Source organism: Oncorhynchus mykiss, chromosome 28 (assembly GCF_057628025.1).
Source record: "Oncorhynchus mykiss isolate SJ-2025 chromosome 28, ASM5762802v1, whole genome shotgun sequence".
In the NCBI taxonomy this organism is placed as follows: domain Eukaryota; kingdom Metazoa; phylum Chordata; class Actinopteri; order Salmoniformes; family Salmonidae; genus Oncorhynchus; species Oncorhynchus mykiss.
The window spans coordinates 11,617,598-11,761,043 of record NC_143049.1 but is presented as its reverse complement, the minus strand read 5'-3'; the positions used below and the strand labels follow the sequence as shown (position 1 = coordinate 11,761,043).

Here is a 143,446-nt window from a genome sequence, read left to right as displayed (position 1 = left end):
ACAGTAGTGATGTTGCCGTAGGAACTTGTGGAGACAACAAGGGGTTGGAACTGGTGTAAAAACATTCCCTCTTCACCATGCAGCTGGACCCACTGAGTACCCATTGCAGAGATCGCCATGATGGACCCTGAGAATAAAGACAGTTGCAAATGCATTTCTCAGTAGGGTTTTACATGATCTGTGCCTCTATCCTGGTACAGAGAACCCAGATGTTTTTGGCTATTTGTTCCAGATCAAATGGACAAAAGATAGACCAATATTATGGCGTCACATAACTGATGTAATGTGTATTCTTACCACACAGGGATTGAAGTGCCTTTTCAATGCAAATGAGAACATTTTCAATCTAAAAGGAAAAGAGGCGCATGCACATTTTAGAACATAAGGAATGTAAAGCCAGTTTCAATTGTGATTGGCATACGTTAATACGCATTTCGTAATGCCATATTTTACAAAATCAAGTTGGTTTAGTTAGTTAGCTGTTGGTTAGCTTTGACCTCTTCAGCATTAGCTAACGCGTTAGCTACCCAAAATAATAGATGTGTTATAAACAAAAGCCTTTGCAAATGTAATTTTATAACGTTTAGAAATATATATGATCCGTTTTACCCTTGATCTTCACGCGGTACAGTCCACTTAAAAGTTAGCCATAGCAGGGGTGTGTGTGTAAGGTCGTTTTCTCGATTCACAGTGTCTGGCGAAAGTTCGATGTCCACAAGGTTTGATTAATAGAGCGCCTGGAAGCTAGTGAGTAGCGTTCAATATCACAAATATGTAGCTAGTATTTTGTTTTTGTACTAGTTAGTGTAAACGGACAATTTCGATGTAACTCTAGTTTGTTTCTAAGCTGCATCACCCTTTTTATTTGTTTTACTTTTTTCCACGCTCCTGTTCAGTTTGAAACACACCATGCAACGCGCCAGGCTGCAATATTATTTTCAAGAACTTGAACGTACGTAAGCTGCGCGAACGCACTCCAAAAACCCAAACAAACACCAGAACGCCTCTTCATCTAGAGGCACATAACAGGAAGAACGTATTTCAATGCTAATCATCGATGGAATATTACGTCTAAATATATTTTGTATAATATTTATTGATGAACATCTTGCAGGTATGTTTTGGCATCATCATATCAAATATAGCAAGCTAACATGCGAATCCCCGTGTGGGCTAAAGGTAGCCATTTTGAAACCGTCTTGTTTCAACGAAGGTCTGTTTACCTCTATTTGCAGAAATGTGACAGCAATATTATAAACAATTTAAGTTACTCTGTTGCATAACTATATGGTATGTCTTTAACAGTAGTTCGGGACTGAGTATTAGTTGTGCAAGCTAATGTAGCTAGCTAACATTAGATATTTAGCTAGCTAGTTGACTTGCCAGCTTCTAACGTTTCTGTAGCTCGCTAACAACTTGGTGAACGTTACAAAAAGTTTCAAGGGAACTAACTAGCTAATTATTTAGCAGTGATCAACGTTTTTGCTTTCAGAATCGGACCAAATCAGTTGTCAACTCGCTGTCAAGAATTTAGATCTTGTCGACACATGTTAATTAAGACACTCCATTGCTTCAAGTCAAAAGTCACTCCAGTGATTGTGAATTGGTGCATCACTGAATGTGTCCTTCACAGCTGGCAGTGCTTCATCAATGGCTCTCAAGCAATTTTACTTTGCAATTAGAGTAATAACTTGGTCCACTTAATACACCATGGAAGCCACTGGGCAGCATATCACAGTGCTATACAGGATGTTTATTGATTTGTCTTCAGGAAGTACTGCAGCCTCGGTCACTCATGATGACATGCTGTGGTTCGCAGGACTTAGCTAGCAGGTTAGAACACAGTTACTCACTGTGCCTTATTTAGATTAGGAGTGTTTAGGTCTAGAGTATTTTTAGACTGGTATACATATTTGATCAAAGCTTGCATTTCTATAAGGGAGAAATCTGAGTATAACATGGCTTTGATTGTGTGTGTGTTTTTTTTAGCACCATTGCAACATGCTTGCTTTCTGTTTGTGGGTTTATCAAAGATGCTCTGGGAGCAAGTTTCATCAAATTTGACATGCAATACCAACTTAGCTATCAAACTCCAGGCAGAATTCTGCCTTCTCCCAACAGCTCTCAGCCATTAGCTTCACCCACAACTGCCTCGTGAACTACAATCCCTACACTATTTTAACATTTAGAAACGTCAATAATCATCACTTGCGATATGGCTTTCAAAACATATGGCCCTTCTCTTTCATCAGCGAGAAAGAATCCTTCAATAAAAAAAGATACTTACTGTAGGAGGTTTGCACAGATCCATACAGCTATGGGTGCCTCCATCCAACGAAGCTACACTTTTCTGAGTTATGCTTACACACAGGTGTTCTGCGCTGTAACATGGAGATATGGTAGTGTGGGAACACTAACCCTATCAAGGTGTGTATCAAATTAACCTTTTTGTTTTTAGAAAATGATTTCTAGCTGATATGAAAGATATGGTCCTTACCCTTCCGAAACCATACTGCAAGCGATGCATGTTAATGTTCAGACCGAGCGTCTGGGCTAGTACACTGTGCAGTAAACATGACTACAGAAACGTATAGGCTTAGGCGATGGCCATATGCATTACAACCTTACCGGTGTGCCTGAGATTCAAAAGTATTTGTTGTCGGTTTCTGAACTTACGCTATTTCTGTTTTCTTTTTGCAGGTTGGGTCTGCGGAAGTTGCAGGTTGGGTCTGCAGAAGTGCATGTGAAAGCAACACTACAAGAGGACTGAAAATACTTGGATTAACTGCATAGCACCTGTCTTTTGTGTTGTGAAAAGCTCAGAATCTTCAACAAAATGATTACGTTGACAAATTATCTGTGACATTCTCCATATGTTCCTACACTTTCTTTTGCTTTGAAGGAAGACATTTGTGTTTTTCACTTGAGGTTCCCTCGTTTATGGGAAATTGTATTTTTATATTTCAACAAAGGAGTCCCAGGTGTGTTGTGACACAGGGCACTGTGCTTGTAAGAGATTGCTGTTATATCGTCTAAAAGCTCACTCATCTATGAAATCTGAACTATTGCACTCTCCTCCTGCAACCGCACAACCACGGATTATTCTACCGGCAGTTAACAGATACAGATCTAATAAGACGGATGAAGAAAGCAACAGGTCTAACCAGCCATTTAGGCACCATTGTCTTTAGCATGCACTGAAAAACAGCATTATAATGCATTGTTCTGCAGTATCAACATTTCACTGACCTCGATAGAAGATGTCAGAAATGTAACAGTGGATTCTGCCTTTACTGTCATGTGACTTTAATACTAGACACCTTTTTTTCCCCTTCAACCCTGGACAGCCTTTTCACCAGTTTAATGAGGTGAGCTGTGGTTTTCAGTGACCATTGGAATAAAAAATACTTTCTCTGAATCAATTTATTTTCTGCATATGTTTGGGTAGAGCTTAAAATGACTCTGTAAAAGGTGAGTCTTGGTCTAAGAGCTGGCACTCATAGTGGCGGGAGAAGAGCTAGAACCTCCTTCCACCCCTCTTCTGATGTCATTGTGGAACTTTCCTGTTCACATTGACCGGGATCAATACCCCAGAGTGTCAAATCTCACCAGACAACCTGCAGCTGCCTTTCCCATTGGACAATTCACCTTCCAATCTACTGAGCCCGTCAATCAGAACCTTCAGTTTCACAACAAAGATCAAGCTGACTTTGTGTCTCTGCCCCTGACAAAGAATCCTACCTGCTTCAGTAGAGTGATCAGGAAGAATTGGGGTGGGGGGGTGGGGGTAACGGCGCTCCCCAAAAAACTGTCACACGCAACTTCCCTAGCTCAAACCACGTGTTAAAATTGTTTGGGAAGTCCACAGCCATCAAATCCCCTCCAGGGTAACGAACCCTTGAATCAACCCCAGGCCTCTGGATCACCATTCCAGATCATCTCAGAACCCTGTGACCCGTCTCGCAACACTTCACCCTGGACGACAGGGTCTGCGTCTGGGGAAAGGGGCTGTTCTGTCCTGGAGGAGGAGGGCTCGGCAGTGGGGTGCTGCTCCCCATCACACACTCTGAGTCTAAGACCAGTGGTGTGCCTGTGAGCGGGCCAGAGAGAATAAGCCCACAGAGGAGGGAGAGACTGGGAGGAGGAGAGGACTTCAGAGCCAAAGACTCTGGGGTAATAATGATACGTTTTATGCAACAATGTGTTGTTTCTTTTTTCCCAAAGTTCAAGATTTCTCATTCATTTTTCTCTGTCAGATCTTTGCCATGAGGTTTGATGCCTCGATCCACTGACTGGAGACACTGGACCTAAATGGCGCAGCATGACTTTGTCCCTGCCTGGCTTAACTTCTCCACGCCCCAGCCTGCCAAGGTGAGCTCCTGTGTGTGTGTACCTGCGGGCGTGCAGCCAGGGGCAGGCCGATCGTGGGCAGACTGACTGCCATCAGCACAGGGTTCAGGAAAGATACTGTGTGTACTCAGGGGAAACAGACAGGAGAAACGCAAGTAAGTGGCATTGAATCAGTGAATACTGTGTACCAGAGATATTTGTTCCTCAACGAGTGGCTATCTTCCAGGCTCTGTGATAGAAATGTGTTTTCTTAGTGTGGTAAGTGAAAGCACTAGAAAAGGAAAGATAAATGTGCGTGTAAGTGTGAAAGGCAGGAGAGCTCGGTGTGGTGTTGTCTTGCTCTTGGAGCTACTAGACACAGGGTTGAGATTCAGCTCTGTAAGCTAAATGAGATTGGTGTTTTTGTACTCTAAGCAAGAGCTTGGCGTAGACCGGGTGTAGCCTATACAAGGTGACTTTCATGGTGTACCAGCCAAATTACTTGTCTGTGGTGTGTACACAGACCTCAACCTTGGTCAGTGGCAGTCCAGTAAGATCAATCTGATAGTGGTGACTAATGGACTACACCAAGTTATTACATAAACACCAAACCTAAGCTGCTTAAGGTCTACTTTACTGTATATTACATAGATATGTGTATTATGTGTCCGTGTGATATTCTGCTGCTAACGAAATCAGATAAGATGTGTAGAGTTTGGTGTGGGAGATGGCTTCCTGTTTCCCACCCCTGAAAGTGTGTGTGTGTGTGGAGATACTAGAGGACTAGAGTTATTATCTGGGAACAGATGGATTTTACTTCACTGACTTTTTTTGTGTCCAGTCCCCTGCAGCCAGCCTCGAGAAGCATGGCAACCCTCATCACCACCGGGACAGCCGTGCTGCTGTGAGCCGCCGCAGACACAACTCCTCCGACGGCTTCTTCAACAACGGGCCCCTGCACTCCCCCGCAGGTAACCCTGATGATCCTAACCCCCTGTGCGCCCCCAAAAACGTATTTTCACCTCTAGTATGTTGACAACTCGCGTATAAGAGCAGTGTATGTTTTGTGTTCCATAGTATTAACCCGTCTATGTTCCTGTCTGGGTCTGTAGGTGATGGGTGGCAGCAGCCTTCTCTCCTCCTAAGGCATGACTCTGTGGACTCTGGGGTGGCAAAGGGAGGTCATGGTGGCCTGGCGGGTGTGCCCTGCTGGAAGGAGGCTCCTCCCACATGGCACGGGGCACCAAGGGGGGTGCAGGACGGGCACCACCACCAGGGGCGCCACACCAAACGCACCGGGCCCGGAGGAGGGGACAGGGACAGGCAGGGGGGGCACCGGCAGCGCAACGGCAACTTCCATCCCCGCAAGGGCGCCCCCGGGACCCCCTACCAGGACAAGTTCCCCAATGAGGAACGCAGCGGGGAGGACAAGCTGAAATTTGTGGAAGAGGACTTTGTGAGTAGTAATCTCATTCTCGAACCCCTCTGAACACCCTGTATCATTTTAAGCAAAGTTAGCAAAGGCATTACAGGAGCTACATGTAGAATTTTTGAAAAATGCCCATAATATATCTGCAGTAATAGTTGAATGATAGTGTTTCACAATATTTTCACGGTAAAATCATATTATGATAAAGGAGCCTTCCCATTATGTCAAATGGGAAGCTGCACCCTCCCTCTCTTCCATCAGTGTCACTCAGGCATGGTCATCTCCTCACAAGCAGAATCAACAATGGCAAACTTGAACAGTAGAAATGGTTCTGCATTATGTGGTTTCAAAAATATTTTTGTTGTGCAAAACAAGCAATGTGTAGGGCAGGGGTGTTCAACTGCCAAAATATATATACAGTACCAAAAAAGTGTTAAACAAATCTAAATGTATTTGATATTCTTCAAAGTGGCCACACTTCGCCTTGATGACAGCTTTGCACACTCTTGTCATTCTCTCAACCAGCTTCATCTGGAATGCTTTTCCAACAGTCTTGAAGGAGTTCCCACATATGCTGGGCACTTCTTGGCTGCTTTTCCTTCACTCTGCGGTCTAACTCATCCCAAACCATTTCAATTGGGTTGAGGTTGGGTAACTCTCCTTCTTGGTCAAATAGCCCTTACACCGCCTGGAGGTGTGTTGGGTCATTGTCCTGTTGAAAAACAAACGATACTCCCACTAAGCGCAAACCAGATGGGATGGCGTATCACTGCAGAATGCTGTGGTAGCCATGCTGGTTAAGTGTGCCTTGAATTCTAAATAAATCACAGTCACCAGCAAAGCACCCCAACACCATCACACCTCATCCTCCATGCTTCACGGTGTGAACCACACATGCAGAGATAATCCGTTCACCTACTCTGTCTCACAAATACACGGTGGTTGGAACCAAAAATCTCAAATTTCTACTGTCCATTACTTGTGTTTCTTGGCCCAAGCAAGTCTCTTCTTATTATTGGTGTCCTTTAGTAGTGGTTTCTTTTCAGCAATTTGTCCATGAAGGGCTGATTCACGCAGTCTCCTCTGAACAGTTGATATGTGAAATGTCTGTTACTTGAAGTATTTATTTGGGCTGCGATCTGAGGTGCAGTTATTTGCCAATTTCTCAGGCTGGTAACTCTAATGAACTTATCCTCTGCAGCAGAGGTAACTCTGGGTCTTCCTTTCCTGTGGCGGTCCTCATGAGAGCCAGTTTCATCATAGCGCTTGATGGTTTTTGCGACTGGACTTGAAGAAACTTTCAAAGTTCTTGACATTTTCCGGATTGACTGACCTTCATTTCTTAAAGTAATGATGGACTGTCGTTTCTCTTTGCTTATTTGAGCTTTTCTTGCCATAATATGGACTTGGTATTTTACCAAATATGACTATCCTCTGTAAACCACCCCTACCTTGTCACAACACAAGTGATTGGCTCAAACGCATTAAGAATAAATATATTCCACAAATTAACTGTTAACAAGGCACACCTGTTAATTGAAATGCATTCCAAGTGACTACCTCATGAAGCTGGTTGAGAGAATGCGAAGAGTGTGCAAAGCTGTCATCAGGGCAAAAGGGTGGCTACTTTGAAGAATATGAAATATATTTGGATTTGTTCAACACTTTTGGTTACTACATGATTCCATACGTATTATTTCATAGTTTAGATGTCTTCACTATTATGTTTCAATGTAGAAAATAGTAAAAAATAAATAAAGAAAACCGCTGGAATGAGTAGGTGTGTCAAAACCTTTGACTAGTACTGTATATATACATTTTTATATATTTTATTTCAATGTTTTTATGAATATCACTAGAAACAACAGAATAAATTAATTTGGAATTACATACCTACAGTATGAAAGAAAATAATATATTTCTAATGATGTCAACTTTATTTCTCAACTCCTAATATTGAGAAGATTACACTCATTGCAGCAAATTTAACTCACTGCAGTCAATTACACTCACAGGAGAATCTCGATTTGAAAAAGCACCCGCAAATAGGCTACCAGTGCGGCAAGTAGATGTGCAGGGGTACGAGGTAGCTATGTACATATAGGTAGGGGTAAAGTGACTAGGCAACAGGACTAGGCAACAACTCATAGACTGAGCTCTAGCAGAAGTGTATGTGGAGCAGTGCAGTGTATTCAGACCCCTTGACCTTTTCCAATTTATTCATTTTTTTATACATTTGCAAACATTTCTACAAACCTGTTTTCGCTTTGGCGTTCTGGGTTATTGTGTGTAGATTGAGGCTTTTTTAAAATATTTTTTTATCCAATTTTATAAAGCTGTAACTTAACAAAATGTGGGAAAAGTCAAGGGGTCTGAATAGTTTCCAAATGCACGGTAGCTGCAGCATAGAGTGTCTTCAGAAAGTTTTCACACCCCTTAACTTTTTCCACATTTTGTTATGTTACAGCCTGATTTTAAAATATATTCAAATGAGATTTTGTGACACTGGCCTACACACAATACTCTATAATGTCAAAGTGCAATTCTGTTTTTAGACACTTTTAAAAATTTGTAAAAAATGAAAAGCTGAAATTACTTGAGTCAATAAGTATTCAAGCCATTTGTTATGGCACGCCTAAATAAATTCAGGAGTAAATACAGTGAGGGATACAAATATTTGATCCCCTGCTGATTTTGTACGTTTGCCCACTGACAAAGAAATGGTCAGTCTATAATTTTAATGGTAGGTTTATTTGAACAGTGAAAGCCAGAATAACAACAACAAAAATCCAGGAAAACGCATGTCAAAAATGTTATACATTTATTTGCATTTTAATGAGGGAAATAAGTATTTGACCCCTCTGCAAAATATGACTTAGTACTTGGTGGCAAAACCCTTGTTGGCAATCACAGAGGTCATACGTTTCTCGTAGTTTGCACACATCTCAGGAGGGATTTTGTCCCACACCTCTTTGCAGATCTTCTCCACGTCATTAAGGTTTCGAGGCTGACGTTTGGCAACTCGAACCTTCAGCTCCCTCCACAGATCTTAAATGTCGTTCCACTTCATGATTGTGTCCCACTTGTTGTTGATTCTTCACAAAAAAATACAGTTTTATATCTTTATGTTTGAAGCCTGAAATGTGGCAAAAGGTCGCAAAGTTCAAGGGGGCCGAATACTTTCGCAAGGCACTGTATGTGGTCAGTGTGTGTGTTGGTGTGAGTGTGTGGGTGGGTGGGTGGAGTCCAGAGTCAGTGAAAAAAGTTAGTTAAAAAAGGGGCCAATAGGCATAGTGACATTGAGACCTAGGGGGGAAAATGTCTGGATTGGTACAGGTAAACATAAAACATCATGGCAAATATACAGTATGTACAAACTTCAATATAATGAATAATAACAAATCATGTTTAATGTTTTTTCTCCCAGCCCTCCCTTAACCCTGAAACAACTGGAAAGTCTGGAAACCAGACGAGGCCAGTGGCTCCTCACGCTGGAGTATGGGGTAATCACTAATTGATTGATTTCGACATTAGAAAGCTGACATCAGTAACATCTTCAAAGTTCAGACCACTCCCTTATCTCCATGTCGTTACCCTCTAACAAGTTGTTGCTTCCCTTATCTCCAGAGAACCCTCCTAGTGGAAAGCAGATGGTGTCTAAGATGCTGGTGATCAAGAAGGTTTCCAAAGAGGACCCAGGATGCACTGCGTTCTCTGCCAGCTTTGCCAGCTCCGGAGCCCCACCCATCAACAGCAGTAAAACCCTGCCCACCATTGCCAGTTCCACCCACTCTGTCTACAAGAACCTGGTGCCCAAGCCTGCCCTGGTGACCACCAAACCCCACCAGTGGAAGCCGAGTGGGAGGGACTCCATTAAGCCTGGCCTCCACTTGTCAGGACGAGACTCTGTCTTCACCAGTCCTGTGTCTGCAGCCAAACCCTATGCCTCTGCCACCCAGCTACAAAGCCACAACACCCCCAAAGAGGTGAGGGCAGCTCTGCAGACACCTAACACGCATGAAAGGGTTCAGAGTGGATTCGGAAAGTACTTTTTCCACATTTTGTTTTACGTTACAGCCTTATTCTGAAATTGATTAAATTAGCATTCCTGTAACATTATTTTGTTGACATCTTATTTGATCTGAGAAATTAAGCTAATTGATCACCCACTTTACATGAACAGTACATTCAGAAAGTATTCAGACTCCTTGACATTTTGTTACGTTACAGCCTTATTATAAAATGCATTAAATAGTTTTTTCCCGTCATCAATCTACACACAATACACCATAATGACAAAGTAAAACAGGTTTTATGAATTTTTTGCAAGTGTATTAAAAATAAAGAAAGTAAATATGAATTTACATAAGTATTCAGAACCTTTACTCAGTACTTTGTTGAAGCACCTTTGGCAGCGATTACAGCCTTGAGTCTTCTTTGGTATGATTCTACAATCTTGCCCCATCTGTATTTGGGGAGTTTCTCCCATTCTTCTCTGCAGATCCTCTCAAGCTCTGTCAGATTGGATGGGGAGCGTATCTGCACAGCTATTTTCAGGTCTCTCCAGAGATGTTCAATCAGTTTCAATTCCGGACTCTGGCTGGGCCACTTAAGAACATTCAAAGCATCCGGCATTGTCTTGGCGGTGTGCTTAGGGTCGTTGTCCTGTTGGAAGGTGAACCTCCACTCCAGTCTGAGGTCCTGAGCGCTCTGGAGCAGGTTTTCATTAAGGATTTCTCCGTTCACCTTTCCCTCGATCCTGACTAGTCTCCCAGTCCCTGCTGCTGAAAACCATCCCCCAAAGCATGATGCTGCCACCATGCTTCACCGTAGGTATGGTGCCAGGTTTCCTCCACAAGTGACACTTGGCATCCAGGCCAAAGAGTTCAATCTTGGTTTCATCAGACCAGCGAATCTTGTTTCATGTGTTCTGAGAGTCCTTTTGGTGAACTCCAAGCGGGCTGTAATGTGCCTTTTACTGAGGTGTGGTGGCCGTCAGGCCACTCTACCATAAAGACCTGATTGGTGGAATGCTGCAGAGATGGTTGTCCTTCTGGAAGTTTCTCCCATCTCCACAGAAGAACTCTGGAGCTTTGTCAGAGTGACCATCGGGTTCTTGGTCGCCTCCCTGACCAAGGCCCTTTTCCCCTGATTGCTCAGTTTGGCCGGGCTGGATCCCCCAAGCTGACAAGGTGAAAATCTGTCCTGCCCCTGAACGAGGCAGTTAACCCACTGTTCCTAGGCCGTCATTGAAAATAAGAATGTGTTCTTAACTGACTTGCCTCGTTAAATAAAGGTATAAAAAAATAATTTTAAAAAATCGTCAAATCGCCGCCCAAAAATACAGATTGTTGTTATGAAAACTTGAAACCGGCCCTAATTAATCGGCCATTCCGATTAATCGGTCGACCTCTAGTCTAGGAGCACGAGGACAGATGCAGAGCCTTGGTCTGACGCCATTAAAAGGTAATTTACCACCTTCACGAGTGCAGTCTCAGTGCTATGGGGTCTAAAACCATACTGAAGCGTTTTGTATACATTGTTTTTCTTCAGGAAGGCAGTGAGTTGCTGCGCAACAGCTTTTTCAATTTTTTTGGAGAGGAATGGGAGATTCGGTATAAGCCGATCGTTTTTTATGTTTTCTGGGTCAAGGCTTGTTTTTTTCAAGAGAGGCTTTATTACTGGCACTTTTAGTGAGTTTGGTACACATCTGGTGGATAGGGAGCCTTTTATTATGTTCAACCTAGCAGGGCCAAGCACAGGAAGCAGCTCTTTCAGTAGTTTAGTTGGAATAGGGTCCAGTATGCAGCTTGAAGTTTTAGAGGCCATCATTATTTTCATGAATGTGTCGAAATGTAGGATTAAAAAACCTTGAGTGTCTCCAATCCTAGGTCCTGGTAGTGTTGTGCAGATTCAGAACAACTGAGCTTTGGAGAAAAATGCAGATTTGAAGAGGAGTAATTTGCTTTCCAATGATCATGATCATTTCGTCAAAGAATTTGAAAGCCATCCTCTCTTGGGGAATGCTGCTTTTTAATTAGCTTTGCGACGGTATCAAAAATACACTTTGGATTGTTCTGGGGTCTGAATACTTTCTGAATGCACTGTAGCAGGCCATACAAATCCAGTCCTGGAGACTGAAAGGGAGAAAAAGTTCACATAACTGTTAGAAGCAAGGGCTAAGCATTCTCTTCTCTCTCTACATCTGTGTTGGATAGCAGCATCCCTACAGTACGACTCCTCCCATGGACATTGGCCCATCGTCGCGGCTAAAGCTGATGCGGCGCGGACCAGACCGGAAGAGTGATTTCCTGCGGACGCTGAAGGACGAGTGCACCGGAGACCTGACCTCCAGCAGCAGCCCTGGAACTCCTGGACAGGTACATAACGCCCCTAAAAAATGTCCAAGTGGGACAGAAAGGCCCAAAACTTTAAAAATCCAAGTGAAGGTAAATTCACAGGCTGACTGAGGAAAATGAATCAGAGGCTCGGAATGTTACATGGTTCAGTTCATATGTAAGCCGAAGTGACCTGTTTTTATTAAGGTGTCTTTTATTTGGTGTGAATGACTCCTCAGGGCGAGAGCAGCACCCCAGAGCCCAAAGCCTACCGCCAGGGAGTCTGCCATGAGAATGGCCTGTCTCACTCCCTCTCTCTCAGCAATTCAGACACTGATCACCTGTCTAGCTCCCTAGAGGCAGAACACAGGTAGGACTGACACACACACACACACACACACACACCCCATTAGTCTGCTAAGCAGTGTTTGCTGTTTTATTGTAGATTACTGAAAGCCATGGGCTGGCAGGAATACCCAGAAAATGATGACAGCTTCCTGCCCCTGACAGAGGATGAGCTCAGAGAGTTCCAGACTAAAACTGAACAGGTACGAGTTTGTGGCAGTCTTACATTATCATCAATATGTTATGTGCATCTTCTATGACCTTCTGTTATCAACTTCATAGGAAGTGGCATGTGGTTGTACAGAATGAAAACGGGGTGTTTAGGTAACCCAATTCCCGTTTATACCTGGCGCTAACATGCGTCCTTTGTCCTGATTTTGTCCATATTCTGATTGTGTAGATGGGTGTAGAGTAGCCAATCAAAAGACATTGTGAACTGATTGTAATCAGATCTTTCTGACTACCCTCCAGAGGTAGTCAGGCACGGAATGTATCTGGATATCTTACAAGTGTAAAAAGATCTAGATGGTGAAACCATTTAAATCATCATTATAGCGCCCAGTCAAATGATTGACAAGACAGAGTCAAGGCATAAATAATTGTCTAATTTTATGATTTATAAAATATTATTTTGAAACAATCTCTCAAATACTTTTTATACATGGAGTGACCAGGAAATCTGGTCACAGTGGACCGATAAGACACATTTTAAAGCCATGTGTAAACATAACAGAACTTGATCAGATAGTGAAAACCACATGTTAGCGCAAGGTGTAAAAAAGGCTCCTGTGTATGTGTTGTAGCCAACACTCCCATGTCGTATGGAAGAGTTGTCTGAAGCACATAGCATGAGAACCAGGTTAGTGTCTAGGTTCTTGTTTTGACTCAGGTGGTTCTTGTTCTTCCCAGCTGAAGAGAAACGGGGTCCTCCCCCGGGGCGCACGAGGCGTCACCCTCCACTTCACCCCCTGGAGGTGTGTGGCTGAGGCTCACCTAGAAGATGACGAGGGTTCAGAGTCTGAAACCAGCAGCAGCAGCCAGACCTCGGACGACGATGACGTCGGCGATTGCATCAAAACCTGACGAAGTGGCTTTACGAAACAAACCCGACACACACACACACACACACACACCCCTCTTGTCTTCGTTTTCAGAACACCTGTTTCGACTTGATCTTGCACAAGCTACAACCAATCACATCCTAGTGGAGGGGGAAGTTTCAGCTTCCCCATGCGGAGGTCTTTTTCCCTGCGTTGCCTCCTTCACTGCACCTCCTCCCCCCTTCCCTTCCTCCTCGCTTTGTGGAACTGAGTGTTCGTCAAGAAAAGGGCAATGCACATCCGATTCTGCTTTAAACAGACTAACTCATCTCAGTGACACTGACGACATTAATGATATTAATAAAATTGGTTCCTGACACGGTGAGATGTTTCAATACGAATCCGGCCTTGCTTGGTGTTATGTGTTCCGATTGTTGTTTCTATGAACAAGTTGCTGGATTGCGTTAATGGTCAATCGCATCACATGGATCCAGCCACCCATAGATATACTAACCCTTTCTTCAATACAGTGTTAACCATGTTGCTTAACCTTCCAGGGGTCAAATCTGACCCGATGCCTGTGACACTCCTATCTTTCCCAGTTTCTCACCTGTCCCATAAATCAAATCTGGAAAATGGAACAAACGATGCAGACTGCGATTACCACTAAAACAGATGAAGTGCTCTATTCACTGTCGCAGCAGCGTTACCGATGGCACACTAGAAATGTAAAAGGTAGTTTTTCTGATTGAGCTGTCATTCAGCATTTACCGTGAATGCAGTCTGCCAATGAGAGAACGTTGCCTTTTAAATGTCACATTACGCTGTAACACTGATTTTTCCCTACATGATCCGCCTCTGTTCCCTCTCAGCAAAGTGTTTCTCACCGAGCAAGAGCAAGGATATCTATTCCCATAGTAAGTAAGTAACCTTGGCTTGTGCGAATCGGAACGGCTCATATGAGCAGGAGCCTTTCTCCTGCTTCTGTAGCGTGAGGCAGCTCGATGTACAAATACACCCCCCTGGACAGGACGCTAAGTCTTATTGCGGGACCTTACCTACAATCTGTCTCCTTAATGCTGAGTGCCAAGAGAATATGCATGTAATTCATAGCCATACATCTATTCCACAGGCATACAAAATTCAATGTGTTCACAGTACACCACTGATCACTGCGAGGAGGAACTGAGGCATTCGTTTAAACTGTTTCAAGAGGTAGATGTCTTCCTACCAAATTCCCATTTTAGTTACTTTACAATTCAAACAGAGATGATTCATTGATCAATTAGGTACTCTTTATTAATACTAAATATTACAAATATGAAAAACAAAGCACAACCAGGTACACCATAGGAACATGACATATTTACAACTTGATCTGCATTAGAAGGATGTGATCAGGCAGTCACCAGGGCTTCACTGGCTGCAGGGAGGAAGCATGAGAAAATAATCACAACACTGAATTCACTGACAATGACTTTGCCATTGCAATCACAAAGAGGCACATGCTATTGAATGTGGTGGTCTATTTAGTGCATTTAAAATTGGTCTAGTAGTAGTACATGTAGGTATTCCATGGTATTTACTGTCACTACCTGTGCAGTGGAAAATACAATCAATATATACCTTTCAACCTCCATTTTGTTAACATGAGTCTCCTGTTTCGCCTTTTTAAAGTCACTCCTTTACTAAGCTGTCTTCTGGTTTCCGCTGTTAAACGGTACGAATAGGTGTGTGTGTGTGTGTGGATGCTAGGAGGAGGACTAGAGGTGTTATCTGGGAGCAGATATGTTCACGTCACTGACCTTTTTTTCAGACCAGGTGTGAGATGTCGGAGACTGAGGGGCCGTTTCTGTAGGTGGACCTGACTTGAATCTGAGTGAGGGGGTAGGACGCATAGTCATAGAATATGTTGTTTTAAAACACAAACCAACCAATAAACCTGCCTAAAATCCCACATTTTAGGCTTACCATAGGTGCAAACGTCCCACCGTTTTGAGAACTTCCACTCGGAGCTGGAAACGCTGAACCACCTGCCTGAATAAACAACCAATGAAAAGTGAAATCAAACTTCATGCTAGCCGTATTGCATAAGCTCAAACCTAATTAAGAGAGCCTAAAAAGGTAAGGGGGCTAGAACTAGGTTAATCAATCTGGTTAGATCCCTCACCGGTGTATCCTGCATCACAGCCTCTGCTGCAGCAGAGGCAGCCATCTTCTGTCCCACTGTGGCGTCTTCCACCTTCTCCTGGATCTCTGTCGGTTGATCCTTCAGCTCCACCGTTTCCTTCCTCTCATCAACATCTGCATCGGGCCCCTCTGCTTTTAACACCCCCTGATGCTTGGTTGGGAGACAAACAATGAAAGAGTGTTTGTTACAAGGAAGAAACTACAATTTTCCAAGAATTAAACCATCTAAACAATTCCTTTTCATTCATAATGAGAATCACTCATCACATTCACCTCCTCTGCTAGTTTGCTCTTAATGACCCTGGCGGAGTTGAGGTGTTTGATGGCCTGGCTGTACTGGCAGTCAGAGCAGGGGGTGAGACCCAGCTCGTAGTGCATCTCGGCTCCCAGCAGCTGGTCCTCCTTACACTCTTTCCTTCAATAAAACACAAACTCAGGCTCTCAAACTGTTAAGTCGGTTTTGTAAACATCTATCCAACGGTTCAAGGTTATTATAGTAAACTGAAACAAACAAAATCTAATCATGAATAAACAATTTAGTAAACTGAAATAAAATTAAGAAACCTGTTTTAAGAAACCTACAACTATACTGAAACTATTATATTTGACTCCGAAAAAAAATAAAATCAAATAAAACCATCATGAATTATATTTTTGGGGGGCAGAATTCGAATGGGGGGGGTTCATGCTTTTTTTCAAAGAGGATATTCAATCTTCTGAGTCTGGCAGGTCACATTCTTAATCTCTTCATTCAAAGAATATCATGGACACTCTTACTGACAGTTGTGGCTTTGCGTGAGGTATTGTTGTCTACCTTCTAGACCTTTGTGTTGTTGTCTGTGCCCAGTAATGTTTGTACCATGTTTTGTGCTGCTACCATGTTTTTATGTTGTGTTGCTACCATGCTGTGTTGTCATGTGTTGCTGCCTCGCTATGCTGTTGTCTTAGGTCTCTCTTTATGTAGTGTTTTGTTGTCTCTCTTGTCGTGATGTGTGTTTTGTCCTATATTTATATATATATATATATATATTTTTTATCCCAGCCCCCGTCCCCGCAGGAGGCCTTTTGTCAGGCCATCATTGTCAATAAGAATTTGTTCTTAACTGACTTGCCGAGATAAATGTTTAAAAAAAAATTAGATTGACTTTCAACCAGCAGGACCGTAGATATTGGGCATGTTTAAATGGTAAGGCTAAAGTAACCGACTGTAGACAGAAAGCCGAGGAGTGAGGTCAAGGGAGTTGCATCTGCAATAGCCAAAAGTTGGTCACTAATATGGTTTTCCAACAGCAAGGCTTAGATCAACGTGGCAGTGTTGCCATTGTTTATAAAAGGTTTTCTTCATAATGTTGAAATAAACATGTATCGTTCCCCCATAATCACACACTAACAAACTGAAATAAACAATTGTGTATATTGTACAATCAATTAGTGATAGAGACTCAAATATTTATTTGTATCTATCTACTATATACATAAATTGCAGCAAATTGGTTTCAATCATGTCTTTGGTCACATTCATTTGGGTCAAACAAAAACACCCTAATGATTGGTTGACAATAGAGCCTCCCACAATGCAGGCCATGGTAGCAGGATGAAGTTGAACCATAACTGCAGAAACTTGCAGTTCACTTGGGCACAAGTCAGACAATTTTTTCCCCCAGAATGCAACACATTTTGAAAGACGATGGTCAACGACTTGACAAAAGTGACCCACTCTAACATGGCAATTGAGATGAGCACGATGAGACTTTGCTCTCACACACACATTGCTCTCACACACACACGGGTGTGCTTCAAGCTCTGCCTTAGAATACGTGGACAACTACAAATACCTAGGTGTCTGGTTAGACTGTAAACTCTCCTTCATCTATAAAATAGCCTCCAACACTCTACTCAACAAACTGGATGCAGTCTATCACTGTGCCATCCGTTTTGTCACCAAAGCCCCATACACTAGCCACCATTGCAACTTGTACGCTCTCGTTGGTTGGCCCTCGCTTCATACTCGTCGCCAAACCCACTGGCTACAGGTTATCTACAAGTCTCTGCTAGGTAAAGCCCCGCCTTATCACAGCTCACTGGTCACCATAGCAGCACCCACTCGTAGCACGCGCTCCAGCAGGTATATGTCACTGGTCACCCCCAAAGCCAATTCCTCCTTTGGTCATCTTTCCTTCCAGTTCTCTGCTGACAATGACTGGAACAAACTGCACAAATCTCTGAAGCTGGAGACTCATATTTCCCTCACTAGCTTTAAGCATCAGCTGTCAGAGCAGCTCAGAGATCACTGTCACCTGTACATAGCCCATCTGTAAACAGCCCATCGATCTACCTACCTCATCCCCATGCTGTATTTATTTATTTATCTTGCTCTTTTGCACCCCAGTATCTCTACTTGCACATTCATCTTCTGCACATCTACCATTCCAGTGTTTAATTGCTATATTGTAATTACTTTGCCACCATGGCCTATTTATGGCCTTAACTCCCTTATCTTACCTCATTTGCACTCACTGTATATAGACGTTTTGCTTCCTTCTGTCCGACTGTATTATTGACTATGTTTTGTTTATTCCATGTGTAACTCTGTGTTGTTGTATGTGTCGAATTGCTTTGCTTTATCTTGGCCAGGTCGCAGTTGCAAATGAGAACTTGTTCTCAACTAGCCTACCTGTTTAAATAAAGGGGAAATATACAAATAAATAAAAAAGCTGCTACAACTGGTACCTACAGGACCAAAACAGTTGAGAAGTTTAGCCTCATGCTTCAAAGCTTCAGGGGCCTCATTTATCAATAATTTCCATGCAAAGTGTGACATTTGTCAATAAGAACATTTGCTTGTGAGTGTGCATACATTTACACACAGCCATGACCATGCGCAGTGCTGTCATTAAGCCGAGCTTGTTTTTGATCCAGTCCCAATCTTTTTTTTTCTTTTCTTTTTTTTTTTTTACATTTCAGTCTGATATAAGTTTCCATAACCACACATCACTTGCACTATAAAGTATTTAAAAACGTGTTTTACTAACACATTTTTATGAAAAAAATGAACAATACAAGCCCACCTGCAGGGATTCAAAATTTTGTAAAAATATAGGACAAAGCACATCACGACAAGAGAGACACCACACCACTACATAAAGAGAGACCTAAGACAACAACATAGCATGGTAGCAACACCACATGACAACATCATGATAGCAACACAACATGGAAGCAGCACAACATGGTAGCAGCACAAAACATGGTACGAACATTATTGGGCACAGACAACAGCACAAAGGGCAAGAAGGTAGATACAACAATACATCACGCGAAGCAACCACAACTGTCAGTAAGAGTGTCCACGATTGAGTCTTTGAATGAAGAGATGGAGATAAAAACTGTCCAGTTTGAGTGTTTGTTGCAGCTCGTTCCAATCGCTAGCTTGCAGCAAACTGAAAAGAGGAGCAACCCAGGGATGTGTGCGCATTGGGGACTTTTAACAGAATGTGACTGGCAGAATGGGTGTTGTATGTGGAGGATGAAGGCTGCAGTAGGTATCTCAGATAGGGGGGAGTGAGGCCTAAAAGGGTTTTATAAATAAGCAGAGATGACCAATTTACAGAGTAGTATAGAGTGCAATGATGTGTCCTATAAGGAGCATTGGTGGCAAATCTGATGACCGAATGGTAAAGAACATCTAGCCGCTCGAGAGCACCCTCTCCTGACGATCTATAAATTACATCTCTGTAATCTAACATGGGTAGGATGGTCATCTGAATCAAGGTTAGTTTGGCAGCTGGGATGAAAGAGGAGCGATTACAATAGAGGAAATCAAGTCTTTTCTTCCTACCAAACCACATTAACTTTGATTTGGAAGTGTTCAGAACAAGGTTAAGGGCAGAGAAAGCTTTGTTGTAGAGCGTTTAACATGAAATCTGGGGAGGGGCTAGATGAGTATAAGACTGTATCTTGTGCATATAATGGATGAGAGAGCTTCCTACTGCTTGAGCATGTTGATAATGACATTTTTGAAGAGAGTGGGGCCTAGGATCGAACCTTGGGGTGCTCCCTTGGTGACAGGCAGTGGCTGCGACAGCAGATGTTCTGACTTTATATACTGCACTCTTTGAGAGAGGTAGTTAGCAAACCGGGCCAAAGACTCCTCGGAGACACCAATACTCCTTAGCCGGCCCACAAGAATGGAATGGTCTACCGTATCAAAAGCTTTGGACAAGTCAATAAAAATAGCAGCATAACATTGCTTAGAGTCAAGTGCAATAGTGACATCATTGAGGACCTTTAAGGTTGCAGTGACACATCCATAACCTGAGCGGAAACCAGATTACATACCAGAGAGAATACTATAGACATCAAGAAAGTCAGTCAGTTGATTATTGACAAGTTTTTCAAAAACTTTTGATAAACAGGCCAAAATATAAATGGGCCTATAACAGTTATGATCAGCTTGATCTCCCCCTTTAAATAAAGGACGCACCGTGGCTGCCTTCCAAGCAATGGGAACCGCCTCAGAGAGGAGAGACAGGTTACAAAGGTCAGAGATAGGATTGGCGATGATAGGGGCTGCAACCTTAAAGAAGAAAGGGTCTAAACCATCTGACCCAGATGTTTTTTGGGGGTCAAGTTTAAGGAGCTCCTTGGACTCAGTGACCGCCTGTAGAGAGAAACTTTGTAGCAGTGCAGTGGAAAAGAGGGAGGAGCATTGGGGATAGACGCATTAGAAGGGGTGGGAGATGATGAAATGTTGGACGGAATGTTGGACGGCAGAGTCAAATAGGAATCCTGACTTAATGAAGTGGTGATTAAAAAGTTCAGCCATGTGCTCCTTGTCAGTAACAACCACATCATCAACATTAAGGGACATGGGCAGCTGTGAGGAGGAGGGTTTATTCTCCAGGTCTTCCAGAACTTCTTGGGGTTATACCCATAGAGAGAACTTCTCCTTAAAGTAATTAACTATGGCCTTCTGGATAGCCTGAGTGCACTTATTTCTAATTTGCCTGAACAAGAGTCAGTCGGCCTGAGTATGCGTGTGCCAAGCGATTTGCCATATGGAGTTATTGAGGTGGAGTACCTCTGCCAGATCAAATAAAATAAAATGTTATTGGTCACATACACATGGTTAGCAGATGTTACTGTGAGTGTAGCGAAATGCTTATGCTTCTAGATACGACAGTGCAGCAGTATCTAACAGGTAATATCTCACAATTCCACAACAAAACTGAATATCTGACATAATCCACAACAAAACCGAATACACACAATTTATTTTTTATTTTTTTATTTTACCTTTATTTAACTAGGCAAGTCAGTTAAGAACAAATTCTTATTTTTAATGACGGCCTAGGAACAGTGGGTTAACTTCTTGGTGACAGGGGGGCAGTATTGAGTAGCTTGGATGAATAAGGTGCCCAGAGTACACTGCCTGCTACTCTGTACCAGATGCTAATATATGCATATTATTAGTAGTATTGGATAGAAAACACTCTGAAGTTTCTAAAACTGTTTGAAGGATCTACAGCATTAGGATCTACAGCATTAGCTTCATTATCAGAGAGATCAGCACAACCACTAGGCCAAATTGTATAATTAGGCAAGCGCCAACTACTTGTGTGGTTTAACAATTCAGAATGCTTACCGTCATCATTGTCTGTGCTTTTGATGTTGGAGTCTTTGGGCTTCTCTTCCTCCTCCTCATCTTCTTCAGGAACCCTCATCAGAGCATTCCCCAAGACGCCGTTCTCCATCCTGCTTCACATAGACAAAATTACATATTCAAAGTCTTAGCTACAACTGTAATGGAGGTGGTTTGGTGAGACCCGAAGATGTAATTTATAATAATAATGTATATCACTTAAAATACTGTGAAAGACAAAGAAAACCTACTTGGCCAGCTCCAGGAGAGGTTTACTACACATGAAGAAAGCCTCTCCTCACTCATCCGCTGCTGTCACCATACTTTTTGGCTTTGGAAAGATAAATAGGGCAAAGTTGTTGATTAGGACATTAATTAGAAATTATTTTACAGACAGATGGCTTCAACTGTGTCTGTCTGTCTGTCTGGCTGTCTGTCTGTTGCCACTAACAAGGTGTCTAGTTAGCTAACTAACGTTAGCTAGCTAGTTTACATTAAACATTGGCAAACAATATTCAGCTGTCAAAAGTAACATGAAATCCATTGACAATAGTTTATTCACTATGCGGTGCAAAACTGCTAGCTTCTCAATCTCAGTAGTGCATTTACGTGAGCGCTGTTCAGTGATCTTGACCATCACAAATGAAACTAAATGAATGGTAAACATTTACATAATAGTGAATGCGCGTATAATAGTTGATCAGAGACAGGCACATCACTCTTGCCAATCTTGCAGATCAATTCCGGTCAACTTCAGCTTGGGGAAACCGCAGGAGAAAAATGAAAGGTGCTGTGACACATTTTTACATCTGTCGAATGATGGCAAATAATGATGCCATATTCATATTTTCTTGACAATATCACAACAAATAATGGAGGAATAGCTCAACAAAGATTATGGTCAGATGATTAGCAACATGTAAAATAGCACTTATTTTAAAATTTACTTGGGAGAAAGTTTGGCAACAAAAGTAGTAGCACAGGAAAATAGTTAGGGTGACAGGTAGCCTAGGTGGTTAGAGTGTTGGGCCACTAACCGAAAGGTTGCTGGATTGAATCCCTGAGCTGACACGGTCAAAATATGTTGCTTTGAACAAGGCAGTTAACCCACTGTTCCCCGGTAGGCCGTCATTGTAAATAATAATTTGTTCTTAACTGACTTGCCTAGATAAATATAACATTAGTGTAATAAGGAAATATGCACTAGTTTGCCTACAGGTGGGGCTTTAGAAATCTATCCAGCTCACACCGGTCACTATCAAAAGAACACTCATTGAGACGGAGCTCTTTGAGCCCTTCGCTATGGCACCTGCCATGCAATCATTTGATTGAACTCCAGTATGCATGAGATGCAAGCCTTTAGTCTACAGGTAAGCTATCTATCGGGAAGGAGACATCAGAGAGGATGAGAGTTGAAAACAACTCAGGGGGGTTCTGTTACCACACACCACACATATCTCTCAAGAGGCTTTTTGTCAGGACTGCCGTTAATACTAATTTGCCTAAGCCCAAAGGGAACCAATAACATTAAATTGAATTAAATCAGAGACGTTAGCTCTGTCGGGCCTGTATGCTGCTAGCCAAGATCCATCCAGAGAGAACAGAAAGACAGGTGCAAAGGAGGAACCTGTTGCTCTTGCTCTGTCCAGAGAGCTGAGAGAGCGAGCAGCCCTGCTGTCAGTGCCTTCTGTGAGGGGGGCTCTAAGCACCAACCCCCCCTGAAGAACCCCCGCTGGCTTCCCTGTTTTACAGCCCTGTCAGGGCAGGCCTGGACCTGACAACCAATCACAGGGCAGGCCTGGACATGACAGACCCAATCAGGCTCACACTGAGACCCTTCACACCAATTTGGTCTATATGTCTTCAACAACACAATACATCTATTCTAACACCCTGTGTCCTATGAATTGTATAATGTCAATGTGTATTGTAAAGGTAATTTAAATGTGAGTTGTGTGTGTAATATGTAAAGTAGGTCTTACAATGCTGACAATTTTGCTCTATTATGGTGAATGGTAAAAAAGCATCATAACCATCTTCATTCACTAGAGGGGCTGTCGTTGTGAGGAAAATGGTCAGCTGATGGCCTCAATTATATAGGTCTGGATGGCATAGTGCGTAATATCCTGTACACCGGAGCTTTGTACTTTCCATAATATAACATACAGTGCATTCGGAAAGTATTCAGACTCCTTCCCCTTTTCCACATTTTGTTATGTTACAGCCTTATTCTAAAATGTATTAAATCGTTTTTTCTCTCATCAATCTACACACAATACCCCATAATGATAAAGCGAAAACGGGTTTTTAGAAAATGTTCGCAAATTTATTTTTTTTAAACAACTGAAATACCATATTTACATAAGTATTCAGTCCCTTTGCTATGAGACTCAACATTGAGCTCAGGTGTCTCCTGTTTCCAATGATCATCCTTGAGATGTTTCTACAACTTGATTGTAGTCCACCTGTGGTAAATTCAATTGATTGGACATGATTTGGAAAGGCACACACTTGTCTCTACAAGGTCCCACAGTTGACAGTGTATGTCAGAGCAAAAACCAAGCCATGAAGTCAAAGGAATTGTCTGTAGATGTCCGAGACAGGATTGTGTCGAGGCACAGATCTGAGGAAGGTTACCAAAACATTTCTGCAGCACTGAAGGTCCCCAAAAACACAGAGGACTCCATCATTCCTAAAGGGAAAGAAGTTTGGAACCACCAAGACTCTTCCTAGAGCTGGTCGGGCCAGCCAGAGCAATCGTTGGGGTAGGGCCTTGGTCAGAGAGGTGACCAAGAACCCGATGGTCACTCTGACAGAGCTCTAGAGTTCCTCTGTGGAGATGGGAGAACCTTCCAGAAGGACAACCATCTCCGCAGCACTCCACCAATCAGGCCTTTATGGTTGAGTTGCCAGACGGAAGCCACTCCTCAGTAAAAGGCACACGACAGCCCGCTTGAATTTTGCTAAAAGGCACCTAAAGACTCTCAGACCATGAGAAATAAGATTAAAATGATCGTGTCTGATGAAACCAAGATTGAACTCTTTGGCCATCACGTCTGGAGGAAACCTAACACCATCCCTATGGTTAAGCATGGTGGTGGTAGCATCATGCTGTTTTTCAGCGGCGGGGACTGAGAGACTAGTCAGGATCGAGGGAAAGATGAATGGAGAAAAGTACAGAGAGATCCTTGATGAAAACCTGCTCCCGAGCACTCAGGACCTCAGACTGGGGCGAAGGTTCACCTTCCAACAGGACAACGACCCTAAGCACACCACCAAGACAATGCAGGAGTGGCTTTGGGACAAGTCTCTGAATGTCCTTGAGTGGCCCAGCCAGAGACCGGACTTGGACCCGATCGAAAATCTCTGGAGAGACCTGAAAATAGCTGTGCAGTGACGCTCCCCATCCAACTTGACAGAGCTTGAGAAGATCTGCAGAGAAGAATGATAGAAACTTCCCAAATACAGGTGTGTCAAGATTGTAGCGTCATACCCAAGATGAGTAAAGGGTCTGAATACTTACAGTTGTAGTCGGAAGTTTACATGCACCTTAGCCAAATACATTTAAACTCAGTTTTTCACAATTCCTGACATTTAATCATAGTAATAATTCCCTGTCAGTTAGGATCACAACTTTATTTTAAGAATGTGAAATGTCAGAATAAAAGTAGAGAGAATTATTTATTTCAATTTTTATTTCTTCCATCACATTCCCAGTGGGTCAGAAGTTTACATACACTCAATTAGTATTTGGTAGCATTGCCTTTGAATTGTTTAACTTGGGTCAAACGTTTCAGATAGCCTTCCACAAGCTTCCCACATTAATTTTGGACCATTCCTCCTGACAGAGCTGGTGTAACTGAGTCAGGTTTGTAGGCCTCCTTGCTCGCACACACTTTTTCAGTTCTGCCCACAAATTGTCTATAGGATTGAGGTCAAGGCTTTGTGATGGCCACTCCAATACTGTGACTTTGTTGTCCTTAAGCCATTTCGCCACAATTATGGAAGTATGCTTGGGGTCAATGTCCATTTGGAAGACCCATTTGCGACCAAGCTTTAACTTCCTGACGGATGTCTTGAGATGTTTCTTCTTAAAATTACAAACATAATTTTCCTTTCTCATGACGCCATCTATTTTGTGAAGTGCACCAGTCCCTCCTGTAGAAAAGCACCCCCACAACATGATGCTGCCACCCGTGCTTCACGGTTGGGATGGTGTTCTTCGGCTTCGGCTTGCAAACCTCCCCCTTTTTCCTCCAGATTGTCATTATGACCAAACCGTTTTATTTTTGTTTCATCAGACCAGAGGACATTTCTACAAAAAGTACGATCTTTTTCCCCATGTGCAGTTGCAAACCGTAGTCTGGCTTTTTTATGGCGGTTTTGGAGCAGTGGATTCTTCCTTGCTGAGTGGCCTTTCAGGTTATGTCGATATAGGACTCGTTTTACTGTGGATATAGATACTTTTGTACCTGTTTCCTCCAGCATCTTCACAAGGTCCTTTGCTGTGGTTCTGGGATTGATTTGCACTTTTCGCACCAAAGTACGTTCATCTCTAGGAGATAGAACGCGTCTCCTTCCTGAGCGGTAATGACGACTGCATGGTCCCATGGTGTTTATACTTGCGTACTATTGTTTGTACAGATGAATGTGGTACCTTCAGGTGTTTGGAAATTGCTCCCAAGGATGAACCAGAGTTGCGGATGTCTACAATTTTTTTCTGAGATTTTGGCTGATTTCTTTTGATTTTCCCATGATGTCAAGCAAAGAGGCACTGAGTTTGAAGGTAGGCCTTGAAATACATCCACAGGGAGACCTCCAATTAGCCTACCAATTAGCCTATTATGTCAATTAGCCTTTCAGAAGCTTCTAAAGCCATGACATAATTTTCTGGAATTTTCCAAGCTGTTTAAAGGCACATTCAACTTAGTGTAAGTAAACTTCTGACCCACTGGAATTGTGATACAGTGAATTATAAGTGAAATAATCTGCCTGGAAACAATTGTTGGAACAATTACTTGTGTCATGCACAAAGTAGATGTCCTGACCGACTTGCCAAAACTAGTTTGTTAACAATAAATTTGTGGAGTGGTTGAAAAACTAGTTTTAATGACTCCAACCTAAGTGTATGTAATCTTCCGACTTCAATTGTATGTAAAATGTGATATTAACCTGTTTTAGCTTTGTCATTATGGGGTATTGTGTGTAGATTGATAAGGGGGGGGAAACGATTGAATCATTTTTAGAATAAGGCTGTAACGTAACAAAATGTGTAAAAAGTCAAGGGATCTGAATACTTTCCGAATGCACTGTAGGTCCTTAGAAACAGGAGAAGGAACACATTTGCATTTCCAGTCGGTATATGAAAACAGAGAGGACGGTCTAGTGCTCTTCAAACAGCAAATTACTCTATAATTAGTGTTTTTGTGATTATTTAGGTATTATTTATGTCCATTTTATTGTGTTTTTGAAAGCTGAACATTGGGCTGTAGGCCTCTGTTTGATCTGTATCCCACCACACGCTGCCTGCGAGTTTCATAAGGGTTTATTGTGTCGGTCCCCTCTTATCTGGCCCTTCATGTGGTGTCCATGGCAACAACATGCAAAGACATCACCCCAGTTACAGCAGCAGCAGGATGAGATGGAGGAGAGATGAGGAGAGGCACTGGGCCCTTCAGTGTGCACCCAACAATCTCTGTAGCATATTTTCATCTGAGGGCAGAAAATGACTAGCCTGGTCCCATTGGCATGACAATGGCCTTAGGAGCTGGCAGCACAAGCATATCTGGGACCAGGCTACATGACCACTGTGCACTGTAAACCCCAATGTGCTGTCATTACTCAAAACTTTTGAGGAAATCCGTTGCACTTCATATGTCTGAGCACTGTTACTTAAAGTGATTTCGTAGTCATTACTCAAACCAATATAGTCACTGTGACCCTGTAGGAGTCCAGATTTGATTAGTATCATCTTAAACATTTTAAGGGACTCCTCCACTATTCCTCCAATATAATTTCCCAGTGTGCCTTGCCTTTTCGAATGAATTGTTGAGTTACCACCCATGACTGTTTTTGTCAGTGGCAGAGACATGATTGTCGCATTCGTTAATTTCCGGTACATTGGCCTTCACCAGGTGAATGTTATCATTGTAATTACATTCTTTATGACAATACATGACATACAGTATTTGGAAAGTATTCAGACCCCTTGCCCTTTTCCACATTTTGTTGCGTTACAGCCTTATTCTAAAACGGACTTACATTTTCTTTATCCTCAGCATTCTACACGACACCCTATAATGACAAAGCAAAAACAGGTTTTCAGAATTTAAAAACAAAAGTATTACAACAACAAAAAACAGAAATACCTTATTTACATAAGTCTTCAGACCTTTGCTATGAGACTCAACATTGAGCGCAGGTGCATCCTGTTTCCATTGATCATTCTGCGAAATGTTTCTACAACTTGGAGTCCACCTGTGGTAAAGTCAATTAATTGGACATGATTTGGAAAGGCACACACCTGTCTATACATGTTCCCACAGTTGACAGTGCATGTCAGAGCAAAAACCAAGCCATGAGGTTGAAGGAATTGTCCGTAGTGCTCCGGGACGGGATTGTGTCAAAGCACAGATCCGGGGAAGGGCGCAAAAAACATTTCTGCAGCATTGAAGGTCCCCAAGAACACAGTGGCCTCCATCATTCTTAAATGGAAGATGTTTGAAACCACCAGGACTCTTCCTAGAGCTGGCCGCCCGGCCAAACTGAGAAATCAGGGGAGAAGGGCCTTGGTCAGGGAGGTGACCAAGAACCTGATGGTCACTCTGACAGAGCTCCAGAGTGCTTCTATGGAGATGGGAGAACCTTCCAGAAGGACAACCATCTCTGCCGCACTCCACCAATCAGGCGGAACCCACTACTCAGTAGAAGGCACATGACAGCCCACTTGGAGTTTGCCAAAAAGGCACCTAAAGACTCTCAGACCATTAGAAATAAGATTATCTTGTCTGACGAAACCAAGATTGAACTCTTTGGCCTGAATGCCAAGCCTCACGTCTGGAGGAAACCTCGCACCATCCCTACGGTGATGCATGGTGGTGGCGGGGACTGGGAGACGAGTCAGAATTGTGGGAAAAATGAACTGAGATAATTACAGAGAGATCCTTGATGAAAACCTGCTCCAGAGCGCTCAGGACCTCAGACTGAACATCGAACATCTCTGGAGAGACCTGAAAATAGCTATGCAGCGACACTCCCTATCTAACTTTACAGAGCTTGAGAGGATCTGTAGAGAAGAATGAGAGAAATTCCCAAATAAAGGTGTGTCAAGATTGTAGCGTCATACCCAAGAAGACTTGAGGCTGTAATCGCTGCCAAAGGTGCTTCAACAAAGTACAGAGTAAAGAATCTGAATAGTTATGTAAATGGGATTTTTCAGATTTTTATTTAATTTTATACGTTTGCAAAAATATCTAAAAACATGTTTTTGCTTTGCCATTATGGATTATTGTGTGTAGATTGATGAGGGACAAAAAAACGATGTAATCAATTTTAGAATAAGACTGTTACGTGGCAAAGTGTGGAAAACTTAAGGGTTCTGAATACTTTCCGAATGCACTGTACAGTATATTTAAGCAGGGGGTGTGGTATATGGCCAATATACCACGGCTAAGTGATGTTCTTATGTGCGACCCAATGCGGAGGGCCTGGATACAGCCCTTAGCTGTGGTATCTTGGCCATATACCACAAACCCCCGAGGTACCTTATTACTATTATAAACTGGTTACCAAAGTAATTAGAGCAGTAAAAATACATGTTTTGTCATACCCGTGGTATACAGTCTGATATACCACAGCTGTCAGCCAATCAGCATTCAGGGCGCGAACCACCCAGTTGATAATATTATATAAGCCAGATTCTCCAGAGCAAATAGAGTTCTATTCTAGTTATCACTGGAATTCTCAGAGTAAATATTACAGGCACTCTCAGATTAAGTATGCTAAGGTGGTCAATGGTCTTACGCTAACACATTTAAAGCTTTGTTAGGGTGATCCACACGAGTAGCAGAAGCAGTAGTAGTAGTAGTAGTAGTAGTAGTAGTACTAGTAGTAGTATGTCAATAGACTAAACAATCAGAGATGGGAAAGGAGTGGATAAAGTGGATGTCGTAAAATGTCATTTCATCGAGGGGTAATAAAGTTGTGTAATAGTTGGAGATCCTCTGCTGTAAAATGTAGATGATATGGTGTCTGTGTTACATGATGGGAGCTTCATGATTGTGTGACCCCAGCATAACTGTTGACTTGGATTAGAAGAGGGGGGCTCATAGGAGGGGGCTTCTGTGGGCCTTTGCTGCTCTCCCTGAAAATATATATTTAAAGATGACAAAATGAAGTGTTTTGATTGATTGTAAGACTGTCGATATTTTATGCAATAACTGTCACATACGTTATCTAGGCTTACGTCTATAGTTCTGCATGTTGAGAAGAGAATAAAAGAGAAGTGAATGGTTAGATGATAAGAGAAGACAAGGGTGGGGAACATGACTACTGTCTTTTCCTTACTCATCTTTACGCATAGGAGTTTTCCACCGCAGGTTATTTGACATGGAATGATGATGAAATGTGCGTAGTCATGGTGCTGTGAGGCAGTCAAATGTGGTCAGTGCTATCCTGGATCTTTGGGACGTCCCAACCCTAAACCCTAATCTTAACCCTTACCTTATTAACCATTTTAAATGTTAACTTCAGCGGTATGGACATCCCAAGGATTCCGGATAGCACGGACTGTAGTCAAAGAACTTTAATTAATTGGCCGTGGCAAGCTAAATCAATGGCTACAGAGGGTCTTATCTTTAAAAGGAAGAATCTTAATAACCAAGGCTGAAGGTATCTCTAGGCTAACATATGGTGTTCTATCTTTATATCTTGATGGTAAAATAAGCAAGGAGATAGACCAGACGCTTTTCAACTTTCTGTGGAGAAACCGTACCCACTACATTAAGAAAACTGATGTAATGAACACTTATGAGTATGGTGGGCTGAATTTTCTGGACTTTATGAACTTAAATAATACGTTTAAAGATCAATTGGATAAAAAAATGATATCCTATTGGTGAGCCAACTTGTACAATTGAAGTCGGAAGTTTACATACACTTAGGTTGGAACCATTAAAACTTGTTTTTTAACCACTCCACAAATTTCTTGTTAACAAACTATAGTTTGACAAGTCGGTTAGGACATCTACTTTGTGCATGACACAAGTAATTGTTCCAACAATTGTTTACAGACAGATTATTTCACTTATAGTTCACTGTATCACAATTCCAGTGGGTCAGAAGTTTACATACACTAAGTTAACTGTGCCTAACAGCTTGGAAAATTCCAGAAAATGATGTCATAAGCTAATTGACATAATTTGAGTCAATTGGAGGTGTACCTTTGGATGTATTTCAAGGCCTATCTTCAAACTCAGTGCCTCTTTGCTTGACATATTGGGATAATCAAAAGAAATCAGCCAAGACCTCAGAAATAAATTGTAGACCTCCAAAAGTCTGGTTCATCCTTGGGAGCATTTTCCAAACACCTGAAGGTACCACGTTCATCTGTACAGACAATAGTACGCAAGTATAAACACCATGGGACCACGCAGCCGTCATACCGCTCAGGAAGGAGACGCGTTTTGTCTCCTTTTGTCTAGAGATGCACTTTGGTGCAAAAAGTGCAAATCAATCCCAGAACAACTGCAAATGACCTTGTGATTATGCTGGAGGAAATGGGTACAAAAGTATCTACTGTATATCCACAGTAAAACGAGTCCTATATCGACATAACCTGAAAGGCCACTCAGCAAGGAAGCAAAGCCTTGACCTCAATTCTATAGAAAATTTGTGGGCAGAACTGAAAAAGCATGTGCGAGCAAGGAGGCCTATAAACCTGACTCAGTTACACCAGCTCTGTCAGGAGGAAAGGGCCAAAATTCACCCAACTTATTGTGGGAAGCTTGTGGAAGGCTACTCGAAATGTTTGACCCAAGTTAAACAATTCAAAGGCAATGCTACCAAATACTAATTGAGTGTATGTAAACTTCTGACCCACTGGGAATGTGATGAAAGAAATAAAAGCTGAAATAAATCATGCTCTCTACTATTATTCTGACATTTCACATTCTTAAAATAAAGTGGTGATCTTAACTGACCTAAGACAGGGAGTTTTTACTAGGATTAAATGTCAGGAATTGTGAAAAACTGGGTTTAAATGTATTTGGCTAAGGTGTATGTAAACTTCTGACAACTGTAAATGCAGAGTTTTTTTAACTTAGTTATAAGGAATTCTTATCTCTTTACAAGATCCCTGTAACACCTAAAGAGTTTGCAATAGTTTTAAATGCCATTCCCTCAGGTGTTGCTTTATTATTCAGGAACGTGTCAAGACCTTGCCCTCAGAGCTTACCTGATTTGCACTTTTTGCACCAAAGTGCATTAACCCTGTTGACTCATAAGTAGGAAAGATTTGTTTCTCTTGTGGTCCATTCAACAACAGAGCGATACGAACCTTGTTTCAGCAGGATGTTGTGTCTGTCTATACCTTATGCAATGCCTTATTGGAAAGTTTTTATTGATCATATTTATTGGAAAAAAGTTTGGATGTTGCCACACACATACCTACTTGTTCACTAAATTAAGGAAGTTTCCTTTAAAAAATGTCATAAATAATATCCTGCCAACCACTATGTGAAGAAGTTTAAGGAAAGCAAACTCAAATGACCACCCAGAAACAGTGTTGCATCTTTTTTGGCATTGTATTCGTAAGGAAACTGTGGCAAGACATCAGTAGATTTATAATTGAACACATTTATGAAGATTTTACACTATTGTGGAGAAATGTACTGCTTGGATATTTTACCTACAATACAAATAAGTTTGAACAATTTCATGTAATTAATTTCATTATTCTTTTGGCCAAATTTCATATTCACAAATACAAATTTACAAACAAAACACACATGTTCTTACCTTACAAAAACACATTTAACTATATTTTAAGACCATTAAATTCTCTGCTAACAAAAAAGATGTTACACTTATAATTCTATGTATGTCCCTTAAGGTCCTTGTGTAATGTGATATTGTAACCCCTAGCCCAATTGTCCTTTGGATATTATTTATATATACTTGTGTTCTCATATGTACTTCCTGTATTGAATTGTTGTTAATTTATTTATTTGTATTATTATTTTCATTAAGAATGGGATGTGGCCATTGGCAGTGTTCTAACATCGCGAGAATTGAGCTGCTGTATATAGTTCCATGCGAGGAATCTCACTCTTCGCACTCCGCATCTCAAGCTGCTGCTGTAAGGATCAAGGTAGAGGTATGTGTTTTGTAGGGCTACGCTTTCAATGTATCATGAAATATATAGGCTAAAGCATGTTTTCGGTCATTCCAAAAAAAGAAAGTGAAAACTTAGCCATACGATGACTAATAGTTTCTGACCTTTATTACCTTATCATTTAATTTGTGTGCAATCTTTCCGGCATTAAACTTGTAGCCTACATTTCCATTGATGACAGAATAAATGCGTTTGTTTATCTTTACAATAGTTTTTTTGGGGGGGATGATGTCCAAGTGGCCTACATAATTAATTTGTTCAATGGAATATTGGAATAAAAAAAATCAGGTGAGGGGAAAAAATCAATGTCGAGAAAAAAACGAATGCAGGTTTACGAAATAGGACTGACTGCGTGTGCAAAATAGTAAAAGGTTTTAACACTTGCCAGGCAAGAACAGCCTGTTGAACTATGTGATTAATGCTTAAAATAAAGACAGAAATGGCCATTTAGGAAACACCTGTGGATTAGGTGTTGCTCATGAAAGAAGTGAAATCTTCTATAGAATCAATTTCCTATTCCTGCCTGTATTGTTTTCAGTTATTTTTCACATTATAGCTTCAATGCTGAAAATGTATATTAAGAGGATGGAGAGAGCATCCCAGTTCATCTTTTATGTCCAGTTATCTTCGTGCTTTTTGTGTACTACCATGAGTGGTGCATACTGTACATTGACAGCATACATAATTCAATTTAGTTCAATTTATCTTCCTCCCCCTCCAGTGAAACTGAAGATGGCTGCAGGTAAAGCGCGCATCGGGCATCTGGCCCCTGACTTCAAGGCCACAGCAGTCATGCCAGATGGACAGTTTAAAGACCTCAGCATTTCCAACTACAGAGGTAGACCTACTGTTACGCTTCATAGTATTTGGCACTGTCCTTTGTTTTGTATCTGTGTGGTCGGATTTGTGACCGGTTCTTAAAGTTCGATAATACAGCAATGACCTATAAGCCTGTCGGATAAGATTTGAGTTACATTGAATATGCGCTTCCAGGCTCCGCAACTTGCTAGGTTTGTCTATTGGTGTGTCTTGTGCTGCTTGCCTGCAGGGAAGTATGTGGTGTTCTTCTTCTACCCGCTGGACTTCACCTTTGTGTGCCCCACTGAGATCATCGCCTTCAGTGATGCTGCCGAGGAGTTCAGGAAGATCGGCTGCGAGGTCATTGGTGCCTCTGTTGACTCCCACTTCTGCCATCTTGCCTGGTACGAGTCTTTTGCACAATTATTTTGCCTTATGAAGATTTCATCCTAGGTGACGCAAGATAAGTGCACAAGATAAAGCTTGTGCAGTGATCTTTTCATTTCATTTTTCAAAAGTATTTTTATTCAAGTTTTACAAAATGTACATCAATGTAAGTACACAGATTTGACCATATCCCAACCAGCCTTCCTTCCTTCCTCCAAATAACACATTCAGAAGAGCGGAGTAGGGCAGGAAGAGAAGCAGAAATACAAGAATGTGCCTCAAGGTATTACCATGGGGTATCTGGAGCATGTAACCAGAATGGCAATTCTGTTGGCTGCCCAGTAATAGTATAATAGTATACAGTAAAAGATTGGCTGCCCAGTAATAGTATAATAGTATACAGTAAAATGTTGGCTGCCCAGTAATAGTATAATAGTATACAGTAAAATGTTGGCTGCCCAGTAATAGTATAATAGTATACAGTAAAATGTTGGCTGCCCAGTAATAGTATAATAGTATACAGTAAAATGTTGGCTGCCCAGTAATAGTATAATAGTATACAGTAAAAGATTGGCTGCCCAGTAATAGTATAATAGTATACAGTAAAATGTTGGCTGCCCAGTAATAGTATAATAGTATACAGTAAAATGTTGGCTGCCCAGTAATAGTATAATAGTATACAGTAACAAGTTGGCTGCCCAGTAATAGTATAATAGTATACAGTAACAAGTTGGCTGCCCAGTAATAGTATAATAGTATACAGTAACAAGTTGGCTGCCCAGTAATAGTATACAAAGTTGGATAGTGCATGACCTCCACTAAACTTGCATCTCTGAAGTTAAGATCTACTGACTCTGGGTACCTTTCCTCCCCAGATAAATGTGGTAACAGCCTGATTGATTGACTTAAAAACAACAACAACAAAAAAAAAGACAATGGGATAGATTGAAATGGATAGTTATTTGGGTGAACTGTTCATTTTTACAGCATTAATCCTTCCTATAAGTGATAGTGGTAAGCTACCCCCATCTCTGAAAATCAGATTTCATTTGCATAAGGAAGGGAGCAAAGTTTGCAGAAAAAAAGAGCATGTAATGAACAAGTTACGTTCAACTCCAAGGTATTTGAAACCAGAGCTAAAAAGGCACGTCGGTCTGCTGGAACTGTAGCGCTGCTGGATTGAGTGGGAAGCACTCGCTTCTCTGGAGTTTCAGCTTGTAACCAAGAGAAGGAGCCAAAGTTCTCCAGAATAGAAAGGATAGAAGGTAAACAGGTTACAGGGTTAGTTACATAGAGTAACAAATCATCTGCATATAATGACAACCTATGTTCAACTCCTTCCTGTGTTACACCTTGGAAAGAGGAGGATGCCCGTGAAGCTACTGAAAGTGGCTCAATGGCGACGGCAAATAACAAAGGGGACATTGGGGCAGCCTGTCCCACGTTCCAGGACAAAAGAGTCAGAACGGTTGACATTGGTACAGACACTGGCCTGGGGAGATGTATACAAGAGATGGATCCATGAGCTAAATTTGTTCCCAAGTCAACAAAAAAAATGTAACAGTAGCAAATAGGTACTCCCATTCAATTCTGTCGAATGCCTTCTCTGCATCTAGGGAGATTACCACCTCAGGGGAGTTGGAGAATTGTTTAGAATAAATCATGTTAAACCGTCTGAATATTTAAAAAATTCTGTCCTTTTATAAAGCTGGTTTGTTACTGTGATATGAGTCCTGGTAAGACTACTTCCAGACACCTTGCTATCACCTTCGCCAGCACCTTTACATCCACATTAAGGAGACTTAGGGCCCTAAATGAAGAACAGGAAGTGGGGTCTTTCCCCTTCTTAAGGTGAAGCGCTATTGAAGCCTGTGTTAGGGTAGGTGGCAGCGAGCCACGTTCAAGTGATTCATTATACATAGATACAAGTAAAGGGGCTAACTTGGTATGGAATTTCTTAAAGAACTCCGTTGGAAACCCATCGGGCCCTGGAGGTTTTCTGCTCTGCATTGACTTGATAGACTGAATAACTTTTTCAAGGCTGAGAGGAGAATCAAGGTAATCTACAGTTTCAGCCTCAACTGTGGGAGTCTCCAGTTCACCCGAAAATATTGGCAGTATCTGATGGAAATTCAGACGTTTACAGGAATAGAAGGATTTGAAGGTGTCATTGATCCCCGTAGGGTCAGAAATCAAGCTATGAGAGGAATCTTTCATTTGGGGAATCAGACGGCTAGCAGCGCTGCGTTTAAATTGGTGTGCGAGCAGATGACTTGCCATGTTCATAGTAGGTACCACATGAATGCAATAGTAACCGTTCTGCGTCTGTAGTGGACAAGAGATTGAATTCAGATTGTAAATTCAAGCGTTGCTTATACAGCTCTGGAGATGGCGTCAAGGCATATTGGTGGTCTAAGTCAAGGATGGCTTTAGTGAGTTCTTCTAGTTTAGCTTTCTGAGTTTTGTTTAAATGAGAAAAATAAGAAAAGGCCTGAAGTGATTCCCATAAGAGAGAATGAGAGGTTGAGCTTGTCTGATTTGAAAATAATTTATTATCAATAGAAGTGGAAATAACGTTACAGACGTCTGCAACAGACCGGAGAAGATAATTGAATCTCCAACAGAGAGGAGTACGAGTTTGTCCTGATAGGATGTCGAGGGCTAAAGGTCCACGGTCAGAAATGACCTTGGGTAAATATTCAGAAGAGGTGACATTTGGAAGTAACTTATGATCAATAAAGAAGTAGTCAATACGAGAAAAATAATGGTGTACATGTGAGAAAAAATAGAACACTGCCTGGGGATTCTGACATCTCCAGGGATCTGTACACCCATTCTGAACCATAAAACCTGAGAAGGACTTTGACATAGCAGGAGACATAGTTCTGGGGTTGGAGTGGTCTAAAGCCGGGCTAATAACACAATTCAGATCCACGCCAAATATCAAAAGATGGGTGTTCAGAGAAGGGATTTTCCACAGCAACCAATTTGGCAAATTCATCATCATCAAAATTGGGAGCATATACATTGTCCAATTCTACAGGTGTGTGCCAAATGGTGCCAGTTATGATGAAATATCTCTCGTTACTGTCTGAAATAACATTAGTAGTAGAGAAATATATTATTTTACTAACCAAAATTGCAACCTCTCTGGCTTTGGAGTTAAAGTCTGAATGGGAAAACCTGACTGAACCTGGAGTTTTGTAGCCTTGAGTGATCTTTAATGCGTGAATCAGCTTTTAGCTTTTCAAAAGGGAGAAGATCCTAGACCTCTTGACAGGATTATTCATTGTTTTAGTATTCCAAGATAAAAACTTTATAGGATTAGGCCTACCTATTACAATTATTAGCTTTGTTAGCCATCTACAATATTGAAAGGAAAAAGGTGTGCAAAGACCGAGAAAACTGATGAAAAAAGCGAGGAAAAATCAATACATTTGAACAAAAAAGGTCACCCCTCTTTCTCTCCCACCAAAACCTAAAGTCTCCTTCCCCAGCAAATGGAGACAGCAGGTTGACGTTGGCGCAGCTTCGGTGCATATAAACGGAGAACCTTCCTATCCTAACTCGGAGAGGCCCCATAGCACGAGTAGTGAAATCCATTTGAAAAGGCATTCACAAAACAGTAAAGTAGATCCACAAATACCACACGTTTGCACGGTCCAAAGATGCTGAAATAAATAAATCACATTTCTCCACTCCTATTTCTGATACTAAATCATAATTTGGTGTATCATTTTACTGCAATACTATTATATTAGGCTACATGTGAGAGTTATAGGCCTACAGTCAGTGTACATATTTCAGTTACTAGAGTAGGCTAAAACTTCAGTGTCCAAATATATATATTTTTTATTCAGAGGACCGGCATACATAAACCTGTTTACTACTATGCACGTCCGTCTGTATACCACAGCTGGCAGGGACGCTTGGTCTCAGACACACAAAAAAATACTAAATTCCGTCTCGTCGTGTGTTCTTACAGGACCAACACACCTCGTAAGCAGGGCGGTCTGGGTCCAATGAAGATCCCTCTGGTAGCCGACACACTGCGTTCCATCTCCACGGACTACGGGGTGCTGAAGGAGGACGAGGGCATTGCCTACAGGTGGGTTCACACCGGACAAGTTCAAGGGTCAAAGTTCAGTGTTTCTATGACCGACTGGGACAAAACCTGGGTAATGTGCCCAACATAAGACTACGTGCAAAACAAGACTAACACAAGCATAAATGACTCAATCTATAACCTACTTGTTTTTTCAGGGGCCTATTCATTATTGACGCCAAGGGCCTCTTGAGGCAGATCACCATCAACGACCTTCCAGTGGGACGCTCCATCGACGAGACCCTGCGTCTGGTGCAGGCCTTTCAGTTCACTGACAAACACGGAGAGGGTACATAACTAACCCTGTTTTCTTTTTGTTTTCTAAAAGACGATGCCTCCTTATCCTACACAGAATCAGGCTAACCTTTTGCAGTGACATATTTTACGATGTACCGTCAAAAGACATACACTATGTCAGGGATCATCAACTAGATTCAGTCGCGGGCCAATTTTATTTCTTGAGCAGATGGTCCGGGGACTGGAACATAATTAGAAATCATTTGTACGCAAGAAGCCCAAACAGATACTGTATTTGACAAAAACAAAAAATTATGGAAATTGATGTAAAAAAATATATCACTAGCCACTTTAAACAATGCTACTTAATATAATGTTTACATACCCTACATTACTCATCTCATATGTATATACTGTACTCTATCATCTACTGCATCTCTATTTAATACATGTATCACTAGCCACTTTAAACTATGCCACTTTGTTTACATACCCTACATTACTCATCTCATATGTATATACTGTGCTCTATACCATCTACTGCATCTTGCCTATGCCGTTCTGTACCATCACTCATTCATATATCTTTATGTACATATTCTTTATCCCTTTACACGTGTGTATAAGGTAGTAGTTTTGGAATTGTTAGATTACTCGTTGGTTATTTATTACTGCATTGTTGGAACTAGAAGCACAAGCATTTCGTCACACTCGCATTAACATCTGCTAACCATGTGTATGTGACAAATACATTTGAATTTGATTTAAAATGTTTAGTTATAGATTTCCTAAATTAAAATCATTTTGAGGTGAATTCCTATTGATTTTAGTTATACATGTCCAAAAAGCTTTTTGGGGCTCAGAAAATTTTGGGAGGCCAAGTGCTGCCAGTTGATGATACCTGCACTATGTGAACAGTATTTAGAGCACTATTACAACTCTCTTTTAAGGTAACATTCTATGTTTGTAACAGCTGAGAATGTTAGGCTGATAGATGTCAGAATGTGTAAAAATGTCAAGCTCAGGTTCAAAGTGTTTTGTTTATCATACTGCACTGTCCTGACACTCACACTTCTTCTCTGGTGTTTTCTCAGTCTGTCCCGCCGGCTGGAAACCAGGAAGTGACACCATCAAGCCCGACATCCAGAAGAGCAAAGACTTCTTCTCCAAGCAGCACTAAGACGATGAGTGTCTGCAGCCTGTTGTAGGACAACTAGAATTACAGTACATTTCAATAGAACAATAGGCTACTGCGCTTCACTATCTATGTGCCTGGGAACTGTAGAACAATGTCATCAGCATCCCATTATCTGTCATGTGTTTAGATAGAAATTATGACCAAAGAATCTAGATTAGATTGTGTTGGAGAGGTTTTAGTGTCATTAACCAGGTTCCATCCAACCTTTTTTATGCGAGTAAAGTACGTCGGTTGAAAAATGTCACGACAGATCTGATGGAAACTGTGAATTTGTCGGTAAACTTTCCAAATGACGACAAAACAATATACGCTAGACATGGTAGTATCGTTTTTGTCTGTAAAATGTATTATGAGAGAAATGGCAGTGGAAAGGCTTTTATGCGCGAATTTCAATATAATATATGTATTTTAATTATTGTCACCATCCTATCAAAGTCAATTTGGGAGTCATGTGATGACATGTGTGGTCCTCCCACCACGACTCGGGGAAGCATGCAGTTTATTAGGCTACAGATGAAATAAGTTATGAACTTCACAGGGTGGTGAATATGCCAGTTGGTGAGCTTGATGCTCCTTTCCAATACATATTGAGGGTCTTATTCTGGTGACATGTTGATCGATGTTTGGCTGCCGTTTGACAAATTAAAATAATCTCGCTCTTTTGTCCATACTAACCTCATGTGTAGGCTATACCAGCACTGTATCTGCAAGCTGTTGGCTGTAGCGCACGTGCCAATACCAGAGTGGGCACATTCGCTACATAAGGCAACATTCTTTGTTACAAAACCGTCAGTAGAGTTGGAAACACATTTAACTTGTATATTTTATTTGGTACATGGGAATAGAATTGCTAAAGTAAATTTTATGTGCACTACGTCATCTTGCACAGATTTTTATCCGCGACAAGTCAATGTGATGGAAACACATCTCTGGTAAGAAAAGGTGCATATTTTATTCATGCAGATTTTAGAATATTCACATGAAAATCTGTCACCAGTTAGATGGAAGCCTAGCTAATGATGTCACCCTATTGTTTTCTGTTGTATCATTTTGGTAACATAGTTTTTATCTTTAGGCCACAGTCTGAAATGAGGAAAAGCAGCTTTACTGGAAAAAAGTGAGGAGAAAACTTTTGTTTTTTTTACAGTGAAAAACAAACTACTCAAATGTCCTTTCATCTTCTAAATAAAAACTTACAGAGCAAACAGTTTTTTTTTCCTTGACAGATTATCAGAAAAACAAACTTAACATGTTTGTTAATGACTTTTTGTATGACTTACAATGAAATTGAAATCTGGGTTAATTTACCAATTTAGTTTGCAATTCTGTTTTGTTTTATGGTGAATTTAGCTACAATGCAGCTAGACATGATACACTGCATGACCAAAAGTATGTGGACAACTGCTTATCAAACATCTCATTCCAAAATCATGGACATTAATATGTACTTGGTCCACCCTTTGCTGCTATAACAGCCTTCACTCCTATGGGAAGGGTTTCCACTAGATGTTGGAATATTGCTGTGGGGACTTGCTTCCATTCAGCCACGAGCATTAGTGAAGTCGGGCACTGATGTTGGGCGATTAGGCCTGGCTCACAGTCGGCGTTCCAATTCATCCCAAAGGTGATTGATGGGGTTGAGGTCAGGTCTCTTTGCAGTTCTTCCACACCAATCTCAACAAACCATTTCTGTACGGACCTCGCTTTGTGCACGAGGGCATTTGTCATGCTGAAACAGGCAAGGGCCTTCCCCAAACTGTTGCCACAGTTGGAAGCACAGAATCTTCTAGAATGCCATTGTATGCTGTAGCGTTAAAGATTTCTCTGCACTGGAACTAAGGGGCCTATCCTGAACCATGAATAACAGCCCAAGACCATTATTCCTCCTCCAAACTGGAGGAGGTAGCGTTCTTCTGGCATCTGCCAAACCCAGTTTTGTTCGTTGGACTGCCAGATGGTGAAGCTAGATTCATCACTCCAGAGAATTTGTTCCAGAGTCCAATGGCGGCGAGCTTTACACCACTCCAGCCGACGCTCGCGCTTTGCGGCTGAGCCGTTGTTGCTCCTAGACATTTCCACATCACAATAATAGCACTTACAGTTGACCGGGGCAGCAATTTGATACACTGACTTGTTGGAAAGGTGGCATCCTATGACGGTGCCACGTTGAAAGTCACTGAGCTCTTCAGTAAGGCCATTCTACTGCCAATGTGTGTCTATGGAGACACATTTTCATTTTTATACACGCAGCAACGGGTGTGGCTGAAATAGACAAATCCACTAATTTGAAGAGGTGTCCACATACTTTTGTATACAGTATATGTAGCTAGGACTTAAACAAACTGGATCATTGAGTGAGGCTGGCCTATCACTCCAAAACTGGTTGACCAATAGAATAGCATCATCTTAGGCTCCCTCATAAACCAGCTTAAATTAAATGAATGTGCCAAAACTTTGCAACTGCAAAAAAAGGCAGCAAAAGCAAAGGACAAGTTAACATAACCAAAAATTGCAGGCAAAGATGGAAGCATTTCATCGCAATCACGCAATCATTGAAAACATGTTTCACCCCAAAAAATTGGGGGGCATTCATATATATATATTTTGCATTAATTTACAATTCATTTGTTCTTGCCTTTCAATATTATTTATTCTGCTCTCAATACTATTGGGTTAATGTTTTGCTTTCAATATCATCATTTTTCGTGTAACACTAAGAAATTTGTTCTCGAATTCAAAAGGTTTGCTTGAAATTAAAGGCACAAAAGTAATTCCAAAGAACCCTCTCGCTTTGCCTCTTCCTCTTTGTTTTTTTTCAACAAAATCAATTGATGTGCATTTCCAGCTACTGTTCAATTGATTGTTGATTAATGGGCGAGGTTAATTGACTGCAGATGGTTGTTATCATATAGTCTACCCCACAAGAGGTTGGTGGCACCTTAATTGGGCAGGACGGGCTTGTGGTAATGGCTGGAGCGGAATGGTGTCAAATAAAGCAAACACATGGTTTGATGCCATTTCATTTGCGCTGTTCCACCCATTATTATGAGCCGTCCTCCCTCAGCAGCCTCCACTGGTCTACCCATATTGGACGCCAAGTCAATATATTCCTTGCAGAAGAGACCAAGTGCTACTGATCTAATTCCACGCACGCAGGTAAAGTCACAGCGCTGACGTCCTGTTCACGGTTTGCGCACGTGTAATCCTGGTGCAGCTCCTCCGTAATTGTCAGCAAATTGATTGACTGAATTAACAAGAGAACCATCTGCTGTTGCACAAGCACATTTCTAAATTGCACCTGGTATATTTTACTATTCTTACTCTCAATAGTAACTAAGTTGAGACCACGACAGTGTGCCCCCCCCCAGGAGCCCCAAGTGACCGCTTATGCCTGGAGCCGGCCCCGATTGCACTATATACAACCTGAAAATCCATTCAATTCGATGTCATTTAATATTCATGGTATGACACACAAAATGACAATTATTTGTTCAAATTTGACATCCTCATTTAACAACGCTTACCTTCCTATAAAGCCCTTGAAGCATATCAAGTGATTTATGTCATATTGTTGAGATTAGTAAAAATTCCAGGCAAATTGCCATTCTAATACGGCATCCCTTTTTTGAGCTCTGTAATTTCCTAAATAAACATCAAGATGAAAAAAACAAAACAATTGGAAGTTCTTGAGTTGTTAGTAGTAGGGTGAAATAATTGTTAAACATGTTTTTCAAGAAGACACAGTTAGGGTTACCTGTACAACGCTGAGGAAAACACTGAACAACATGGTCTTACATTCTTACATTGGCAAATTTACATTGATGTTTTTGATGTATTTTGAGGTTACCGAGAACCGTGAAACTTTTACCACACTGCACACAACTAAATGGCTTTTGTCCACTGTGAAATCGCTCATGTCTTTGGCAGTTGTCCTGCCTTGCAAACATCTTGCCACAGAGTCTGCAACTGAAAGGTCTCTCACCCGTGTGAACACTCTGATGGGACTTAAGTCTGGTTTTCTGCGTAAAACTTTTCCCACACTCAAGACATCTATATGGTTTGACTCCAGCATGAGAGTGCTGGTGTGCTTCAAGTTGACAGTGGCGGTGGAAGCTCTTTCCACACAATGAGCATATGAACACTTTTTGGTTTGGTACAGCTCTCCAAACGTTGACCATTCTTTTTGTTTTCAATCTGTTCTTATTAAGAATATGCTCATTGCTGTGAGAGTTTGACTCAGATGTGTTCTCAGTTGCTCTCATGAGCCCTTGTGAAGAAGGTCCTGGCTGCTGCAGTCTAGGCTGTAAAATCAAGCCCTCCATCAAAACAGGGTGCAGAGTATCTCTGTACTGCCCCTGGTCAGCTTGAAAGGACTCAGACATGGCATCGCCATGATAAAGAGGATGCCACTCGGGCTCCACTTTCACTGGGACAGTGCTGAAAATGTCATTAAGTGGTTTCTCTGCAGAAGACAAAGAGTTGCAGGAAGCAGGATGGGATGTGATGGGAACGGGATATTGATCTGCCTGAGAGGAAAACATCTGTAAGCATCTCTCTGTAGTGTAAGACCCATCTGGATGAGTGGAATCATTCCCACTTAGTCCTTGTGTAACAGAGAACCACAGCTGACTATCTCTCTCATCCATTCTAAAGTCCAAACTGCCTGTGATTCCTGGGTCCTGTACAGTTCCCTGGGCTACATGTTTTTCCACCTGCTCTGCTTTCACCAGCAACTCCAGTCCACCCCTCGCCTCCACAAGGTGTCCTGAGCTCTGCAGCTCATTGAACTTCTCCGGGTCCTCTACAGGCGTGGCTTTGGATTTCTGGTCCTCTTCATTACCTGGAAGTAGAGTAGACGGTTTATGTAATTGTTAGAAATGTGTCAAATAAGCGATAAAGCAAAATCCTGTACAGTGCAATTAACCTGACTTGAGGGCAGGGCCGTAACTACATATGAGGACACCGGGGTCTGGACTTTGGTAATTTTTTCTAATTTTAAAAATAATAAAAGTATATAAACTCAGCAAAAACAGAAACGTCCTCTCACTGTCAATGGATTATTTTCAGCAAACTTAACACGTGTAAGTATTTGCATGAACATAACAAGATTCAACAACTGAGACATAAACTGAACAAGTTCCACAGACATGTGACTAACAGGCTGACCACACCACTCGTGTCGCCTGCGAGCGTTGCAAAATAAATGTTGAAATCTATGTTATTCAATTATTGCACCCACTGCTCACACGCTCCAACAAGCATCTGTGTTGCCAAGGGCTAAAGTAGAAGTCATTCCTATTTCTGACACAGATCGAGCTGCAAGTCCTGCCTCTCTCATCACCTCATTGGTTTATAGAAGCAGATACCCACGTGGGTGACTGAAAGACGAACGAGGTCAGTGGCAGTAATGCACATAATTTATGAAAGTTGCCAATCGCAAAATAAAGTCATAAAAGAAAAAGCCTGGAAGGAAGAGAGATGGACTAGAAACGATTCGGTTGACCGTTTTATGTGTGGATTAATTGGCGGAGTAGAGGACCTTGTGCATTTCAGGTAAAATAACTCAATGTTAATATCCCAGGACAAATTGGCTAGCAACAGCAAGCTAGCTAAATAGGACAAGTTAGCTAGCAAGTGCAAGCTAACTAGCTAAACCGCCATAAATGTTTAATGATTTTCGACCTCTCCCCAAATTAATACAATTGGTTCAGAGTTTGTTTGGATATTTTAACCTGTGTGTCGTGATCGCTTTTGGTGTGGGGGGACAAAATACATTTATGCACGATGGCGCACGAGCGCAGCTGGTTTGGGTTCCGTGTAAAATAAATGGAATAATGTGTCCCTGAACAAAGGGGGGGGGGGGGGGGGGGGGGGGGGGTCAAAATCAAAAGTAACAGTATCTGGTGTGGCCACCAGCTGCATTAAGTACTGCAGTGCATCTCCTCCTCATATACTGCACCAGATTTGCCAGTTCTTGCTGTGAGATGTTACCCCACTCTTCCACCAAGGCACCTGCAAGTTCCCAGACATTTCTGGGGGGAATGGCCCTAGCCCCAAACATCTGATCCAACAAGTCCCAGACGTGCTCAATGGGATTGAGATCCGGGCTCTTCGCTGGCCATGGCAGAACACTGACATTCCTGTCTTGCAGGAAATCATGCACAGCACGAGCAGTATGGCTGGTGGTATTGTCATGCTGGATGGTCATGTCAGGATGAGCCTGCAGGAAGGGTACCACATGAGGGAGGAGCATGTCTTCCCTGTAACGCACAGATTTGAGATTGCCTGCAATGACAACAAGCTCAGTCCGATGATGCTGTGACACACCGCCCCAGACCATTACGGACCCTCCACCTCCAAATCGATCCAGCTCCAGAGTACAGGCCTCGGTGTAACGCTCATTCCTTCAACGATACACGAGAATCCGACCATCACCCTTGGTGAGACAAAAACGCGACTCGTCAGTGAAGAGCACTTTTTGCCCGTCCTGTCTGGTCCAGCGACAATGGGTTTGTGCCCATAGCCAACGTTGTTGCCGGTGATATCTGGTGAGGACCTGCCTTACAACAGGCCTACAAGCCCTCAGTTCAGCCTCTCTCAGCCTATTGCGGACAGTCTGAGCACTGATGGAGGGATTGTGCATGCATGGTGTAACTCGGGCAGTTGTTGTTGCCATCCTGCACCTGTTCCGCAGGTGTGATGTTCGGATGTACCGTTGGAGTTACACGTGGTCTGCCACGGCGAGGATGATCAGCTGTCCGTCCTGTCTCCCTGTCTTAGGCGTCTCACAGTATGGACATTACAATTTATTGCCCTGGCCACATCTGCAGTCCTCATGCCTCCTTGCAGCATGCCTAAGGCACGTTCACGCAGATGAACAGGGACCTGTGGCATCTTTCTTTTGGTGCTTTTCACAGTCAGCAGAAAGGCCTCTTCAGTGTCCTAAGTTTTCATAACTGTGACCTTAATTGCCTACCGTCTGTAAGCTGTTAGTGTCTTAACGACCATTCCACAGGTGCATGTTCATTAAATGTTTATGGTTCAATGAACAAGCATGGGAAACAGTGTTTAAACCCTTTACAATGAAGATCTGTGAAGTTATTTTGATTTTTCGAATTATCTTTGAAAGTCAGGGTCCTGAAAAAGGGACCTTTCTTTTTTTGCAGAGTTTATTTTGAACATAATAAAGTAAATCAATTACGGGTCAACATCTAAATATTGCTCCCAGTGTTGACCAAAGCTCTGTGCGCTTATATTCTTGATCTAATTGAGTTCTAATCGCTCCAGCCTCTTTGCGAATGAACAGTGGTTTGAACAGTGGTTTGTTTATGTTTACCTGCATCCCCCAGATTTGCTTTTTTAGCAGCAACCACTCTCTCAAAGGGCTAACCCTGCTTTCTCTTTCTCGCGGCACATGCCCGAGGGCCTGAGACGTAAAACAACATGGCAGGAGTAACTTTTACTTTCTTCTCCAACACAGTTTTTTTGCATTATTTAAACCAAATTGAACGTTTCATTATTTATTTGAGACTAAATTGATTTTATTTATGTATTATATTAAGTTAAAATAAAAGTGTTCAATCAGTATTATTGTAATTGTCATTATTACAAATATATATATAAAAATCGGCATGGGCTTTTTTTGGTCCTGCAAAAATCGGTATCGGCGTTGAAAAATCATAATCGGTCGACCTCTAGTTGTTAGTCTCATCTCGATCGCCCACTGGCGTTTATAGTTTACCCATTACCCACCTTTTTCTTACCCCTACATCACTGATATTAATACAGAATCGTAAGTAATATTTTAATAATTAATGTGAATGTGATAGTACAATCATCTGTCTGCTTCATTGATGTCTGTTTATGCGGAGCTTGACTGTTAGTCGTTCCGGATACAAGTGTCTGCTAAAAGGCATATATTAGCAGGGGTAAAAGTAAGGTGGTACGGTGTCCCGGACCAAAAATTGTAGGAGTATGCTTTACCGATAAAACATTAGCCTATCACAATAATTAAAACAAATGATGACTGGTTGTGTTTATGCCACAATAAAAAGTAATACATTTTAAAAGTTAAATTACAAATCTTAATGGCTAGGCCCACAGAGATCCTATTGAATTAATAGGGATTCTGCATGCAGTTCTATGATTAGGCCCATAAAACATTTGAGCTCCTGCACCATGAAGAAATAAACTCTACTTTCACTCCTGTATATTAGTAATGCCTAGGACTACAAATGCAAAAGCTATGTAATTTGAGAAAAGAGATATCCATGTAAATAACTGATGATTTTATGCAATTCATCATTACAACTGACAGAATAACGTTACCTGATGCTACATGTTAGTGTGAATCAGTTCTCATATTTCCCCCCTTTTATGGGTATAACATTACAATTGTATAGCTAATAGTGTGTTTGCAGATGACCGAGGTGAATGAACCTACAGCAGCAACGGTGATAATGACCGGGGTCATTTTTGCTGTTTTCCAAATAGCATTTTAATAGCGGTCGGGCGCCTTCCGGTCCTCATTACAACTCAAATCCTGGTTACACAACTGAAGTACATTGCCCGAGGTATAAGAAGCTAAGTTAATCGTTAGAACCATAGGTATATGGTACGATAGGATCCTATGGGTCTAACGATGAACGTAGCCTTAAGATGCTTTAAACCGGGCCCTGTTTGACAGCACTAAACTAAGGGTGAGCTCTCACCTTTTTGTGAGGTCCCACTCCCAAGCTGAATTCCTTCAGCATGTTGCCTGTCATTTGTCCCTCGTGCTGCTGCTTCTCTTTGAGCTTTCCTCAGTTCTCTTTCCATCAGCTGTAAACTATTTTTAAGGCCTTCTATCTCATTTTCTTTCCGACACATTTCCAGCCGTAGAACGACAGTACCCTCGTCTACAAATTTGGTTATTTCTGCAACAGCTGCCTTTGCTAGCACATCCATGATTGCACCTATTTGTGTACTAAAAGAAACGGTGTTAGACATTGCTCATCAAATAAAATCACTGTTGTTACACAGAAACAAATGTGCAGTGCGAGTGCCTCTGTAAAATGTTTATAACATAATCGTTTCTTCTATTGTACAGCTTCTCGAAGCTAGCAAACAGCAACGTTTGTGGAAGGGGAAAAAAAACTTCCGGAAATATGGATAACGGAAATGACGACAGAAAGTAGCAAACGCTTTCAAATAAATGCACTTATATGGGATATTTATTTGAAATCAGTAATAAACGCCTAGCTACCTGTTTTTATTGTCTGCTAGCTACTAGTGAAATAATTTTTGAAAATACAAATACGACGGACACTTTTCTTTGCAGAAGAAGTTTATTTACAAAAACAAATAAAACAGAAAATTCATTGTTTTATGGAATTGACACAAATGATAACACATTTCCCTTAACATTGCCCTTAACACATTGCCCTCATTAACTCCTAAGAAGTTATTACATTTGCTTTCTCACCATTTGATTGCTCACTCTTAACAATACCCATCGTGGTTATGCATGAGATGTGATACCTGAGATTTCCATCCTTGGTGTACATTGACAGCTCTTTGCTGATTGATTAAAACCAAGCAGTTAAAATGGTAAGTTACATTAATAGGTTAAAACCAGCAACAAAAAGGGGGACATTTACAGAGGGAGAGAGAGAGAGTGCGAAGGATCCGTTTTCGGAGTTGCCCTGAGTTATACAGGGAGTATAATAAAAATTAAAAATAAATGTTTAATGTATTTATATATTGTATATAAATGATCAGTTGTATACTAACCGTCCAGACAGAGTCAATGACTACAACATTTACTGGCGTCTTTGTCCACATCTTTCTCTTTATTGTACTTTCTGTTTCTCCCTCTCACTGCCCTCTTCCTCGCTCCCGCTCTTGATTTCCATTTCAACAACTTCATCAAAACACATACTTATTTGACTGTTTTTCATCATGTCTCTCATTCCCCCCTCTTCCACATCTCTCCTCCTCTCCCCTCCCCACTGTGCCTGCCACTCCCTTTAGCCTCTCCCCTCATCCTCCCCTTTCTCATTCCACTGTTGTTCTGTCTCGCAGACTTTGTCATGCTCTGGCTTTCCTTCCATCTTTCTCTCTTTGTCCTTATCTTGCTGTCCCAAAGCCCTGTGGACCTTTCCCTTCCCCCTGGCTCGGTCTGCCTCTCTCCTCTCCGTCTGCTGCTCTTGTCTGAGGTTCAGTGCAGTTATTCGGCAGTGATGTGGCTTGGATGGTACCATTGGCACTGATCTTGCTTGAAACACTTTAGGGGGTGTTTTTTGTTTAGACCTGACCAGCACTCTCCCCACCCCTTTTTCAGACCCCACTTTACTACCTCTCCCTTCCTTCTGTCCTTCATTCAATTCTTCGATGTAAATCTGGACCTCTTTCAGTTCTTCCTCGCTTTCCTCTATTATTGTTGGTATCTGTAGTTGGTATTTTGTCTCTCCTTCATTCTCCCTCTCTTGGTTCTCCTTATTTGGCCCTGTTGATTCACATTCCTCTGTCTCCTGTTGGACCACATGTATACTATCTCCTTCTTCATCCCTGATTACACCTCCCACTTCCATCCCTTTATCTCCCTCCTCTTCTCCCTCTCCCACAACATCCTTCATCAGATCTATAGCTCTTTCTCTTCTCTCTAAAACACGCTGTGCCTCTAGGTCCTGTTTATGCTCCTCATTATCAATCAACATATTTTCCATCCCCTCTTCAGCTGCCTCTTCCTCAGTCTCTCCCATGGTATCCACTCCTTCCACCTCTTGCTTCGTCTCTTCTTTTGCACTCATCTCTTCACTTGCCCTACTCTCTCCTTCCTTATCTATCTCTTTCTGCTGTACTCTGATACTCTCTCCCTCTTTGGTTTCTATCACCTCCTCCATAACTTTACGTTCCTCAGTCTCCCCTTCCCTATCCTTCCTATCTCCACTTTCCATCATGTCATCCCTGGCTAATACGCTCATTATCTCACAAATGTCTTCTTCTCCTACTTCCCCTTCCTCACCTGCTATCCTTTCCTCTTCTTCAATCATTCCTTTTTGCTCCCTCGCCCCAAAGTCCTCCCCTTCTGTTTCTTCCAACTCCTTTAATACCGCTCTCTCCTCAGTCTCAATTCTTGTTACCTCTCCTTCTTGTTTATTAAATTCTCCCCCATTTATATCTTCTCTTTCCTCCATCTCTTCCTCTACATCTTCCTTCTTTCCCTCGCTATCCCTCTCAGCACTATTTTTAGGCTGCTCCATTGCGCCCCCAGCTGAAACTACCTCTGACCGCTCATTGAGTATGTCCTTTGGCTCTTCAGCACAGGAAACTATACGACAGGCAGTGAGTAAATGCTCTTGTGAATCTTCTTTCTCGGCTTCGCTCACGGTATCGCCATTGTAACCCTCTGAAATCACACCTTCACCACAGTGACTCTTCAGGTCCTCCTCGTCTCTGAGCTGCAGGTGAACTCCAGTGTCCTCTTCCTCTGCAGTGGTCTGCAGTGAGGCCTCCTCACAGTCAGTTGAAGAGGATGCTGAAGCGAGGCCCCTCTCAATGTCACCTGGTCTTTCCTCTTCCTTCATCATGCTTGTTTCAACCGAGTGACAACATTCTTGTATCTCAGTGCTGTAAAGTGAAGAGTAAGACATCAGCTCTATGATGACAGGTAACATTTATCATGCACATTTATCCTGATATACTGTTCTTGACTTTGATTCGCTTCCTAACCCACCTCGGCTTACCTTTCTGTGCATGTATTCGTCAGTGTGTCTGCCTGGTCTTTCTCCTGGTTGTCTGGATCCTGCCTTGTATCCTCCAACAGGTCTATCGCTTCCAGTCTATTCTCTTCTTCAGCCTTGCTATGCCTAAAGACCTCTTCTGATGGGTTACAGCAATCAATGTCCAAGTGCCCAGGAGGCATTCTGGCCTCAGAACTCTGTGATAGACCAATTCCTATGGACCTGTCATCAGAAGCACTGTCCAATTGTTGTGAGGGCTTAGCAGGGAGGGACAAACCATTCTCCATGTCAGTCTGAGGCCCACTCCATGTCAGTCTATTGAACACCAAACTAGATGGTAGACTTTTACAGAACATGTCATCATCGTCCTCCTCATCTTCTCTGTCGTAATCAGCATCTTCGTCGTCATTATCCTCTTCTTCAGAGGAAGAGCAGCGAGCAGGCAGGAAGGGTCTGGATATGTAAGGTAGACTCATTGACTTGTTGGCTCGTCCATATTGATCAAAGCTTAGAGGTCTGTGTGTGGGAGTTTGTGTCTGCCTCAGTGTGTGTGTCTCTGTTTGGCAGCCTGTCTGTATTTGTGTCTGTGTGTCTACAGGTGGCTGTGTGACAGAGTCTGGTTTGTCATGTGAGAGTCCAGGGGATCTCTGCTCCACTTCGTCCTCATACTCATCTTCCGCATGATGAGGCTCTACTGAGAACGCCTGGAACATCTGGGAGAAAAGAGGTTAGGATCATGACTAAATGATCAACACACACACACACGTGCACACGCACACACCTTGGTGGAAGCACTGCTGTCCATGAGGTCCAGGAATCCAAAAGTATCCTGAAAGTCTAGTGGACAGTCCTGGACTTGTGCATCATCCTCCTCCATCGTCGTGACATAATTTGGGGCATCCAGGGCAGTCTGCACAGAGTCTTTGATTTCTGACAATTATATGTAGATTTGACAGATTAAAACAAAAGTCCTATCCAATTTAGATTGTTAATTGCCAATTGTCAATAATTAAATTTTCACAAGTGTCAAAAACTCACTCCAAACCGGATCAATCACAGTTTAATTTCCCTTATTGCACAAATGTGTTATGATTGTTAAAATATATGAATGATCAGACATACCCATGTGTTCTCCCTCTTCATCCTCCTCTTCATCGTTTTCATGGTTTACTTTATCCTCTCCTCCACTCTCACCCTCTTCACCCCTCTCCTCTGATGGCTTAGATACACAGTCCCCATTCAGTTCCTCCTCCTTTCCTCTGTCTTCTTTTCCTTCAACTTTATCATCCATATCTCTCCTCTCTTCCGATACCTCTTGATCTCTTCTCTTGACACCGTCAGTCTCGTCCTCCCCCACAACTGCCACTCGAATGTGCCTTTCCCCTTCCCCTCCCTCCTGTCTCACACCCTCCCCCTTATCTCCGCTCCCCTCTCCTCCGCTATGGTTTCGCCTTTCTGCACCACCCCCCTGCAGCACCCCAAAGGCCAGGCCTGATGTGATGTGAAGGGGGACGGTGACTGAGAAAGGTCCGGAGATGTGTATCCCTGCCCGCCGGTCCGCTTTGCTGGAGATTCCTGGGGATCTGGATGGGGGTTGCAGAGCCTCAGTGCTGTTGCCCCCACTACAGTGACTGCCCAGTCGACTGTATGTGCCCTTGGTTCCCCCGCCCCCGCTCACTACACTCACACTAGCCCCCTGACCCCTCCGGAAGGTCACAGCATACCCGCTGCCCACATCACTACCATTAGTGGATGCCCCTCCATCCGCACCACCTTTGGGACAGGGAGAGGGCTGAGCCAGGGGGGATATGACAGTGGAAGGGGCTTGTTGTCTGGAACCTGTGAGGTATGGTAAACAGTCACATTAGTCTACAGATGAAACTGTCATAAGTGTAAGCCTATAGTACTACTGAACACAGAAATGTAAGTATGCTTTAGCAGCATGCATGAATTACTCTACAAACATGTTCACCAATATCTATACACTATAGATGAGGAGTGGGTAAACAAGGAAGAATGTGTACCTTCATGCGAATAGGGCATTGAGCTCAGGGAATCCATGCTCTTGGCTGGCCTTAAGACAGTTCTCTCTTTTTCTACAGAGAAATGGAGAGATGATTTCACAACTCAAAATGAATCATTATTACCATTGCAAAGCTATGCATTGTATTGAACGATAACAACATCAGTGTGGCACTGATTCTTATGGGAGAGGGCGCATACCTTTGGTTGAGTTCTTGTTCCTTCCTCTCGGGTCTTGGAGTCTGCCTCCTAAATTGAAGATGGACTTCCACTTCCTGCTCTTGAGAGATCCCTTCCTCCTGTAGAGAATGTTACTACTGTTACTGGGGCCAGGAGTTTTTCTTCATCACGTAAACTGTTCATGGAAGAAGAACTATCCCCTCTAGTACTAGTCTACCTTTTACGATTGCGACCACTAAATCTCTACCTATCTCAACCACTATACTGTTACTCCCTACTACTACATTGTCATAAATTTGACATTTTTGGGTTCTTTGGTTAATTTGCTTACTTGTCTGTGCCGTCGATGATGGCGTGATAGGAGCGCATGGCCGGGGGGCCGTCCCCTGGGCTGATGTTGCCTAACTGGAGTGGAATGGCTGGGAATAAACGTTTCTCTGGATTGTGTATAGAGGGAGATGGGAATGACTTAAGACACTCCAGACCAATACCTTTATAAGGAGATGAACAAGAAAGAGAGGAGATATGAGAGATTATGAGGGAGTGTACAGTGCATTCGGAAAGTGTTCAGACCCATTGACTTTTTCCACATTTTGTTACGTTACAGCCTTATTCTAAAATGGATAAAACAGTTTTTTTCCCGCTGATCAATCTACACACCCCATAATGACAAAACAAAAACACGTTTTTTTTATTATTTTACAAAATTATTTAAAAAATAAGAAACTGAAATATCATATTTACTCAATACTTTGTTGAAGCACCTTTGGCAGCGATTACAGCCTCAAGCTTTATTGGCTATGACGCTACAAGCTTTGTACACTTGTATTTGGGGAGTTCCTCCCATTCTTCTCTGCAGATCCTCTCAAGCTCTGTCAGGTTGGATGGAGAGTGTAGCTGCACGGCTATTTTCAGGTCTCTCCAGAGATGTTTGATCGGGTTCAAGTCTGGGCTCTGGCTGGGCCACTCAAGGGCATTCAGAGACTTGTCCTGAAGCCACTCCTGAGTTGTCTTGGCTGTGTGCTTAGGGTCGTTGTCCTGTTGGAAGGCGAACCTTCGCCCCCAGTTTAAGGTTCTGAGCACTCTGGAGCTGATTTTCATCAAAGACCTCTCTGTACTTTGCTCCGTTCATCATTGCTCCAAATCATGTCCAATCAATTGAATTTACCACAGCTGGACTCCAATCAAGTTGTAGAAACATCTCAAGGTTGTACAATGGAAACAGGATGCACCTGAGCTCCATTTCTAATCTCATAGCAAAGGGTACTGAATACTTATGTAAATAAGGTATGGAATTATTTGTTTATATACATTTGCAAAAAAATCTAAAAACCCGTTTTTGCTTTGTCATTATGGGGTATTGTGTGTAGATCGATGAGGAATATTTTTTAATTCATCCATTTTAGCATAAGGCTGTAATGTAAAAAAAATGTGGAAACAGTACACTGTATATTCTCAGAGAGAGCGAGAGAGAGAGAGCAAGAAAGAGGTGATGTACCTGAACCAGGAAAAAGCTGGGGCACGTGGGTGAGGATGAATTCCACTACGATGGACTGGACCCTCACCTCCATGAAGGCTGCAGTACCGTTAAACCCTGACGCCTCAATGTCTTTTGACCTGCAAACAGCGGGTTAAACAACATTGAACAATGCAAACACACTGCTTAAACTATCTCTATCTAGTTCATGTCTTTCTCTCTCATGTAGATACACACACCTGAGAAGGTTTGGAGCCCAAACAATGGCGAGGTTCCGGGCATGCATGTTGGTGTGTGAGGAATAAGAAGCCATCTTTACAAGGTGACGCATCAGGAACTCTAGAGTTCTGAGAAACCAGGGGGCGGGAGAAGGGACAAAAAGAGAGGGAAGTGGTTTAATTCTATAGTTAGTTTGAAAACAGTTGAAACTATTGAAGAAAAACTACACATAGCAAATTGTACAGTCCCCCTAGTTACAAACAGATGGTTCCAGCAATGTTACACATATGTAACAGTATTCCTTCCGTCCCTGTCCTTGCCCCAACTTGGGCTCGAACCAGAGACCCTCTGAACACATTAACAACTGCCTCCCACGAAGCATCATTACTTAATGCTTCCTCAAAAGCCACGGCTCTTGCAGAGCAAGGGAAACAAGTACTTCAAGGTCTCAGAGCGAGTGGCATCACTGATTGAAATGCTACTATTGCGCACCACTAACTAGCTAGCCATTTCACACCAGTTACTCTCGCCCCCCCTTTTGAACTCCTCCTCCTCTGCAGCAACCCCATCAGCTGGGCAAGGCCCAACTGAGTGATCTGGGTCACGGCACCAATGCAACAGTGCTGCTTCCGTCCCTCTCCTTGCCCCAACCTGGGCTCGAACCAGGTACCCTCTGAACACAACAACTGCCTCCCACAAAGCATCGTTACCTATCGCTCCACAAAAGCCTTGCAGAGCAAAGGAAACAACTACTTCAAGGTGACTTCTTCGATTGAAACGCTACTAGCATGCACCGCTAACTAGCCATTTCACGTCGGTTACACATAGCAAACATTTACTCTTTCTCTATGAAAAACGTATGAATAGGTAGAGGTTTACCTGTAATGGGGAGCGGGTAATTCCTTCAGCACGTCCTTGATCTTCACCAGCCTCTCGTCCTCCAGCTGAATTGCCACAGCTTCCTGGGGTTAAGTGGTGTGTGAGGTTGATACATAAAGCCATATGCCATCTTAAAGATGCATTATAAAGGTTTTGTATAATGTCAGCCAGTAGTTTTAAAAGTAGCGCTCACAAGCCAAACACGGGTCCCAAAAATGTTTTAACAATTTAGTACAATGTCATACATTTCGTATGATATGTTACGTCCTGCAATTAAAAAAAAAAAAAAAGAACTTTTATCTTTCCTGCATTTCGTGTGACATGAATTCCAATTCATACAATATGGCACGAATTTGTAAGTGAGTCCCGTTCAATCTCTTTAATGCTGGGTCCCGTTCACTGGGTATGAAATGGGAGAAAACATTTTGAACATACCTGAACATGTCCAATAGAAACACTTCATTTTCCATGTCACAATGCTTTCTCCTTTTCGCTCCAACTAAAAGCAACCCTGGTGTCCATGTATCTGAATTACTATCAAGTAAGACAGGTACTCACAGCATATTTGTCATAGAGCTGGTATGTGAGGAGAGGATTGGGCAACTCTCTGAAGTAGGCCTTGCAGAGAGAGCTGACACAGTGAATGTCCTGCAGGTACACATCCTTATTGAGATCTGGGGTTCCCTCACTGTCAAACTCACCCCTGTTTGGAGACAAACACATTACATTTCACTGCTGTACTTGACCACATAGAAACGCACGGACTCACGCAAGCACGCAGGAGCGTTCACACACACACGAGGCACAAACACACACACGCTTACCGAAGTTTCTGCGTGTTGGATGACACCCCAGATAGCCTGTAGATGCCATCTACAACCCCATGCTTCTCAATGAATTCACTGCAGCTTCGCAGCACCTGAGGAACTGAGAGGCAGACAAGATGATAATACTACGGAACTGACAGGGATGAACAACAGGATGCTAATATTTAACTTATTCAGATACAACATATTCTAACAAGACTGAGGGAACATGGGACTTACTCTCCTGACAGCTTGTAGCCAGGTGGTCCAACAGGTGACAGCCAAACACCTTCTCATTGTTCCCTCCTTTTCTCCGGAGTCTCCGCATCTCTTCTTTTCTCCTGCCTCAACCTCTCACATTCAGCCCTGTTGTCAACTAGGTGTGTGCGTGATTGTCTAATATATGTATTTTCTGTATGAATTGGTCAATGGTAACGTGGATTTCATATACATTTACAATGTGCTGTTAATATTATAGGCGGTGTTGTTTTCTTCATTGGATTTTATTGTGCTTTATGTTTAACTGGGTGAAGTGCATTAGTTTACTGTGCTGTACTGAGCTGTGTTAAGCTATTCAGCTGGGTCATGCGGTATGACGTTGTGTTTGTGGCACTCTGTAAAGTAAGAAACCAGCAAAATCATATGTATACACCAACACAACACTTAATGTGGTCACTTAAAATCAAACTGTGCATCGCTCACAATCTACAGCATACATAACTCTTCACTTTCCCCCAATATATTTTGTTCACAAAATAAACAAGCCACACCCTTCACTCCAATACTCCCAGTCGCCCTCTCAGTGCTGTGATCTGGGGACACTTTAAATTCAATCAAGCCTCTCTATGCTGATGGGACACCCTGACACCCCAAACAAAGTCTTTGGCTGTTCTGTGACCCTCTCTTCCCGGACTCTCGTGGCAATTGTGGCCCTCTCACTACAGCTGAAGTCCATTTAACTGTACATTGTGACTGCAGGCCTTGTTGTAGAACATAAAGCCTCTGAGCCTGACCCCACCTCTCCATCCCCCTGACCCCTACCATCCCACATCTAACACACTGTCACTGCTACTCTTGTCCAGTTTCGGGGTGACTTACAGGTAAAAACAAGAATAAGAAAGAGTAAGAGAGTTAAGACTGTTCCTACCTTCACTCTGCACAGGCACAACCAAGCAGCAGCAAGCAATGACGCAAGAAACCACTAAACTTCCCCTGTTGACTTCCTGAGTCTCTCCTTTTCTATCACATTCTCTTTCTGTACATCTCCACCGTTATCTCCGCCTCTGTTGACTGGCAAATCAATGAACCAGTAAATCATTCAAACTAACAATCATATCAATTTCTCTAATCTATTTAGATATCTACAGTATCTAATGACCTTCGATTCAGATTACCATCTTCATACAGTACTGGTGTAGTGTCAGATTAAACAATGTACACAGTAAAAGTGTAGTTTCCAGATGTAACATGTGAAGTTTATTGAACATGTATAGTCAATTATACTTAAATATTTTATTGACTCGGTTTGAGTTGACAAATAACGTAAAGCTGCAATATGTAACTCTGGGCGACCCGACAAATCTCACATACAAATGTGAGTTATAGATATGTCATTCTCATTTAACGCAAGTCTAAGAAGCGGTATATCTGTTCTATGTGCGCTACTTCTATGAGTATCGTTCATAAGTTCTATGTTTGTGTCTTTTACTTTCAGTTTTGTACACCAGCTTCAAAACTGCTGAAAATACAAGATTTTTGGTTATGGAAAAGATATTTCATAGCGGTTTAGATTGTACAGTCATGGCCAAAAGTTTTGAAAATGATGCAAATATTAATTTACACAAAGTTTGCTGCTTCAGTGTCTTTAGATATTTTTGTCAAATGTTACTATGGAATACTGAAGTATAATTACAAGCATTTCATACGTGTCAAAGGCTTTTATTGACAATTACATGAAGTTGATGCAAAGCGTCAATATTTGCAGTGTTGACCCTTCTTTTTCAAGACCTCTGCAATCCACCCTGGCATGCTGTCAATTAACTTCTGGGCCACATCCTGACTGATGGCAGCCCATTCTTGCATAATCAATGCTTGGAGTTTGTTCGAATTTGTGGGGTTTTGTTTGTCCACCCGCCTCTTGATGATTGACCAGAAGTTCTCAATGGGATTAAGGTCTGGGGAGTTTCCTGGCAATGCACCCAAATTATCGATGTTTTGTTCCCCGAGCCACTTAGTTATCACTTTTGCCTTAAGGCAAGGTGCTCCATCATGCTGGAAAATACATTGTTCGTCACCAAACTGTTCCTGGAAGGTTGGGAGAAGTTACTCTCGGAGGATGTGTTGGTACCATTCTTTATTCATGGCTGTGTTCTTAGGAACAATTGTGAGTGAGCCCACTCCCTTGGCTGAGAAGCAAACCCACACATGAATGGTCTCAGGATGCTTTACTGTTGGCACGACACAGGACTGATGGTAGCGCTCACCTTGTCTTCTCCGGACAAGCTTTTTTCCAGATGCCCCAAACAATTGGAAAGGGGATTCATCAGAGAAAATGACTTTACCCCAGTCTTCAGCAGTCCAATCCTTGTACCTTTTGCAGAATATCAGTCTGTCCCTGAGGCTTTTCCTGGAGAGAAGTGGCTTCTTTGCTGCCCTTCTTGACACCAGGCCATCCTCCAAAAGTCTTCACCTCACTGTGCGTGCAGATGCACTCACACCTGCCTTATGCCATTCCTGAGCAGGCTCTGTACTGGTGGTGCCCCGATTTCTTGGGCTCCCTGAAGCCTTCTTCACAACAATTGAACCACTCTCCTTGAAGTTCATGAGGATCCGATAAATGGTTGATTTAGGTGCAATCTTACTGGCAGCAATATCCTTGCCTGTGAAGCCCTTTTTGTGCAAAGCAATGATGACCGCACGTGTTTCCTTGCAGGTAACCATGGTTGAGAGGAAGAACAATGATTCCAAGCACCACCCTCCTTCTGAAGCTTCCAGTCTGTTATTCAAACTCAATCAGCATGACAGAGTGATCTCCAGTCTTGTCCTCGTCAACACTCACACCTGTGTTAACGAGAGAATCACTGACATGATGTCAACTGGTCCTTTTGTGGCAGGGCTGAAATGCAGTGGAAATGTTTTCTGGGGATTCAGTTCATTTGCATGGCAAAGAGGGACTTTGCAATTAATTGCAATTCATCTGATGACTCTTCATAACATTCTGGACTATATGCAAATTGCCATCCATCATACAAACTGAGGCAGCAAACTTTGTGAAAATTAATATTTGTGTCATTCTCAAAACTTTTGGCCACGACTGTACAATGATTCTCTACACTATACTTGCTTGTTTTGTCACCAACTGAAATTAGGCACAACATTATAATTTAAGCAACCAGGAAATGGCGGAGCGATTTCTGTATAGTGCACCTTTAACATTTTAAGGCAGCAACAGAGTCAGGTGAAAATATAACTTGAGAAGTGACAAGTGACATCCCAGAAAGACAAACACGAACTAGACAATACATCCTAAATGGCTCCTAAATGACTCTAATATATATTATTTTTAATTGAATATAAACATGTTTTTTATGATTTTGTGGTACAAATACACAATGTTACCAGTTGTAAATAGGTTGTTAAAATGAAAGTGAGGTGCAGTCAACAGTCAAAAAAATATATAGAGAGAGGAAAAGCTTGTCAAAATGTCTCAAAAAAACTTCTGCCTACATTTTCACATAGAAAATGTTACCAAAAATGATACAATTATGTTACTATTTGTTCCATCTGGTCTGAGACAACATTACACTTGTGTGTGGATCCCCAAGGTATGCAGGTACCACATTTTGAGACACTGGACTCTCTCCTATGTGAGTTCTCTGATGTGACTTCATACTGGAGCGCCGGGTGAAGCATTTCCCACACTGTGTGCACTCGTAGGGCTTCTCCCCGCTGTGGACCACAGCATGTCTGATCAGGTTGCACTGCTTGGTGAAACTCCTGCCACACTGTTCGCAGGTGTACGGTTTCTCTCCGGTGTGACTCCGGAGGTGTTCTTTGAGCTGGCTGAAACGCTGGAAGCTCTTCCCACAGAAGGTGCAGCTGAAACGCCTCTCAGTGGTGCCGCCCGACCTCCACTGAGTCCTCATTCTCTTCACCATGTTAAAACTACTGCGACTCAGGCTGTATCCAGAGAAGGTGGAGGTGGTGGCCATGTTTGACCCTGTCATGCACTCACTCATTCTCACTGTTGCTTCTGAAGCCCTGTGCTGATGCTGCCTTGGCTGTAGAGCTAAACTATTTCCGTCATTATTAGAGTTCAGCCGCTCAATGCTCTGTTCTGCTGGCATCTGTTGTCTAGTCTCATCATCCAATGTCCTGACATGTTTTTTCTGTGCTGCTGTACTGAACATGTTAGCATGTGATTTCCCTCTAGAGTGAAGCGATGGTCCTACATCATCTGTCATAGTAGGTAGGGTTTGGAGCCCACTATGAGATGGGAAAATTGAGATATTCTGAGAGTACTCTTCTGCGCCATGAAAGGAGAAATCTGGGTGGCCATCAGGGTCAGTGTCTCTGCCTGGATCCACAGAGGTCCACAGCTGCCCATCAGTCTCATCCATGACAAACTGGTCAAGTCCTGCCAGGGCCGTGGTCTGATCCAGCTCCTCCTCTTTCTCCTCCTTCACCATCACTAGCTCTAGTGAGTCCTCATCTGGCCCGTGCTGCTCTGTGCTAAACACCTCTGTAGATGTGAGCCGGGGTGTGCCTGGTTCCTCTGGACCATCAGAATTGGGGCAATGTTCCACTAAGTCTTCAGAAGATATGTTGGGTTGTGAGATGAAGTCCTCATCACAGCGCTGTTGCTCAAAGGATTGTGGTTTCCCAGCCTTGGAACTAGAATCTAAATATTTGGGAATAAACAAAAAATAAACATTACAAAAGACCCTTAACGGTTGCAAAACATGACTGCTTTAGAATTGACTGAGTGTGTACGTGCACTCCATATGCCAGAACATAAAACACTCAACACCAATGTAGCAATTTGGAACGTGCACAGGGGCGTCAGTTGGGTATGGCAGTCACTATGTCCTAGGTCAAGACTAAAATTGTAAAAGTAGGCTACCAAAAAGTAGACTTAATCATTCCAATGGCGATTAAAAAGCAACAGCTGTTTATCACATAGATTGGCTGGCTTTAGGACCAATGCGAAGCTTCCCTCAGAGAGAAGCTGCCAGCCTGCCCATCAGCGTGTGCAGCAAATAGCCTACCAAATAGCTGATTGTTATGTTGCAGCGGTCAGTGAAAAGCAGTTTAATAGAAATATGCCTATCACAATATTTCAAAATACAAAATCGTAGGAAAAACATAATTTAGAAAGCAAATGGCTATCGCTGAAAAGAGAAGACAAAGAAAAGAGGCTAACCTGTCTCTAGTTATCAAAATTCTCAACTCCCAATTGAGTTAAACAGTCTCTTCTCTTATTGGCACCAGCAGAGGGCATCGGCCCTCAGTACCACTAAAGTTTTTTGGGGGTAAAAAATAGTGTCCTCTTACAGGCTAGATGGACATCATATTGTACAGTTTGTGTCTCCCACTTTCTTCGGCCTAGATTAGATGGTTGCATTCAAGACATGGTCATTTTTACTGATCCATTTGTCAGTCAGCAGATTAGGCTATTTTAATTGAACCTTTATTTAACTAGGCAAGTCAGTCAAGAATAAATTATTATTTATTATTATTTCTTGACTACTAATGTGCCATATTAAAACATGATGTTGCTTATGTCTCCAGTCATGTAAAGTGTAGTAGAATTGCATGAAATGAGTTTATAAAAGACCACATTTTTCCTCTGCAAAGAAACGTCTCTGATTAGACCTACTCTATGTCACTACGTGCTCAGGCATACATTGTTCAGAACGGTCTGATTTGCTAACAGTGATTGAATTACATAAAATGATGACTGTGCAATCAACTCAAGCTACTATTCCTAATGTGATATCTTACATTAGTCTGCAAATGCAAAGATAGATGCATGCAATCCTTTATTATAAAAGGTGCAATTTTATGCTGAAAAAATAGCTTTCCAAACTTAAAACTCATGCACCACCTACGGATGTCAGCATTTGAAGTCGCTGTCTGCATTATGCATCTATTTCATGTTGCACTGTGTGCGCCGTTCCACAAGTAAATTAGTCACTTAATGATGAGGATGAGTTGTGGTTGATATTGTACAGTATATGCCATTTCACAGACCTTTAAACCTAATATTGAGGTGATAATTAATGGCTAGGTTCATTTTTGTTTGTTTTTGCTGTCCTTCAAGTAGCATTTTAGAGTTTTTAAATTGTGTAGAAATGCAGTAAATGAGTTTAGACTTCCACAAAAATCGTTGGAATTCCAACTCGGGCCTCTTTCTAGAGCTACTACTATCCGACCTGAATTATAATGACGTCATGATTTGACCTCGTATTTTTCAGAGTTCCCAGTTGTCTTGAAAGCACCATACAACTCATGGTACCCTTCGCCAGCTCATATCTGTGTGAAGCTGGATTCAGCGCTCTCGTCCAGGTTGGATGTGACAGCAGAGACGAGTTGCGCACTGTCGACCACGCCCCCTGACTTTGAGAAGCTCTGACACGACATGCATCAAGAACACCCATCTCATTAGTGGTGGTGAGATACACTAATTTGCAATTGACGGTCATAGCCCCACATTAAACATATGTGATGATGAGTTGAGAAGACAATCAGAAATATTGTTAGAATGTTTTTCAATTGACTCCTATAGCCCCAAATAAAAAAAGTAAACATTGGCTGTTAATTACATAATTTCTTTCCACATGGTTGGGTTCACAAGAGTTTTCAGTGATCAAAAATGTTTGGGAACCGCTGCCCCTGCCCTAGGTTAAGCTGAACTACGCCAGTGAACACGCATACCACCACACCCACAGTCTTCCATAGACAGAGAGGTACCCCTTATGGTCACACCCACCCTCTCCAGTGATCCTGAGCTCTTCCTGAGGGTCCGTTTTCCACACATCCTCTGCCATCTCCTCATCTTTGATCAGTATGGGTTCAGTCTCTGCTCTCTGCTCCACATCTGTAGGCTGTAACAGGGGACTGATGTTATCATTCTGGACACACCATATCTAACCCTTTTCATACCCATGAATCACACAAAAGCTGTAAATTCTCCTGATATTCCAATAACAGAATTGATCCAAGAGGTCAGGTCTCTGTAATTGTAAAAGGTGATGTATCACACCTGGGGTTGAGAGTCCTCTTCAACAGCCATTTCTCCATCTCTCCACTGTGAGTTACTCCTTTGCTTGTTCAAAACAATATTGACTGGATATGACGATCTCTCTGATGCCATGGGTAAAAAAATAAAATAATAATTGTATTCAGTCAGATATTCACACACAATATTTCATGAATAACACATCTACTACCTTTTCTCCTGACTCGTGTCTTCTTCAGCTCGCTTTCCATCATTTGACACTTCCTTTTCAGAACATCAATATCTTGCTGGCTTTGGGTCATTTCCAACCGTATAACTGCACAGCTGTCATCAACACGTTTGTTTATTTCTGCTACAGCTGCTTTAGCTAATACCTCCATAATGGATAACAACTGCGACTGAAAATTGCAGCTGGCCATATTGTCTAGTCCAAATTACAGATGTATTTTCTCTGTGTGAAGTAAATAGTCTACAATTTACAAGCTAATGTGCAATATCAATACGTTATGTTGATAAATGGCAATCTCAATGCGATCCTCCTCGCGTCCTCTCTTCTGGTCTCCTTCTCAAAACCCATTGAATGAAAAAGCCAGAGGTCCCGCCCCTCTGACCTTCTGATCCAATGGGGTTTGAGAAGGAGACTACCAGAGGCACCAATTGAGATGTTCCCAATGTTTTAAGGCGGAAGATCCGTGCGCAATAGCAAACTCACTTCGGCTCAAATCGTGACGTAATATTTATTACCGTAAATATGAGACTGCAACAGCCCTTTAAAATTGGTAGAATTAGCACTGGCAAGACAAATACAATGGTCTGTCTAGTCTGCATGTAGGGTACCCATATTGTGCCCCAAAAAAGAAGACGTTTACGTTTTTATTTTAGTTTTTAGTAGAAGGTGGAGTGGAATGCAGTGCAAGTTATTAACATGGATACCATATTAAATGACTATAGAGGGCTATTTCATTAACTCTAAAATAGCAGCCATTTTGGTATGGTAGAAATCCAAACCAGCCTAATTGGAATGAATGGCAGTAGAGGCATAATTTACTTATGCAGGACAATAAAAAGTAAGGGATGTAATATACGTATATCAGAAATTGTGTAATAAAATGATTGTCAACCTAAAATTAGAAATACAGTTTACACTGGTTTTACACCAATTTGCTGTATAAATAGCCCCTAAAATATATGTAAACAGACCAATGTCTAAATTCTTGTTTTCTTGAGAAAGCTGTGAGTGCTATTTAAGCAATAAGCCCCGAGGAGGTGTGGTATTTGGCCAATATACCATGGCTAAGGGCTGTTCTTATGCACGACGCAACCACAAACCCCTGAGGTTCCTTATTTCTATTATAAACTGGTTACCAATGGAATTAGAACAGTGAGAACAGTAACCCATGCCAATGGTATACAGTCAGATATACCACAGCTTTCAACCAATCAGCATTCAGGACTCAAACCACCCAGTTTATAATATCCTGTCATGAACTGATTTCAGCCAGTGTATGGCTGTGGATTGATTGCATTGTTTGAATGGAATGTTGGCATAATTTCAAATTCATTACTTTACACAATATCTTATCACAGCACTGTCAAACCATAGTCTCAGTCGGTATTCACATAATAATAAGAAATTCCCCTCGACCATGCTTACAAATTGGTGAAAACTAACATTCTTTCTTATTGACCCCCATTGTAAAAGAGGCAACTTCGTCGTAGATTTTTTTGTTACACAGAAATAACAAATCATGCCGAAAAGCTGCTTTGTTGTTCAATGTACATGTAGCCAGGTCAAAAATCCTGACCTACGGTTTGCAATGCTACATAGGGAAATAGAGCCTGTGACAAGAGCCCTATGGCTTCAAGCTATTAGGTGTGGAAAAGTGGGAAACTTGTTTAGTACAGACCATTTGTAACTTCATTCACTACATGTGACTGTATAGTCCGTTTGTTTGTTTGTGTTGTTGGTCTTGGCTAGCTTCACGTTCGGGTCGGTAGCTAGCTAGCTAGCTACTCACTCAAGTGGCTGCTAGGATCATTATCAGTCCTTTATGACTGGAACAAACTACAAAAATCTCTGAAACTGGAAACACTTATCTCCCTCACAAGCTTTAAGCACCAGCTGTCAGAGCAGCTCACAGATTACTGCACCTGTACATAGCCCATCTATAATTTTGCCCAAACAACTACCTCTCCCCCTACTGTATTTATTTATTTTGCTCCTTTGCACCCCATTATTTCTATCTCTACTTTGCACATTCTTCCACTGCAAATCTACCATTCCAGTGTTTTACTTGCTATATTGTATTTACTTCGCCACCATGGACTTTTTTTTCCCACCTTTACCTCCCTTATCTCACCTCATTTGCTCACATTGTATATAGACTTATTTTTCTACAGTATTATTGACTGTATGTTTGTTTTACTCCACGTGTAACTCTGTTGTTGTATGTGTCGAACTGCTTTGCTTTATCTTGGCCAGGTCGCAATTGTAAATGAGAACTTGTTCTCAACTTGCCTACCTGGTTAAATAAAGAATGAAAAGGGGCAGTAGTGAGAATGCTAGGGAGCAGACAATGTTGAAAAGTATTCTTTAGGCATGTTGTACTTTTCTTAAATGTAGTTTTGTAATTGACTAAAACAAGCAGACAAGAAAATAGCGTTTGAAAAAGGTTACGTTTTTGCTGTGTGCCAATGGGGTAACCTAGGTAACCACAGGCAGGGTCTCGACATTCTGTCTAATACCACTAGGTCTATGATTGGCCAATTCCAATTCCTTGACCAAAATGGCTGATCTTTAGACCATCAAAAGAAGGTGCATGTCCCTTCTAATATTCTCATTCCTAATTCTACGTGGTTATTAATACATAAAATGCTATAGATGCATAATGCACGACGCACTGTGGTAAAATGTAAAATACAAAAACACGTTCTTCAACCATTCTTAACAACTCATGGTTTATGATCAAATATCGTCATTAATATTGTAATCTCCATTCTCATCGACACAACCTAATGAAACCATTCTGAAAATGTGGTATGGTATTTATTAAAAGATAGTAAAAGGTATATAACTTGTTTGACACACAGCTGGGGAGCAAAGACGATAAACTGGTTTCATGTAAACTTCAAATAAACTTAATTTCATTATATATTTCAAGTATGGGAGACGGGGGGGGCAATTTTAACAGGGAGCAATTGTAACACCTTGAATTTCTACAAACATATACAAGCTAGAGTGATGAAACTCACACAGTACATGCCCATATAGGTTGTCTCCCTGCTTGAAAAGTTACAGCCAAATATCTCACTAGTTTCTTTTAACCACTGGCTGTATTTTTCATATACTGCCCTGAGTATTAATGTCCAATAGTTCAAACTAGCATAATTTTCATCAGCCATGCAAGCTCCATTGTGCCTTCAGAAAGAATTCACACCCATTGACCTTTTCTACATTCCACATTCAGCCTGAATTTCATATTGATTAAATATAATTTTTTGCCACAGGCCTACACATAGTACTGCATAATGTCAAAGTGGAATTATTATTTTTTTTAATATTTTTTTTTTTACAAATGAATTAAAACTGAAAAGCTGAAATGTCAATAAATCAATAAGCATTGTACCCCTTTATCTGTAAGGTCCCTCAGTTGAGCAGGGAATTTCAAACAAAGGTTCAACCACAAAGACAACAAAAGTGTTCCAATGCCTCGCAAAGAAGGGCACCTATACATAGTTGGGAAAAAACATTTGGATTTTGGAATCGCCCTTTGAGCATGGTGAAGTTATTAATTACTATTTGGATGATGTACAGTATGTATTCAAAATAATATGGACACCTCTTCAAATGACTGGATTCGGCTATTTCAGCCACACCATTGCTGACAGGTGTATAAAATCAAGCACACAGCCATGCAGGCTCCATAGACAAACATTGGCAGTAGAATGACCTTATTGAAGAGCTCAGTGACTTTCAACGTGGCACCGTCATAGGATGCCACCTTTCTAACAAGTCAGTTTGTCAAATTTATGCCCTTCTAAAGCTGCACCGATCAACTGTAAGTGCTGTTATTGTGAAGTGGAAACGTCTAGGAGTAACAATGGCTCAGCCGCGAAGTGGTAGGCCGCACAAGCTCACAGAATGGGACCACTGAGTGCTGATGGGCGTAAAAATCGCCTGTCCTCATTTGCAACACTCACTTCCGAGTTCCAAACTGCCTCTGGAAGCAACATCAGCACAATAACTGTTCACAGGGAGCTTCTTGAAATGGGTTTCCATGGCCGAGCAGCCGGATACAAGGCTAAGAACACCAGGCACAATGCTAAGTGTCGGCTAGAGTGGTGTAAAGCTCTTCACCATTGGACTCCGGAGCAGTGGAAACTTGTTCTCTGGAGTGATGAATCAGGCTTCACCATCTGGCAATCCGACGGACAAATCTGGGTTCGGCGGATGCCAGGAGAACGCTACCTGCCCCAATGCATAGTGACAACTGTAAAGTTTGGTGGATGTGGAATAATGGTCTGGGGCTATGGTTTGTGCTAGGCCCCTTAGTTCCAGTGAAGGGATATCTTAACGCTACAGCATACAATGCCATTCGAGACTATTCTGTGCTTCCAACTTCGTGGCAACAGTTTGGGGAAGGCCCTTTCCTGTTTCAGCATAACAATGCCCCTGTGCACAAAGCGAGGTCCATACAGAAATGGTTTGTCGATATCGATGTGGAAGAACTTGACTGGCCTGCACAGAGCCCTGACCTCAACTCCATCAAACACATGGGATGAATTGTAACGCCGACTACGAGCCAGGCCTAATCACCCAACATCAGTGCCGACCTCACGAATGCTTGTGGTTGAATGGAAGCAAGTCCATGCAGAAATGTTTCAACATCAAGTGGAAAGCTTTCCCAGAAGAGTGGAGGCTGTTATTGCAGCAAAGGGGGGACCAACTCTATATTGATGTTTATGATATTGGAATGAGATGATCGACGAGCAGGTGTCCACTGTTCACATACTTTGGTCATGTAGTGTATCAAACCACCTAGTCACTACAAAGATACAGGCATCCTTCCTAACTCAGTTGCTGGAGAGAAAGGAAACCGCTTAGGGATTTCACCATGAGGCCAATGGTGACTTTAAAATAGTTACAGAGTTTAATTGATGTGATAGGAGAAAACTGAAGGATGGATCAACAACATTGTAGTTACTCCACAATATTAACCTAATTGACAGAGTGAAAAGAAGGAAGCATGTATAGAATAAAAATATTCAAAACATTAATCCTGTTTGCATCAAGGCACTAAATTAATAATGCAAAAAATGTGGTGAAGCACATGGGTCAGTCTGCTTTCCACCAGACACTGGAAGATGAATTCACCTTTCAGCGGGACAATAACCTAAAACGCAAGGACAAATCTACACTGGAGTTGCTAACCAAGAAGACAGTGAATGTTCCTCAGAGATCAAGTTACAGTTTTGGCTTAAATCTACTTGAAAATCTATGGCAAGACCTGAAAATGGTTGTCAACAACCAATTTCAAGCTTGAAGAAATGTAATTTAATAAATAGGCAAATGTTGCACAATCCAGGTGTGGAAAGCTCTTAGATACTTACCCAGAAATACTCACAGCTTTAATCACTGCCAAAAGTGCTTCGACAAAATATTGACTCAGGGGTGTGAATACTTAGATGAGATATTTCTGTATTTCAATAAAGTATTAAAACATTTCTAAAAATATGTTTTCTCTTTGTTGTTATGGGGAATTGTGTGTATGTAGATGGATGAGGGAAAAACATTGACATGAATGACGTGTCACTTGTTGTCTCTTACTAGGCACATGAGGTTTTGTCATGACTGCTGGGTTGGGTGCAATGGTAATGCAGTGTTAAAATTACCCTGAGCCAAGCAGCCGAATGAAACAAGTGATTTTAACTTTAAGATTGTATGAATTATACATGACTTATACAAATTCAACTTTAAATAGACTTTGGGTCCTGTAGAGTGCTAAATAAGTTGTAAACAGATATGATCTGGACACCATAAGACTATTCTGGGCCCGGTTTCCCAAAAGCATTTTAAGGCTAAGTTCATATTTCTAACGATGAACTTAGCCTTAAGATACTTTTGGAAAAACCGGGCACAGATGATGTCGAGAGGAACCGAACGGTCATGCACAAACATGGGTGTTATTATTGTCTATCATAATATAATTCAAAAACATGAATATCTTTTAAGTTAAGTGGATTCTTTTTTGACATTTTTTTTTAGGTGTTACGTTTGGCTCCAGCTACTGTTACAATTGCATCTGGCACAGGGGCAAATGTAACGTCTGGACATTTCTGATTAAAATCAATATTGTGATCCGACCATCTTATGTACAGTACAGACATATAAACGGTATGAATGATTAGGAGACCGATGTAAGTTAATAAATAAAAAGATTACTGGCCTAGTTAAAGTGATCGCTGAGCAATAGATTAAAAGACAAAACTGTAACAATTGCCCCCAGTCTCCCCTAACTATTGCATTGCACATGCATTATAGCTGATTTACACACAGGTGGCAAAATATCTCTATTTTCATGTCATCCTACCAAAGCACCGGTTCCACTCCAAATGCCAAAGCCATTTAGCAAACTCCAGGCATTTACATTTGTTGGATGACATGCAAATAGAATACACAAGCAGAAAACAACACCATACTGTACAATATGGTGATGAATCTTTGAAGTTATGGAGCTATTTTGCTTCCACTGGTCCTGAGGCCCTTGTTAAGGTGCACGGCATCATGAACTTTACCCAGTCAAGGTTGTGAGGACTCTCTGGAGGAAATAATAAAATACAATTAATAATCAAAAAACAAGCATGGAAATTGGAAGATTGCATTATCAAAGAAAATACAGTATACAGACACAAACTCACCAGACTGTTTGGACCTCAAACACAGCCAGTTATCCAGTCACTATGACAGCGTGGCAGACGTAGATAAATGCACACACCTGAGAAGGTTTGGAGCCCAAACTATTTATTTATGTAACTAGGCAAGTCAGTTAAGCACAAATTCTTATTTACAATGACAGCCTAGGAACAGTGGGTTAACTGCCTTGTTCAGGGGCAGAACAACAGATTTTTACCTTGTCAGCTCGGGAATTCGATCTAGCAACCTTTCAGTTACTGGCCCAACGCTCTAACCACTAGGCTACCTGCCGCGAGGTTCCAGGCATGCATATTGATGTTTGAGGAATAAGAAGCTATCTTGTCAAGGTGATGCTTCAGGAATTCTAGAGTTCTGAGAAACCATAGGGAGGGGAAAGGAACAGAAAAAGAGGGAAGTAGGTTTTATTCTGTAGAGTGTTTTGAAAACAGTTGAAACTATTGGAGAAAAACTATAAAATGGCAAAATGTACAGACCCAAGGCAACAGTAAACATGTCTTCCCCTACGAATGATGCAGACAAGACGCATAATTTTTTGTGGAAAATGTTTTCTTCAAAATCGAGCCTGTGCTGTCTGAGATATCGCGTGTGACTAATTTACGGACACAGAGTCACAGTCCCCTCCCCGATTTTATTGTGGGGGACAACGATAGGCTGGGCAGCACCACCTATGGGATATTTTTGGTTGAGAAGGAGACGTGAATCCAACATATCAATTATTAATTTGTAAACAACTTGGAATTAAAGCCAGACTAGGTCTGGCAACTATGTGTGTGTTCTCTATACCTGTTCGCTCCTCTCCTTGTAGGTGTTACAGACGCTCCCCACCACTTGGCTGCAACCCTTTTGGGCTCCAGAGTGGCGCAGCAGTCTAAGGCACTGCATCTCAGTGCTAGAGGCATCACTACAGACCCTGGTTCGATCCCAGGCTGTATCACAACCGCCCATAATCGGGAGTCCCATATTGCGGCGCACAATTGGCACAGCGTCATCGGGGTTAAGGGAGAGTTTGGCTGGGGTAGGCCGTGATTGTAAAATAAGAATTTGTTCATAACTGACTTGCCTAATTGAATAAATAAATACAAATGTATCATTTAGTGTACCCTGTATGCACAACCCATGTGGAATTACCGTTCCCTGGCAGCGTTTGTAAATGTCAATCTGTGGTCAAGAATGACAAGTTCATCTCAGCCTATGCTGCCTTTCAGTCGCGTGACTTTTGGCCCTGATAGAGAACGAATCACGCCAGAGAACACTGCTATTCCAGCTGCTCTCTCATCATCTGACTTCGCTTTCTCTCATAATCCGAGAGCATTTGGTCGCTCCTCAAGTGCCCTTAGAGAGTTCCTCAATGAGCTTGACACCTTGATAAGCTAATTTCTTCCTGATGACGGCTCACCGCTCTCCATACTTGGCGACTTTAACCTCCCGATGTCTGCCTTCAATTTATTTCTTTCCAACTCTCTCTTTCCCCTCCTTGCCTCTTTGGACCTCACCCTTTCCCAATCCACTCCCATGGCAGGCAATACACTTGACCTCATCTTTACTAGAGGCTGTTCGCCTACTTATCTCACAACAACCCCCTCCAGGTCTCTGATCACTACTTTTTTTCATTTTGTGTCTCCCTCTCCTCCAACACTAGCAACTCAGCCCCTACCTAGATGGACATGCACTGTCGCAATCGTCGCTCGCTCTCCCACTAGTCTCCCCTCTTCTACCCTATCATCTCTCCCTTTTGCTAAATCTTTCTCCCTCCTGTCTATTTGACCCTACTCTCCTCCCTTTCCGCATCATTTGACTCGCATTGTCCCCTTTCCTCCCGGCTGGCTCGGCTATTCACTCCTGCTCCGTGGCTGAGTGACTCATTGCGACCTTACAGAACAGGGCTGCAGGCAGCTGAGCGAAAATGGAGGAAAACGAAACTTCCAGAGAACCTTTCATCCTTTTACTCCATCCTCTCTATCTATGCATCCGCTTCTAAAGCTACTTTCTATCACTCTAAATTTCAAGCCTCTAACCCTAGGAAACCATTTTGAATCTTCTCCTCCCTCAATCCTCCACCCCATTCCCCCTCCCTCTCTGTGGATGACTTTGTCAACCCCTTTGAAAAGAAGGTTGACGACATCCGCTCCTCATTCACTCAGCTAGTCTCACTCATACAGAACTACCCTACGCCTTGAACTCTTTCTCCCTTCTCTCTCCAGCTGAAATACTGTGGCTAGTGAGGTCTGGCCGCCCAACAACCTGCCCACTTGACCCCATACCCTTCTCCAGACCTTCTCCCATTCCTCACTTCCCACATCCTTGATCATTGGTTGCGTCCCCTCTGACTTAAAAATGGCCCGAGGCGCTCCGCTCATCAAGAAACTTGAGAAACTTGAAGAAACACTTGACTCCTGATGTCAAAAATTACAGACCGATATCCCTTCTTTCTTTTCTTTCCAAAACACTTGAGCATTCTGTCTCTGACCAACTCTCTCGCTATCTCTCTCAGGACGGTCTTCTTGACCCTAAACAGTCAGGCTTCAAGACGGGTCACTCAACCAAAACTGCTCTTCTCCACACTCCCAAAGCTGACTCTCTCGCCTCCTGTATTTGGGTGTGTTGACAACCAAACACAATTCAATATCACTTTTGAAATACAATAAATAGCCTATTAACTTGTTGATAAGTTAACAAATTATATGTTGGATTCACATCTCAAACAAAAATAAAAGTTAAAGAATGGAGTTAAGCCAGTGGCTCAGATGGAACTATCCAAGCAGGTATAGTACATATCCTTTAAATGTTTCTATTTGGTTGCCTTGTCAACCAAACGCAATTCAAATGTTGCTTTTGTAAAGTTAAGGCTATCTACAAACTAATGTAACACTTAACCTTAAAACTTAGAATGTCTCAAAAGTGAGGAAATGTCGTGTAAAATTACATAATTAGTCATGCTATCCCAAGTTTTACTATTTAAAGAATGTCTCTTGTTATATGCTGCTGTGTTTTCTAACCTGATTCAAACTTGTCTTTGTGGGACTTAAGACTGGGCATATAGCTAAGGTCCCTTTGGTTGCAACCGCAGCATGTGACATCCCGTGGGTTTACTATCTACAGAAAGTCACATGTATGGAAACTTGCAGAAAGGAGCACATTATAGTGTTTGCTGTTGTGAATCCTTCCTGATGGTTGAGCCCTCGGGCTATCAACCTCATGCCATCTTAAATCTGTAAATACAACTAATTGTCTTTTACACACTATCCTGCTGACTGCCACATATACAAAAAGGATGTGCTTCTCTATAAAAGCTGAGAACCGACACTGTTCATTGAGCTTTCAACTATGCATGGTTGATTCTAATTTTTTTGCATATCTTATAAAAGTGGTGTTTAAAATAATCTGCAGTTTCTCTCTTCCTATAGAATTGCTACCACAATTTGTCGACGAGGATGGGATGCTAACTCCGCTTGCTGATTGCACCCGAGGAGACCGAAGTTAACTGCACAAGGGAGCTCAGGTGGGACCCTTCTCGGACCTGCCGGGAGTGTCAGTGAGTGGATACGCCATTCCTAACAGACAAAATAAATTCAGGGTGAGACTGATTTTCTTTTAAACATCATAGAAAATCATGTTCTAAGAACAGGTTGTGCACATTATGTCATTGTTGTAGCAAAGGCATCCCCAGTTAGAAACTTTGTTGTAGCAGAGTTATTTCTGAATAGGGGAAGTCCAAGAAGTAATTCTAGGGCAAACATCCTGTTGAAGCAGGGTGATTTCCAATTGGAATAATTCTGTTGAAGCAGACCTATCCTGGTTAGAGACAGGGGTTGTGATTCTCTGTTGAAGCAGCTATGGGGATGATATGACATGGTTATGAGTTATGTGATTCCAGGGCACAATCCTGAGATAGAAAAAATGTAATATTCCTGCAGGTAAAAATAATAATAATAATAATAATAATAAAAATAATAATAATAATATATATATATATATATATATATAAAATTAAGAAATAAAGAAACAAAAAATTTAAGGAACGTTCAGGTACCGTCAATTTTAAGTTAATTTGAGATTTATAGATCACAGTTGCGTAAGTTACAAATGGGCTTCTTAGAACCTGCGTAATAAAGTTTTTTTTATGCTCAGTATCTTTTATGAATCAAATGTAAGCACACCGTCAGAAATGATCTTACAACTAAGTTCAAGTAAAAATCTAAGAACATTTTTATAAATGAGACCCCAGTAGTATATTCAGACGTTGCAGTATTGGTTCAAAACCGTTACCAATTAAAAGGCACAAATACCATAAAGAAGAGAAGAGGACTGGCCACCCCTCATAGCCTGGTTCCTCTCTAGGTTTCTTCCTAGGTTCTGGCCTTTCTAGGGAGTTTTTCCTAGCCACCGTGCTTCTACACCTGCATTGCTTGCTGTTTGGGGTTTTAGGCTGGGTTTCTGTACAGCACTTTGAGATATCAGCTGATGTCCGAAGGGCTATATAAATAAATTTGATATAAATAAATTTGATTAATAGAAAATGACTTACAAGCATTTTCATTAAACTAGCATTAACATGAGGAAAAAGAGGAAAGGAAGAGGAAAGACTCTTACACATGTTACATTACAATTGTAAGCGACCTCTGTTTTAACTAGAAGTCGACCAATTAATCGGAATGGACGATTAATTAGGGCCGATTTCAAGTTTTCATAACAATCGGAAATCGGTATTTTTGAACACCGATTTGGCCGAATTTATTTATTTTATTTTTGTACACCTTTATTTATCCTTTATTTAAACGAGGCAAGTCAGTTAAGAACACATTCTTATTTTTAATGACGGCCTAGGAACGGTGGGTTAACTGCCTTGTTCAGGGGCAGAACGACAGATTTTTACCTTGTCAGCTCAGGGATTCAATCTTGCAACCTTACGGTTAACTAGTCCAACGCTCTAACCACCTGTCTTACATTGCACTCCATGAGGAGCCTGCTTGTTACGTGAATGCAGTAAGAAGCCAAGGTAAGTTCCTAGCTAGCACTAAACTTATCTTATAAAAACAATCAATTAATCATAATCATTAGTTAACTACACATGGTTGATGATATTACTAGTTTATCTAGCGTGTCCTGCGTTGCATACAATCGATGCGGTGCGTATTCGCGAAAAAGGACTGTCTTTGCTCCAACATGTACCTAACCATAAACATCAATGCCTTTCTTAAAATCAATACACAAGTATATATTTTTAAACCTACATATTTAGTTAATATTGCCTGCTAACCTGGCTTGTTGCGAACTCTGTGAAAATTGTTTCTTCCTAACAAAGACAGCCAACTTTGCCAAACGTGGGATGATTTAACAAAAGTGCATTTGCAAAAAAAGCACAATGGTTGCAAGACTGTGCCTAACCATAAACATCAATGCCTTTCTTAAAATCAATACACAGAAGTATATATTTTTAAACCTGCATATTTAGCTAAAAGAAATCCAGGACAGCAGGCAATAATAACCAGGTGAAATGGTCACTTCTCTTGCGATCATTGCACGCAGAGTCAGGGTATATGCAACAGTTTGGGTTGCCTAATTGCCAGAATTTTACGTAATTATGACATAACATTGAAGGTTGTGCAATGTAACAGGAATATTTAGACTTATGGATGCCACCCGTTAGATAAAATACGGAACAGTTCCGTATTTCACTGAAAGAATAAACGTCTTGTTTTCGAGATGGTAGTTTCCGGATTCGACCATATTAATGACCTAATGTTTGTATTTCTGTGTGTTATTATGTTATAATTAAGTCTATGATTTGATAAAGCAGTCTGACTGAGCGATGGTAGGCACCAGCAGGCTCGTAATTATTCATTCAAACAGCACTTTTGTGCGTTTTGCCAGCAGCTTGTCCCTGTGCTTCAAGCATTGAGCTGTTAATGACTTCAAGCCTATCAACTCCTGAGATTAGGCTGGTGTAACCGATGTGAAATGGCTAGCTAGTTAGCGGGGTGCACGCTAATAGCGTTTCAAACGTCACTCGCTCTGAGACTTGGAATGGTTGTTCCCCTTGCCCTGCAAGGGCCGCAGCTTTCGTGGAGCGATGGGTAACGCTGCTTCGAGGGTGGCTGTTGTCGATGTGGTCTTGGTTCGAGCCCAGGTAGGGGCGAGGAGAGGGACGGAAGCTATACTGTTACACTGGCAACACTAAAGTGCCTATAAGAACATCCAATAGTCAAAGGTATATGAAATACAAATCGTATAGAGAGAAATTGTCCTATATATCCTATAATAACTACAACCTAAAACTTCTTCCTGTTAAAAGGAACCACCAGCTTTCATATGTTCTCATGTTCTGAGCAAGGAACTTAAACATTAGCTTTTTTTACATGGCACATTTTGCACTTTTACTTTCTTCTCCAACACTTTGTTTTTGCATTATTTAAACCAAATTGAACATGTTTCATTTTATTTGAGGCTAAATTGATTTTATTGATGTATTATATTAAGTTAAAATAAGTGTTCATTCAGTATTGTTGTAATTGTCATTATTACAAAAAAAATAAGAATAATAATTTAAAGAAAATTGGCCGATTATCGGCTTTTTTGGTCATCCAATAATCGGTATCAGCGCTGAAAAATCATAATCGGTCGACCTCAAGTTTCAACCCTTCACATTAGGGATGCACGATATAATGGTGAACATATCGGAATCAACAGATATTAGCTAAAAATGCCAAAATCAGTATTGGCCCGATGTCTAGTTTAACACCGATGTCAGCTAGCGTGCGTACCTATATAATGTAGTTACTTGACGTAATAATGTAAAATGTTGCGCTACACGTGCAACACAGCATTCCTAACCTAGCCCACACAATGTCTGCTGTGTAGATCGAACAGTCAACAAGTCATTTGGACAGTCATTTGAAAGGTTAAGACAATTTGAGCGACACAACTCAAAGGCGAAATCCATTAAAGCTAAAATAATGGAATTCATTGCCCTTGACAATCAACTGTTCTCTGTTGTGGGTGATGTTGGCTTTTGCCGACTGGTCGAGCACCGGTACATACTACCAAGTGCGCTATTTTTCAGATGTTGCCCCCTGTTACACAGTAATAGCGTCACTGCTATTTGCTTCACAACATACATACTATGGAATGTCGTTTGGGTCTTTGTGTGTCAAAGATACAGTAGCACTGTCAAAGCTGTACAAAATAGTCTGCAAACAAGCAAACACTGCCACGAACGATGTGTTTACAATACCGCGTTGGTAATAAAGCGCCATTGTTCGACCATAAAGCGCCATTGTTCGACCACAACTCCTGGGGTAGCTAGCTTTAGGTTGGTACCTAGCTAGCACCAATACAACCTGCCTGAAAATAATGATAAATAAATAAATAATTTCATTATTCTTAGAAATGATTTAGGAATCCTTGTGAGTAAGTATTACCTAGGTTGCCACTTGTTGTTCGCCTATTGAAATTGAACTTCAGTTCATGAAAAAAAATAGCTAGCCAGCTACTTAACCCTGTTGCCCAAAGCAAACAATCAGCCAGCCAGCTTCATCTGGCTAGTGGTACTCGACCGGACATGGTTATGTGTTGTGAAGTTAGCCACAATAAGAATTAGGCACAACAGTGGAATTTGTGGTTTCTTTCAAAATAAGTGTCATTGACAGTGATGCAAATGAATACAAATAGTTGAATTATGCCATACTTTATTTTGAAGGCTAACCGCAAAGTCCACTATTGTGGCTAATCCTTATTGTGGCTAGCTTCATATAGATGGGTGCGACCACCATTAATCAAATAAGAACTGTCTTATAAATTAGAGTTATTTTAGATGACACCTAGCTATATAGTTAGCTAGCCAACTATAGCTACTGAAACAGATTGTCGTGCTATTTGACATGTATCTTTTTTGACATGCAAAGGTCCAAACGGCGTTCCATAGAAATCCTGGTTGAGAATGCAACGACTGAACAAATGAACAACGAAACAACACAGCAAGTAAGTGAAAGAAATAGGTTTTGATTAGTGTGGTGTGTGTGTAACCTTTATTTAACTAGGCAAGTCAGTTAAGAACAAATTCTTATTTACAATGACGGCCCGGATGACGCTAGGCAAATTGTGAGCCGCCCTATGGTATTCCCAATCACGGCCAGATGAGATACAGCCTGGATTCGAACCAGGGACTGTAGTGACGCCTCTTGCACTGAGATGCGGTGCCATAGGCCGCTGCGTCCGTGTGTGTGTGTTAACTATTTAACTGTATTAGAATGCTTAAGGCCGCTAAAATTTTAAACAACGGGTAACGGAATTAAGTCTTGTCCATGTTCCTACCAGTACAAGAGCAGCATGAAATACGTTTTGACCGGATCTCTCTCCATGCTCACTCCATGTGGACTCATGTCGCACTCCTGAGAGACAAAGCATGAGAGAAAAGGCAGTTGATAGCTTCGACTGGATGCTGTGTACAGGTTGCTCGGAAGCACAAGGTCGGAAGTGAACGCCATTTCTTCAGCCGGTTAGGGTGGTTAAGGTTCACACTGTTCTTGACTATCAATTTATCCCTTCCATGCATCTAAACACCATCTGTGGTCAACTTCGCCATGACTTCTAAAGAGGACAAACTAAAACAAAAGTTAAGCCATTTTTTATTCAGAAAACTACCGTTGGACAAATGATAACCTTCCCAATTTTCTTAATACAACATTCCTAAAGCAAATGTCAAAGAGAATAAGAATACACAGTCTAAACCATTTTCCCCAAATTGGCTAATACTAACCTTATCATCTTGGCGATCTCACTGAAAGTTACAGGGTCAGAGAGTCAGAGGGACAATCCTTAGGGAGACATTCTGACAATACAGCAGACGCAATCTGATGAGATTTGCTATGGAAGCAAAGCAACAGCAATACACTTCTTCATATTAAACTAGAGGTGGGAAAAAAATGTTCTTCCTTTCATAGGCAGACATGTGAAGAAACACATTTGCATATTTACCTAAGGCTACCTGTTAAATCAAAAATTAACAAATTAGAATAACAAATCAAATTTGAATTTTAACTCTTCATAACTCCATAAGGAAATAATTGTATCCTATAAAATAGACTAGAGACAGGTGTCCCTCATTCAGGGCAGCACCTTCTCGTGTTCCGAATCACACATAGGACTATTGCTAAATGATAAACTTCTGCCTAATTATTCGTGTTTACATAGCCAATTTAAATCTCACCCAATGTCTTCAGTCTTTCTAGTGAGGGTGATCAGGCCTCACCAAGAAGTCAGAACAAAGGTCATAGGTCAATCAGCCCTATTAAGTATTTTCTTTCCGTGTTCTTCCAAACCCATTTAAAACATTTCAAATAGTTCCATCATTCTGCTTACCTAGTTTTACAGGTAAAAAAGACCCCACATAATAAATCAAACAGGGTACTAACACCACTTAACATATTCATAACGGGTGAGTTGTGTGTGTGTGTGGTGAAAGGATGGGCAAAAACAAAGAAACCAATGGCCAGGCCTTACTTATTTAGGAGCTCCCTTTACGGCCAATTATGTATACCTTTATACTTATAAAACTGCAGAATTTCACTAACTGTTCGGGAAACCTTTCAAGGGGAGAGAAAATTAACATTTCGTTAGTTTTCACTTAGCTCAATCTCAATCAGTCCAAACAATTACATTTTGAAATTCTTACTTTCCAATTAACTTCCCATTTCCTTTTGTTACCTTCACTAGTCTACATCTGTTTCCTTTAACTCAGAAGCCCTCTCAATCACCATCATACTCTACCTCTGTCTTTCCGTCTAACGTTTACTTTACCAGGTGAATAAAACGTTTTAAATTACAGTCAAAACAAACATGATAACTTCTGTTCACAGGAAGGCCACTTTACTTACTCGTGACCCATCATCCCTTTCGTCAATTCTATGCACCTATTTTAGAATAAAACGGAATAAAGTGTCTCACGAGATTAAAACCCCTAGGGTTTTCCTGAGTCTACGAGGAGTGTTTGGTCATGCCAAAGAATGCATTGTTCCTACTCAATCACGTGTAATGTACTTCGTGACATCAAAACCACCAAGTATGTTATCTCTTGTTTCACTGGTTGTACCATATGGTGCCTTGTGACCCTGCTCTATCAAATAGTGATGTCTGGCATGAGTTTCTTTGTCTTTTTACACCAATAACAAGTCCCTACATACTGTATCAACACAGAACCCTCAAATGTACACCCTTTAGTGATTGTTTAATTCTTCGGGATCGGTGGGTCCTCCAAGTGACGGTTGAGCTAACGTAGGCTAATGCGATTAGCATGAGGTTGTAAGTAACAAGAATATTTCCCAGGACATAGACATATCTGATATCAGCAGAAAGCTTAAATGCTTGTTAAAGAAATGTCTCGTTATATGCTAGTGTTTTTTCTAACCTGATACAAACTTGTCTTTGTGGGACTTAAGACCAAAGGTCCGTTTGGGTGTGACTGCAGCATGTGACATCATGTGGGTTTACTATCTACAGAAAGTCACATGTATGGAAACTTGCAGAAAGGAGCACATTATAGTGTTTGCTGTTGTGAATGCAGTTAGCACAAGGTTGATAGCCGGACGGCTCAACCATCTATCTTAAAGCTGAACAGACAACTAATGGCCTTTTACACACTATCTGCTGACTGCCATGCATGCAAAAAAAAGTACTTATCTATAAAAGCTGAGAACCGACACTGTTCATTAAGCTTTCAACTAAGCACTGTTGAGTGGATGGTTGATTCTCATTTTTTGCAAATCTTATAATAAAGTGTTGTTTCAAAGAATCTGCAGTTTCTCTCTTCCTATAGAATTGCTACCACAACATCCATGGCCACATTTTAAGGTTACTGAAACTATACATTTATTCTAATGTAATCACAAAGCAAACATGTTCAAGATAGCATGCATATGTCATAGTAGGTCTGTGGAGAACTTCAACATTGCTGTAATAATCTGTGCAGAATCTCAAACAGCATTGATCACTTGCATCATGTACTTTTAATGTAATCCAGGTGATTTAGTTCTGCTATTAATGAAGCACCATGATAACACATTACTCTGTTGTATAAATAAACAATATCTGACGTTGTGTTCCAACTTGAACATTGCTGTGCTTTTAAAATGGTTGAAAGCGCATTGATAGATTTGGGTAAGAACTAAACCAAAAATCAGACATAGTTTTTCCATTGGAATTTGGATGTGCTTTTAGATGGTTGAAAGCATAGTGATAAAACAACACTTTTTTGAGTGGGTGAATATAGGTTGAATTCTCATTGATCAATGTCTCTATCCACACCTGGATTCTGCACATTACAGAATTATGAAAATAATAAACTGTTGATTATTGCTGTCGTTGTTGATTATTGCTAGACAACCATTTTCAGGTCTTGGTATTGATTTTCATGTACATTTAAGTCAAAACTATAACTCGGCCACTCAGGAACATTCATTGGCTTCTTGGTTAGCACTTACTTTAGTGCCTTGTTACAAACAGGATGCATGTTTTGAAACATTGTTTGTCTGTACAGGTTCCTTGTTATCCCACTGTCAATTAGGTTAGTATTGTGGAGTAACTACAATGTTGTTGATCCATCCTCAGTTCTCTCTTATCACAGCCATTTTAAAGTCATCATTGGCCTCATGGTGAAATCCCAGAGAGTTTTCCTTCCTCTGCGGCAACTAAGTCAGGAAGGACGCCTGTATCTTTGTTGTGACTCGGGTGTATTGGTACACCATTCAAAGTGTAATTTAATAACTTCACCATGCTCAAAATTATATTCAATGTCTGCTTTGTTTTACCCATCTACCAATAGGTGCCCTTCTCTGCAAGGCATTAGAAAACCTCCCTGGTCTGTTGTTCAATCTGTGTTTGAAATTCACTGACTGTACACCACACAAAACTACCTGTGGGGTACAGAGATGGTTGTTTTTTTAATGATTATGTTAAACACTTATTGCACACAGTGAGTCCAACTTGTTAAGAAAATGTTTACTCTTCAACTTATTTAGGCTTGCCCTAACAAAGGGGTTGAATACTTACTGACTCAAGACATTTCAGCTTTTCATTTTTAATTAATTTGTATACATTTCTAAAATATAAGATTCAACTTTGACATTGAGTATTATGTGAAAGGCAAGTGACAACAAATATTAATTTAATCAATTTTAAATTCAAGCTGTAAAAAGTCAAGGGGTATGAATACTTTCTGAAGGCACTGTACATTAACATGTAAACTGTTGAACTGAAACATTTTATTGCCTTGCAATATAACTTTCAAAAAATATAATTCAAGAAATAAAGTTGAGTTATTAACCTGACTTGATACGAGACTGTCCCTTGTAGCAAGAAATTGTTCAACATAGTGTTTGTTTAAGTAGACAACACATACTAAAATGGCTACTATACGTTTTCTTTATCTAAAGGCGCAGGGTTGACTCTTTCTTTCTACATTTGATTAAATAACATTTGACTGATTAAGTTGTAAATAGGTTGTTCAAATAAAACTGTGGAGCTGTCAACAGTCAAACATGAAAACCATTTCACAAATCAATTAGGAGGAAAAGCATGTCAAAATGTCTCAAAACACCTGCTGTACCCCATTTTCACAGAAAGTGTTAGACAAGCTATGCCATGTTTTATTTGTTCCATCTCGTCTGAGACAACATTAAACTTGCGTGTGGATCCCCAGGGTATGGGGGTACCCCATATTGAGACACTGGACTCTCTCCTATGTGAGTTCTCTGATGTGACTTCATACTGGAGCGCTGGGTGAAGCATTTCCCACACTGTGAGCACTTGTAGGGCTTCTCCCCGCTGTGGACCACAGCATGTCTGATCAGGTTGTACTGCTTGGGGAAACTCCTGCCACACTGTTCGCAGGTGTACGGTTTCTCTCCTGTGGTGCCGCCCGACCTCCACTGAGTCCTCATTCTCTTCACCATGTTAAAACTACTGCGACTCAGGCTGTATCCAGAGAAGGTGGAGGTGGTGGCCATGTTTGACCCTGTCATGCACTCACTCATTCTCACTGTTGCTTCTGAAGCCCTGTGCTGATGCTGCCTTGGCTGTAGAGCTAAACTACTTTCATCATTATTAGAGTTCAGTGTTTCGCTGCTCTGTCCTTCTGGCATCTGTTGTCTAGTCTCATCAGCCAATGTCCTGACATGTTTTTTCATGTGTGCTGCTGCACTGAACATGTTAGCATGTGGTTTCCCTATAGAGTGAAGGGATGGCCCTCCATCATCTATCATAGTAGGTAGGGATGGCAGCCCACTGTGAGATGGGAAAATTGAGATATTCTGAGAGTACTCCTCTATGGCATGAAAGGAGAAATCTGGGTGACCATCAGGGTCAGTGTCTCTATCTGGATCCACAGAGGTCCACAGCTGCCCATCAGTCTCATCCATGACAAACTGGTCAGGTCCTTCCAGGGCCGTGGTCTGATCCAGCTCCCTTTTCTCATCCTTCACCATCACTTGCTCTAGCGAGTCCTCATCCTCGGCTGGCTGGTGCTGCTCTGTGCTAAACACCTCTGTAGACGTACACCGGGGTGTGCCTGGTTCCTCTGGACCATCAGAATTGGGGTAATGTTCCACTGAGTCTTCAGGAGATATGTTGGGTTGTGTGATGAAGTCCTCATCAAAGTGCCGTTGCTCAAAGGATGGTGGTTTCCCAGACTTGGAACCAGACTCTAAAGATTTGGGACAAACATAAAATAAACATTACAAAAGACCCTTAACAGTTGCAAAACATGGATGCTTTAGAATTGACTGAGTGTGTACGTGCACTCCATATGCCAGAACATAAAACACCAATGTAGTAACTTGGAACGGGCATACCGCCATATCCACACTTTCACAGACAGAGCAGTATCACTTATGGTTGCACCCACCCTCTCCAGTGATCATGAGCTCTTCCTGAAGGTCAGTCTTCCACACATCCTCTGCTGTCTCTTCATCTTTGATCAGTATGGGTTCAGTCTCTGCTCGCTGCTCTACATCTGTAGGCTGTAACAAGGGACTGAGGTTATCATTCTGGACACACCATATTTAACACTTCTCATTCCCATGAATCACACAAAAGCTGATATTCCAATAACAGAATTGATCCAAGAGGTCAGGTCTCTGTAACTGTAAAAGGTGATGCGTCACACCTGGGGTTGAGAGTCCTCTTCAACAGCCATCTCTCCATCTCTCCACTGTGATTTACTCTTCTGCTTGTTCAAAACAATCTTGACTGGATATGAAGATCCCTCTGATGCCATGGGGTAAAGAACTGCAAAATAATTGTATTCAGTCAAATATTATGGCTATTCACACACACACACTTGGGTTTTGCATGTGCAACGAATTTATCATGAATTAATTGCCAGAAGATGCCGACCCTACGTTACTCTTGTTTACACCGAGCGCACTGGGGTCAGACAGCATAACTGTGTAGATCAAGACACTGCGGGGCCAGTATGAGACATGGCTCAGAAAACTTACCTCAATCCAGGAATGAGAAATTAGTTTAGGGCTGACCCCATTCATAAAACTGGTCGATTGTTTGGTCGACAGGCTGCTGTTAGACCAAGCCATCTTTAGTCGAACAGTAGCAAAAAATATATAAATAATCATGGGTTTCTTTATTTGTACTATTTTCTACATGGTAGAATAATAGTGAAGACATCAAAATGATGAAATAACACATATGGAATCATTTAGCAACGAAAAGTGTTACATGAAAATATATTTAATATGAGATTCTTCAAAGTAGCCACTCTGCCAAGATGACAGCTTTGCACACTCTTGGAATTCTCTCAACTACCTTCATGAGGTAGTCGCCCGGAATGCTTTTCCAACAGTCTTGAAGGAGTTCCCATATGCTGAGCACTCGTTGGCTCCTTTCTCTTCACTCTGTGGTACAACTCATCCTAAAACCTCTCAATTGCGTTGAGGTCGGGTGAATGTGGAGGCCAGGTCATCTGATGCAGCACTCCATCCCTCTCCTTCTTGGTCAATTAGCCCTTACACAGCCTGTGTTGGTTCACTGTCCTGTCATTGTCCCGTTTGCGCATAGTGAGACAGGCTTATCACTGCAGAATGCTGTGGTAGCCATGCTGGTTAAGTGTGCCTTGAATTCTAAATAAATCACTGACATTGTCACCAGCAAAGCACCCCCACACCACCTCCATGCTTCACGGTGGGAACCACACATGCAGAGATCAGACATTCACCTACTCTGTGTCTCATAAAGACACGGCGGTTGGAACCAAAAATCTCAAATTTGGACTCATCAAGCCAAAAGACAGATTTCCACAGGGTCTAACGTCCATTGCTCATGTTTCTTGGCCCAAGCAAGTCTCTTCATCTTATTGGTGTCCTGTTGAGATGTGTATGTTACTTGAACTCTGAGGCATTTATTTGGCCTGCAATCTGAGGTGCAGACAATTGTCCATTTCTGAGGCTGGAAACTCAGATGAACTTTTCCTCTGCAGCAGATGCAGCTATGGGTCTTCCATTCTTGTGACATGGGTGCCTCGTCGACTGTGCTTCGCACGGATTCTGGTGGGCGGACCGAAGGGGTGCCGTCGACGCGGCGGGACGAGGAATCTGGGGCTCAGGATATAAACAAACATGGCGGCGCCCAGTTCCCGGCTGCGTCCGTATCTGTTAAGACCCTGAAGTTGTCCGGTAAGGCGGATTTTCAGGCTCAGTTTGAACTGTTAGCTCATTTTAGGGGGTGGTCGAATGAGGATAGGGCACTGCAATTGGCTTTATGCCTCACTGATGATGCTCTGGCCTGTTTGATATTGATTAGCCCCGAGGACAGACGTTATTATGGTGCTTTAGTGGGAGCACTGAGGAGGCGCTATGGACAGTGTGTACAGCCCGGGCTACTGCGCTCCGGACTGAGTAATAGACGCAGGAGGAGCCCACTGGCAGACGGGGAAGCAAGGCTCCACTTCCCCCAAAAGCAGACGAGGGCAAGCGGACGGAGCCTGTTGTTGTGCTGGGCCGGACCTGTGTTGGGGACTTTTGTCATGTTCCTGTCACTGTGGAGGGGGTGCCCTGCTCCGCCCTGGTGGACATGGTTCCACAGTAACCCTGGTGAGGCCAGATATTTGTGCCAGGTTGGACTCAGTGTGAGCCCACAACTATGCAGCTCTGCACAGTCACAGGTGTGCTGGCACCCATGAAAGGGAAGGGAATAATGACTGACAGTAGGGGGCAGGACTGTGCGTCATCCCCCCCCCCCCCCCCCCCCCCACACACACATCTGTGTGTGACATTTGCCCAGCCCCCCTGTCACATTCCCCCTGCTACCTCCACGGCACAGCCCTCTGTGAGCCGAGTGAGGAAGAGGTGGGTCAGACTCATCTGGTGCAGCATGAGATCGACACAGGTGATGCTTGACCCATCCCCGCAGTATCCCGCTGGCACGCCAGGAGGCAACAGACAAGGCTGTGTTGGATATGCAGCGGGCAGACTTCATCGAGCCCTCAGACAGCCCTTGGGCGGCATTCTTAAATGGAAGAAGTTTGGAACCACCAAGACTTCCTAGAGCTGGCTTCCCGGCCAAACTGAGCAATCGGGGGACATGGGCCTTGGTCAGAGAGGTGACCAAGAACCCGATGGTCACTCAGCCAGCTCGAGTTATTCTGTGGAGATGGGAGAACCTTCCAGAAGGACAACCATATTTGCCGTGCTCCACCAATCAAGCCTTTAATTAAGGTAGTGGCCAGACAGAAGCCATTCTTCAGTTAAATGCATGACCACCTGCTTGGAGTTTGCCAAAAGGAACCTAAAGACTCTCAGACCATGAGAAACTGCATTATCTGGTTTGATGAAACCAAGATTGAACTCTTTGGCCTGAATGCCAAGCGTCACATCTGGAGGACACCTGGCACCATCTCTACAGTGAAGCATGGTGGTGGCAGCACCTTGCTGTGGGGATGTTTTTCCAGTGGCAGGGACTGAGGGAAAGATGAACGGAGGAAAGTAGAGGGGGATCCTTGACAAAAACCTGCTCCAGGGCGCTCAGGACTTCAGAATGGGGCGACGGTTCACCTTCCAACAGGACAAGAACCTTAAGCACACAAGTCTCAATGTCCTTCAGTGGCCCAGCCAGAGCCCAGACTTGAACCCAATCGAAAATCTCTGGAGAGACATTAAAATAGCTGTGCAGCAACGCTCCCCATCCAACCTGATAGAGCTTGAGAAGATCTGCAGAGAAATGCGAGAAACCCCCCAAAATACAGGTGTGCCAAGCTTGTAGCGTCATACCCAAGACTCGAGGCTGTAATCGCTTCAAGGTGCTGAGTAAAGGGTCTGAATACATACAGTGCCTTGCGAAAGTATTCGGCCCCCTTGAACTTTGCGACCTTTTGCCACATTTCAGGCTTCAAACATAAAGATATAAAACTGTATTTTTTGTGACGAATCAACAACAAGTGGGACACAATCATGAAGTGGAACGACATTTATTGGATATTTCAAACTTTTTTAACAAATCAAAAACTGAAAACTTGGCTGTGCAAAATTATTCAGCCCCTTTACTTTCAGTGCAGCAAACTCTCTCCAGAAGTTCAGTGAGGATCTCTGAATAATCCAATGTTGACCTAAATGACTAATGATGATAAATGCAATCCACCTGTGTGTAATCAAGTCTCCGTATAAATGCACCTGCACTGTGATAGTCTCAGAGGTCCGTTAAAAGCGCAGAGAGCATCATGAAGAACAAGGAACACACCAGGCAGGTCCGAGATACTGTTGTGAAGAAGTTTAAAGCCGGATTTGGATACAAAAAGATTTCCCAAGCTTTAAACATCCCAAGGAGCACTGTGCAAGCGATAATATTGAAATGGAAGGAGTATCAGACCACTGCAAATCTACCAAGACCTGGCCGTCCCTCTAAACTTTCCGCTCATACAAGGAGAAGACTGATCAGAGATGCAGCCAAGAGGCCCATGATCACTCTGGATGAACTGCAGAGATCTACAGCTGAGGTGGGAGACTCTGTCCATAGGACAACAATCAGTCGTATATTGCACAAATCTGGCCTTTATGGAAGAGTGGCAAGAAGAAAGCCATTTCTTAAAGATATCCATAAAAAGTGTCGGTTAAAGTTTGCCACAAGCCACCTGGGAGACACACCAAACATGTGGAAGAAGGTGCTCTGGTCAGATGAAACCAAAATTCAATTTTTTGGCAACAATGCAAAACGTTATGTTTGGCGTAAAAGCAAAACAGCTCATCACCCTGAACACACCATCCCCACTGTCAAACATGGTGGTGGCAGCATCATGGTTTGGGCCTGCTTTTCTTCAGCAGGGACAGGGAAGATGGTTAAAATTGATGGGAAGATGGATGGAGCCAAATACAGGACCATTCTGGAAGAAAACCTGATGGAGTCTGCAAAAGACCTGAGACTGGGACGGAGATTTGTCTTCCAACAAGACAATGATCCAAAACATAAAGCAAAATCTACAATGGAATGGTTCAAAAATAAACATATCCAGGTGTTAGAATGGCCAAGTCAAAGTCCAGACCTGAATCCAATCGAGAATCTGTGGAAAGAACTGAAAACTGCTGTTCACAAATGCTCTCCATCCAACCTCACTGAGCTCGAGCTGTTTTGCAAGGAGGAATGGGAAAAAATGTCAGTCTCTCGATGTGCAAAACTGATAGAGACATACCCCAAGCGACTTACAGCTGTAATTGCAGCAAAAGGTGGCGCTACAAAGTATTAACTTAAGGGGGCTGAATAATTTTGCACGCCCAATTTTTCAGTTTTTGATTTGTTAAAAAAAGTTTGAAATATCCAATAAATGTCGTTCCACTTCAAGATTGTGTCCCACTTGTTGTTGATTCTTCACAAAAAAATACAGTTTTATATCTTTATGTTTGAAGCCTGAAATGTGGCAAAAGGTCGCAAAGTTCAAGGGGGCCGAATACTTTCACAAGGCACTGTATGTAAATGTGATTTTTATTTCTAATACATTTGCAAAATTCCTAAACCTGTTTTTGCTTTGCCATTATTATGGGGTATTGTGTAGATTGAGGGGGGAAAAAACGAATTCATTTTGGAATAAGGCTGTAATATCTACAGAAATAAGACTGCGCCTGCTTGTGTTGCCTGTGAGTTTGTTTAATAGCCTACTGATTCCGTGAGCACCAAGCCTCACACAACCACGTCAGAAACAATTTCACAAATTCGGCTGTTTGTTAATATTTGCTATTTGCTATATTTGCTATGCTGCCACTTTGTTTACATACTCATCTCATTTGTACATACTGTACTCGATACCATCTACTGTATCTTGCCTATGCTGCTCTGTACCATCACTCATTCATATATCCTTATGTACATATTCTTCATCCCCTTACACTGTGTACAAGACAGTAGTTTTGGAATTGTTAGTTAGATTACTTGTTATTACTGCATTGTCGGAACTAGAAGCACAAGCATTTCGCTACACTCGCATTAACATCTGCTAACCATGTGTATGTGACAAATAAAATTTGATTTGATTTGATTTGAAGGCTTTAGAATGTTTTATTAGAACAGCCTCTGGTATTACTTACTTAGTGTTTACACTGTTCCAACTGGTCAGAAATGTGTATTTATAATAAACCCTCTTTCTTTACCTCATTGTTTATTACTACTATCATTAAGTAGTGCCATTGGTAGGCTTAGTATGTATATAAGCCTTGTATAACCACCAAGCTGTAGGCCTAAGAGCACATCCTGTTTAGTCCTAATACTAATTTACTTAGGCCTATCAATGCTTATATAGGCTACAGTATCAATCAATAATTTGTTCATGTCATTCCTTAGTTGAAACGCAAATCAACCATTTAAGTTTTAAAATAAAGCGACCCTTGAATAATAAACCGTTCCATGTCTACAATTGCATGTCGACTGTTTTAGTCTTTGCTGTAACAAAGGGCCAAAAATGGTTACTCTGGTATGCTTAATTTATATAGTATTGTTCCAAATGGTCAGAAATATATTTTAATCTAACAGCACCCGTTTGGCACACATAATACGCACGCGGAGCTTGCTCCTTACCTTTTTCTTGATCTCCAGTATTTTCCACAACTAGTCATTTATTTCACACATGACTTAGCTCCACTTTACCTCCTGAGCAACCAAACATTCCCCAATTGGAGTTTATCACACCATCTGCATCCATTTTGCTGTTTACGTATCAGTGTCAGAGTTATAACCAATTTACTGATAATGATGATATGCTGTAGGTCAGGCCCTATTGGTCAAGTGCATGTGATACATACCTGTGTCACGTAAAGAGAACAAGGGTTAGGGGAATAGGGGTTGTTTCTCCAAAACAAATCCCAGATGTTTTTTTAACACCGCACCCAGCATAATCAAATATGGTCAGACCCCATCTAGTCTTCTGTCTTAAATATTTCGTCAAACAGTGCGCTTAAATCATCACAAATTCAGTGCATATACAGTTGAAGTCGGAGGTTTACATACACTTAGCCAAATACATTTAAACTCGGTTTTTCACAATTCCTGACATTTAATCCTAGTAAAAATTCCATGTTTAGGTCAGTTAGGATCACCACTTTATTTTAAGAATGTGAAATGTCAGAATAGTAGAGAATTATTTATTTCAGCTTTTATTTTTCATCACATTCCCAGTGGGTCAGAAGTTTACATACACTCAAATTAGTATTTGGTAGCATTGCCTTTACATTTTTTTTTTTTACTTGGGTCAAACATTTTGGGTAGCCTTCCACAAGCTTCCCACAATAAATTTGGTGAGTTTTGGCCCATTCCTCCTGACAGAGCTGGTGTAACTGAGTCAGGTTTGTAGGCCTCCTTGCTCACACACGCCTTTTCAGTTCTGCCCACAGATTTTCCATGGGATTGAGGTCAGGGCATTGTGATGGCCACTCCAATACCTTGACTTTGAAAGTATGCTTATGGGTCATTGTCCATTTGGAAGACACATTTGCAACCAAGCTTTAACTTCCTGACTGATGTCTTGAGGTGTTGCTTCAGTATATCCACATAGAATCATGAGGTAGGAAAACTATCTATTTTGTGAAGTGCACCAGTCCCTCCTGCAGCAAAGCACCCCCACAACATGATGCTGCCACACCCATGCGTCACGGTTGGGATGGTGTTCTTCGGCTTGCAAGCCTCCCCCTTTTTCTCCAAACATAACAATGGTCATTATGGCCAAACAGTTCTATTTTTGTTTCATCAGACCAGGGGACATTTCTCCAAAAAGTACAATCTTTGTCCCCATGTGCAGTTGCAAACCGTAGTCTGCCTTTTTTATGGCGGTTTTGGAGCAGTGGCTTCTTCCTTGCTGAGCGGCCTTTCAGGTTGTGTCGATACAGGACTCGTTTTACTGTGTATATAGATACTTTGTACCGGTTTCCTCCAGCATCTTCACAAGGTTCTTTGCTGTTCTGGGATTCATTTGCACTTTTTGCACCAAAATACCTTCAACTCTAGGAGACAGAACGCATCTCTTCCCCGAGCGGTATGACGGCTGCGTGGTCCCATGGTGTTTATACTTGCGTACTATTGTTTGTACAGATGAACGTGGTACCTTCAGGCATTTTGAAATTGCTCCCAAGGATGAACCAGACGTGTGGAGGTCTACAATCTTTTTTTCTGATTTTGGCTGATTTCTTTTGATTTTCCCATGATATCAAGCAAAGAGGCATTGAGTTTGAAGGTAGGTCTTGAAATACATCCACAAGTCCACCTCCAATTGACTCAGGCTAATTGACAATTTATCAGAAGCTTCAAATGGCATGACATTTTCTGGAATTTTCCAAGCTATTTAAATGCACAGTCAACCAAGTGTATGTAAACTTCTGACCCACTGGAATTGCGATAGTGAAATAATGTCTGTAAATAATTGTTGGGAAAATTACTTGTGTTATACTTTGTGCATATGTCCTAACCGACTTGTCAAAACTATAGTTTGTTAACAAGAAATTTGTGGAGTGGTTGAAAAATGAGTTAATGACTCCAACCTATGTCAAGTCAACTGTAGTTGACTTGACTAAAACATAAGATGTCTAAATATGGTAAAATACACATTTAAAATGACCAATTAATTATTGTACTTCAGAGGAGCATCCATAGTTTGGGGATTTTTTGATTAAGTGATAATGCACGAGAAGCCGGTCTTTGGAGAAGAAATTGGTATGGGTGTTAGGCCAAAGATGAAGTCTATGGCCACCAATAATCTTCCAAACACAGACACCATTTGGAGTACGACACATTTCTCATCCCTGGATTTACATGATTTCCGAGATGTATCTTGTGCTGGCCCCAAAGTGTCTTGCTCTACACAAACATGCTGTCCAACCCCAGTGCAGCTCAGTGTAAACAAGGGTAATAGTAGGGTTGCAATTTTCTGTCAACACGAACAAAGGTATAGGCTTGCTTCCCAACCAAAACAGTTCGGTAGAGTTCGTACATCTTATGACATTGACTTTGTTTGTTTTGCACTTCGATTAAGTTTTTTTCGGCTGTTCGTGCGCACATTTGATTCCGGGGGCAAGCTGAAGTTCGGAGCCGATGTCTACGCCCCTTCGTCGTTGATTGGTCAACTGTAGGGATTCGTCAAAGTATGTCATTCAACGACAGAAGACTCGATTTCATGTCTTTTCAGGGTCTTTTACTCAGTTATAAGGAATTCTTATCACTTTACAAGGTCCATGTAACACCTAAAGATTTTGCAATTGTCTTAAATGCCATTCCCTCAGGTGTTGCTTTATTACTCAGGAAGGTGTCAAGACCTGACCCTCAGAGCCTACCTTCCATTAACCCTGTTGACTCATAAGTAGGAAAGATTCATTTCTCTTTTGGTCCATTCAACAACAGAGCGATACAAACCTTGTTTCAGCAGGATGTTGTATCTATCTATACCTTATGCAATGCCTTATTGGAAAGTTTTTATTGATAATATTTGTTGGAAAAAAAGTGTGGATGTTGCCACACACATACCTACTTGTTCACTAAATTAAGGAAGTTTCCTTTAAAACATTTCATAAATAATATCCTGCCAACCACTATGTGAAGAAGTTTAAGGAAAACAAACTCAAATTGTACCTTTTGTATTGACCACCCAGAAACAGTGTTGCATCTTTTTTGGCATTGTGTTTGTAAGGAAACTGTGGCAAGACATCAGTAGATTTATAATTGAACACATTTATGAAGATTTTACACTATTATGGAGAGATGTACTGCTTGGATATTTTACCAGCAATAGAAATAAGTTGAAACAATTTTATGTAACTCATTTCATTATTCTTTTGGCCAAATTTTATATTCACAAATGCAAATTTACAAAAACCACATTCTTACCTTACAGTTACATTTCTTTTTGTATTTTAAGACAATTAAATACTCTAACAAAAAATAAATGATAAGTGTATGTATGGCCCTAAGGTCCTTGTGCAATGTGATATTGTAACCCCTGGCCCAATTGTCCTTTGTGTGTATATATATACACACACATACATACACACACACACACACACGTGTTTCCACATGTACTTCCTGTATTGATTCGTTAATTAAAAAAAACGAATGTACATTTTTTTTTAAATAGAAAAATACTGCCAACATCTTAGGTGTAAAATTGCGCGACAGAACTTTGGCAAAAACGTCAATATTGATTACATTTCTTCTTAGATTCATTCGGACTATTTTGAGGAAGTGTATACTGACTACGGCGTCCAAAATGGACAAACGGTACTATTGCCACTTCTTGTTTTTCAAGCGAAGGTCTTATGGGAAAACGTGAGCGCACTCGTTCGACTAGCCGAGTTTTCGAACTGAAGCATAAAATTATCATACACATCTACCTTTTTTCCTGACTTGTCCTCGTGTCTTCTTCAGCTCGCTCTCCATCATTTGACACTTCCTTTTCAGTACATCAATATCTCGCTGGCTTTGGGTAATTTCCAAACGTATAACTGCACAGCTATCATCAACACGTTTGTTAATTTCTGCTACAGCTGCTTTAGCTAAAACCTCCATAATGGATACCAACTGCGCCATGTTGTCCAGCCCAAATTACAGTTTTGTATTCTCTGTGTGACGAAAAGTATACAATTTCGATGCGAATGTGCACTAAATCCGTAGATACTTATAACTAGTAACAACGTAAGTAGTAACGCTATGTGCGTCCTCAATTCCACTTCCTTTCAACGCCTGACGTGCTTCTTCGATGGGGTTTAACAGCAGTTGGCATTCAATGTTAATGTTGCATTACCGCCACCAGCTGGACGGGGTATTGAATAAGATACTAAAAAAACATTGCGGTGAAGTTGGAAAACGACGTCATACAAAATACAAAATGAACTAGTTCACACAGATTCCGGATTTTTTTATGTTAAAAGGCCAAAACTAGTTCACACTAGATATTTAACGCTAAATTACCAAACCCAGGGCATACCTGGCTAGCACATTTAAAATAATTATAATTGGAATTCACATGTTAATGTGGCACACACGAGACTGGCCTTTCCTATCAGGAGTTTGAAGTTTCACTTAATTTCTTTTCAATGAAATAAGGACCAGAGAAACGAGTTGACAGAGAAGATCCTGGAACAGGCAATAACACCAATACTTGGTCACCTGGCTGTAGTGGACAAGAAAAAGCCTGTTTATCATTGTGTCTTTTCATACTCCACTGTGAGGAAGACAGAGCTTCCTTTGCGAGAGCACAGGCTTGATGTAGGCGCTCACGAAAGCAACTAACGTAATCCAACACATTCTCATCTCCCGCACACAACTCTTGGGACAAAAACGGTTCTTTAAGGACTTTCATTGGTCCTCTCACTGTGTGACCAAACACTAGTTCAGCCGGGCAGAACCCTAGGGTCTCCTGTACAGTTTCACGAGCAGCAAACAAAACTAGAGGAACTCCCTCATCCCAATCTTTCTCAGATTCCAAACAATATTTACGTAGCATAGACTTCAGTGTCTGAAGCCAATGTTCAAGCGCACCCTGAGACTCTGGGTGCAGCCCAGCCTCACAGCCTCAATTCGCGCAAACATTTCTGTATATTCATAACGTTGAATTAGCCATTAAGAAGACAAAATGAAATATACACTATCGCGTCTAAATGGTTGTTGCAAAGGCTTGTGTGTAGCCTACTGGTTAAATTAGTGTCTTTTCGCACGAATTCTGAAAAACGCACGAAATTTGCTGAAATGCATTTTGTACATATATGCACGAATTGATTGTGAGCCTGTTTGCAGCTGGAGAATCTCACCGGAGAAACGCTTGGACCTTTAATTAAGGCTATTTTCTGGGAATTGTGTCGTTATTATGTGCCTGATTTTACGACTACAAACAATTGTAAATTGGGTTATTTCCTTCTTCGTCATTTCAATAGCATTTGGTCTATGGTATTGACTAAAGTCGGGGTTTCTGATTGTAATTCAACTATAGGTATGTTTTGCCTGGACAGATACGGCCTCCAGTGTTTGCTTCAGATATAAACTGAACGTTTTAACAGCTTGCTTAGTTCAAATTGAAAGACTAATTTATTCAACATAAATAGTGAGGCGATTTCAGCTTTTATTTCTTTCATCACATTCCCAGTGGGTGAGAAGTTTACATACACTCAATTGGTATTTGGTGGCATACCCTTTAAATTGTTTAACTTGGTGAATTGTGTTCCATTCCTCCTGACAGAGCTGGTGTAACAGTCAGGTTTGTAGGCCGCCTTGCTCGCACACGATTTTTCAGTTCCGACCACACATTTTCTATAGGATTGAGGTCAGGGCTTTGTGATGGCCACTCCAATAAATTGACTTTGTTGTCCTTATTAAGCCATTTTGCCACAACTTTGGAAGTATGCTTGGGGTCATTGTCGATTTGGAAGACCCATTTGCGACCAAGCTTTAACTGATGTCTTGAGATGTTGCTTCAATATATCCACATACTTTTCCTTCCTCATGTTGCCATCTATTTTGTTAAGTGCAGCAAAGCACCCACACAACATGATGCTGCCACACCCGTGCGTCACGGTTGGGATGGTGTTCTTCGGCTTGCAAGCCTCCCCCTTTTTCCTCCAAACCATAACGATGGTCATTATGGCCAAACAGTTCTAGCTTCTGTCCCTCTCCTCTCCTCGCCTCGAACCAGGAACACATCGACAACAGCCACCCTCGAAGCATCGTTACACATCGCTCCACAAAAGCTGCAGCCCTTGCAGAGCAAGGGGGACAACTACTCCAAGTCTCAGAGTGAGTGACGTCACCGATTGAAACGCTATTAGCGCGCACCCCACTAGCCATTTCACATCGGTTACACCAGCCTAGCTAGCCATTTCACATCGGTTACACCAGCCTAATCTCGGGAGTTGATAGGTTTGAATTCATCAACAGCTCAATTGGCTAGCGGGTTGCGCGCTAATAGCGTTTCAATCGGTGACGTCACTCACTCTGAGACTTGGAGTAGTTGTCCCCCTTGCTCTGCAAGGGCTGCAGCTTTTGTGGAGCGATGGGTAACGATGCTTCGAGGGTGGCTGTTGTCGATGTGTTCCTGGTTCGGGGCGAGGAGAGTGACGGAAGCTATACTGTTACACTAGCAATACTAAAGTGCCTATAACACTTTAGAATAGTCAAAGGTATATGAAATACAAATGGTATAGAGAGAAATAGTCCTAAAATTTCTATAATAACTACAACCTAAAACTTCTTACCTGGGAAAATTGAAGACTCATGTTAAAAGGAACCACCAGCTTTCATATGTTCTCATGTTCTGAGCAAGGAACTTAAACGTTAGCCTTTTTTACATGGCACGTATTGCACTTTTACTTTCTTCTCCAACACTTTGTTTTTGCATTATTTAAACCAAATTGAACATGTTTCATTATTTATTTGAGGCTAAATTGATTTGATTGATGTATTATATTAAGTTAAAATAAGTGTTCATTCAGTATTGTTGTAATTGTCATTATTACAAATAAATAAAAGTCGTCCGATTAATCTGTATCGGCTTTTTTTGGTCCTCCAATAATCGGTATCGGCGTTGAAAAATCATAATCGGTCGACCTCTACTTCTGACCCACTGGAATTGTGATACAGTGAATTATAAGTGAAATAATCTGTCTGTAAACAATTGTTGGAAAAATCTGTTGGAAAAATGTCCTAACCGACTTGGCAAATCTATAGCTTGTTAACAAGAAATGTGTGGAGTGGTTGAAAAACGAGTTTTAATGACTCCAACCTATGTGTATGTAAACCTCCGACTTCAACTGTAGTATTCTTTGACTGAATGTTTTGTGCAAATACTGGAGTAATGTAATGAGTGGTGTGATCGTTAATTTGACAAAATGTGAAAAAAAAATATTTAGTTACTTGGTCCATGTGTATAGGCTACAAGTACACTGAAATTGTTATTTGCATGTTGTTAAAACAACGACCTGAAAAATACGTATTTTCAACTTTCAAACGAAACGAGCCGTAGACGTCTTTTTATAGGTGTCTTTTCAGCGACATGAAAAATACGTATTTTCAACCAAAACCAAAGTTATATTAGAAGTCGGGCATAGTCGTCTTTTCAACATAATGACAAAGCAAAAACAGGTTATAACATTTGCATAAGTATTCAAACCCTTTGTTTGTTCAGTACATTGTTGAAGCACATTTGGCAGCGATTCAAGTCCAGGCTCTGGCTGGGCCGGGCCACTCAAGGACATTCAGAAACGTATCCCGAAGTCACTCGTGCGTTGTCTTTGCTTATGGTCATTGTCCTGTTGGAAGGTGAATCTTAGACGCAGTCTGAGGTCCTGAGCAGGTTTTCATCAAGGATCTCTCTGTACTTTGCGCCTTTCATTTTTCCTTTTATCCTGACCAGTCTCCCAGTCTTTGCCGCTGAAAAACATTCCCACAGCATGATGCTGTCACCACCATTCTTCACTGAAGGGATGGTGCCAGGCAAACTCGAAGCGTTCTGTCATGTGCATTTTACTGAGGAGTGGCTTCCGTCTGGCCACTCTACCATAAAGGCCTGATTGGTGGAGTGCTGCAGAGATGGTCATCCTTCTGGAAAGTTCTCCCATCTCCCCAGAGAAACTCTAGAGCTCTGCCAGAGTGACCATCGGGTTCTTGGTCACCTCCCTGGCCAAGGCCGTTCTCCGCCACATTGCTCAGTTTGGCCGGGCGGCCAGCTCTAGGAATAGTCTTGGTGGTTCCAAACTTCTTCCATTTAAGAACGATGGAAGCCACTGTGTTCTTAGGGACCTTCAATACTGGGGCGGCAGGTAGCCTAGCGGGTAGAGCGTTGAACTAGTAACCGAAAGGTTGCAAGATCGAATCCCCGAGCTGACAAGGTAAAAATATGTTGTTCTGTTCCTGAACAAGGCTGTTAATCAGAGAGTCAACAAAGAGACCGAAGATAATACTGAAGGAACTGCAAAGTTCCACAGCAGAGATTGGAGTATCTGTCCATAGGACCACTTTAAGCTGTACACTCCACAGAGCTGGGCTTTACGGAAGAGAGGGCAGAAAAAAACAAGCAAACATGTTTGGTGTTCTCCAAAAGGCATGTGGGAGACTCCCCAAACATATGGAAGAAGGTACTCTGGTCAGATGATACTAAAATTGAGCTTTTTGGCCATCAAGGAAATGCTATGTCTGGCACAAACCCAACACCTCTCATCACCCAAAAAACACCATCCCCACAGTGAAGCATGGTGGTGGCAGCATCGTGAAAGGGTGATGTTTTTCCATCGGCAGGGACCGGGACATTGGTCAGAATGGAAGGAATGATGGATGGTGCTAAATACAGGGAAATTCTTGAGGGAAACCTGTTACAGTCTTCCAGAGATTTGAGACTGGGACGGAGGTTCACCTTCCAATGACACTAAGCATTCTGCTAAAGCAACACTTGTGTGGTTTAAAGGGAAACATTAAAATGTCTTGGAATTGCCTAGTCAAAGCCCAGACCTCAATCCAATTGAGAATCTAGGGTATGATTTAAAGATTGCTGTACACCAGCAGAACCCATCCAACTTGAAGGAGCTGTGTGGCTAGATGTGCCAAATTTACAGAGACATACCCCAAGAGACTTGCAGCTGTAATTGCTGCAAAGGGTGGCTCGACAAAGTATTGACTTTGGGGGGTGAATAGTTCTGTTTTTTTTTCTTATTTCTAGTTTGTTTCACAATAAAAAATATTTTGCATCTTCTGTAAATGAAATTATACAAACCCCAAAATCTATTTTAATTCCAGGTGGTAAGGCAACAAAATAGTAAAAATGCCAAGGGGGGTGAATACTTTCGTAGGCCTGAATCACTTACCATACATTTATATGGATACATGATACATCCGTTTTTAATGTCTATGGATACAGCCAATGGGCTAATGATGCGCAATTTCGCCTGGCATTGAAAATGCACTGCTCAGAGGAGCTAGCCAACTACACAGCTAACACAATCACTTAAACTGAAGCTGGAAAGACGGCAAACTAGATGCATTTCGTTTGACCGGTTTTTCTATTTACATTTCTTTGTATATAATCCTTAAAAATGATGCAGATTGTCTGAGAAACCTATCGCCACGTTCAGAACATCTGGGGAAAAAACGAGCTTCAACTGGGATTTTTTTCCTTGTTGAACGGTCATCCAACTCGGAATTATAGGCATCTTCCTAGAGCTCTGACTTTCTGACATAAAGATCACCGAAGTCATGATTTGACCCAGTTGTCTTGAAAGCGCCATATCTCGTCCTGACACGTTAATCCTCAATGGGACATTGAGATAATTTTTTTTAATAAAACAATGTTGCAAAGGCCAGAGAGATGGACAGCAAGGTTTATACAAATCTCTGCCATTGAAAACCAAATGCTAGTCTAAAAGAAAGGGGAGAAAAATGCTTTTTTACAGTGAGGATCAAGTTTATAAATTGCTCGGTTGGGCAGATGAGACGGTGGATTGCAGTGAGTAGGAGCAGTAAATAGGTATTTCAAACTCATAGCCGTAGTGGGTGGTAATTTGTGGATTATACAATGGGTGTGTCTAATCCTGAATGCCGATTGGTTAAAACCGCATTCCAGCCAGTGTCTATTCCACAAGTTACCCCCGGCTAAATCTATGATGTTAAAATACATATTTACTCTGTTCCATCTAACTGCGCAACCCAGTCGAAATCATGAATCAACATCCTTTTTAAGGATATATTCAAAGAACTATCAATAGATGACAAGCAAGGGATAACAATTGTCCCAGCCAGTATGGCAATGGAACATTTACAATGACTGGGTCGCGTCCATAGACACAGAACAAAAAGACTGAACAACTGGGTCGAGTCTCTGGTAACCAAACCAATAGAACTTGCTTGAGTAGCATCCCTAGATTTGTGTTGGGACTATATCTTGCGGAGGGATGAAATAGTATGAATACATTAATCAAAATTGTAAATTAAATTTGGGGCGGCAGGATTTCCTAGTGGTTAGAGCGTTGGACTAGTAACTGGAAGGTTGCAAGTTCAAACCCCCGAGCTGACAAGGTCATCTGTAGTTCTACCCCGAACAGGCAGTTAACCCACTGTTCCTAGGCCGTCATTGAAAATAAGAATTTGTTCTTAACTGACTTGCCTAGTTAAATAAAGGTAAACATTTTAAAATAACATTTAATGAAAATGTCAATCATTATTTAAATATGTTGCTAACCCGTTGTATTAAAGTGATGCCAGAGAAGCCGGTGTTTGGAGGATATATTGGCACGATTTCAAACACGGGCTTCTTGGTCATTATCACCTAAATAGACACCAGCTGGAATGCGGTTTTAACCCATCAGCATCCAGGATTGGACCCGTGGTTTGTATAATTCTGTATATCTCCCCTATTATCTCTGCCTCTGTTTATTGGCAATTCAATGAACCAGTACATTATTCAAACTACTAATCATACCAATCCACTTCTTATCTACAGTAGCTAATGATCTTTGATTCAGATAACCCGTTTTACACAGTTCCAGTGTAGTGTCAGTTTAGACAAATTACACAGGAAAAGTGTAGTTGCCCAAATGTCAAATGTAATGTTGTATGAACATACAGTACCAGTCAAAAGTGGACACACCTACTCATTCAAGGTTTTTAAAAATATTTTTTACATTGTAGAATAATAGTGACGACATGGAATCATGTAGCAACCAAAGAAAAGTGTTGAATCAAAACATACATTTTAGATTCTTCAAAGTAGCCACCCTTTGCTAAGATGACAGCTTTGCACACTCTCAACCAGCTTCTTGAAATAGTCACCTGAAATGCTTTTCAATTAACAGGTGTGCCTTGTTAAAGTTAATTTGTGGAATTTCTTTCCTTCTTAATGCGTTTGAGCCAATCAGTTGTGTTGTGACAAGGTATGGGTGGTATACAGAAGATAGCCCTATTTGGTAAAAGACCAAGTCTATTTCTCTTAGCTCAAATAAGCAAAGATAAATGACAGTCCATCATTACTTTAAAGACATGAAGGTCAGTCAATACGGAAAATTAAGAACTTTGAAAGTTTCTTCAAGTGCAGTCGCAAAATCCATCAAGAGCTATGATCAAACTAGCTCTCATGAGGACCGCCACAGGAAAGGAAAACTCAGAGTTACCTCTGATGTAGAGGATAAGTTCATTAGTTACCAGCCTCAGAAATTGCAGCCCAAATAAATGCTTCACAAGTAACAGACAAATCTCAACATCAACTGTTCAGAGGAGACTGCGTGAGTCAGGCCTTCATGGTTGAATTGCTGCAAAGAAATCACTACTAAAGGACACCAGTAAGAAGTCTTGCTTGGGCCAAGAAACACAAGCAATGGACATTAGACCGGTGGAAATCTGTATTTTGGTCTGATGAGTCCAAATTTTAGATTTTTTGTTCCAACCTCCGTGTCTTTGTGAGAGGCAGAGTAGGTGAACAGATGATCTCCACGTGTGGTTCCCACCGTGAAGCATGGAGGAGGAGGTGAGATGGTGCTTTGCTGATGACACTGTCGGTGACTTATTTAGAATTCAAGGAACACTTAACCAGCATGGCTACCACAACATTCTGCAGTGATACGCCATCCCATCTGGTTTGCGCTTAGTGGGACTATCATTTGTTTTTCAACAGGACATTGACCCAAAACACACCTCCAGGCAGTGTAAGGGCTATTTTACCCAGAAGGAGAGTGATGGCGTGCTGCATCAGATGACCTGACCTCCACAATCACCCAACCTCAACCCAATTGAGATGGTTAGTGATGAGTTGGACCACAGAGTGGAGGAAAAGCAGCCAACAAGCGCTCTGCATGTGGGAACTCCTTCAAGACTGTTGGAAAAGCATTCCAGGTGAAGCTGGTTGAGAGAATGACAAGCGTGTGCAAAGCTGTCAAGGCAAAATATATTTGGATTCAACACTTTTTTTGGTTACTAAATGATTTCATGTGTTATTTCATAGTTTTGATGACTATTATTCTACAATGTAGTAAAAGTAAATAAAAACCCTTGAAATGAGCAGGTGTCCAAAATAGACTGGTACTGTACATGTAAGACGTAAGCTATTACACTGAAACATATTTCATTGCCTAGCTGAGTTGATATAATGTAAGATTGTAAGGCAGCAGAGTAACTTCAAACTATAACTCAGGAAATCAAGTTAAGGTATTAACTTGACTTGATATGAGACTGTCCCATGTGGCAAGAAATTACATCCCGGATAGACAAACACTAACAAGTCAACACATACGAAAATGGCTCCTATATACAGTATGTTCTTTATCTAAAAGCGCAGATTGACCGTCTTTAAATACATTCCATTTAACATGTTTATGATACAGTGCCTTGCGAAAGTATTCGGCCCCCTTGAACTTTGCGACCTTTTGCCACATTTCAGGCTTCAAACAAAGATATAAAACTGTATTTTTTTGTGAAGAATCAACAACAAGTGGGACACAATCATGAAGTGGAACGACATTTATTGGATATTTCAAACTTTTTTAACAAATCAAAAACTGAAAAATTGGGCGTGCAAAATTATTCAGCCCCTTTACTTTCAGTGCAGCAAACTCTCTCCAGAAGTTCAGTGAGGATCTCAGAATGATCCAATGTTGACCTAAATGACTAATGATGATAAATACAATCCACCTGTGTGTAATCAAGTCTCCGTATAAATGCACCTGCACTGTGATAGTCTCAGAGGTCCGTTAAAAGCGCAGAGAGCATCATGAAGAACAAGGAACACACCAGGCAGGTCCGAGATACTGTTGTGAAGAAGTTTAAAGCCGGATTTGGATACAAAAAGATTTCCCAAGCTTTAAACATCCCAAGGAGCACTGTGCAAGCGATAATATTGAAATGGAAGGAGTATCAGACCACTGCAAATCTACCAAGACCTGGCCGTCCCTCTAAACTTTCAGCTCATACAAGGAGAAGACTGATCAGAGATGCAGCCAAGAGGCCCATGATCACTCTGGATGAACTGCAGAGATCTACAGCTGAGGTGGGAGACTCTGTCCATAGGACAACAATCAGTCGTATATTGCACAAATCTGGCCTTTAAGGAAGAGTGGCAAGAAGAAAGCCATTTCTTAAAGATATCCATAAAAAGTGTCGTTTAAAGTTTGCCACAAGCCACCTGGGAGACACACCAAACATGTGGAAGAAGGTGCTCTGGTCAGATGAAACCAAAATTGAACTTTTTGGCAACAATGCAAAACGTTATGTTTGGCGTAAAAGCAACACAGCTGAACACACCATCCCCACTGTCAAACATGGTGGTGGCAGCATCATGGTTTGGGCCTGCTTTTCTTCAGCAGGGACAGGGAAGATGGTTAAAATTGATGGGAAGATGGATGGAGCCAAATACAGGACCATTCTGGAAGAAAACCTGATGAAGTCTGCAAAAGACCTGAGACTGGGACGGAGATTTGTCTTCCAACAAGACAATGATCCAAAACATAAAGCAAAATCTACAATGGAATGGTTCAAAAATAAACATATCCAGGTGTTAGAATGGCCAAGTCAAAGTCCAGACCTGAATCCAATCGAGAATCTGTGGAAAGAACTGAAAACTGCTGTCCACAAATGCTCTCCATCCAACCTCACTGAGCTCGAGCTGTTTTGCAAGGAGGAATGGGAAAAAAATTCAGTCTCTGGATGTGCAAAACTGATAGAGACATACCCCAAGCGACTTACAGCTGTAATCGCAGCAAAAGGTGGCGCTACAAAGTATTAACTTAAGGGGGCTGAATAATTTTTGCACGCCCAATTTTTCAGTTTTTGATTTGTTAAAAAAGTTTGAAACATCCAATAAATGTCGTTCCACCTCATGATTGTGTCCCACTTGTTGCTGATTCTTCACAAAAAAATACAGTTTTATATCTTTATGTTTGAAGCCTGAAATGTGGCAAAAGGTCGCAAAGTTCAAGGGGGCCGAATACTTTCGCACGGCACTGTATATTTGAATGTTTTTTATGATTGATGTTACCAGTAGTAAATCAATTGTTTGTTAAAATGAAAGTGACGAGCAGTCAACAGTCAAACATGAAAACCAGTTCACAAATCAGTTTGGAGGAAAAGCGTGTAAAAATGTCTCAACTTCTTCCCACATTTTCACATAGAAAATGTTAACAAAAAACAATACAATTATGTTTTATTTGCTCCATTTCGTCTGAGACAACATTAAACTTGTGTGTGGATCCCCAGGGTATGCAGGTACCACATGTTGAGACACTGGACTCTCTCCTATGTGAGTTCTCTGATGTGACTTCATACTGGAGCGCTGGGTGAAGCATTTCCCACACTGTGTGCACTCATAGGGCTTCTCCCCGCTGTGGACCACAGCATGTCTGATCAGGTTGCACTGCTTGGTGAAACTCCTGCCACACTGTTCGCAGGTGTACGGTTTCTCTCCGGTGTGACTCCGGAGGTGTACTTTGAGCTGGCTGAAACGCTGGAAGCTCTTCCCACAGAAGGTGCAGCTGAAACGCCTCTCAGTGGTGCCGCCCGACCTCCACTGAGTCCTCATTCTCTTCACCATGTTAAAACTACTGCGACTCAGGCTGTATCCAGAGAAGGTGGAGGTGGTGGCCATGTTTGACCCTGTCATGCACTCACTCATTCTCACTGTTGCTTCTGAAGCCCTGTGCTGATGCTGACTTGGCTGTAGAGCTAAACTATTTCCATCATTATTTGAGTTCAGCATCTCACTGCTCTGTCCTTCTGGCATCTGTTGTCTAGTCTCATCAGCCAATGTCCTGACATGTTTTTTCATGTGTGCTGCTGCACTGAGCATGTCAGCATGTGGTTTCCCTATAGAAGAGGGAAGCAATGGCCATACATCATCTGTCATAGTAGGAACAGATGGCAGCACACTTTGAGATGGGAAAATTGATATATTCTGAGAGTACTCCTCTGTGGCATGAAAGGAGAAATCTGGGTGGCCATCAGTGTGTCTGCCTGGATCCACAGAGGTCCACAGCTGCCCATCAGTCTCATCCATGACAAACTGGTCAAGTCCTGCCAGGGCCGTGGTCTGACCCAGCTCCTCCTTTTTCTCATCCTTCACCATCACTAGCTCTAGTGAGTCCTCGTCCTCGGCTGGCCGGTGCTGCTCTGTGCTAAACACCTCAGACGTGAGCCGGGATGTGCCTGGTTCCTCTGGACCATCAGAATTGGGGTAATGTTCCACTGAGTCTTCAGGAGATATGTTGGGTTGTGTGATGAAGTCCTCATCAAAGTGCCGTTGCTCAAAGGATGGTGGTTTCCCAGGCTTGGAACCAGACTCTACAAGATTTGGGATAAACATAAAATAAACATTACAGAAGACCTGTAGCCCTTTCCACTCAGCCCCTATATGGGTTGAAAATGGCAGATTTTGTCATTGATAAGCAACTAAATTGGAATGCAGTGGCTGTAAAGTAACATGCTATACACGACGTCAGAGTTCAGATTCTCCACTTCACAGCGAGGTACGGTTTTTGACCAGGGTTTGGAAACAAAATGATTTTCCAATCTTTTCGTTCCGAACGGAACCATTCTTTTTTTCGTTCCGTTTCACTATTGCAACCTGCAAAATAAAAGTTCTGAACCGGTTCAAACTCCCAAAAAGTACCGGTTTATATCGTTCTTTTCTAAAACATCTGAAATCTACATCTTTTACATTAGCTCAACATTAAATTATTTTACCAATCAGAGCAGCTAGAGTCACTTGCCATGGAGTGGGCAAACTATTGTTTACATCTGCAATGGACAGACAAGTGTAGGGCATGAGATGCGACTGAAATTATGCAGGTAGGAAGAGCGCGAGAGAGGGTGGAGGAGGAGGCTTGGCTTGAAGCGCTGGGCCTAATTGGAGTAAACTAATGTACAATACTTAGGCTTCTACATACAAAGATGACCTAATGTAAAATGTTTGTTTTTAGTCCCATCCTTCAGCTACCCTCAACCCCTCCCATCTATCTCTGAAGATCATTTTTTACTTATAATTGCCATATATCTTTCAACTGTGGTGTGATGTTTCACAAAAGTTCTGAACCTTTTGTTCTCATAGTTTCTACAGATTGTAAATTAAAAATATATATTTTTGCCATGAGTATTATAATATTTTTCAATCGACTAAGACTTTTCAAATCACCTAGCAGTGCTATTTGCAGAGTTAGCCCCAGGTAAATGTTGCAATTTTTCAGCCATTCCTGAACCTGCTACCAAAAACAAGCTACATACAGTGCCTTGCAAAAGTATTCGGCCCCCTTGAACTTTGCGACCTTTTGCCACATTTCAGGCTTCAAACAAAGATATAAAACTGTATTTTTTTGTGAAGAATCAACAACAAGTGGGACACAATCATGAAGTGGAATGACATTTATTGGATATTTCAAACTTTTTTAACAAATCAAAAACTGAAAAATTGGGCGTGCAAAATTATTCAGCCCCTTTAAGTTAATACTTTGTAGCGCCACCTTTTGCTGCGATTACAGCTGTAAGTCGCTTGGGGTATGTCTCTATCAGTTTTGCACATCGGGAGACCGAAATTTTTTCCCATTCCTCCTTGCAAAACAGCTCGAGCTCAGTGAGGTTGGATGGAGAGCATTTGTGAACAGCAGTTTTCAGTTCTTTCCACAGATTATCGATTGGATTCAGGTCTGGACTTTGACTTGGCCATTCTAACACCTGGATATGTTTATTTTTGAACCATTCCATTGTAGATTTTGCTTTATGTTTTGGATCATTGTCTTGTTGGAAGACAAATCTCCGTCCCAGTCTCAGGTCTTTTGCAGACTCCATCAGGTTTTCTTCCAGAATGGTCCTGTATTTGGCTCCATCCATCTTCCCATCAATTTTAACCATCTTCCCTGTCCCTGCTGAAGAAAAGCAGGCCCAAACCATGATGCTGCCACCACCAAGTTCAATTTTGGTTTCATCTGACCAGAGCACCTTCTTCCACATGTTTGGTGTGTCTCCCAGGTGGCTTGTGGCAAACTTTAAACAACACTTTTTATGGATATCTTTAAGAAATGGCTTTCTGCATCTCTGATCAGTCTTCTCCTTGTATGAGCTGAAAGTTTAGAGGGACGGCCAGGTCTTGGTAGATTTGCAGTGGTCTGATACTCCTTCCATTTCAATATTATCGCTTGCACAGTGCTCCTTGGGATGTTTAAAGCTTGGGAAATATTTTTGTATCCAAATCCGGCTTTAAACTTCTTCACAACAGTCTCTCGGACCTGCCTGGTGTGTTCCTTGTTCTTCATGATGCTCTCTGCGCTTTTAACGGACCTCTGAGACTATCACAGTGCAGGTGCATTTATACGGAGACTTGATTACACACAGGTGGATTGTATTTATCATCATTAGTCATTTAGGTCAACATTGGATCATTCAGAGATCCTCACTTAACTTCTGGAGAGTTTGCTGCACTGGAAGTAAAGGGGCTGAATAATTTTGCACGCCCAATTTTTCAGTTTTTGATTTGTTAAAAAAGTTTGAAATATCCAATAAATGTCGTTCTACTTCATGATTGTGTCCCACTTGTTGTTGATTCTTCACAAAAAAATACAGTTTTATATCTTTATGTTTGAAGCCTGAAATGTGGCAAAAGGTCGCAAAGTTCAAGGGGGCCGAATACTTTCGCAAGGCACTGTATATGTGCAATACCAAAACAAGTGAGCTAATGAAAAATACGCAGAGCTGGGACGGTCAAGGGGTCTGAATACTTTCCAAAGGCACTGTGTGCATGTCAAAAGTTTGGACACACCTACTCTTTTAAGGGTTTATTTCTTTTTTACTATATTCTACATTGTAGAATATTTTATATTTGAGATTCTTTAAAGTAGCCAATCTTTGCCTTGATGACAGCTTTGCACACTCTTGGCATTCTCTCAACCAGCTTCACGAGGTAGTCACCAGGAATGCATTTCAATTAACAGGTGTTCCTTGTTAAAAGTTAATTTGTGGAATATATTTTTCTTAATGTGTTTGAGCCAATCAGTTGTGTTGTGACAAGGTGGGGGTGGTATACAGAAGATAGCCATATTTGGTAAAAGAACAAGTCCATATTATGACAAGAACGGCTCAAATAAGCAAAGCGATATGACAGTCCATCATTACTTTAAGACATGAAGGTCAGTCAATGCGGAGAATTAAGAACTGAAAGTTTCTTCAAGTGCAGAAACCATCAAGTGCCGTGATGAAACTAAGGCTCTCATGAGGACTGCCACAAGAAAGGAAGACCCAGAGTTACCTCTGCTGCAGAGGATAAGTTCATTTATTACCAGCCTCAGAAATTGGCAATTAACTGCACCTCAGATTGCAGCCCAAATAAATGCTTCACAGAGTTCAAGTAACATACACATCACCTGTTCAGAGGAGACTGCGTGAATAAGGACTTCATGGTCACATTCATGGTCACATTGCTGCAAAGAAAGCACTACTAAAGGACACCAAGAGACTTGCTTGAGCCAAGAAACACTAGCAATGGACATTAGACCGGTGGAAATCTGTCCTTTGGTCTGACGAGTCCAAAATGTCGATTTTTGGTTCCAAACACCGTGTCTTTGTGAGACGCAGAGTAGGTGAACGGATCATCTCTGCATGTGTGGTTACCACCATGAAGCATAGAGGAGGAGGTGTGATGGTGCTTTTCTGGTGACACTGTCAGCAATCTATTTAGAATTCAAGGAGCACTTAACCAGCATGGCTACCACATCAATCTGCAGCGAGATGCCATCCCATTTGGTTTGCCCTTAGCGGGACTATCATTTGTTTTTTAACAGGACAATGACCCAAATCACACCTGTAAGGGCTATTTGACCAAGAAGAAGAGGAATGGAGTGCTGCGTCAGATGACCTGGCCTCCACAATCACCTGACCTCAACCCAATTGAGATGGTTTGGGATGAGTTGGACAGCAGAGTGAAGGAAAAGAGGCCAACAAGTGCTCAGCATTTGTGGGAATTCCTTCAAGACTGTTGGAAAAGCATTCCAGGTGACTACATCATGAAGGTGGTTGAGAGAATGCCAAGAGTGTGCAAAGCTGTCATCAAGGCAAAGAGTTGCTACTTTGAAGAATCGGAAATATAAAATATATTTTGATTTGTTTAACACTTTTCTGGTTACTATAGAATTCCATGTGTTATTTCATAGTTTTGATGTCTTCACTATGATTCTACAATGAAGAAAATAGTAAAAAGTAAATGAGCCAGTTTGTTGTATTGTGAAGAACATTAGCCATGGAACATGCACTCATGACTCCATTCTATGCACACCAAAATTACAATCTGTTTGTCTGAAGTGCCTTTTGAAAGCCTAACATTAAGAACGTATTTTATAACTTAGCTAGACATTTTGGCAATAGAATAAGCTTTCAAATGATGTCACCTGACCCAGATTGCGATTTCTAAAACAAAACTACAAGTGTGCGTGCTTCAGTTCCTTGATGGCAAAGCCAGGAAACCTCAAAAAAGCACCTTATAGTTGAAGGCTCTTTCCTTGAGTCATTAAAGTGCATTGAAATTACTTAGGAACTATGCACAGTTTGGAGAGGTGTGGTCACTTAAGACCTCTCACTCAAACCCTTGTAATTATTTTGTCTTATCTTGTACCTTTTGTTACTGAATGTATCCTGAGTATTTTCAGATTTTGTTATTGACAAATGCTGTGAAAAGTACAGTAAATGTAAAATGTCAGAGTAATCTTCGGATTCAGTCTTGAGTCAGGTGAACTGTTGTGTCCTCAAATTTGGTCTGATCATTTCCCCATGATCTCCAAAGTGTTCTCTTTCAATTGCTACCATGGTCATGCATGCTTTTTTTAAAAGTTATTCTGTTCGAAACATTTACATTTGGCCCTATCCATATAGGCCATTTTCCATAAAGGCTGAGTGCAAGGGGTTAATTAACAGTTGCAAAACATGACTGTTTTAGAACCGACTATGTGTGTACATAAAACACTCAACACCAATGTAGCAATTTGGAATGTGCATACAACCACAGTCCATAGACAGACAGAGCAGTACCCCTTATGGTCGCACCCACCCTCTCCAGTGATCCTGAGCTCTTCCTGAAGGTCAGTCTTCCACACATCCTCTGCTGTCTCTTCATCTTTGATCAGTATGGGTTCAGTCTCTGCTCTCTGCTCCACATCTGTAGGCTGTAACATGGAACTGAGATTATTACTCTGGACACACCATATCACAACACTTTTCATACTCATGAAATCACCCAAAAGCGGTAAATTCTCCTGATATTCCAATAACCATAGTTCCTGTGCCCAAGAACGCCAAGGTAACCTGTCTAAATGACTATCGTCCTGTAGCACTCACATCTGTAGCCATGAAATGCTTTGAAAGGCTGGTCATGGGTCACATCAACACCATCTAAAGACACCCTGGACCGACTCCAATTAGCATACCGCCCCAACAGATCCCTAGATGATGCAATCTCTATTGTACTCCACACTGCGTTTTCCCACTTGGACAAAAGGAAACATATGCGAGAATGCTGTTCAATTAACTACAGCTCAGCGTTCAACATCATAGTGCACTCCAAGCTAATCAGTAAGCTAAGGACCCTGGGACTGAACACCTCGTATCCCTTTTTCCCTTTGCAACTGGATCCTGGACTTCCTGACAGACGCCCCAAGTGGTGAAGGTAGGCAACACCACATCCGCCACGCTGACCCTCAACAATGGGGCCCCTCAGGGGTGCGAGCTTAGTCCCCTCCTGTACTCTGTTCACCCATAATTGCATGGCTGTGCGCAACGCCAATATTAAGTTTTCCCGACGACACAATGGTGGTAGGCCTGATCACTATGACGAGAACCTATAGGGACGAGATCAGAAACCTGGCAGTGTGGTGCCAGGATAACAATCTATCCCTCAAGGTCAGCAAGACAAAGGAGCTGATTGTGGACTACAGGAAATGGAGGGCTGAGCACTCCCCTACTCAGATCGATGGGGCTGAAGTGGAGCAGATCAAGAGCTTCAAGTTCAAGCCCACATCACTAAGGATCTATCATGATCCAAACACACCAACAGTTGTGAAGAGGGCACGACAACGCCTCTTCCCCATGAAATCCTAAAAAAAGAAAAACATTGAGAGCATCTTGACTGGCTGCATCACCACTTGGTATAGAAACGGCTTGGCAACGGGCTACAGAGGGTAGTCCAGTAAATCACTGGGGCCGAGCTTCCTGCCATCCAGGACCTCTATACCAGGCGGTGTCAGAGGAAGGCCCTAAAAATGGTCTAAGACTCCAGCCACCCTAGTCATAGACTGTTCTCTCTGCTACCACACGGCAAGCGGTACCGGAGCACCAAGTCTAGGTCCAAGAGGCTTCATATTAAACCCCCAAGCCATAAGACTCCTGAACATCTAGTCAAATGGCTACCCAGACTATTTGCATGAACAGGAGGGCTTCTTAAAGAAAAACGAACAGGTCTGTGAGAGCCGGAATTCTTACTGGTTGGTAGGTGATCAAATACTTATGTCATGCAATGAAATGCAAATTAATTACTTAAAAATCATACAATGTGATTTTCTGGATTTTTGTTTTAGATTCCATCTCTCACAGTTGAAGTGTACCTATGATACAAATGACAGACCTCTACATGCTTTGTAAGTAGGAAACACTGCCGATTTTGCAGGTTATCAAATACTTGTTCTCCCCACTGTAGGCGCTAACCTTTTGCGACAGCATGCTTTTTCCTTTTGGACACAACATAGAAGAATATTCAGAGTTATGAAAACTGGTTGTTTTGCAAATGCTGAACTTATAATACAGCTACTAATACTTGGAAAGCTAAATCAAAGTCCAGATATACAGATTTGACAATATTCTTGCAGAAAAATGGAATATGAATGCAAATGTCTCATTCATGATTTGGCCAAATGTACCTGGGGACTTGACACTAAAAGTCTTGTTGTTCACTCATTCTTCAAGTTATCCTTACTGCTGCTCTTTAATTACTTGTTACTCTTATCTGTATTTTTTTTAAACTGCACAGTTGGTTAGGGGCTCCTAAGTAAGCCTTTCACTCTAAGGTCAACTACACCTGTTGTATTTGGCGCATGTGACTAATAACATTTGATTTATTGTTACTATGTTTTTACATTGTTACTGTTTGTGTATCTATTACATGTATAAAAAAAAGTATTATTTCTATATTTTCTTTCTTCTGTGTTAGTCCACGCCTATTTACAAAGCATGACGAATAAAATGTGATTTGAACATAACTGATCCGAGAAGCCAGGTCTAATTGTGAAAGGTGATGTATCACACCTGGGGTTGAGAGTCCTCTTCAACAGCCATCTCTTCGTCGCTCCACTGTGAGCTAATCCTCTGCTTGTTCAAAACAATCTTGACTGGATATGAAGATCTCTCTGATGCCATGGGGTAAAAAAAAAAAAACTTAAATTCTGTCATATTAGGGCTAGTTACACATTTGGGTTTTGCATATGCAATCAATTTACATGAATAACACATTACCTTTTCTCCTGACTCTTGTCTTCTTCAGCTCGCCCTCCATCATTTGACACTTCCTTTTCAGTACATCAATATCTCGCTGGCTTTGGGTCACTTCCAAACGTATAACTGCACAGCTATCATCAACCCGTTTGTTAATTTCTGCTACAGCTGCTTTAGCTAATACCTCCATAATGGATACCAACTGCGCCTGAAAATTGCAGCTGGCCATCTTGTCAGTTTTGTATTCTCTGTGTGAAGTAAAAAGTCTACAATCTCCCAACTAATGTGCAAGAAACAATCCGTAGATATTGATAAATGGCAACAATTTTCATGTGGGAGATGCGTGCGCAACTGCAGTCGCACTTCCGTTCAACTCGTGACGCAATTATTTATTACCGTAGAGACAGAATGCAACAGCCCTTCAAGATTGGTAAAAATAGTATGTAGTCGTCATGTAGCAATATCTATTGGCAAAAAAAAAGTTTTTTAACGTATTCTGGCTCACATGGTTATGAATGCATAAAAGGCATGAAGCAACTTTAGTAAAACGTAAATGAAACCATTCTTAAAAACTCATGGTTTATATATGATCAAATGTTGTCATTAATATTGTCATCTCCATTCTCATCAACACAACCTAATAAACCATTCTGAAAATGTGGTATAGTATTTATTGAAGGATATATCACTTGCTTGACATGGGGAACAAAGACTATAAACTAGTTTCATGTAAACTTTTTTTAAAAATGTCATGTCATTTCATTATAAATATATGTACAGTGCCTTGCGAAAGTATTCGGCCCCCTTGAACTTTGCGACCTTTTGCCACATTTCAGGCTTCAAACATAAAGATATAAAACTGTATTTTTGTGTGAAGAATCAACAACAAGTGGGACACAATCATGAAGTGGAACGACATTTATTGGATATTTCAAACTTTTTTAACAAATCAAAAACTGAAAAATTGGGCGTGCAAAATTATTCAGCCCCCTTAAGTTAATACTTTGTAGCGCCACCTTTTGCTGCGATTACAGCTGTAAGTCGCTTGGGGTATGTCTATCAGTTTTGCACATCGAGAGACTGACATTTTTTCCCATTCCTCCTTGCAAAACAGCTCGAGCTCAGTGAGGTTGGATGGAGAGCATTTGTGAACAGCAGTTTTCAGTTCTTTCCACAGATTCTCGATTGGATTCAGGTCTGGACTTTGACTTGGACATTCTAACACCTGGATATGTTTATTTTTGAACCATTCCATTGTAGATTTTGCTTTATGTTTTGGATCATTGTCTTGTTGGAAGACAAATCTCCGTCCCAGTCTCAGGTCTTTTGCAGACTCCATCAGGTTTTCTTCCAGAATGGTCCTGTATTTGGCTCCATCTATCTTCCCATCAATTTTAAACATCTTCCCTGTCCCTGCTGAAGAAAAGCAGGCCCAAACCATGATGCTGCCACCACCATGTTTGACAGTGGGGATGGTGTGTTCAGGGTGATGAGCTGTGTTGCTTTTACGCCAAACATAACGTTTTGCATTGTTGCCAAAAAGTTCAATTTTGGTTTCATCTGACCAGAGCACCTTCTTCCACATGTTTGGTGTGTCTCCCAGGTGGCTTGTGGCAAACTTTAAACAACACTTTTTATGGATATCTTTAAGAAATGGCTTTCTTCTTGCCACTCTTCCATAAAGGCCAGATTTGTGCAATATACGACTGATTGTTGTCCTATGGACAGAGTCTCCCACCTCAGCTGTAGATCTCTGCAGTTCATCCAGAGTGATCATGGGCCTCTTGGCTGCATCTCTGATCAGTCTTCTCCTTGTATGAGCTGAAAGTTTAGAGGGACGGCCAGGTCTTGGTAGATTTGCAGTGGTCTGATACTCCTTCCATTTCAATATTATCGCTTGCACAGTGCTCCTTGGGATGTTTAAAGCTTGGGAAATATTTTTGTATCCAAATCCGGCTTTAAACTTCTTCACAACCGTCTCTCGGACCTGCCTGGTGTGTTCCTTGTTCTTCATGATGCTCTCTGCGCTTTTAACGGACCTCTGAGACTATCACAGTGCAGGTGCATTTATACGGAGACTTGATTACACACAGGTGGATTGTATTTATCATCATTAGTCATTTAGGTCAACATTGGATCATTCAGAGATCCTCACTGAACTTCCGGAGAGAGTTTGCTGCACTGAAAGTAAAGGGGCTGAATAATTTTGCACGCCCAATTTTTCAGTTTTTGATTTGTTAAAAAGGTTTGAAATATCTAATAAATGTCGTTCCACTTCATGATTGTGTCCCACTTGTTGTTCATTCTTCACAAAAAAATATAGTTTTATATCTTTATGTTTGAAGCCTGAAATGTGGCAAAAGGTCGCAAAGTTCAAGGGGGCCGAATACATTCGCAAGGCACTGTATATGTCTAGTAACTTGCATACTAGGCTACATGCATTATACCGGATTTACACAGAGGTTCTTCGCTTAGGGTTTTTAAGGCACATACATAGACCAGTGGAGGCTGGTGGGAGGAGCTATAGGAGGACGGCTCATTGTAATGGCTGGAATGCAATACATGGAACTGAGTCAAACATGTGGTTTCCATATGTTTGATACCATTCCATTTATTCATCTAGCCATTACAATGAGCCTGTCCTCCTATGTCCACTGACAAGGCTACATAAGTAGATAAATATATAAAGTGTATCCATATTAGATAGTGTGCAGAAGATATTGAGTAGTATTGACTGAGCTACATGAGAGAATATACATGAACATACAGTAGTACTAATATACTGTATCTGTGGGAGAGTACGTTAATTATGATTGCATGGATGTGTATATGTAACGGATGTGAAACGGCTAGCTTAGTTAGCGTGGGCGCTAAATAGCGTTTCAATCAGTGACGTCACTTGCTCTGAGACCTTGAAGTAGTAGTTCCCCTTGCTCTGCAAGGGCCGCGGCTTTTGTGGAGCGATGGGTAACGATGCTTCGAGGGTGACTGTTGATGTGTGCAGAAGGTCCCTAGTTCGCGCCCGGGTATGGGCGAGGGGACGGTCTAAATTTGTACTGTTACATTGATGCTGTTGACCCGGATTACTGGTTGCTGCGGAAAAAGGAGGAAGGTCAAAAGGGGGGTGAGTGTAACGGATGTGAAACGGCTAGCTTAGTTAGCGTGGGCGCTAAATAGCGTTTCAATCAGTGACGTCACTTGCTCTGAGACCTTGAAGTAGTAGTTCCCCTTGCTCTGCAAGGGCCGCGGCTTTTGTGGAGCGATGGGTAACGATGCTTCGAGGGTGACTGTTGATGTGTGCAGAAGGTCCCTGGTTCGCGCCCGGGTATGGGCGAGGGGACGGTTTAAATTTGTACTGTTACATATACAATGACTGTGTAAATTGAGCCGGTTATTCTTACCAGGAGAGGAAGTAGAGCTGGCTCAGTTCATCGCCACACACCAGTTCACTGGAGCAGTGCGGGTTGACCTTCAAGACTAGAACAGGACCCACACACGCAAACACACCCACCTGTAGAGAGATCGAGAGATAGCGTGTAAGCATAAATACATACACAAACAGTGCATTGCGGTGACTACTCATCCATTATTGATCAAATCATTTAAATGTGTGGAAACTGAAGAGTTAGAATTGCATGCACCCGTTTCTTGGTGTTTGTCCCACATTTTGACAGTTCTGTCATGGGACACTGAGATGACCGTGCTGGTTGGTGAGTCGCAGTACACTGATCCTGTCACTGTGTGCCTAGAGAATATCCATCAAAACCATCACCGTTGGAAAAAAGACACCCGTTTCAAAAGGGAGACATCTTACAGGTTTCCTGCTGCTCTAGGAGTTGACATTTGGTGGCTGGTCGAACCACATTTTCCCCTTGGAATCTCCCACACCGCTAACTCTAGAGACAGGACACAGAATAACAGTCCAGTTAATCAATTATTCATATAACAACTTGTTATGTGAGTGTCATTGTACTGCAGTGCAGCTACTGTACCTCTCTCCACAGTCACTGCAGTTATCCAGCCACCTCTTCCACCACTAGACGGGTCCATTTCTAGCTTAATGTCACCACATTTTTTAAATGTAACCTTTATTTAACTAGGCAAGTCAGTTAAGAACAAATTCTTATTTACATTGACGGCCTACCCAGGCCAAACCCAGAAGACGCTGGGCCAATTGAGCGCCGCCCTATGGGACTCCAAATCACAGCCGGATGTAATACAGCCTGGATTCAAACCAAGGTCTGTAGGGACACCTCTTGCATTAAGATGCAGTGCCTTAGATCACTGCGCCACTTGGGAGCCCTGTAACATGATATACTAAAGAAGGCAGATAGGATCATATTATCATCCACCAATATAACTTCTATCAAAACAATAATCCAAACAGCAGCAGTGAGATCATTGAAAATGATGAATGTGTCGGTGATGGTGGTAAACTCACCAAGATGCCAAGCACAACCTGTCCTTTCTTCTCATCTACCAACCAAGTTCTTTTTTCATCGTTGGCCACATTCCAAGAATTCACGTCATCCTTCCAACTGTAATTTAATCAGTTATGTACATTTTAAGTCAGTATTTATCAGTCTGGATAACCACAATGTGTGTGTGTGTGTCTTTACTTGATCATTGTGCTTGATCATGTGCTTTACTTGATAATTTCTCTATCAGAATCAGGGTCAATGAGGACACTGATGATATTTCCATCCTCACAGGTTCCCAGCAGGATAGGGCAGCAGTACAGGTGCATCACTGGGGAAGGCACTGAGTATGTGGACACCAACAGACTAGGGGCAAAAGGATGACAGTTTACCAGCAGGCATTGCAGGAGTACTAGAACACATTATGACTAAAATGTAATCTACTGTACGGCGCATTCGGAAAGTCTTCAGACCCTTCGACTTTTGCCACATTTTGTTACGTTAGGTAGCCTAGTGGTTAGAGCGTTGGGCCAGTAGCCGAAAGGTTTCTGGAGCGAATCCCAGAGCTGACAGGGTACAAACTGACTTGCCTGGTAAAAAATAAAATACAGCTTTATTGAATAAATAGTTTTTTTCCTCTTCAATTTAAAAAAACAGAAAAATGACATTTACATAAGTATTCAGACCCTTTACTCAGTATATTGTTGAAGCAATTACAGCCTCAAGTCGTCTTAGGTAGGACACTACAAGCTTGACACACCTGTATTTGGGGAGTTTCTCCCATTCTTTTCTGCAGATCCTTTCAAGCTCTGTCAGGTTGGATGGGGAGCGTCGCTGCACAGGTATTTTCAGGTCTCTGTTCGATAGTGTTCAAGTCCGAACTCTGGCTGGGACCCTCAAGGACATTCAGAGACTTGTCCCAAAGCCAATCCTGCTTTGTGTTGTCTGTGTGCTTAGTGTCATTGTCCTGTTGCAAGGTGAATTGTTGCCCCAGTCTGAGGTCCTGAGTGCTCTGGTGCAGGTTTTCATCAAGGATCAATTTCTGTACTTTGCTCCGATCCTGCTTAGTCTGCCAGTCCCTGCCACTGAAAAACATCCCCACAGCATGATGCTGCCACCACCATGTTTCACCGTAGGGATGGTGCCATGTTTCCTCCAGACGTGACGCTTGGCATTCACAGAGTTCCATCTTGGTTTTATCAGACTAGAGAATCTTGATTCTCATTGTCTGAGAGTCTTTAAGTGCCTTTTGGCAAACTCCAAGCGGGTTGTCATGTGCCTTTTACTGAGGAGTGGCTTCCGTCTGGCCACTCTACCATAAAGGCCTGATTGGTGGAGTGCTGCAGTGATGGCTGTCCTTCTGGAAGGTTCTCTCATCTCCACACAGGAACTCTGAAGCTCTGTCAGAGTGACCATTGTGTTCTTGGTAACCTCCCTGACCAAGGCCCTTCTCCCCCGATTGCTCAGTTTGGCTGGACAGCCAGCTCTTGGAAGAGTCTTGGTGGTTCCAAATGTCGTCCATTTAATAATGATGGAGGCCACTGTGTTCTTGGGGACCTTCAATGTGGCAGGCATTTTTTGGTGCTCTTCCCCAGATCTGTGTCTCAACACAATCTTGTCTCAGAGCTCTACGGACAATTCCTTCGACCTCATGTCTTGTTTTTTTCTCTGACATATACTGTCAACTGTAGGACTTTATATAGACAGGTGCGTGCCAATCCAAATCATGTCCAATCAATTGAATTAACCACAGGTGGACTCCAATCAAGTTGTATAAACATGTCAAGGATGATCAATGGAAACAGGATACACCTGAGCTCAATTTCGAGTCTCATAGCAAAAGGTCTGAATACTTATGTGTTTTTTATTTTGAATACATTTGCCCACCTTTCTAAAAACCTGTTTTCGTTTCTTCATTATGGGGTATTGATGAGGATTTTTTATTTTTTATGTTTAGAATAAGGCTGTAACGTAACAAAATGTAGAACATGTAAAGTGGTCTGAGTACACTGTATATACTACTGAACATTTCCACATTTTCAACCAGCAAATGTAATAAATGTCTTACAAATGCCAAATTGTGCCAATATCAAGAGCTGACCTTGCAGCATTGTGCTAAAGATTCCACTCCAACCTCCTGCGGACCACAGATAACTAACCATCAGGCATGGAGCAGATCACTTTTACACTACTGTCAGACACCTGAGAGACAAGCAAATCACAGATAAACCAACTTTGTTTTATTCATCACAATGTGGCTCAGTTGGTGGATCATGGTGCTTGCAATGCTCAGGGTTGTGGGTTTGATTCCAATGGGGGACCAGTATGAAAATGTATGCTCTGACTACTGTAAGTTGCTCTGGATAAGCGAGTCTGCTAAATTACTAAAATGTGATAAACACACCAACAAAACAAGGTCCTGAATGGACATTACTGTATGGAGATACCTTTTTGTGGCCAACTAAAGTGTTGTGTTTCCATATATCCACTCTGCCAGATAGCAGCAGATCGCCACTCAGAGCAGCACAGAGCAGTAACAGTGCCCCTCTGGTTGGAAGGACTCTCTTGAGGAAATGGTAAAGATGGGAAATTAATAAAAAAGAAGCAAAAAACATCAAGCATGGAAATTGGACGATTCATTTAGGTTGATAAATGTGTTACCCATTGCCATAGCAATGCTCCAAGACTTCAGCGACCGATCTTCAGACACAGTGAGGAATGCCTGGACTCCTTCATGCTTTGACACTGCTCCAATCAAATCTTAAATCATAAATCAAATTGCATTCAGCTCACCTGGAAGGGGTGCCACAGCTTCACAGTGCCATCAGATGCCGTAGCACCTACCATGTGCTCCTGCTTCGTCTCCTTGGTCTTGTCTGAATATAAAATATATAGAAACGATATACAACATCACAAAATGGTATGCGCATATCATAGTATTTTTGAAAAGGGAATTCAGATTATTAGTAAAGATCCACTACCGGAGCACAGAGCAGTGGTGTGTGTGTGTTTTGTGAGCTAAAATCCTGCTGATTTCCATCCCCGAATCCCATTTCCTACACATGCAGCTCCCGCTCCACACAATCTGCTATCAAACTCCCCCTGCAGACCCCTGAAGACAACATAAACATCAGAAATTACTGTCATACTGTATATAACATGAAGAGATCACAAAGTCACCCTGAAGGCAGATGTTTCCCCCCCACTTACAATTTCACACTATCCATCTGGTTAGTACCGTTGGAGCTCATACTGCCCCCCGCTGTTAGACTAATCAATCAGCGGACTGCACTCAGGGAGGATCTCCCCAGCATCTCACACGGACAATTCTGAAGGACCAAAACAAAGATCTTGCAGTCACTGGATCAGCTCACCTGAGAGACTGAAGCACAGTCAGACAGTACGTTCCTCTGGTTTAATTTCGTAAAGTCTTACTGGTTGAAATTGGAATTATCATCAGATAAAAACAGGCAACAAAAGGACAGTCATAGAAACAAAGAAAATACAGCCTACAGACACACTCACCACACTGTTTGGGCCTCAGACATAGCCAGTTATCCAGTATCCATGACAGTGTGGCAGATGTAGATACACACACACACACACACCTGAGAAGGTTTGGAGCCAAAACAATGGTGAGGTTCCAGGCATGCTTGTTGATGTTTGAGGAATAAGAAGCCATCTTGACAAGGTGAGCATCAGGAATTCTTGAGTTCTGAGAAACCAGGCAGAGGGAGAAGGGGCTGAAAGAGAGAGAACTGGGTTTAATTCTGTAGAGTTAGTTTGAAAACAGTTGAAACTATTGGAGAAAAACTACAAATGGCTAAATGTACAGTTCCCCTAGTTGCAAAGATATGGTTCCAGCCATGTACAATGCCTTCAGAAAGTATTCACACCACTTGACGTTTTCGGCATTTTGTTGTATTACAGCCTGAATTTAAAATTGATTCAATTGAGATTTTTTTTCTCACTGGCCTAGTCACAATACCACATAATGTCAAAGTGGAATTGTGTTTATATAAATATGTCCAAATTAATAACAAATGAAAACCTGAAATGTATTGATTCAATAAGTCACATAATAAGTTGCATGGACTCACTGTGTGCATTTGTGCTTAACATGATTTTTTAAATGACTAACTCCTCTCTGTACCCAACACAGAATAGTTTTTTTTGCAGTGAATTTCCAACACCGATTCAACCACAAAGAGCAGGGAGCTTTTCCAATGCATCACAAAGGGCACATATCATATTGGTAGACTACAAAGATACATGCGTCCTTCCTAACTCAGTTGCCAGAAAGGAAGGAAACCCCTCAGGGATTTCACCATGAGGCCAATGGTGACTTTAAAAAAAGTTACAGAGTTTAATGGCTGTGTAGGGGAAAACTGAGGATGGATCAACATTGTAGTTACGCCACAATACTAACCTAATACACAGTGAAAAGGAGGAAACATGTACATTATTAAAGTATTCCAAAACATGCATCCTTTTTGCAACAAGGCACTAAAGTAATACCTCAAAAAATGTGGCAAAGCAATTAAATTTTGTCTTGAATACAAAGTGTTATGTTTGGGGCAAATCCAATACAACACTTTACTGAGTACCACTCTCCATATTTTCAAGCATAGTGGTGGCTGCATCATGTTATGAGTATGCTTGTAATCATTAAGAGCTGGGGAGTTTTTCCAGGAGCTAAGCACAGGCAAAATCCTAGAACAAAACCTGGTTGTCTGCTTTCCACCAGACACTGGGAGATTAATTCACTTTTCAGCAGGACAATAACCTAACGCACAAGGCCAAATCTACACTGGAGTTGCTTACCAAGAAGACGCTGAATGTTCATGAATGGACGAGTTACAGTTGGAACTCTATGGAAAGACTTGGAAAGGGTTGTCTAGCAATGATCAACAACCAATTTGACCAAAAGAGTTTGAAGAATTTTGAAACAAATAATGAGCAAATATTGTACAATCCAAAGCTCTTAGACATTTACCCAGAAAGACTCACAGCTGTATGTCACGAATTCCGCCGAAGTCGGCTCCTCTCCTTGTTCGGGCGGCGTTCTGCGATCGACGTCACAGGTCTTCTAGCCATTGCCGCTCCACTTGTCATTGTTCCATTTGTTTTGTCTTGTTTCCCCGCACACCTGGTTTACATTCCCTAATCACACTACATATTTCCTCTGTTTCCCCCATGTCTTTGTTTTGTTAAATGTTTCATGTTTCATGTTACGCGCCAGGCTGGTTTTTCCCCGGGTACCGCCATTTGGCTGGAGGTTTTGACGCAGTTGCGTCCGTCTGTTGTTACTTCTGCCTATCAAAGTGTACGCATGATCACAACTCTCCGCTCTTCTGCACCTGACTTCTTACCAGTAGCGCACAACCTGACAGTCATTTCTGCCACAGGTGATTCTAACATGTTTTGAGTCAGGGGTGTGAATACTCATGCAAATGAGATATTTCTGTATTTCATTTGCAAAACATTCTAAAAACACATTTTCACTTCGTCATCATGGGTTATTCTGTGTAGATCGATTTTTATTTTATCTAATCCATTTTGAATTCAGGCTGTAGCACGAAATGTGGAATAAATCCAGGGGTATAAATGGTGTCACCATAGTCTCGCACTGGCAGGAAAGTTGATTTAATAATCTGCTTTCTGCTGTTCAGGGTGAGGCAGGATCTATTTCTAAAGAAGCCCATTTTTACTCTCAACTCCATGACTAACTCATCAACATGCTTTTAAAAGATAACTTTTCATCCATCCAAATGCCCAGATATTTATAAGCGGGGACGTGATCAATGTGGGCACAATATGCATAAATCATCAGATCAATTTTTAAGTGATTTAGAAAACATGATGTACTTGGTTTTACCTGCATTAAGTACCAATTTCCATGCTCCTCAATGAATTCACTGCAGCTTCGCAGCACCTGGGGAACTGAGACGGAGACAAGATGATAATACTATGGAACTGACAGGGATGAACAACAGGATGCTAATATTTAACTTATTCAGATACAACATATTCTATTGTTTTTGTTACAAAAACCTTTCACTTGGGAATAAATCCAATTTGAAAAAGTGTGGAAAAGATTGTGTTGGGAGAGAGTTGAGGTATGGACTAGACTGATGGGGGTCGGCGTGCAGGCGGCTCGGGCTGGCTGGGCGGACTGGCTGACATTTGATATAGAGTATGCCTTAATAAAGACAATCAAAAGTCTTTGTACTTGAGTTAAAGGTGCACCACAATATTGATTATTGAATTAGCTTTGATCTAGTTCCACCTTATCAATCACTTAAACACATTTAGCAATGATCTCTTACCTAGCTTGATGACTGGGGGCATGCTTCCATTTTGTTGTTCTAAATAGAGACGGCCACTTATAAAACCAAAGTTGCGCCCCCTGAGAATGGTGTATGGCAGCCGACGACCTTGCAAAGTTCCACTTCATTCAGCAAAAAACAAGAAACTGCGGTTAAGGAATGAAAACGCTAGATACTTTAAAATTGGAAAAACATTGCCTGTCTGATTAATCCGGGTTCCTGCTGTTTCACGCTGATGGGAGGACTAGAGTATGGGGGGAAAAAACACTTGGGTACATGCATCCATCATGCTGCGTTTCAACATTGCAGGCTGGTGGTGTGAGGTGTGTTTTCATGGCACACATTAGGCCCATTGATAAAAGTGGAGCAACGTTCGAATGCCACAGGATACCTGAAAATCATTGCCAATCAGGTGTATCCCTTCAAGGCAGCAGTGTATCCATCTGCGAATGCATTTTTCAGCAGGATAATGCCCCATGCCACAAGGCTAGAATTGTCCAGGAATGGTTCCACAAACATGACAGTGAATTCAGCTTACTGCAGTAGCCTGCCCAGTCACCAGATCTCAATCCAATTGAGCATCTGTGGGAGGAGATGGAACAAGCTACTTGGAGAAGAGATCCACTACCATCCAACTTGACACAACTGTGGGAAGCATTGGAGTCAACATGGGCAAGCATCCTTGCGGAATGCTTTTAACACCTTGTAGTGTCCATGCCCCAGAAAACTGAGGCTGTTTGGGGAAAAAGGCAGTGCAACTCAATATTAGGAAGGTGTTCTTAATGTTTTGTACAATCATTGTATTTTCTGTAGGAATTGGTCAATGGTAACGTGATCATGAGCATTTCATATACAATTAAAATGTGCTGTTAATATTCTACACTTATTTTCTTCAATTGCAATTTGTGGTTTATTGATTCACTCCGTGAAGTGCTTCGCTTTACTGTGCTATACTGAGCTGTGTTTTGAGACATTCTGCTGTGTTTGTGGCCCTCTGTAAATACATTTTTAAAAACGGACAAATCATCTTCTCAATATGCATACACCAACACAACACTTAATGTGATCACTTCAAATCAAACTGTGCAGTGCTCACAAACTACAGCAATCATTACACTCTTCACTTCCCCCTATCTTTTTTTCACAAAATAAACAGGCCACACCCTTCACCCCCAACACTCCCAGTCTCCCTCTGTGCCATGGTCTGGGGACACTTCAAATTCAATCACACCTAGTCTTCCTATTTTGATGGACACCCTGCCACCCCAAACCCTGGCTCTGGCTGTTCTCTGTGATCGATAGATGCCCTCTCCTCCCTGCCTCTCCTGGCCATTGTGGCCCTCTCACTGCAGCGGAATTCAATTTAACTGTACATTGTGACTGCAGGCCTGTCGTAGAACATGAAACCTCTGCGCCTGACCCCACCTCTCCATCCCCCTGACCACTACTATCCCACCCCTACCTAACACGCTGTCACTATTATTCCTCTTGAGTTTCGGGTTTACTTAGAGATATAAACAAGAATAAGAAAAAGTAAGAAAGAGTCACGATTGTTCCAACCTTCACTCTGCACCGGCATAACCAAGCATCAGCAAATGATGACGCAAGAAATCACTAAACTTCCCGTGTTGGCGTCCTGAGTCTCTCCTTTTCTCTCTCTGTATATCTCCACTGTTATCTCTGCCTCTGTTGACTGGCAAATCAATGAACCAGTAAATCTTTCAAACTACATATTTATTTTTCTTATCGATTTAGCCATCTACGGAATATAATAATGATCTGTGATTCAGATGACCAGTTTTATACAGTGCCAGTGTCAGTTTAGACAAAGTACAGTAAAAGTGTCATTTTCAGATGTCAAATGTAAAGTTGTATGAACATACATGTAAGATGTAAGCTAATACACTGAAACACATATTTGATTGCCTAGTTGAGTTCAAATAACGTAACAGTTAAAGGCTGCAGAGTAACTTCAAAATAAGTTATTAACCTGATTTGATATGATACTGTCCTTTGTGGCAAGAAGTGACATCCCAAATAGACAAGCACTAACTAGACAACACATACTAAATGGTTCCTATATACACAGTGTATAAAACATTAAGAATACCTGCTCTTTCCATTACATCGACTGACCCGGTGAAAGCTTATGATACATTATTAATGTCACTTGTTTAACCCACTTCAGTCAGTGTAAATGTGGGGGTTGGGTGCAACAACATTTTTAGGAAGGGGGGTACAACTCAATTCTATGAAGGTGTTATTCACTTTTTCTAAAAGTGCAGATAGGTTTTCATTATATAATTGTTTTACCAGTTGTAAATATATAGGCTGGTAGAATTTGTGAGGAGCCGTCAACAGTCAAACATGAAAGACATTTCACAAATCAGAAAAGTATGTCAAAATGTCTCAAAATACCTTTTGTACCACATTTTCACAGACAGTGGTACAGAAAAACTATGCAATTATGTTTATTTGTTCCATCTGGTCTGAGACAACATTAAACTTGTGTGTGGATCCCCAGGGTATGGGGGTACCACATGTTGAGACACTGGACTCTCTCCTATGTGAGTTCTCTGATGTGACTTCATACTGGAGCGCTGGGTGAAGCATTTCCCACACTGTGTGCACTCGTAGGGCTTCTCCCCGCTGTGGACCACAGCATGTCTGATCAGGTTGTACTGCTTGGTGAAATTCCTGCCACACTGTTCGCAGGTGTACGGTTTCTCTCCTGTGGTGCCGCCCGACCTCCACTGAGTCCTCATTCTCTTCACCATGTTAAAACTACTGTGACTCAGGCTGTATCCAGAGAAGGTGGAGGTGGTGGCCATGTTTGACCCTGTCATGCACTCACTCATTCTCACTGTTGCTTCTGAAGCCCTGTGCTGATGCTGCCTTGGCTGTAGAGCTAAACTATTTCCGTCATTATTAGAGTTCAGCATCTCACTGCTCTGTCCTTCTGGCATCTGTTGTCTAGTCTCATCAACCAATGTCCTGACATGTTTTTTCATGTGTGCTGCTGCACTGAACATGTTAGCATGTGGTTTCCCTCTAGAAGAGTGAACCGATGGCCCTACACCATCTGTCATAGTAGGAAGGGATGGCAGCCCACTGTGAGATGGAAAAATTGATATATTCTGAGAGTACTCCTCTGTGGAATGAAAGGAGAAATCTGGGTGGCCATCAGTGTGTCTGCCTGGATCCACAGAGGTCCACAGCTGCCCATCAGTCTCATCCATGACAAACTGGTCAGGTCCTGCCAGGGCTGTGGTCTGATCCAGCTCCTCCTCTTTCTCATCCTTCACCATCACCAGCTCTTGTGAGTCCTCATCCTCGGCTGGCCGGTGCTGCTCTGTGCTGAACAACTTTGATTTCTCTACAGACGTACACCGTGGTGTGCCTGGTTCCTCTGGACCATCAGAATTTGGGTAATGTTCCACTGAGTCTTCAGGAGATATGTTGGGTTGTGTGATGAAGTCCTCATCAAAGTGCCGTTGCTCAAAGGATGGTGGTTTCCCAGACTTGGAACCAGACTCTAAAGATTTGGGATAAACATAAAAGAAACATTACAAACGATCCTTAACAGTTGCAAAACATGACTGATTTCAAATTGACTGTGTGTACGCGCACTCTCTATGCCAACCCAGAACAAAAAACACCAACTAGCAATTTGCAACGTGCATACCACTACACCCACGCAGTCTTCCATAGACAGACAGAGAAGTATCACTTATGGTCGCACCCACCCTCTCCAGTGATCCTGAGCTCTTCCTGAGGGTCAGTCGTCCACACATCCTCTGCTGTCTCTTCATCTTTGATCAGTATTGGTTCAGTCTCTGCTCTCTGCTCCACATCTGTAGGCTGTAACAGGGGACTGTGATTATTACTCTGGACTAGAGGTCGACCGATTATGATTTTTTTCAACGCCGATACCAATTATTGGAGGACCAAAAAAAGCCGATACTGATAATGACAATTACAACAATACTGAATGAACACTTATTTGAACTTAATATAATTCATCAATAAAATCAATTTCGCCTCAAATAAATAATGAAACATGTTCAATTTGGTTTAAATAATGCAAAAACAAAGTGTTGGAGATTAAAGTAAAAGTGCAATATGTGCCATGTAATAAAGCTAACGTTTAAGTTCCTTGCTCAGAACATGAGAACATATGAAAGCTGGTGGTTCCTTTTAACATGAGTCTTCAATATTCCCAGGTAAGAAGTTTTAGGTTGTAGTTATTATAGGAATTATAGGACTATTTCTCTCTATACCATTTATATTTAATTAACCTTTGACTATTGGATGTTCTTATAGGCACTTTAGTATTGCCAGTGTAACAGTATAGCTTCCGTCCCTCTACTCTCTCCTCCCTGGGCTCGAACCAGGAACACAACGACAACAGCCACCCTCGAAGCAGCATTACCCATGCAGAGCAAGGGGAACAACCACTCCAAGTCTCAGAGCGAGAGACGTTTGAAACGCTATTAGTGCGCACCCCGCTAACTAGCTAGCCATTTCACATCAGTTACACGAGCCTAATCTCGGGAGTTGATAGGCTTAAAGTCATAAACAGCGCAATGCTTGATGCACAACAAAGATCTGCCGGTTAAAACGCACGAAAGTGCTGTTTGAATGAATGCTTACGAGCCTGCTGCTGCCTACCACCGCTCAGTCAGACTGCTCTATCTAATCATAGACTTAGTTATAACATAATAACACACAGAAATACGAGCTTTAGGTCATTAATATGGTCAAATCCGGAAACTATAATCTCGAAAACAAGATGTTTATTCTTTCAATGAAATACGGAACCGTTCTGTATTTTATCTAAGGGGTGGCATCCATTAGTCTAAATATTCCTGTTACATTGCACAACCTTCAATGTTATGTCATAATTACGTAAAATTCTGGCTAGCATCTTACCTTGGCTTCTTACTGCATTCGCGTAACAGGCAGTCTCCTCGTGGAGTGCAATGAGAGGCAGGTGGTTAGAGCGTTGGACTAGTTAACTGTAAGGTTGCAAGATTGACTCCCCCGAGCTGACAAGGTGAAAATCTGTCGTTCTGCCCCTGAACGAGGCAGTTAACCCACCGTTCCAAGGCAGTCATTGAAAATAAGAATGTGTTCTTAACTGACTTGCCTAGTTAAATAAAGATTAGATAAAGGTGTAAAAAAAAAAGGTTTTAAATTTGTTTTAAATCGGCCAAATCGGTGTCCAAAAATACAGATTTCCAATTGTTATGAAAACCTGAAATCGGCCCTAATTAATCGACTCTGGACACACCATATCTAACCCTTTTCATATTGCAGTGACCTTGGTTTGTAAGTAGGCTCTTTTCCTGTCCAGAGAGTGAGCTGGATAGCTACCTGTTATTCTTATCCGATTTATTTGCCATGGGCTACAGCCAGAAAGTAGCTTGTATAATTTTTGGCTCAATAAACCATTCAATTTGAGAACAGTTGTGAACATTCTCTCATTTATAATCTATCAAGGTCATTACATTGGTGTAAATTACACCATGGCATTCGGGGGTCTCTATTGAGTGTAAAAAATAAAAAAAAGATTATGGGAGTAATAATATTTTCTTTATGGCACTAATAATAACGACATCATTTATACTGTAAATATGGGCCTCCTGAGTGGTGCAGCAGTCTAAGACACTGCATTGCAGTGCTTGAGGCATCACTACAGACCCGGGTTTGATCGTAGGCTGTGTCACAGCCGACCGGGAGAACCATGAGGCGGAGCACAATTGGCCCAGCTTCATCTGGGGAAGGTTAGCAACTCCTTGTGGCAGGCCGGGCGGGCGCCTGCAAGCTGACTTCGGTCGCCAGTTGGACGGTGTTTCCTCCGACACATTGGCGCGGCTGGCTTCTGAGTTAAGCGAGCAGTGTGTCAAGAAGCAGTGCAGCATGGCGGGGTCGTGTTTCGGAGGACGCATGGCTCTCGACCTTCGCCTCTCCCGAGTCTGTAGGGGAGTTGCAACGATGGGACAAGACTAACTACCAATTGGATATCCCGAAAAAGAGATTTAAAAATAAATATGAATTACCTTTGAATGTGGCATGAACATAACCAGTCATTCTATTTCTCACCTGATTGTCATACAAATCACTTAAAAAAGTAGTCTACCTGTGCATGTTCATCCACTCCAAAATAATTCCAGCAACTAAACATCATGTATACTTGCGCCATTTGATGATAGGAAATAGATGTGTTACAAAACACCAAAACGTGTGCCTAATGTCTTATATTGAATGTAGGCTACTGTACCTGTTCTGCGTGTGTTCATGTGCGTAAAATTGCCTTGGCTGGGAGGGTAGGCTACCGGCAGTGGTGCAGGCCTAGTGGAGGGTAGATGCAAGTAAAGGCGTGTACCCACCTTTTTCAGAAAAATACTTTGAAAGTATAGGGAGCATTATTAAAACCTTTACCACGACCGACAATCAGCGTTTTACCCACCAATTATTTTGCCACTAGGCAAATTTGAAGTTCATGGTAATACACATTGTAGCCGTGTGTGTTAGAGTAAAGGACTTCACGCTGCTTGCTTAGATAACGTTACCACTTTCTCACGAACGATTCAGCCCATACCTGGCGCGAACTCGGGACCGACCTCTGCCTCACAAACACACGTCTGTCCTCCCTCAAACGTCTTAGACGATCGCGCCACCTCAAAAGCTAGCTAATGAGGCGACGGAAGCCAGACACTTCAGGCTGAGGAATAGGCTTCACGCATGTGCTACATGAGCGTGATCAACACATTTTTCCCGTGACAGATTCAGCCTAATTTCAGCTGTGTCATGACTTTTCAGGCTACAAAAAAAGTTACATTTGTCAGCAGGACGCATCAATTAATGTAGGCCTAATCAATGGCAATCAAGTAATGAGTTTAATCAAAACATGTTTTACACCCTAGTTCATGAGTTGTCCATAATTTATGCTTGAAGTCTTCACAGATCTTGTGACATAAAACACTACTTCCTTACATTAATGACAGTGTTATTTGTCATTATTAAGCATTTAGGCTAACAATTGAAATAGAATATTGAACTTAAACCCTGTACCTATCATGGATCTTGGAGATCTGGGAAAATGCACTGTAAGTGTAACTATGCCAATTTAACATTTCATTATGTTTCACCATGAAAAACAGTTCCCAATGGGGACACAAATCCAAAATAATGTAGGCCTATGCCATTGGAAAATGTAACGCTTCTAACCCAACGTTAACCTCTTCTAACCAAAAGAGTCACCTTATAGGCCTACTGTCATTAACGTATAGATTACTTTTTGGATGGATTGGATGTACATTGGGGTGTAGCTGTAGGCCAGTTGTCTAGTGCTATAGTCGACCATCATCAGCTGATCCAGGAAAGAAAACAAATATTGATAGAAAATAAAGCTATATAAATGGTCTACTACTTCGGGCCACGGATGGCACAGAGAACACCCACGCACACCTGAAAAACAAAACAATGCGCGCTCTAAATAGCTGACTATCAAAAGCAAACCATGACAAATCAACAGATAAATCTAAAGCATTGGAATAAAGGCTATCTATCAAGGACACATGGCAAGCAAATGGCGAAAATGAGTAAGTACAAAGGAAAATCTACATTAAAGGAGCTCATATTTACCACTGTGAAACATATTTACCACTACATTTTAAACAAATGGGAGAATGGTTAAATTAGCATTATTTAGAGACCCTCACAAAGTTTGACTTCTGTTGCATTTATGGGAGCCAACATCTTATTCAGGGGAGCTGAGCACTCCCTGGCTCCCCCCTAATTCGCACCTTGGTAGTTACCCTGGTTTATAAAAGCGGATCTCAACTCTGCCGATGGAGCATACTTTTGATGGAGCATACTTCTGTGGCAGTCGATTGGTACGCAGGGATTCTGGCCAGAAGGTGGAAGGTTCGAGCTATACTCCCTGCCTGTTTCATTGCAATACTAATGAATCACACAAACACTTTAAATATTCCAATAACAGAATTGATCCAAGAGGTCATCAGGTCTTTGTAATTGTAAAAGGTGATATATCACACCTGGGGTTGAGAGTCCTCTTCAACAGCCATCTCTTCGTCTCTCCACTGTGAGCTATTCCTCTGCTTGTTCAAAACAATCTTGACTGGATATGAAGATTTCTCAGATGCCATGGGGTAAAAAGCTGGAAAATAATTGTATTCAGTCAAATATTAGGGCTATTCACACATTTGGGCTTTGAATATGCAATCCATTTATCATGAATAACACATCTACTACCTTTTCTCCTGACTCGTCCTCGCGTCTTCTTCAACTCGCCCTCCATCATTTGACACTTCCTTTTCAGTCCATCAATATCTCGCTGGCTTTGGGTCACTTCCAAACGTATAACTGCACAGCTATCATCAACCCGTTTGTTTATTTCTGCTACAGCTGCTTTAGCTAATACCTCCATAATGGATACCAACTGCGCCTGAAAATTGCAGTTTGCCATCTCGTCCAGCCCAAATTACAGATTTGAATTCTCTGTGTGAAGTAAAACGTGCAATAAACAATCCGTAGATTATGATAAATGGCAACGTTTCAAGTGAGAGATGCGTGCGCAATTGCAATCCTACTTCCGTTCAACTCGTGACGTGGGTATCTATTACCGTAAATATGAGAACGCAACAGCCCTACAACATTTGGTAGAATTAGCACCTTCCAGGCAAATACCAGTGTCTGTTTTCCAGGATCTATTGTAGTCTGCCTGTAGTGTAGCCATATCTATTGACAAAAAAACTGTGCGTCGCCCCGTGACTCACATCTGCCAAAATTGTTTCAACCCCTATTACTTGCCTGTTCAACCGTACCGCTATGCAATCTGGTTTCAGAGCTCAACATCATAACCGCCATTGATAAGAGACATTACTGTGCAGCCGTATTCATCGATCTGGCCAAGGCTTTCGACTCTGTCAATCACCACATTCTTATTGTCAGACTCGACAGCATTGGTTTCTCAAATGATTGCCTCGTCTGGTTTACCAACTACTTCTCTTTTTTTATTTTTTATTTTAATTTTACCCCTTTTTTCTCCCCAATTTCGTGGTATCCAATCCTCCAGACGAGCTTCAATGCCATACAACTCTCCTTCCGTGGCCTCCAACTGCTCTTAAACGCAGGGGAAACTAAATGCATGCTATTCAACCGATCACTGCCCGCACCTGCTCGCCTGTCCAGCATCACTACTCTGGACGGCTCTGACTTAGAATATGTGGACAACTACACATACCTAGGTGTCTGGTTAGACTGTAAACTCTCCTTCCAGACTCACATTAAGCATCTCCAATCCAAAATTAAATCTAGAATTGGCTTCCTATATCGCAACAAAGCATCCTTCACTCAAGCTGCCAAACATACCCTCGTAAAACTGACCATCCTACCGATCCTCAACTTCGGTGATGTCATCTATAAAATAGCCTCCAACACTCTACTCAACAAACTGGATGCAGTCTATCACAGTGCCATCCATTTTGTCACCAAAGCCTCATACACTACCCACCATTGCGACCTGTACGCTCTCATTGGTTGGCCCTTGCTTCATACGCGTCGCAAAACCCACTGGCTACAGGTTATCTACAAGTCTCTGCTAGGTAAAGCCCCGCCCTATCTCAGCTCACTGGTCACCATAGCAGCACCCACTCGTAGCACGCGCTCCAGCAGGTATATGTCACTGGTCACCCCCAAAGCCAATTCCTCCTTTGGTCGTCTTTCCTTCCAGTTCTCTGCTGCCAATGACTGGAACGAACTGCAAAAATCTCTGAAGCTCATATCTCCCTCACTAGCTTTAAGCACCAGCTTTCAGAGCAGCTCACAGATCACTGCACCTGTACATAGCCCATCTATCTACCTACCTCATCCCCATACAGTATTTATTTATTTATCTTGCTCCTTTGCACCCCAGTATCTCTACTTGCACATTCATCTTCTGCACATCTACCATTCCAGTGTTTAATTGCTATAATGTAATTACTTTGCCACAATGGCCTATTTATTGCCTTAACTCCCTTATCTTACCTCATTTGCACTCACTGTATATAGACTTTTTGTTTTCTTTTGTTCTACTGTAATATTGAAAATGTTTAGTTTATTCCATGTGTAACTCTGTGTTGTTGTATGTGTCGAATTGTTATGCTTTATCTTGGCCAGGTCGCAGTTGCAAATGAGAACTTGTTCTCAACTAGCCTACCTGGTTAAATAAAGGTGAAATAAATAAAATAAAATAAAAACTCCAGACGAGCTTCAATGCCCTACAACTTCTCCTTCCGTGGCCTCCAACAGCTCTTAAATGCAAGTAAAACTAAATGCATGCTCTTCAACCGATCGCTGCCCGCACCTGCCCGCCCATCCAGCATCACTATTCTGGACGATTCTGACTAAGAATATATGGACAACTACAAATACCTAGGTGTCTGGTTAGACTGCAAACTCTCCTTCCAGACTCACATTAAGTATCTCCAATCCAAAATGAAATCTAGAATCGGCTTCCTATCTCGCAACAAAGCATCTTTCACTCATGCTGCCAGATAAACATTATTTGAGTGTGTGGAAACTGAGGAGTTAGAATTTCATGCACCTGTTTCTTGATGTTTGTGTCCCAACTTTTGACAGTTCTCTCATGGGACGCCAAGATTATCGTGTTGTTGGCGAATCACGGTACACTAATCCTGTCATTGTGTGTCTAGGGAATATCAATCAAAATCACCATCATCAGGCCTCCCGAGTGGTGCAGTGGTCTAAGACACTGCATTGCAGTTCTAGCTGTGCCACTAGAGATTCTAGTTAGAGTCCAGGCTCTGTCACAGCCGGCTATGACCGGGAGACACAAGGGGCGGCGCGCAATTGGCCCAGCGTTGTCGGGTTTAGGGAAGGATATGGCCGGCACGTCCTTGTCCCATTGCACTCTAGCAACTCCTGTGGCGGTCCGGGCGCGTGCATGCTGACACGGTCGCCAGGTGTAGTGTTTCCTCCGATACATTGGTGCGGCTTGGTTCTGGCTTAAGTGGGCATTGTGTCAACAAGCAGTGCGGCTTGGCTGGGTCGTGCTTCGGAGGACGCATGGCTCTCGACCTTCACCTCTCCCGAGTCCATATGGGACAAGACTAACTACCAACTGGAGAGAAAAAGGGGTAAAAAAATAATAATAATAATTTTAAAAAATCATCATATATTGAAATATCTGACAGGTTTCCTGCTGCTCCAGGACGTTTGGTGGCGGGTTGAACCACATGTTTCTCCCTCACCACCAACTCTAATAACAGTCCAGTTAATAAGTTATTCATATAACAACTTGTTATGTGAGTGTCATTGTACTGCAGTGCAGTTATCCAGCCACCTTTCCCTCCACTAGACTGGTCCATTTCTAGCTCAATGATGAAGACAGATCAGTATCTGGGCCCATGACATACTAGGGAAGGCAGATATGACCATATTATCAATCACATATTTTTGCTACAGTGTGCACTAATGAACATGAACCTTGTCTTTGACAGACATAAACTAGGGAGGAAAATACCATGCATCTGAATCAGGAAACAGCTGGGGCACGTGGGTGCTGATGAAAAGAGAGAGGAAAATGGGATTAACTTTGTTGATGTAGCTTGAAAACAGTTGAAACTATTGGAGAAAAACGAAAAAAAACGTAATCTCAATTTACAAACAGATGGTTCCATCCATGTAATATATGGAAACATTGCAAACATTTACTCTTTCTATATAAAAGTAGGAGAAAATATTGAATAGGTGGAGGTTTACCTGTAATGGGGAACTGGTAACACCTTCAGCACATACTTGATCTTCACTAGCCTCTCCTCCAGCTGAATCCCCACAGCTTCCTAGTGGGAAAGATGTTGATACAAAAAGCAATATGCCATATTTATGCTGGGTCACGTTCAGTAGTCTGTAAAGGAAGAAACCACATGGAAAAAGTGGTAATCAAGTTAGGTCCAAAAAACGAATTATCACCAAGTCAAATTAATGTATTGTGTTATAGGTTTCATGAGGCTTGTATCTAAATCAAAGCAGATCATTTTTGTGTTCTATACATCAGTTGGGCTCTCTCTAAGCTTCAATATAAGGCCCTCAACCTAGCACAAAAGTGCCTCCTTGTAGCTGTGTGGGCTAAGAGTCAAAATGTTTGCCTTGGGGTAAGAAGCCAATGGTAGAGCCAATGGCAAGTTGAGGAAAGTGTTATCTTCTTAACATAGGGCCTAGCCTATGTTAAAAGTGTAAAAAAAAAAGGTACAAAGTGTTAAGTCTGTGTTAATAGATGCTTAAAATGCTTAAAAGTCCAAAAAGCTATTGTGATTGTGTTGAATTGTGTTAATAGTGGTAATATTTAATTCAGTAAAGACATTTGAAGGCGGCATAATTTACCTTGTCCCACCGCTCAACTTACCCCATAAGTAAGTTGGCCAGGAGACCGCTTTTTTTGGACAAGCTTTTGATTATTTCCAGGGATACATAACATTCAGAAATATACAGTGAGTGTACAAAACATTAGGCGCACCTACCTAATATTGAGTTGCACCTCCTTTCGCCCTCAGGACAGCCTCAATTCATTGGGGCATGGACTACGCGGTGTCGAAAGCATTCCACAGGGACAGGTTCCACAGGTTTTGTCATGTTAGCTGGAATGCCTTTGGGTGGTGGATACACACGGGAAACTGTTGAGCGTGAAAAACCCAGCAGCGTTGCAGTTCTTGACACACTCAAACAGGTGCACCTGGTGTAACAGGGTTATGTTGGTGATTCCCCTTGCCACTTTATTGTTAAGCCAATGGGTTTTTGGTTTTAGTTTTGTCTTGCCTTCACCTACTCAACATGGCATCTTATTGGCTGGTTTGCGTAGCTTGCTTACGAGGGAGGATGTTTCAGTTAGAATCCTCCCAGTGATCAAGCACCAAACCAACGGTAAGTTGTTGGTTGCAAAGCACTGTACGTCAAAAGTTATTTTTATACTCCCAAGTGATGATTTAAATGTACAATTTATATAAATGTGTTTGTAAATGTTATTTGAACATCACACATAAGATGCAGCTTTTTGGATAATATTTGTTGTACATTTTGTTGTAAAGAATTCCTGCCAGTATTAGCTAGCAACTTACTGTGTCTGGTGGGGGAGGTTCATATATTTTGTACAGTGCGTGAGTGCAGAGTTGGATGGTGAGCCGTGCATTGCATGACGTGCAATTTTGTGCTTTTCCTATCAGAATAAATCTCCATGACTGGTGCTACACGTTGGAGTTCGTGTCAGTGATTGATTGTACACAACGCAAGCAGAGTACTGTTACACTGGCACCTACTACCATACCCCGTTCAAAGGCACTTAAATATTTTGTCTTGCCCATTCACCCTCTAAATGGTACACAATCCATGTCTCAATTGTCTCAAGGCTTGACAATCATTATTCTCCTCCCCTTCATCTACACTGATCGAAGTTGATTTAACAGGTGACATCAACAAGGGATCATAGCTTTTACCTGGTCAGATGACGTCATGGGAAAAGCAGATGTTCATAATGTTTTGTATACTCAGTGCATGTACATATCTTTGTCAGAAAGAATACTATATTTCCCTTGATGGAGTGATGCTGAATGTAAAAAATTGCTCAACTTACCCAACTCTCCCCTACTCACAGCATATTTGTCATAGAGCTGGTATGAGAGGAGAAGATTGGGCAACTGAAGTAGGCCTTGCAGAGAGAGCTGACAGGGCAACTGTATGCAGATCTGGGGTCCCCTCACTGTCAAACTCACCCGTTTGGAAACAAACACATTACACTGCTGTACTTGACCACACACACTCACGCTCACACACACACATACGAGACACAAACACACACACGCTTACCTTAGTTTCTGTGTGTTGGATGACATCCCAGATAGCCTGTAGATCCCATCTACAACCCCATGCTTCTCAATGAATTCACTGCTGCTTCGCAGCACCTGAGGAACTGAGAGGCAGACAAGATGATAATACTACGGAACTGACAGGGATGAACAACAGTAGGCTGATATTTAACTTATTCAGATACAACATATTCTAACAGACTGAGGGAACTTGGGACTAACTCCCCTGACAGCTTGTAGCCAGGTGGTCCAAAAGATCCCGTCTTTTCAACTTCTCACATTCAGCCCTGTTGTCAACTATGTGTGTATGTGTGTGTTTAATATTAGTATTTTCTGTATGAATTGGTCAATTGTAACCCGTTGCGATTTTAGCATGTACATCTTGGTGGTGCAAAAAAATAATATTTGGGGAACGCATGCCAGCAAAGCAAATACACAACACAACACTAAACAATACATGAATTACACTCTAACGGTGAATCCTTACCACTGCTACACAAGACACCGGCTGTCTGGCAGCGAAACACTTAATTCAGCCTCACTTACTGCCTTTTAAAAACACATGGCTGACTTGATTAAACAAATGTGGTTTCTACATTACTATGGCATAAGGAGACAACAGGCGGATAAGAGGCAATCTGTAATTTCGACAATAAGCGAACTAGGACAGACGTAGTCAATATAACTATTTATTCAGCACCTTTGAAATGTACAGCAACAGAATTCAGAACATGGGCCTTTCTTACAGTATTCTCCCTGTACACCAAGTCAGACCTGTAGGATAAATAAAGGGGGCATATAAGCATACAATGAAAGCGCTTGCAATATTTGATTATGACATTTCTCTAAAACAGGCTATATGCTACATGTGCACCACCAATTCAGAACAGTAGGCTAAGTTACAAGGGGGAAAGGCACCACATTGTTAGGGTGAGGCACATGGGCTACTAACAGCTTAGTACACAACGTAAACTTAGTATACATTTTTTTAGCTACAGTATACACAGCGCTGAGGGGTCTTTAGCCTGGTTTGCTAACTATTTCTCTCAAAGAGTGAGTGTATAAAGTCAGAACATCTGCCGTTTCAGCCACTGCCTGTCACTAAGGGTGTACCCCAAGGCTCGATCTTAGGCCCCACGCTCTTCTCAATTTACATCAACAACATAGCTCAGGCAGTAGGAAGCTCTCCCTCCATTTATATGCAGATGACACAGTCTTGTACTCACCTGGCCCCTCCCCGGATTTTGTGCTAAACGCTCTACAACAAAGCTTTCTTAGTGTCCAACAAGCTTTCTCTGCTCTTAACCTTGTTCTGAACACCTCCAAAACAAATGTCATATGTTTTGGAAAGACCAGTTCTTAGCTGGATTCTTCACCGATCTTTTACACCTCCTCCGGAACGTAAATGTTGTTCGGACCTCAAGTTCTGTGAGGTGGAAGAAATTCCTTTGTTCTCTATGAAACTTCACTCTATCTCTATACTGTGTGGCCATGAGGAGATCCTCTCCTCAGGAATTTACGACCTCTCTCTGACCACAGCAGTCTAGCTGAAGGAGGCAAGTGGGAGGCAGGGAGAGGGGGATGGGGCTTGCTGTACCCAAAGAGGGCAACGCCATGACAGTGCTCTCGAGTGACTAGATGTTCTTAACCATTCGGCCATCAGATTTGACACCAATGCTCTTTATAGGACACATCACTGCACTCTATATTATTCTGTAAACTGTTAATCTCTGTAAAGCTGTTGCAAGACCCAATGGTTGATGCATATTTATGAAACCCTCTTAGGCCTCCCTCCCCCCATCTGAGATATATTCTGCAGCCCTCATCCTCCACATTCAACACCCATTCTGCCAGTCACATTCTGTTGAAGGTCCCCAAAGCACACACATCTCTGGGTCGCTCGTCTTTTCAGTTCACTGTAGCCAGCGACTGGAACAAGCTGCAACAAAGTGTTTGGACAGTCTAACTGGACAGTTTGGACAGTCAAACTGGACAGTCTTATCTCAATCTCTTCATTCAAAGACTCAATCATGGACACTCTTACTGATTGTGTGATATATTGTTGTCTCTGCCTTCTTGCCTTTGTGCTGTTGTCTGTGCCCAATAATGTGTGTACCCTGTTTTGTGCTGCTACCATGTTGTGCTGCTGATATGTTGTGTTGCTAGCATGTTGTTGTCATGTTGTGTTGCAACCAGGCTGTGTTGTCATGTGTTGCTGCCATGCTATGTTGTTGTCTTAGGTCTCTCTTTATGTAGTGTTGTCTCTCTTGTCGTGATGTGTGTTTTGTCCTATATTATTATTATTTATTTTTTTTAGAATTTTTTACCCCTTTTTTCTCCCCAATTTCGTAGTAGCTACTATCTTGTCTCATCGCTACAACTCCCATACATGCTCGGGAGAGACGAAGGTTGAAAGTCATGCGTCCTCCAATACACAACCCAACCAAGCCGCACTGCTTCTTAACACAGCACGCATCCAACCCGGAAGCCAGCCGCACCAATGCGCCGGAGGAAACATCGTGCACCTGGCCACCTTGGTTAGCGCACACTGCGCCCAGCCCACCACAGGAGTCTCTGGTGCGCGATGAGACAAGGACACCCTAACCCGGGCGATGCTAGGCCAATTGTGCATCGCCCCACGGACCTCCCGGTCGCGGCCGGTTACGACAGAGCCTGGGCGCGAACCCAGGGACTCTGATGGCACAGCTGGCGCTGCAGTACAGCGCCCTTAACCACTGCGCCACCCGGGAGGCCCGTCTATATTTTTATCTCGTCCCCGCCGGAGGGCTTTTACCTTTTGGTAGGCCGTCATTGTAAATAAGAATTTGTTCTTAACTGACTTGCCTAGTTAAATAAAAGTCTAATAAAAATGTAAATCAATCTTGTTGGCATATTACATCATTTATGCAGTAGAGTCTAGCATTTTCTGGATTTATGGTTCTTTCAAGACAACTGGGAACTCTAAAAAGAAGGTTGAATCATGACGTCCGTGATCTTCAGGTCAGAGCTCTAGAAAGACGCCTGAGTTCCTGACTTGGAATTCTGAGTTGGATGACCATTCAAAACCTATTTTCCCAGTCGGAGATCGTTTTTTTTCCAGAGTTCACAGGTGTCTTGAACTCACTGAAGTCCGAGATTTCCCAGTTCCGAGTTTTCAGTTATTTTGAACACAGCAGATGTAATGCTGGATTGACAGCATGGCCAAGGTATTCAACCATTTCTAGCCCATTTTGTTGAATGATTATCCTTTTCAGCTTGGAAAAGAGACCCTTAAACCGAGACTTGGACCACACACCCACTTCACTGAAATACATGTTAGTGATTGCTTTGCAACGCTTGCAGTTAGCCACTGATTCCTTCCAAACCACTCATTGTTGAATATGCGATTTCCAATTTGTGTGTAATGTTTATGACCAATAGCCGATGAGCACCGATACGTTTTATCTATAATTTCTCTTCATCATTTCTCTTCATATGACAAGGATTAAGATTGTTGACTTGATTAATGATGATGACTGCAAGCTTGCAAGCTAAGATTTTTAAAGTATGATGTTGACATCAGTCCAATCAAAGCTATGGTAGATATGTGATTTGACGTCATTTTTATTTGTGGCCATTTGTGACCTTTATAATTTTTGGATGGGCACTTCTAATGTAACTTTATGGCACCACCCAAGGGGCTTGAATTTTCTAGCTCTACCCATAGACTCTGCGTTGACGTAGTGTCCCCATGAGTGACGGAACACTGACCCAATCACGGCACAACTAGAGAACATTACCAAACCCTACGCTCCGTATTTTCCGCTGGCTGCCCCACCGCCACAAAAAGCACTGAGCTAGGCTGAAACACCTTCATTTCGGAGCTGCCTTACTCAAGAAAGCATAAAAGAGACCATGTTTGTATGCTGCTTTACTAACTCAATGAATTATACAGTTGAAGTCGGAAGTTTACATCCACTTAGGTTGGAGTCATTAAAACTCATTTTTCAACCACTCCACACATTTCTTGTTAACAAACTATCGTTTTGGCAAGTCGGTTAGGACATCTACTTTGTGCATGACACAAGTCATTTTTCCAACAATTGTTTACAGACAGATTATTTCATTTAACATTCACTGTATCACAATTCCAGTGGGTCAGAAGTTTACCTACACTAAGTTGACTGTGCTTTTAAACAGCTTGGAAAATTCCCGAAAATTCTGTCATGGCTTTAGAAGCTTCTGATAGGCTAATTGACATAATTTAAGTCAATTGGAGGTGTACCTGTGGATGTATTTCAAGGCCGACCTTCAAAATCAGTGCCTCTTTGCTTGATATAATGGAAAAATCAAAAGAAATCAGCCAAGACCTCAGAAAAATTGTAGACCTCCACAAGTCTGGTTCATCCTTGGGAGCAATTTCCAAACGCCTGAAGGTACCATGTTCATCTGTGCAAACAATAGTACACATGTATAAACACCATAGGACCATGCAGCCGTCATACCGCTCAGGAAGGAGACGCGTTCTGAATGTATGTACTTCGGTGTGAAAAGTGCAAATCAGTCCCAGAACAACTGCAAAGGCCCTGTGAAGATGCTGGAGGATACAGGTACGAAAGTATCTATATCCACAGTAACAACAAGTCCTATATCGACATAACCTGAAAGGCCGCTCAGCAAGGAAGAAGCCACTGCTCCAAAACCGCCATGAAAACGCCAGACTACTGTTTGCAACTGCACATGGGGACAAAGATCATACTTTTTGGAGAAATGTCATCTGGTCTGATGAAACAAAAATAGAACTGTTTGGCCATAATGACCATCGTTGTGTTTGGAGGAAAAAGGGGGAGGCTTGCAAGCCAAAGAACACCATCCCAACTGTGAAGCACACGTGTGGCAGCATCATGTTGTGGGGGTGCTTTGCTGCAGAAGGGACTGGTGCACTTCACAAAATAGATGGCATCATGATGGAGGAAAATTATGTGGATA

The 143,446-nt window shown here is 41.9% G+C and overlaps 9 protein-coding genes and 1 long non-coding RNA gene across 19 annotated transcripts in view; 2 read left to right on the top strand and 8 right to left on the bottom strand.

The window, feature by feature from the left end:
* LOC110508521 (transmembrane protein 69) overlaps window positions 1–931 on the bottom strand; it is a 2,687-nt gene extending 1,756 nt beyond the window's left edge. The window contains exons 1-3 of the mRNA XM_021589088.3: window positions 610–931; window positions 298–346; window positions 1–127 (exon numbers count right to left, since the gene is read on the bottom strand). The exon at window positions 1–127 is cut by the window's left edge and continues 1,756 nt beyond it. Coding sequence (XP_021444763.3) covers window positions 1–127; window positions 298–339 — 169 coding nt within the window. The 5' untranslated portion in view covers window positions 340–346; window positions 610–931. The remainder of the gene's footprint in view (window positions 128–297; window positions 347–609) is intronic.
* Window positions 721–13,882, top strand: LOC110508520 (vasculin-like protein 1). Of its 10 annotated transcripts, none has more exons than XM_090225360.1 (11): window positions 721–952; window positions 2,701–4,173; window positions 4,257–4,371; window positions 5,171–5,300; window positions 5,442–5,785; window positions 9,186–9,261; window positions 9,386–9,744; window positions 11,980–12,138; window positions 12,336–12,466; window positions 12,542–12,644; window positions 13,351–13,882. In XM_090225360.1, the coding sequence occupies exons 3-11, from the start codon at window positions 4,312–4,314 to the stop codon at window positions 13,522–13,524; spliced, it is 1,536 nt and encodes a 511-aa protein (XP_090081486.1). In that variant the 5' UTR covers window positions 721–952; window positions 2,701–4,173; window positions 4,257–4,311; the 3' UTR covers window positions 13,525–13,882. The 10 variants fall into 10 exon arrangements, with proteins under 10 accessions (XP_090081486.1, XP_021444760.3, XP_021444762.3 ...); XM_021589085.3 differs by having other exon boundaries at window positions 11,977–12,138; XM_021589087.3 differs by having other exon boundaries at window positions 902–1,114.
* An 18,699-nt stretch (window positions 13,883–32,581) lies between these two features.
* On the top strand, window positions 32,582–42,207 carry LOC110508519 (peroxiredoxin-1). The gene is made up of 6 exons (XM_021589082.3): window positions 32,582–32,686; window positions 33,426–33,542; window positions 33,753–33,906; window positions 37,875–37,997; window positions 38,153–38,283; window positions 39,326–42,207. Exons 1-6 carry the CDS (start codon window positions 32,623–32,625, stop codon window positions 39,409–39,411), a joined length of 675 nt encoding a protein of 224 aa, XP_021444757.2. The 5' UTR covers window positions 32,582–32,622; the 3' UTR covers window positions 39,412–42,207.
* A 656-nt stretch (window positions 42,208–42,863) lies between these two features.
* Window positions 42,864–48,558, bottom strand: LOC110508517 (uncharacterized). Its single transcript, XM_021589081.3, has 2 exons — window positions 48,141–48,558; window positions 42,864–44,269 (listed from the first exon to the last, which is right to left on the bottom strand). The coding sequence occupies exons 1-2, from the start codon at window positions 48,415–48,417 to the stop codon at window positions 43,221–43,223; spliced, it is 1,326 nt and encodes a 441-aa protein (XP_021444756.1). The 5' UTR covers window positions 48,418–48,558; the 3' UTR covers window positions 42,864–43,220.
* Window positions 48,559–48,736: 178 nt separating this feature from the next.
* Window positions 48,737–58,466, bottom strand: LOC110508510 (uncharacterized). Its single transcript, XM_021589072.3, has 14 exons — window positions 57,883–58,466; window positions 56,976–57,349; window positions 56,754–56,856; window positions 56,488–56,632; window positions 55,930–56,012; window positions 55,071–55,178; window positions 54,853–54,971; window positions 53,686–53,845; window positions 53,376–53,473; window positions 53,177–53,248; window positions 52,275–52,991; window positions 51,934–52,082; window positions 51,156–51,865; window positions 48,737–51,039 (listed from the first exon to the last, which is right to left on the bottom strand). Exons 2-14 carry the CDS (start codon window positions 57,061–57,063, stop codon window positions 49,437–49,439), a joined length of 4,155 nt encoding a protein of 1,384 aa, XP_021444747.3. The 5' UTR covers window positions 57,064–57,349; window positions 57,883–58,466; the 3' UTR covers window positions 48,737–49,436.
* A 194-nt stretch (window positions 58,467–58,660) lies between these two features.
* Window positions 58,661–64,673, bottom strand: LOC149970718 (uncharacterized). Its single transcript, XM_021589078.3, has 4 exons — window positions 64,187–64,673; window positions 64,000–64,100; window positions 63,727–63,841; window positions 58,661–61,635 (listed from the first exon to the last, which is right to left on the bottom strand). The coding sequence occupies exons 1-4, from the start codon at window positions 64,392–64,394 to the stop codon at window positions 60,506–60,508; spliced, it is 1,554 nt and encodes a 517-aa protein (XP_021444753.3). The 5' UTR covers window positions 64,395–64,673; the 3' UTR covers window positions 58,661–60,505.
* Window positions 64,674–70,979: 6,306 nt separating this feature from the next.
* LOC149970717 (uncharacterized) lies at window positions 70,980–78,482 on the bottom strand. The gene is made up of 2 exons (XR_016492823.1): window positions 78,328–78,482; window positions 70,980–74,460 (listed from the first exon to the last, which is right to left on the bottom strand). It is a non-coding gene; the product is annotated as an uncharacterized LOC149970717 (long non-coding RNA).
* Window positions 78,483–82,963: 4,481 nt separating this feature from the next.
* LOC110508513 (uncharacterized) lies at window positions 82,964–95,148 on the bottom strand. The gene is made up of 4 exons (XM_090225358.1): window positions 94,762–95,148; window positions 85,065–85,186; window positions 84,804–84,918; window positions 82,964–84,602 (listed from the first exon to the last, which is right to left on the bottom strand). Exons 1-4 carry the CDS (start codon window positions 94,955–94,957, stop codon window positions 83,548–83,550), a joined length of 1,488 nt encoding a protein of 495 aa, XP_090081484.1. The 5' UTR covers window positions 94,958–95,148; the 3' UTR covers window positions 82,964–83,547.
* A 6,610-nt stretch (window positions 95,149–101,758) lies between these two features.
* LOC110508512 (uncharacterized) lies at window positions 101,759–114,226 on the bottom strand. Its single transcript, XM_021589077.3, has 4 exons — window positions 113,864–114,226; window positions 113,657–113,757; window positions 111,411–111,525; window positions 101,759–106,666 (listed from the first exon to the last, which is right to left on the bottom strand). Exons 1-4 carry the CDS (start codon window positions 114,069–114,071, stop codon window positions 105,534–105,536), a joined length of 1,557 nt encoding a protein of 518 aa, XP_021444752.3. The 5' UTR covers window positions 114,072–114,226; the 3' UTR covers window positions 101,759–105,533.
* A 12,082-nt stretch (window positions 114,227–126,308) lies between these two features.
* Window positions 126,309–133,417, bottom strand: LOC110508514 (uncharacterized). The gene is made up of 4 exons (XM_021589079.3): window positions 132,870–133,417; window positions 132,653–132,774; window positions 128,336–128,450; window positions 126,309–128,124 (listed from the first exon to the last, which is right to left on the bottom strand). Exons 1-4 carry the CDS (start codon window positions 133,081–133,083, stop codon window positions 127,061–127,063), a joined length of 1,515 nt encoding a protein of 504 aa, XP_021444754.2. The 5' UTR covers window positions 133,084–133,417; the 3' UTR covers window positions 126,309–127,060.
* Between the last annotated feature and the right edge of the window lie 10,029 nt (window positions 133,418–143,446).

Excerpts from the sequence above, each read along its gene's own strand:
- LOC110508520 (XM_021589085.3), top strand. The coding sequence starts at position 4,312 with ATGGCGCAGCATGACTTTGTCCCTGCCTGGCTTAACTTCTCCACGCCC. Across the intron at positions 12,467-12,541 it reads TCCCTAGAGGCAGAACACAG|ATTACTGAAAGCCATGGGCT; the intron begins GTAGGACTGACA and ends GTTTTATTGTAG. Across the intron at positions 12,645-13,350 it reads TCCAGACTAAAACTGAACAG|CTGAAGAGAAACGGGGTCCT; the intron begins GTACGAGTTTGT and ends TGTTCTTCCCAG.
- LOC110508519 (XM_021589082.3), top strand. The coding sequence starts at position 32,623 with ATGCGAGGAATCTCACTCTTCGCACTCCGCATCTCAAGCTGCTGCTGT. Across the intron at positions 32,687-33,425 it reads CTGTAAGGATCAAGGTAGAG|TGAAACTGAAGATGGCTGCA; the intron begins GTATGTGTTTTG and ends CTCCCCCTCCAG. Across the intron at positions 38,284-39,325 it reads CACTGACAAACACGGAGAGG|TCTGTCCCGCCGGCTGGAAA; the intron begins GTACATAACTAA and ends GTGTTTTCTCAG.
- LOC110508517 (XM_021589081.3), bottom strand. The coding sequence starts at position 48,417 with ATGTCTAACACCGTTTCTTTTAGTACACAAATAGGTGCAATCATGGAT. Across the intron at positions 44,270-48,140 it reads GAGTGGGACCTCACAAAAAG|GTAATGAAGAGGACCAGAAA; the intron begins GTGAGAGCTCAC and ends CTCTACTTCCAG.
- LOC110508510 (XM_021589072.3), bottom strand. The coding sequence starts at position 57,063 with ATGCGGAGACTCCGGAGAAAAGGAGGGAACAATGAGAAGGTGTTTGGC. Across the intron at positions 53,474-53,685 it reads ATCATCGACGGCACAGACAA|GAGGAAGGGATCTCTCAAGA; the intron begins GTAAGCAAATTA and ends CATTCTCTACAG. Across the intron at positions 51,866-51,933 it reads ACAGCAGTGCTTCCACCAAG|ATGTTCCAGGCGTTCTCAGT; the intron begins GTGTGTGCGTGT and ends CTTTTCTCCCAG.
- LOC149970718 (XM_021589078.3), bottom strand. The coding sequence starts at position 64,394 with ATGGCCAGCTGCAATTTTCAGTCGCAGTTGTTATCCATTATGGAGGTA. Across the intron at positions 64,101-64,186 it reads GACACGAGTCAGGAGAAAAG|AGAGATCGTCATATCCAGTC; the intron begins GTAGTAGATGTG and ends CCATGGCATCAG. Across the intron at positions 63,842-63,999 it reads AAGAGGACTCTCAACCCCAG|CCTACAGATGTGGAGCAGAG; the intron begins GTGTGATACATC and ends CCCCTGTTACAG.
- LOC110508513 (XM_090225358.1), bottom strand. The coding sequence starts at position 94,957 with ATGGCGCAGTTGGTATCCATTATGGAGGTTTTAGCTAAAGCAGCTGTA. Across the intron at positions 84,919-85,064 it reads AAGAGGACTCTCAACCCCAG|CCTACAGATGTAGAGCAGCG; the intron begins GTGTGACGCATC and ends CCCTTGTTACAG. Across the intron at positions 84,603-84,803 it reads GCTCATGATCACTGGAGAGG|AGTCTGGTTCCAAGTCTGGG; the intron begins GTGGGTGCAACC and ends CCAAATCTTTAG.
- LOC110508512 (XM_021589077.3), bottom strand. The coding sequence starts at position 114,071 with ATGGCCAGCTGCAATTTTCAGGCGCAGTTGGTATCCATTATGGAGGTA. Across the intron at positions 113,758-113,863 it reads GACAAGAGTCAGGAGAAAAG|AGAGATCTTCATATCCAGTC; the intron begins GTAATGTGTTAT and ends CCATGGCATCAG. Across the intron at positions 106,667-111,410 it reads GCTCAGGATCACTGGAGAGG|AGTCTGGTTCCAAGCCTGGG; the intron begins GTGGGTGCGACC and ends CAAATCTTGTAG.
- LOC110508514 (XM_021589079.3), bottom strand. The coding sequence starts at position 133,083 with ATGGCAAACTGCAATTTTCAGGCGCAGTTGGTATCCATTATGGAGGTA. Across the intron at positions 132,775-132,869 it reads AGGACGAGTCAGGAGAAAAG|CTTTTTACCCCATGGCATCT; the intron begins GTAGTAGATGTG and ends ATTATTTTCCAG. Across the intron at positions 128,125-128,335 it reads GCTCAGGATCACTGGAGAGG|AGTCTGGTTCCAAGTCTGGG; the intron begins GTGGGTGCGACC and ends CCAAATCTTTAG.